This window comes from Leptosomus discolor, chromosome 3 (assembly GCF_034619465.1).
Source record: "Leptosomus discolor isolate bLepDis1 chromosome 3, bLepDis1.hap2, whole genome shotgun sequence".
Lineage (NCBI taxonomy): Eukaryota > Metazoa > Chordata > Aves > Leptosomiformes > Leptosomidae > Leptosomus > Leptosomus discolor.
In genome coordinates, this window is record NC_141393.1 from 38,677,432 (window position 1) to 38,806,579 (window position 129,148).

At 45.9% G+C, this 129,148-nt stretch overlaps 4 protein-coding genes across 7 annotated transcripts; 2 read left to right on the forward strand and 2 right to left on the reverse strand.

Annotated features, from left to right (window-relative positions):
- Window positions 1-15,107: 15,107 nt before the first annotated feature.
- ERH (ERH mRNA splicing and mitosis factor) lies at window positions 15,108-23,329 on the reverse strand. Its single transcript, XM_086463132.1, has 4 exons — window positions 23,258-23,329; window positions 19,323-19,410; window positions 18,036-18,156; window positions 15,108-15,601 (listed from the first exon to the last, which is right to left on the reverse strand). The coding sequence occupies exons 1-4, from the start codon at window positions 23,258-23,260 to the stop codon at window positions 15,499-15,501; spliced, it is 315 nt and encodes a 104-aa protein (XP_086319258.1). The 5' UTR covers window positions 23,261-23,329; the 3' UTR covers window positions 15,108-15,498.
- A 761-nt stretch (window positions 23,330-24,090) lies between these two features.
- On the forward strand, window positions 24,091-43,312 carry SLC39A9 (solute carrier family 39 member 9). Of its 4 annotated transcripts, none has more exons than XM_009949963.2 (7): window positions 24,091-24,276; window positions 30,088-30,196; window positions 34,737-34,928; window positions 37,371-37,439; window positions 38,611-38,696; window positions 40,433-40,567; window positions 42,353-43,312. In XM_009949963.2, the coding sequence occupies exons 1-7, from the start codon at window positions 24,181-24,183 to the stop codon at window positions 42,581-42,583; spliced, it is 918 nt and encodes a 305-aa protein (XP_009948265.2). In that variant the 5' UTR covers window positions 24,091-24,180; the 3' UTR covers window positions 42,584-43,312. The 4 variants fall into 4 exon arrangements, with proteins under 4 accessions (XP_009948265.2, XP_086318525.1, XP_009948267.2 ...); XM_086462399.1 differs by having other exon boundaries at window positions 37,371-37,391; XM_009949965.2 differs by lacking the exon at window positions 37,371-37,439.
- A 13,805-nt stretch (window positions 43,313-57,117) lies between these two features.
- Window positions 57,118-84,129, forward strand: PLEKHD1 (pleckstrin homology and coiled-coil domain containing D1). The gene is made up of 13 exons (XM_086463172.1): window positions 57,118-57,266; window positions 65,470-65,563; window positions 66,491-66,580; window positions 67,102-67,178; window positions 69,595-69,686; window positions 72,525-72,577; window positions 75,135-75,229; window positions 76,169-76,262; window positions 77,585-77,763; window positions 78,533-78,665; window positions 79,825-79,969; window positions 83,219-83,368; window positions 83,969-84,129. The coding sequence occupies exons 1-13, from the start codon at window positions 57,118-57,120 to the stop codon at window positions 84,127-84,129; spliced, it is 1,512 nt and encodes a 503-aa protein (XP_086319298.1).
- A 24,688-nt stretch (window positions 84,130-108,817) lies between these two features.
- Window positions 108,818-110,713, reverse strand: CCDC177 (coiled-coil domain containing 177). The gene has a single exon (XM_009954308.2). It carries the CDS (start codon window positions 110,711-110,713, stop codon window positions 108,818-108,820), a length of 1,896 nt encoding a protein of 631 aa, XP_009952610.2.
- Between the last annotated feature and the right edge of the window lie 18,435 nt (window positions 110,714-129,148).

Sequence of the window (129,148 nt, forward strand, 5' to 3'; positions counted from 1 at the left end):
GTGCCCTAGAAACCAGGAGATTCTCAGGCTGTGATGATGGCTGGAAAGACTTTTATTAGTCCTGTCTGGGAAAATGAAATATTGATCTGAAGAGCGAAACGGGGGGGGGGGGGGGGGGGGGGCAGGGCTGGGGCGGAAGGAGAAATGAGTGAGGGATGGGTTCCCCTCTGAGGAGGACAGGGTCAGACCTGCAGGGATCTGGCACGTAAGTGAGGTAGGGAAGAGTTTGAAGTAGAAACAGTTGTTTCAAAGGTGGCTAGAACCAACTGTGGGGAAAATTATAGAGGAGTGAGTGATTTCTTTGCAGGAGATTAAAAACACAGAAGCACACTTCCATAGGGGTCACACAGTTGGGTCAAATTCGGTAAAAGCTTTGTCTCAAAATGCAAATCAAGCCTTGTTTGGATTCGTTTTGGTGTTTGGTTTTGGCAGGTTTTTTTAAATACTCAAATAGTTCATTTTAGAACTCACAAAGCAGATTGTTTTCTTAGAAAAAGAGATGTTCTCCAGGCTACCTTCAGTAAGAAAGTTAGGTGCTAGGAGATCTCCTTTTTCTGCAGTCTGTTAAAAGGGACTTGCTTGATACAGAAACCTGGAGTGTCTCTTCATTCTCAAAACCCTCTGCTGTTGGGCTGCAGGATGTGTTGAGGGGAGGATATCTCTATCCCTCTAATCGGACCTCTTTGGCATTTTAGAAGTACATACTAATTGCAGAAGCGCCTGGAAACCTGACTGCTGCTCTTCCCTCGGGCAAGCATCCTAACAGGCTTCTTGCATCCTTTATCTTTTGGTCTGGTACTGATTGGCCAACACAGCTGAAGAGCTCCTGTATCCCTCCCTCTTAGGGAGGCTAAGATTCATTCCTTCATTGTGACTCGTGAGCATTTTAAACAGAAGCAAAGAAGCCTCAGAGAACTGCAAATGTTAAAATTAGATGTTTAGATCTACCTGAAACAAAACTTGTTTTCAGCGTGTTTGTTTTGCTGCTATGGTAGCAAAAATTCAGCAGTGGAGAGCCCTATGAAAATAAATGGGGTGTTTGCAGCATGCTGGGCTTCTGGCTCTGCTTCTCCAGTGGAAAACCCTGTGCCTGTGTGCGGGCAGGAAGCATTGCCCCTCTGCCACTCTCCCAACTTGGGCGCAAGGTAGCGGAGCTGTCATCCGTATTTCTAGAGCTTTGTTTCTATATCGTGTTTTGCAGATGCCTGAGATACAGTCCAGAGCTGTGTCCGAAACATTTCTGTGCTGCAGCGTGTTGCAAACGTGCCGCTGGGCAATGGGAGGCTGGGTACGGGAGGGGAGTGAACAGCCTTTGGCTTTTTTGACTCATCTGCATCTGTTTGAGAAATGCTGCTTAAATCTCACCAGTGACTGACGGGTAATTAAAACCAGGTCAGAACAGGGTGGTATTCTTGTGCTGGAAATGACACTGGGTAAGTGTTCAGACCTGCCTATTTTTGAGTCAGGGACATCCCATATGAATGGAAATAGCGGCTTCTGCTTGACATATCGATGAAACTTGTGCGTTACAAGTCTGAATTATTAAAATAAATCCAGCTTTGTCTGTACTGCATGGTGCAAAAAAAAAAAGAATGAGAGAAAAGATAACAAAATAATCCACTTGGGACAATATTGTACTTTAATGTGATTTTGGTGGAAACTAGCTTCTCTGGTTTTGATTTCCATGGAAACTAGAACAGCAATGCTGCTCACCACTGCCTGCGGCGGGGCTGAGCTTGGCGGTAACAACAGTGGCAGTGTGCTGGGTGATGAGCTGGCCAGTGCCTACAGGGATGCTCCAATTCATGAGCATGAATTGAACAAAACGAGGTCACTGACCCAAAAAGCCACCCATGGATCCCTCCATACCTCCTGAGCTGTCTCAACTTTCTTTTCCCGAGGGCTCTTCTCCCTGAATTTTGCAGTCAGAGCCCAGGGCTGCTTTGCTTTGTCCCTGTCTCAGTCTCAGTTGATGGGTGGATGTCAGTATTGCCTTCTCTGTAGCAGCCTGAGCTTCCTCTAAGCGTGGTGGCTGCTGGCTCCTGCCTCTCACAGACTTCACCCCAGCTCTTGAGATCCCTCTTCGCCTCACACCCTGGCATCTCGTGTCACTGCCCCATGGGGCTGCCATAGGGTCTCCTTTGTTAGTTTTTAGCTGTAGACCTGCTGCTGTCTGCTATTGGCTTCCCTTCAGCAGCTAGGTGACCAGAACTGGCCCTGCGGTATAGTTGTACTTTGGAAGTGACCACAAAGGTTTCAAAGAAGTGGCGTAGCTGCCTACGAAGTAGAGAAAACAGCTTATTTGAAGAGGTGACATCTTTTTATAGTTCACCAGTGTTTGCATGGATTTCTTTACCCACCAAAATGCCCTGTTTCCCAGTCCTCCCAACATACAATGAGGGCAAACCAGAAATCATGTTAATGCTGGTATGTTTTGAAGGCAATGGTTTGCATTTTGCCCTTGCTAAAGAGAAGCAGCATTGTTCCCAATGCTGTGGCAAGCAGAAAAACAGTGGAAGGGAAAGTGCTGAAATAGGTATGAGGGCACTCAAATATGGCCATAGTTTCCAGAGGAGAAAAAATGGGAAGATGGCTGATGAGTTCCAGTCAGCCCGATCAGTAGTAGAGCAACAGGGTAAAGAAGAAAGGGGTGTGAAAGGAGCAGGAGTTTTCCTGTGATGGCTGAGGGTGTTTCTAGGACACGAAGAGTGTGCTCAGGCTATGATATTCAAGCCTGGCTCCCACCAGAAGGACATTACGCAGCTGGCAGTGGAGCTGCACTGGGGTATCTGTATCTCAGGCTGCAGCAGAAAGTGGGGCACTGGGGTGAGCTGAGGCTGATGTCCCAGCCCAGATGTTGGACTCCATTGCACCCACCTGCTCCGCTCCTGGGCACTCTCTGAAAGATGTCTCCTGAGTCTTGTGTCTCAGGATCTCGGTGAGGATCAGACGGTGCAAGGCTGGCCAGGCCTGAACTAGAAGATCTTTTCCACCCCTCATGCCAGTGATTTCTTCCCTTTTAAAATAAACACAAGAGCCACCAGTGCTACAACTGGAAAGTCAGTGGAGAACACGTAACACAGACAGTCAATTCTGAGTTTTGCCACGTGTTACTAAGGGACAGAGTAAAAATAATGTGTTCTGCTGCTGGCTGTGATCCTCAGTTACTGCAGACCGGTCACATCAGCTCCCAGTACTCCCTTCCCTTCCCTGAACTGGGAACGGTTCTGTCTGGCCACCTTAGACAAGCACTTTCTCCATGGCAAAGAGGAACCGTTTTTGTTACTGGTGTTTCCTAATCAATCTTCTCCTGCAAATTGTTTAATTCTTTGTTGAGTGTTTCTCTTTGCTCTTTCGATCTCTGAGCTTGCGGGGCTGGCAGTGCAGCGTGAGAAAAGCAAGCCCTGGCTCGGGCCCCGGGCAGCCAGTGCTGCCTGGAGCTCAGGGTGGGCTGCACGAGCTGCCTGAGCCACCGCACCGGTGCTGAGGCAGTTTGCCGGTGATGACCCCCTTGCTGTGCTGACTGCAGCAGCGACTACCCTGGCAGAAGCAGCAGTAGAGACCTGGCCCAGACCGAGGGCTAGGGGGGGAGCTCAGGGGTTCTGCTGCTAGGATTCTTTTTCAGCAACAGACATGGGGAAAGTGGTAATAAAACATTTAAATCTTGAAGTGGCTACAAGGAAGGAGAGAAGTACAGCTAATGCTTGAAGCGGGTCTGCCTTCTGTACTGGCAGTGTTCAGGGGACTGTCTGTACAGATCCTCCCTTGGTGTCCAGCATCACTTTCTCTTCCCCTTGGAAACACCCTACCTATCTCAGGTTGTTCATCTGCAATACTGCTCGATACACTAATACCTCTTCCCATTAAAATCAGCTTAATGACAGCCGCTGTGTAGATGAAGGCTTGACTATGTGGGCTCTATGATATCACGTGGAGAGCCTCTGCTGCTGAACATGCTGCAGGGTGGGAAGCATGTAACCGATGTTTCAGCAACTCGGGCAACTTGATTCCAAATTGCTGGATTTGCTCAGCCTAGTGGATTAGGCTTGCAGGCTGCTTTGTCCTTTTGGCCAGCCCTGAATAGTTTTAAACCATCCCCTAAACCAGGCTTACTGGTACAGGCTAGCACAGCGCAGCCTGACTGTGGGCTGAGATATTCAGCTGCCATGGGAGAGTTCAGTCCCTTGAAAGTTCAGTCACTCATTCTGCAATTGCTCTTACCTCCTGCCATATCTGGGATTTTCATGGCAGCCTTCACCTTCAAGAGTTTTGTTTAGTCTAAATCACTCAGCCTGTGAGAGCTGATGATGCTGCAGCCATAAATATCTGTTGAGGAAAACAGGCGTTAAAAATGCAACAGATGTAGCCAAGTCTAAAGGCATACCAAAGGGTCCTCTGCTTGGGGTTAAACTATGGAGTGCGAATGTTCAGACTGGTTCTTTCACGGCTCCTCTCAAGGCCTCAGTGCAGCATGTTTCATCTTTTGTATTTTAACTCTTTTAAACGCTCTTGTGCAATATTTGTTGTGTGCGTTTTTTTAACTAGAGGCTACATGGTACAATGCTGTTGACAAGGACAACCAAATGATGTCAAAGTCCCTCTAATTATCCCAAGCTGAAGTGTCACCTCTGCTTTCTGTCTTGAGTAGATGAAAGCAATGTTCAAAGAGACCCACTTAATACCGGAGCATTTTTCAAAAGGCAATCAACTGCTCCAAGCTCTTTTCCCCCTAAGCAATCTAAATGCTAAATAGATCTTTAAAATAATTAACATCTCTAAGACGAGGAACCATTTTCCCCTGCAAACACCTGATGCTCGTTAGCAATATTTAACGTGTCACACATCACCTCTGTTTACTCTAAACTTTTTTTGGCAGGAGTTTGTCAGGTGTCTGCAAGAGCTGAGCCTATGCTGAATAGCTTGGGGAAGCCTCTTGAGCACAAATCCCTTGTCCTGAGGGAGAAGGGGTCTGGATTTCTGCAAAACTCTTCCCTCTTTCCCCCTCCCAGCTTCATTTTGATCTCAGTAAGAGTAAATAGTGTCAGTGAACAGCATCAACCTAGCACCAGCCTAAGCCTGGTCCCCAAATCAGAGATGAGCTTAGCTCTGAGGGGCAGGGTGGTGGAAAAGCTGGCTTTAACCTATCTTTGCAGCTCCTCTTTCCCAGGTCAGAACAGGACACAGGTGGGTCAGTGGTGGCTGCTTGCAGCATCCCAGAGTCCTTGGGCCAGACCAGCAGCGGCCAGCACGAACGTAGCCCCTTTGCCCAGGAACGTCTATAGCACATGCCAAACTCCGAACGCCATGGGGTTGCTGCAGGGCTGTTACAGCATACATGATTCTAGCCTAGTGGTTCAAGAGCTTTCTGTCTCTGGAGCAAGGCCTGGAGCCCAAGATTGCTTCAGGAATTACTTCGCATTTTTATTCTGTAACTATTTCATTTCAAGTTCATAAACAGCCTTTGGAGCAGTGCCTGGAATGCAGGACCTTCCTCCCATGCAAATGCCCCAGCTGCTGCTAGAAAACTGTAATTACTTTCCCTCTGGTGCAGGTCATCCTCAGATATTCCATACCAAGAATTTCACAAGAGGCTTACTGTAAGATTTTCAGTGTTTTGCCCTCTAATCCCTCCTGGCAGCCCCAGACAAGCCTATACACCTTAGTGAAACAGCGAAAGCAGTGACTATTCTTTTATTTCTGCTTTTATTTGCAATGGCTGTGCTCTGAGAAGGCTTACCAAATCAAGGGAAATGGAGGAACACCTTATTTATGAGTTCCCTTAGCACTTACTCAGAGAGAAGGTCTGAACACAGCTGAGGCTAAAGCTCCTCTGGGTGGGTGTTGGAACAGACCCTGCATTGTGAAGACTGAGATGTATGTGTTTGAGGTGAATCCAGCTTTGGACAGCAGCTTTTTGGATTCCAGTGTGAGATCTAACGATTCAAATCCCACTTACACCCTTTGGATCTGGGCTTCTGGACACCTTACATCATCTGGGGTATAGCTTGGAAAAGAGTCTGAGATCATCTGACTTTGAGCCCTATATTTTGGCTAGGATGCCATGCACCCCTCTTAAAGCACACTTGTCGAAGTTCTTAGTCAAATATCTCATTTGAATAGCGTGGTCTTCATTACCATGGGGGTTCTTTGTCCTGTAATATACTGCAAACAAGGCCAGAGGTCTTGAGTTAGTGCAGTTCATGGGACCCATTCATGGATGTGCCATGCATAGTAATGCTATCATCTGTGACCTCTGTGAACGCAGAGCCTCCAGTCACCATGTCCATTAGTGAAACAGATTACAAAATCTGAAAGGGGTTGGTTTTTTTTTGGTGTTGCTCAGAGGAAAAGCAAGTACTGCTGTAGAAATTCCCTCTGAATTAGATAGTAATAAACCCTGACCCAAAGGACTGTGAGCGTGTGGGAGAAGGGTTATTTGGGGGCTCTCCCTCATACCCAAGGGCCCTCACCAGCTGATCTGACCATAATCCCAGCAAGCTAATGAAAGAGAATTGGCAGGAAAGGCTCGGTGCCTGCTGTAGCAATGAGTGACCAGGCAGATCCTGAAAGCTGTAAAAGGGTTTAAGGGGATCAATATTCTCTGTGCTCTCATTTCTAATTGGGCTTTATTGCAGGGCTCTGATTCATGTAGTTCATTAAATGGACTCAGATGGAGTTTCTGTAACTGAGTTTGTACTCCTAGGGCATAGGATCAAAATAGCAGCAGCAAGCAATTGCCAAGGCCCCTAAAACTCATCTGGAGAAGTAATTGCAAGAGTGCTGAAGCATTAGACTTCAAAGAAACATGGATGTTGCTAAACCAGTATTATTAATTGCATTTAAGTTTACAAAAAAAAAGTTATCTACCATGTTAAGAGTCACTTTAAAAGTCACTCAGTGCCATGAAGTAGATATTTCAACTGGTTTGTAGTACCACTTGCATTCTGAGGCAAGTATTTTCTGGGTCTTCGTGAAGCCCATGAATAAACAGGTCCTGAACAGTAGCTAGATAGCATTACATCATCTCCAGCTCTTTCATTCTCATGACCCCATGTCCAAAACACCAAATTTGTGGAAACAATGAGGGAAATATGCAGAAAATATATGGAGAGAGATGCTACGTATTGCAACTCCTTGTCTACCTTAGGTCTGCATAGACACTTCCATCTTCTCTGCAAAATATCTGTGGAAAACATTAGTCAAGTAAAAAAAATCCAACGTAGAGCACTTAACAGGTATCCGATCAGATAAAAGTGTCACCTAGTCCACTAGCCTGTTTCTGTCAGCGACCCACACCAAGTGGGAACTGTAAAGACAGGGCAATTGTATGGGGCTACTCTCCTAAAACACTCTCAGGGCCCTCAGTAACTCCTGATGCATTGACATCCTGAGCCAGGGATAGCATCCTCACATTTAACAACCGTTGATAGATTTCTCTTTATGGGGTTTATCTAAGTTAGTAAGAAGAGGGGTGTGTTTCAATTCTCAGAGGATCTTCTGCATTAACTAATTAGCACTACTTATTACTAGTTAGGGTGAGTATTAGTTTTTGATGGAAGGGAGGGCAAGAGATATCAGTTAGGTTAATGCATGCGTGAGGAAGGAAAGGATTGGACCAAAGTGCTCAGCATTAGGCTGCTCAGCTGGTGTTGGGCTGGGACCTACATTTTACTCTTATGTTACTCCAGGAGCCAAGAGGGAGCCTCGGCAAGTCACGCAGGTAGTTTTTTCAATCTGAATTATGTCTCAAACACCTTTGAGGCTGGACCTCCGTTCTCCCTGCAACTAGATTTAAGTGATGTCTAACTTCTAATGACAGCATGCCTGGAAGTAGTCATGAATTTTCTACAGAAACAGTTTAAATGGAGAAGTCGGAATTATGGAGCAAACGTTTTATTTGAGGTGTCGTGGGGGCTCAGGAGGAGGTTGATAAAAATTCTACTGGCTGCTGTTCCCCCACAGGAGGAATCTGGGGCTCCAAGTGAGATGCCAAGGCTTCCAGTACCTGGGGAGAATGGGGTCTGAGGAGTAAGACACACAGAGGCCAGCGTGCTGAGCAGAGAGCTGCCTAGGTTATGCAATATGCTAACTAGATGATTGCTTCATTAATTATAAGATGGAGGGAGCTGCCTATTTTTCCTTGGGATTTTTGGAAGGGAAATACTTCCTGGAGCTATGGCTGACCTGATTTGGGTGCCTTTCTGCTAAGAAAGAGAGCAACCCAGCTTTGTGGTTAATGTAGCCCCCACTCTGCTTACTTCAGACAGGTTGAGATCTCTGGAATATCTGAGGTGAGTGTCCTCATTAAGATCAAATGCTTGGTTATTCTTGCATGTTTCTTTCTCAAGCTTTTTAGCTGAAGTTGTTTCACTTTGTATGAATAATGAGTGCTTTTACTTGGAGATGATAGAGGAAAGGAATAGAGGGTGCACTGAGTGATCACTGAACAATTAAGTGTTGTAAACATGAAAATAACACGTGAAATTTTAGGAGGCATTAAATGATTTATTCTTAGTTAAGACTGAGGAGATATCATTACCATAGTATGAAAGATTGGTAAACTTCATTTAGAGCTGCAGGTGCCCAGAGTGATAACTGTGTTCAATCAAAGACAACAGGAAAAGCTGCAGAAAGTTGCTAGAACGAGCAGGAAACAAAGCAACTTGTTGTACGAGAAGAAACTACCAATCACAAGTTACTAATTTAGCAAAATGGAGATGGGGAATGATTGCTTTTTCTGGGGGATGTGAAGCACTTGGAGAAAGAATATAAAAAGATGCTACTAACACAAAGTGGATTGAAAATTAAATTAAACTCACTTGGCCCAGAATCTAGAAGGATACTAATGAGCTGAGAAGTATGTTCTGGAAGAGCATTACAAGCCAGGGAAGGAAAACTGCATTGGTTTGGCACCAGCTAAACTTCTGGAGTTGGTGAGGATGGAGAAGGAACAGTTCTGGATTTAAGAGATGCACTTCTTTGAAGAGAAGACTTGAATACTCACTCTCCTTGCTATGCTCTGGTTATGTCTCGGTGCTTCTGCTGCCTTCTAGTGTTACAGTGGAATAGATATACAAGCTAAGAATTCCCTCAGAGATCAAGGTAATGTATTGAGAGAGATTTCTTTCTTTTTCTCCACACCCCCTCCCCATTTCCTTCCTGCTCAGAACCTGAGAGTAGGCATAGCTAAAAGCGAAATGCAGAGCAAGGTGTATTTCTGTTCCTAGTACTGTTGACTTTCCTCTTCCCCCTGCAAGTATGTTACTGGATGCTGCATTAGGATGCTTTTGCCTCCCAGTGAGATTAGTAAGGGGTGTTTGGTTGGGGGCAGGGGCACGGGTGTGATGGCTTTTCTCTCCATTGTCATCCATGGCATGTTTCTTACTTTCCTCTGGCATTTTGCAATGTCCTTGACCTTTCCCTATCAGTACCTCACAGATTTCCAAGGCCTTTTATTTCTTATATAGTTGGTTTTTTTTTTTTTTTAATTTGTTGAGGGCTGGAAAGGCCTGTGGGGTGTGTGAGTGTATGGAGGGGGGGGGGGGAGGGGAGTTGTGTCTGAGTGGCAGGTCTGATGGCCTCTCTGTACTAAACCTCTACGACAAGGCATTATTCTCAGTGTCCCAAATGAACCATCATTCATTCAATGAGAATATAGGACAAGATCAGATCTGCCTGCTCTGCACCCTGCCTTTGTCAGTGGGGATTAGCTGCACTTTCTGTAGCTTGGTGAATACTACTGCTGTGTCACAAAAACCCACTCGTGACTACTTGATAGCCTGCCATTTGCAGCACGGTCCTCGGTGGCCTGGGGAACACCGAGTTCAAATGCCTGCATGCAATTGGTCAGAGCAGGAATTCAAAGCGTATGTTTCCCATTTTTTCATGACATGGGATGTTATGGTATTGAGTCCAATAGGATGCTGGATAATTTAGGTTGGAAGAAAGCTCCAGAAGTCCTCTAGTCAAATCCTGCTCAGAGCAGGTGTAACCAGATCAGGTTGCTCAGTGCTGTGTCCAGTCAGGTCTTGAACATCTCCAAGGATGGATATTCTCCAGCCTCTCAGGGCAACAGGTTTGCGTTGGGAGTGTGGGAAACCAAATCCCTGAGGTAACCAAGGTGGTAATAATTTAAATTTAGGAGTCCGTTTCCTGCACAGTCAATGGAGTGATGCAGAAACTGTCTGAACAGGAATTGAATACACTAGTTGGAAGCACTGGTGCGTTAGAGATCTGGGCCATACAAGTGTTCTATTTAGCCAGTGGCAGAGTCCAGGAACCTCTGAGTACCCTTGCTAATGCTTCACCAGGGACAGCACTGAGCTGGGCTACACAGCACGGAAGTTTTAGTTGCGTGTCATATATGAACAGCACAAACAGTAGCAACAAAACCTATAAATTGGAGCTGTGCCCAAACCCCGTCCTGATAAACTGCCCATACAGGCATAATTCAGATTACAGTAATAAGAAAACGGATCTGACGCTTCCCTGTAACAAATCCAGACGGGTCTTACTTTAATCCTTTTCAGACACAGTGAGAATGAAGCATTTGTTAATGAGTCAGAATAGAGAGCTGCCTTGTACTACTCAAAACGAAAGATCTCCATTCAGCATATTTCAGTGGTATACGCATTCCCCTGCCATTTCAGTGAATGGTACGTTATATTCAGCCAACACTAAGTAACATTATAGCAGATAAGACACTTGGTGTAGAAAACCTGAGATAATTGACTAATATGGCGGAGCTCTAAAATAATTTTCAACAGACTTAGTCTTGCAGTTCATGTATAATTAGTCCATTTATCATTTTATCTTGAGACAAATACTGAAGTCAGCACTCCGACTTCAAGGGAAAGTGGATACCTAAAGTGAGCGGTTCACATGCTCAGTGAGGCTGAGAAACTTGGACTCAGTTACTAGTCTCAGTCATGCCCCATCTCCTCCTGAAGAATAGCTAAATTATGCTGCCTGACCCCCAGAATACTCCCCCCACCCCAACCTATGATAATGGTAAGACAGAGAATTCATAATTTCTTTGTTTTAATGCTCTCCAGGGTCTAGCAGATGCTTAATGGTTTCATAGCAGTTGAAAAACAGGAACTTCAAATTACTTTGTACTTGTAATCCAGCTAACCTTGATTTTCTCTGTTTATTAGCTTTCCTGATGGATTGTTTGAGTTTCCAGCGTAGCTGAGTTTCAGTACTATCAGGCTTTTCCTCAGTGGGAATTGCAAATGTACATAACTGTTTATGTACTCGTAAGTGAAGTAGCTGAAGCACTCCCCTCCTTCCTCTGAGACTCAGTCATCTTAAGAAGCATCCTTGCTTTCAGAGCATCATGAACTAGCACATTGCTTGGCACATGGTAATGCGCTCACAACCAGCAACTTTCTTACCTCTTTCTAATGCATGTGAAAAATCTGGTGGTTCTTCCTCTTGCTGTAACCAGGTTTTTGTAAAGCACATATAGCTCAGTTACTAACAAATATAACAAAGTGGTCTTGGCTACTACTTTTCCCCCCACTGTATGTGATGGTTTAAGCACGAGAACAGACTGATGTGAGGATGGAGAGGCTACTTTCCTGCTGTGCTTATCATGTATTGTGATGGGTGTCACAAGTTCGATCGACTTTAAAAGAACATGATGATGGAAGAAACTGTAAGCAAGTATTTGAACTGCCCAGCTTATTTCACCCTTCAAGGAGGAACACAAACTCAATTTTGCTTTTCATAATCCTCTTTCAGCACACTGAAGGAGGCTGCAGAGTGAGATGCCTGTGAGAGAGTGATCCTGCTGTCATTGTGGTGTCAAATACAACTCAAATTCTAATCCTAGTGGGGTTACTGCCTGCCCTAGTGCATTGCTGACTGGCAGGAGCATGCAATGGTAGATAAACCAGTCCTTTATAGGTATATACACACAGACACACCAGTTTATGTACTGTTTTTTGCAACAGCATCTACCAAGCTTCTCAAAGCCTCAGATTAGGGTTGGTTTATTTATTTATTTAAGTGCTGGTTAGTGCCGATTGACAGTCCTGTTCTCCCCTTCCCCATAACACCCAGTGTCCCTTCTGTACGTAGCGTGATGCCTTTCAGCAGCAGTGAACTGTTAGATCAGCTCGGCCATCTTGCAGAACTTCACCTTGCTGTTTACTTGGTGAATAGCCATGCCGAGAAATGAGCTGTACCATTCTGGTCAGGCCTCAACTTGAGCTCAGTAGCAGAGGACTTGCCTATTCCATGGTTAGAAGAGACGCAGCATGGTTCGTGGCTCCACAAGCCAAGCAGAAGTCAGGCAAGCACCTCTGTTGCTCTGTGCTCCTGGCAAATGGGTGAAGGCTTGTACATCTCATTGGACTGAGGCTCGGCTTTAATGGACTTGTTTTAAAAAAAATTTATTTCCACCCTTGGAAACACTAGGGCTCTCAATTCCATTCTTTATCCCCGTTTTGCCATCCTGTGTGAATCTCCTGCAGAAACAGCTGACTGAGTTTACTTCAGCATTTACTCCCACGCCGCAGCAGGCACGGCCAGCGCTGCTGCTTCTCCCTCCCCTTTAGGGCAGAGGCACCGACCGGCGCAGACACAGCGTGCGCGGGCCGACGGGCTCTTTCCTGACACACCTTCTATAGTTGTGCTGCTCGGTTATGGCTTTACTTGCAAAACGCTGCTGCCAAACCTCACCTTTACAGTAGCTGAAGTCGGGCAAACGCCTGGTCTCTCTCAGTAGAAGTGCTGGCCATGCCTCTAAGGACAGGTGCAGCTGGAGAAGTCCAGAACGCCCTGCTGTGGCCTTTACTGGAAAGGAGCCAAGCAGCAAACTGGGGAGTAATGTTTCACCTGCCCTGCTAGAGCAGACTGCATTGCTAGTGTCATAGTGAGTGCCGGTCTACCAGCACGTTGGATGTTTCCAAGTGCTCATAACCCTCTTTGCTGTCGCGCTGAAGGCGGCGGTCAGTTGCAGCCTTCCAGACTCTTCTTTCCAACCAGCTGCACATCAGGTAGATGCTGCAGCTGTTTTTCTTCCAGTCAGCTGCTCAGTTAAGCAACAGAGCTGTTGCTTCACAAATACTGTTAATCAAGTAAAAGGCAACTCTAAAGGAATATGGAGAACAGCAGCTCAAGAACTATGCACTAGCGAGTTTTAACTAGTTGCTTAGTTCAGGAAAAGAAAGACTTGTAGCTGGGTGACAAGGGGGAGAGAGAGATAATGGCCAAGTGCGTTCTCTTACAGTTGTCTGCAGACGTATTTTTGTATCAGCAGCAAGCCAAGTCTGCCTCCAGAGGTACAGAAGGAACATTCACTCGCATTTTCCAAGTCCATGAAGTTAAAGCTTGTTTTTACTTTCCAAAAAACATACCTTCACGAAGTCCCTTTCATAAAGGAGAAATGTTTATTACCACCTGCTTTAAAGTACCTTCTTCCCATTTTCTGCTCTAACATGAGAAATCCCTATTTTGTACTTGCTTACTGGTCTCAGTTTGCACAGTTGTTATCAAGTCAAAACCAAGACAGAGAAAGATTTATTTATTTTTTAATCAGACCAAACTTGAGGTACCCTTGAAGGAAGAGCTGTGTTATGTTCCAAGTTCCTGATTACTATAGATTCACCATGCTCCTCGCACTTCCCACGAGGAGAGAGCCCACTTGGTGGTTTTCCTTAAACTGAAAACAAGCTCAGAGAATGAGGAAAATACTAAATCACTATTTTAATATGATAGGAAGCGTGAGGGGATTTTTATTTGGCTTCATTTAAGGACTGCAAAATTGCATCCTCCTTAGCACTTAGGATGAGCCACCGTGAGAACAGTGGAATTTTTACCAAAAGAATTGTAAATGTTTACCAAAAGTTAACCTTAAAACGTTTTAGGAAAGAACATGTTTTACTACTCGCTATACAAGCTGTTTAAATACCATTTCTTATATTAAACCTGGATTTTGTTATATGGGGCAATAGTGAACTTTGTGTTTTACTTACTGTGTCAAGCTGCATTTGGATATAAATTTAAAACTTCTGTACAGAAGTGTTTATGGATTTAAGTAACCTTAAGTGGATTAGTATACTTGTGATCTACTATGTTTTGAAAATCACTATTTATTATCAAGGAAGCATGTTCTGATATTAGCAGATCGAACTGATTCCTGGTCACTACGACTGTAGAACTAGTAGGTCTAATCTCCAATTTGTATTTGTGTTGAGGAAAAATGTTTGACACCCTTTCCTGATATCTTTCTAAGAATTTCTGTCTCTTCAGTCCAACTCCTCAGCAGCTGTTACTGGTCACTTAAGTGAAGCTCTTTTCATTAAGGCTTTACCACAGACAGGCAATTTCAGCCCAGATTCTGTTAAGCCAATCCATTTGCAGCGAGAAACTGCTGATGTGCATGAGGAAGTTCAGTGCACTGGGAGAGAACTGCATCCCTCCCTTAATCCTGGAACTGCTCCTGGCTGAGTATAGCTGTACAGTCTAAGACTCCCACCTGCACCCATAGCAGGCAAACTGTGGACTAACGCAAAAGCACAAAGTACCAAGGCAGCTTTGCCACCCACTGTACATTTTGGTCTAAGGTGTTGCCCAATCCAAACATTTTCAGTACAGCAAAACTACAAGGACACCAGCGTTCCAGATACCCAGGGGCAGCAACGATTTTACAGTGCGTGCAGTTAAGTCCTTATCCTTTGTAAACACAAAATGCGGTTTGGGGCAGATCCCCATCAAAACAATTTCCTTTGCCTATTCCTTTCTCAGGGGAAGGCTGGAAGCAGACTAATTCATGGGGTCTGTGATGTGACATATTCACCCTGCTCTCACCCATCACCTATTCCAGAGCAGACACACTTACCTGAATATAAATGCCTTGTAGAAAGATCAAGTTTAGAGTGCAAAAGGGTTGCTGTTTCCCAAAGATCCTCAGGGAAGACAGCAGTCAGGACTAGGCCAGAAGAGTTAACTTGGCGGGCCAGAATTTGAATGTTAATTCTGTAATACAGCACACAGCTGCTGGTTCAGTCCACAGGACCTTTTGAGCCCTCTGCCTTGGCAAACAGGCAAGAAAGATTTAATTTGTTGTTTGGCAAAACCCATAAAACTCAGCACTCGAGTTTAACTAAAGGGTAGGTTTTTATTCCCCATTAAGACCGTCTCGAGGACATAACTAAACGTTGGAAACCCCACAGAAGGGCACATACAGTGAACGTGGCAAAGTACAATGTGAACAGCCCCAGGGGGTTCAAATAAGGTAGGACCATTAGCTAACCAGAGGAAAGAAAAACAAAACTCAGCTGAAGATGTTGCACTTTCTTCTCCATTTACACTGAAAAAAAAAGTCAAACCCAACAAAATCCTTGTATCTCTAACAATACATTCAGTCCTGGCTAAAGAGTTTAACAAGATGGCAACAGGATGACTATAATACAAAACGTTCACTACTACACTCTGTACACACCTGTTGTCCAAGCCCTCCCCCAAACCCATGTTGTGAGGGTGACCCCGTTATTTGCTCGCTTGCTGGGCCTGCCTGCGGAGGAGGACGTAGATCTTCTCCTTTATCCAGTCTTTATTGTACGGTTGGTATGTCTGAGTATCAGCACGGTAACTAGGGAGGAAAAAAAAGAATGAGTGAATGTTGTATCAGTCTGCCCTGCAGTACGTTACCAGAAGAACTTCACAGACGATTAAGCGTCCTCAAGTGCGTGAGGCAGAAAGTTGGGTACAGAACAAAAGTACTGTCAGAAGCAGATGGGAACTACCACTTACCAAACAGATTTATCCTGTTCCCTAAAAAACAGATGCCCAGCACATCAGGAAGAACCTGAAATAAAACTACATGCTCCAAGGACTACTGAGCGACTGTTCACATTTTAATTCATGAATATAATTACTTGGGGGAGACAACAAATGGAGCACCTTAATATTCTGGAGCTCAGAATGAAGAACAGTTCCACCAGGAAACGATCTAATTTGCTTCAAAAAAACCAAACTGAAAACAAGAACCCACAGACTCACTTTCTTTGCTACTCAGGGATACCTGATAAAAGTAGTCCACTAGCAAGATTTCTTGCTGGGGCCAGAGAACTCAGTTACTCAAGACACTGCTGAACTGAAGCAGAATTAGACTGAAAAATGAAAGCAAATTGCATGAAGTTATCCTGGTAGATTCGTGCCCTCCTTTCCCCCTTAAGTCATTTAACTTGAATGTTTTTTTTGATGAAGATGGTACTTTCAGTGAATGCTTCAAGGACTACTGAAGTCCCGTAAGTCTTGAAATCTTGGTACACATATTTCTAATCAGGTAAGAAGGGTGAGATGGTCACTGGCAAGAAGCTAAGTAAAAATCCAGAGTTAACTCAATCCAGACCAATTTACCATTCTTAGCTAAGGGAAAAACCCTGAGCATACCGTTTCTAAGAAAGCCTTGTTAGTTAAAACCCAGCACAGCTGGTTCAAGGCCATAGGAGGAGTTTCAGCATATATTGCTATAACAGTAGGCGTAGTTCCAGTGCAGTACAAGAAATGCTGGTTTCAGGAAAAGTTACTGATTTCTGCCCCGGCGCCAATTCATTTGTCATGCTACATGCCAGACCAGATCGCAAGGACCTTAGGAATCTCCAGGAACAGAAGACATCTGGCGCACAACGTGCTACGTGTGCCATCTGGTGGAAAACTATAAGCTGAAGTAGAATTTGGCACAACACTGAGTTTACAAGCCTCATTAAGAAAGGCACAAGACTGTAGCAGAAAACAGTTGCTACTTCCTAAAGCAAATAGCTAGCTTCAGCCCGAGAGAGAAACGACACCAAAGTGTGTCCTTCAAACTGCATCAGCCCAGCACTATGACACCTGAAGATCAAACGTGGCAGAATGTCTAGGGACAAGGTAACTGCAGAAACTGTAAACCTGTTTTACTTATTCTACTGAAAACTCTGGTAAATGGCATTTGTAGTAAGTCACTGTCAGTAACAGAGATTATGTACGTACACCAGAATGCAAAGGGAAGCAATCTGATACTCAGGGTTTTTTTTTAAATAGCTTTTTATTTTAAACTGGAATTAACTGGCAAAGGCTGTTCACTGTGCAGCTACACAAATACTTGCGCTGGGATTTCAGACACAGCAGTACAGCTGCAGGAATGTCCACACCAGATACTTACTGGCTTAAAAAGAGTTTCTAGAATTTTGAGATTCGAAAGCCAAATACTATGTCTGTTATTATTTGAAGATGAGATTTGTATCCTTATTCCTACAAAATGTTGCAGAGTTGATACCACCATCCTATCAAACCACCTCCTTGAAATTTAAGGTATGGAAAGTACTCATGATCTGGGCTAAGTGATTTAGTCACAATGTTAAGTTATGTCTTGAATAGTGAAACTTCACGTCTGATCTCACAGTGCAACCAGAATGGAAAGTACACCAGACCGCCCTTGCTTGCCCACAACTTTAACACACAGATAAGAACTGGAGAGGATGTATTTGCAAGAACACTTAGACAATCGGCTAGGGCTTGCTGCAGGATTGGGCTGTTCCTCAGTCACTTCATTAGGATTTACAGAAACTTGCACCTCGCTGCACCGTGATCAAAACACTGGCTGCAATGCACTTCAGTAGGCTTCCACCGTATCACTAGTACAGCCCTCGGCTGAATAAAATTCTGTGGTCATCCTGGTGCCTCCTAAAGAATCGGACCAACTGCACAAAGCAGCCCCAATTGAAACAGATTATAGCAATAATAAAATACATAGCTGTATTAAACTGTTGGACTTCAGTATTGAAATGCTGGGAGCTGCAATGTGACTAAAATCAAGTGAACTGGCAGTTTCTTTCTAAGCTTTCTTTAGAGATCCTTTATTCCAACCCAGTTAACTGGAGCAGGCAACACGGCACGCTGGCTGCAATACTGCTGCCTCACAAGCAGTTAGTGCAAAACTCACCCAGAACCTCACCAGATTTCACATAAAACATGTAAGAGTTTAGATGGAAGGCTCCTGACTTCCCTAAGTCACTGAAATGGACTTGTACAACTGAACTTACACAAGACAGCTGAGGTCTGCCAAGTCATCAATGAAGTCAAACAACTGGCTGATATCATACGTAATGGACGGACTGTTGGGATTCATTCTCTTCAGATGCTCTTCGTACATTTTACAGACTCCTACAGGGAAACAAGATTAACAATGCCCTGTTACAAACCCAACAACTGTATTTGCTGAAACCTCTTCAGCTACTGAACCACAGGTATCAGAAAAGTTTAGAGATGACTACTGTGAAAACAGAGACACAAACTTCTTACTCAGACTTTGCAGAGCTGAAATGCTTTTGTTCTAGCTGTCTGCATTGAAACATAACACTATAAAATCAGGTAAGACGCACGGAAAGAAGCATCATCATCATCTAGAGGAGAAAGTTTTAGTTCTGTCAAAGATGTAACTTTTCAAGCAGGAGGCTCCAAGGGAAACCTGAAACTCCTTCTAATAATTTTAAGACAGCAATTGCAACAATCATTCTTACTGTACAAAAACCTGAGAAAGAGCTCATGTCAAATAAAGCTACTCAAATCTCATAGGAAAGATCATTCTTCCAGAAAGACTCACACAGCGCTACAGACGTAAGAGTGCCAGGACAGGCCTGTACGTGAATTTAAATCAGTTTTAGTTAAGCTAGCCCATAAATAATTCAGATACATTTGAGAAGAATATAATATTAAAGCTAGCACTGAGGCTTTACATGGTCTTTATTATGCTCTTGTTTGCCTGGAAATGGAATTTTTAATGTTAAGTGAACTTCCACATACAAATCACACAGCTGTAGCTTTTCAATCTTCTGTCCCAGCTCACTGTGTGCCTCTTAAAGTCACGCAGGATTTTTCCTCTGGCACACATGCCATAAGGCTGCAAATTATGTACCAACTGCACACATACATACTTTTATTTTACGTATTATTTCCAGTAGCAATCCCTCCTTCACATGGTTAGCACAGAAATTAGTGAGAAAGTTAGGCTCTGATCCTGCAGCAAAATGCAGTCAGGCAAGTCTGCTGCATGGCCCCACCAAGAATAAATACTGTCTACTCTCACGAACTGAATGTGGTTCAATCTGGTTAAATCAAAAAGAGACAATATAAAAAGGAGGTTTTAGAAACAAAGAATAATATTTTTTAGTGCCAAAACACAAGCAAACTAAAAGAATGAGACATTTTTGCATTTTTTTTGGTGGATTACCTTGGGAAAACATGAACAGCAACTTATTTTCTTATTAAGTTTGGGAATATGGCAAAAATGGGTTTTAACAACAGTTTTCGACTACCATGTCTGCACCCACCTTCCATGCACTCATTCACCGATTCATAATCAGCGTATGTTCTGCCTTCTGGCCTCTTGGTAGGCTGGACAAGTAGAATTGTGTGAGACTGAGAAATAAAACAAACACCAAGAAAACAGGTTACTTGCAAAATTTGAATTATTTTTTTGTTTGAATTAAGTTATTTATCTGAATGAAGCACTAAAAAGAAGCAGAATATTAAAACACTGAACTAGCAATCAAGGACACAGACACTTTCCAAGTAGCATTTACTGTTCATATAAGCCGTGTTAATAATTTTTGTTTCCAATCGGTCCTATCAATCCTTAGGTAACTTTAAAACAAGTAAAATCACCTGTAAAGCAGCTACCGTGTTGTATTTTCTTTATTTTGGTTTTCGTACTGTATTTTATTCCAAATGCAAGCTGACAGTAAGGTTTTAAATACCCCAAGTAAAGAGCAAGGAGAGACTCCAGCTCAACTTCACTGCCAATCTCACCTTAACGACTTTAACAGAAATACCTATTTTGAGTTATTCATTTAACTTCAAGGAAACACAAATGATACAACAAATCTGCACTTAGTATTCAAGATTCTTTCCTGCAAAACAGATGCACTGGTTTTTCATCCTTCGGTGAGCCTACGGAAACAGCAATTACGCACAGACAACTGTTCCAAACGTCAGTCTGTGAGCCTGTGCTTAGACGACTGTACAGTCTGTGGCTTGCGTTGTAGCTGTAATATTTTTCACTTGGCTACAGCAAGTAATTTGAGCAAACAAGCAGCAAGATTTTTGAAGTGCACACAATCTGTGATCTAATTAACAGGTTCCACAGCACAGAAAGTTTGCAAGCACGCTACAACACACCATTTCCAGTGCTGCTAACTGGTTCCAACATTTTCAGTGCTAATATATGAGGTGAGCACCCGACATGTAATATTCATGGAGGCAACTGCAGACTATGATATACTGGAAACCAATACCAAAGCGTATTATTGGGTTTAATCAGCTGCTGATGGAAAAATCCTAATCCACAATTTGGACATAGCAGTGAAGATACCAGTTCAGTGTACATCAAATGCAGCGACAGAAAGGAACAATGGCAAATATTAGGATTTACAAGGAGCATATAAGAAAATGGTACAAATTTTTGTACCGTGACTGACAGTGTTCCCATGCCTGGAATAGCGTTTTCAGTTCTTTAAATTCTGTCTCAAGTAACACGGCAGAAGGAGATACAGAGAACCCCAGGAAAAAATGATAAAGAAACGGAAGCAGCAAGACTTTTCCCAATCAGAAATGGAAAAAGAGGGGAGTCCAGAGCCACGTACTGCAACAAAAATCACACAAAGGAGACTAGACCATTTAAGTCTGCTTTCATGTGTGCCAGAGGACGCTAGGTTTGAAAGGAATTCCCCAAGGAAGGCTGGTATCTGGCTGTTCCCAAGTGTATTGTACTTGAACAGGCGTGTCTTACCAGGGAGTCCAAGTGGTTGCCAAACTTTATTATAAAATGCTTTTTCCAGAACTATCATTTTTATTTGCTGGTCACTGATGACAAGACTTGATTCTGGGACTTGCAGCTCTGACTTCCTAGGATCATCTGACTCAAGATTCCTCAGTAACAGCACCCGATGAGGTGTGTGGGCCAGTTTAGTCAGAGTGTTCTAAACAAAGCTGCATTATTTGAGCATCAGGATGTCTTGCAAACTAAATTTCTGGTGTCTGATTACATATACATAGTACTTCTTTCAACTAAACTCAGTATTAAAAAATAGTTGTGTTTGTTTGACAAACCCTAAGAAAGCTGAGCTGACCAGAAGCTACAGAACTGTGCTGCAACGGTGTGAATTCTGTGTTTGGTCTCTCAGTATCTTGCTGGGGAATCATTTTAGGCCTATAAATACCCAGGCTACACCTCCCATTCTTTGAGTGTTAATGAATGTATATATTTTGAATTATCCCAATAATCAGATTATAGAAAAAAATATCAGTGAGCCAGATACGTAAGCCAGTTCTTTCAGAACCTTGCAGTAGAAACTATTTGGGCTTCTGACTTTACACTGTTTATCGCTTCAGACACTTTACAATATCCTTATCAGATACTGGCCTGGAAATTATTAAAATGAATGCCATTGGGACCATCCATATTATAGAATTAATGCATTACATCTCCAGTATTTCTTTGGGACCCTCCCATTATTTTACCTTAAGTGGGGAAAAAAAAAAAGGTTTGATTTGATAAAATTGCTCCTCCTCTCCTACCATATAAGTACAAAAAAGTGACAAGTTCAGAAGCCTGAGAGAAATTTCCTTCAACTATTACATGCCCTACTGAATATGTCCCTAGGTGACAGGGCACGCATCAGTGTGAGTGAGAACTATTATGTTTTCCTACAGGTATAAAACTTGTTAGGAAGAAGAAAACCAAAACAAGGGAAGATCCATAAACCTCCATGTGTTAGGACCAGGTTATCTGGAAGAGCCCAATATAGACTCTTATTATTCTGACACGTATGTTAAATTTTCTTGCATTTTTGTTAAAAGCACAGTGGGTACTGACTGCTGTTAGTCAGGACACTGAATGAGATACCACGTGGTTTATATTACACCAGTTTCGAACTTCTAGAGAGCACTGTAGAAAGTGCTCCAGTTATGAAGACACAACCCTGTAAAAACGGTTAAGGCAGCGCTGACAGCCAAACCTGCAGGACTTAGGAGCTAGGCAGCGTCTGCCCAGAGGTTTCCACGAACTGCAGTCTATTCAACAATAAAGTAAAAAAAAAAAAAATTAAAAAAATATTATTATAAACTTTATTTATTAAAATTTATATATTATATATAAAAAGTGTTGTATGACCGAGATGCGCAGTGATGCAAATACAAGCACTACACTGCACACACTTAAATGCCTTTCAGTTACTTCTGCTAGGCAGAAAAAGTGGTTTAAGTGTCACCTTTCACTTTGGACAACAGGGAGGGCAGTGATAGGACAAGGGGTAACGGTTTCAAACTGAAGGAGGGCAGACTGAGATATTAGGAAGACATTCTTCACTGTGAGGGTGGTGAGGCACAGGTTGCCCAGAGAAGCTGTGGCTGTCCCCTCCCTGGCAGTGTTCAAGGCCAGGCTGGATGGGGCTTTGAGCAACCTGGTCTGCTGGAAGGTGTCCCTGCCCACGGCAGCAGGGTTGGAACTGGATGATCTTTAAGGTCCGTTCTGACCCAAACAGTTCTGTGATTCTATGACACAGCTTGTAGCTGCTCATCCTGGCAAAAGTTAACTCTTTTTAAGCAAGTGCCAGGCAAACGCAGAACTTCGCTGGAAGCCCAGAAGCAGTTGTCCTTCCACCGCAGGACACCAACCTGCTTCAACATGTTCAAATTTTTTAGACGAATGCAGCAAGCTATTGTGACTGGTAGGCCTTTGTGCTTCAGCGTGCCGTCTCACCAGCCCGCCAGCGCAACCCCCCGCCCTTCCCTCCTCCAAGTACTGGGGAGGAGCAGGGAAAGCACCACAGGCAGAGACAGCTTAACTTAACGCCCATCAGCCATTTAGGGCAGGATCCGCAAAGCCAGCGCTGATCGAGGACGAGCTGCACTTCCAGAAGCACCCTGAGAAGGGGCTGAAGCTCCGGGGCGAGCCCGCTCCGCGCCAGGGCCGGAAGCCTCACCCTCTCTCTCCTTCCCCGACAGCAACCAGGGCCTTTGTGCCGGAGAGGCGGCGGGGCGGCACTCGGCGAGGCCGCTGCCCCGCCAGCACGTGCTGCCGCCCGCCCGGGCCCGGAGCGGCAGCCGCGGCCTTCCCTACTACCGACCACGTCTTCCCGCCCGCGCTGCTGGCGACCGCCCCTTGCCCCACGGGGAAGGGAAAGCAGGCCTGGCGGAGCCGGCCCCCACCCCCAGGCGGGCGCGAGGAGGAGCCCCGGTCCCGTCCCGTCCCGCCCGCCCTGCTCACCATGGCGGCTCCCGCTCCTCAGTACCGCCGCGGAGAAGAGGCGCGCGACGTTCCCCCACAAGCCCCCGCGCCCGCCGGAAACGCCGCGCTAACGGCCGGTCACAGAGCTGGTGCCGCCAGAGCACCGCTTGCGCAAGCGCACGCGCATGCGCACGCTCAAGGCGGGCGCCCGAGCGCCACACGGCGGGGCGCTGAGGATGCCGGGAGTGGGCGGTGGCGCCAGGCTGGAGGGGGCGAGGCCGCGCGGGAAGCGCGGAGCGGCCGCGCCGGCCATATTTGATGAGGGAACCTCTCATTCCCGCCGCGGGGCGCTGCGCCGGCGGCCTCGGCCTCGCCCGCCATCTTAAAGTCGGGAAGCGCGTAGAGGATAATACGAGCGGGGGCGGGGCCAGGACGTGGCCCGGAAGTGGAAGTGCTGGGTTGCCGAGGTGCCACTTGGCTTCCGAGGCAGCGATAGGGGCGGGTGGGCGAGGGGAGGCGTGCAGCGGCCCCACCGGCTTTTTCTCCCCACCTCAGGCCGCCCCTCTGTGAGGAGCCGCCTCGGTGCCTGCTGCTTGCCTACCGCCTCCCCCGTGGGGGCGGTGGGGCGTGGGGGAAGGTCCTTCTGCCTCAGGTGGGGGCTGGGCCTGCCCTGCCTGCCCAGGGGCCGGACCGCTCCCTCCCTTCCCCCAGGGGCGCGGGTGTCTCCCTGCCCGCCCCCCCCTGCAGCGGTGTCAGGCGGCCCCGGCGGGATAGCGGCTGCCGCAAGCCGGGCCCGGAGGGACCGCAGCTGGGGGCCGAGCCGGCCGGAGCCGCCGGGAAGGAGAGACATGGCTGAAAGCCTTTCCTGGGAGCTCGGTGTCTGCACGGGTTAAGGCGTGCGGGGCGAGGTGGAAAAGTTGCTGTTGAATTTCACTTTAAGGGACCGGACAGAAAGCAGCGAAATGGATGACTTCCGCTCCATCTGCCTGCTGTCTCTGGCCATGCTGGTCGCCTGCTATGTGGCAGGAATTATCCCCTTGGCAGTTAATTTTTCTGAGGTAAGACAGCTTTGCTGAACTGCTTGCTAGTTGCTATGGGAGAAAGTAGATAGAGAGGTGTCTACCAGGAGGAGTTAGTGCTGTTGCCTTGCAAGAGTGGCAGTGCTGTTGTAACTTTGTAAGATTTTGAAGGAAGTTGTGAATGTGATATTAATTTTCATTCAAATCGCAGTGCAAAATTACGCTTGTTCTCCAGCGCTTATAGAAGCTATTTAAAGGTGCCAGATTTGAGCCAAGAGCCTCGGCTACAGGTGAAGCAAAGTCTCAGCATGTAGTGATAGAAAGTGATAGGAGCTGTAGTGATTATTCTTAGAATCTTGTGTCAGAAACTACTGAAGTCAGAGATTAACTGTTATTATGTGTCTGAGCTACTCAAATTAGGGCTTTTAAAAACAATGTCAAGAACGTTCTCAGAAAATTTTGGGTTGGGTCACAATTTTGTTCATAGCCTGCACTGCTGAAAATTAAACGCTGGCTCGATTACAGTGCAACTTCTAAGTCATATTACTGTCCCATGTAACTTAGGGCATTCTTTTGGAAAAATATCTTGGATACATGAGGTATTCCACTCCTCTCTGGTGAAATCCCACCTGCATTGCTGCATTCAGCTCTGGGGCCCCCAGCACAAGAAAGACGTGGACCAGCTTGAGCGGGTCCAGAGGAGGGCCATGAAGATGATCAGGGGGCTGGAGCACCTCCCCTGTGAGGACAGGCTGAGAGAGTTGGGGATGCTCAGCCTGGAGAAGAGAAGGCTCTGGGGAGACCTTACAGTGGCCTTCCAGTACTTAAAGGGGGCCTGCAGGAAAGGTGGGCAGGGACTCTTCATCAGGGAGGGCAGTGATAGGATGAGGGGTAACAGTTTCAAACTGAAAGAGGGGAGATTGAGATTAGATATTAGGAAGAAATCCTTTGCTGTGAGGGTGGTGAGGCATTGGCACAGGTTGCCCAGAGAAGCTGTGGCTGCCCCCTTCCTGGCCGTGTTCAAGGCCGGGCTGGATGGGGCTTGGAGCAACCTGGTCTGGTGGAAGGTGTCCCTACCCATGGCAGGGGGGTTGGAACTGGATGATCTTTAAGGTCCCTTCCAACCCAAACTGTTCTGTGATCGTTAAAGGAGAGGGAGACTTTCATAGACTGAATGAATTTCCAAGTGGTACAGAGTTCAGAAGTAAATTTATTTGGATGCTTCTAAGAAATGACTGTTGAGGTGATGGTGATCATTACAGTCTCCTGAAGTCTCCTAATACCCTCTGATGCCGGAGGGGTTTTTCTCTTTCTAAATGATGGTTATTGTATAGAGGTGTGGTGTAGGGAGAGTTTAGTTGTTCTAAGATAGTAAGAGCTCTCTTATGAGAGGTTTCCTGATTCTACTGGGAGCAGCGCCACTTTTGGAAAGGAAAGTGCTGGAAGAGAGATGTGACTTGTTCTTCCATCAAGTCACAGAGCTGGTGGCAGTTGTCATGTGGTCCCATTATTACTAGGAGGCTTTGGGATCAGTAGACCCTGAGTAGCATGGAAGTAAAGGCTGTTCATTTGGGAACAGTACAGCTCAGCTAATTAGATTGACACATGACAATATATTCTGAAGTCTTTACATAAACAGTAGGATAATTCTGTTTGCTGGTGCTTTGTCTGAGGCTTTGATGGACTTTCCCTTAAAAAATGCCTTCAATGCTGTTGCTTCCACTGTCTTGCTCTTCAAAACTCACTTTTGCCCTGAAGCCTACAAAGGATTTTCTTGTAAACTTGCTGAGTACACTGCCTAGCATGCTAATATTGTCTCTCTTTTTAATTTAATTTTGCATTTCTGTGTGTGCTTGATAGTCACCTGTTGTCTCTGACTTTATATTCAGTGTTGTTGGAAGGTAGAGTTCTTTATCTGTGTTTATGTGGGTTTTGTTTATATTTATAGAGTTGAGTCAGTGGACTCCTAAACCTTTTTTGGCTCCCGACAGCTGCAGGAATACAGATTTGTGGTGGATCCAAAAGCATCATCTTGTATAGGCAATAATCACGTATGTGTTAGCCTTTTGCGAGTGCAATATTTTACCAACAGCACACATGTGTGCAATCAAGTTAATTGTTGTGTCTTAAGCTCTTAGAAATTCTTAACTCAGTGACACTTGATTTAAGTTAGATATTTTAAGGATCTACATGCTATGCTGGTTTAAAAGGGGAGTGGTATCTCTCCGCAAGTTATGTGCAAATGCTAACTAATCCTGGAAGTGTCTAATTAGCAGTTAGAATTGTTTTGTTCAAAATGATTGTTTAGGGCTCTTCGACAAGGACAATTTCAAACTGAAATGACTGCTTTGGACTGCATTCTGTGGTTTGCAAAAGGTTTTGCAGATGGCCTTAGTGAGGAAAAATGCCTCTTCCCACTGGCCACTTACAATGGTTAAGTACAAAACAAAAATCAATGCTTTGCATAATATACCCTAGATGCTGGAGAACAATAAAATTATTCATTAGTGTTAATATATATCCTTCAGATAGGGGATTTTGGCCATGGAACCTTGGCTTTGTTCTGATTTCATGCTATTTTTTATTCTTTTAATTAGGTTTGGATATTCTAGAAAGTGTAAAACTCCAGGAAAGCCAGGTGTGACTAAACAATGGTGGTAAAAAGGTACAGGCTGAACAGAGTGTCACTTTATTTCTGTAGGCAAATGTACCCTTTCAGCCTAATCCTAATTTACAGTATTCTGTTGGTCTAACTTTGGGCTGGAAACAACGCTATACCAGTTCTCGAGGCTATCTCTAAAGTTGTAGTCTAAATGCAAAAAAAAAAAAAAAAAAAAAAAGGCAGGTCTAGTTTGAAGGTCTTGCTGGTGTAACAGAGGCAGGTAGTGTTGACTGGACTGGGGCTGCTTGCTGCTGAGTGAGTTTGGTAAGGTCCAAGTAAGTTTCAGTGCCATGCGGATTTAAACCAAACACTGAGCAGTGGAATAGCTTGCTAATTTGAGGAATTTAAGATTTTTGAGGAATTTAAGTTTCTTCCCATGCTTGTTTAGCACTGTTTACTGTGTTGCTCTTGTTCTTAAACAAGAGACACACAAGTGTGTTTGTAAATGAAATGATTTGATTTCTTGGCTAAAACTAGATGACTATTGCCTGTTTGGGTACGCTGCAATTATTAGATTGCCATATTCACGAAGTATTTTGTACTGAAAAGGAGATGGAGAGTTCTCTTGAAATAGTAACTTCTTAGTATGCATTGTTTTCATGGATTTTTAAAATTCACAGATGCCCAAATGAAAGCAAGTGGTACTCTGTATTTGTGGTTGTAATAAAACAGTGTTACTTCTGACACTTTTTTTCCATGTGTTTATATATGTATGTATGTAAAAAAGATTGTAGTGCTGCAGTATAAAAATAATCTTGTTTTTTCTTGTAAGATGCTGTATTTTTACAAAAGGACTTTATAAACAGTGGGTGTTGAAGATTATTCTTTCATGTAGATTGCCACTGTATAATAGTTTGCCAAGTATATTTGTTGTATATGCCAGTATACAGTGTATGTTCATGGAAACTTTACAGGTGTGTTCGTCTCTTGCATATTACTATTTAATTTTCTGCCAGTAATGCTGTAATTATGTCCTTATGGTCATGTTTGACTTGCTTTCAGAAAGCTAGTTGTGCATCTCTCTAGAGCCTCCTATTTCTTCTATGCAAGTGTTGCCTGTTTTGGTGAGGGTAAACGGCTTGTGTCGTGGTACACAAAGGAGAATGGATGGCATAGTAAGGGTACACCACAAGTGGATTCCTGTTAGTCAAACACCAGGCTCTGTCTCCAGGTCCTCAGTAGTTAACGTTAGTATTTTGGTAGCACCCAGACATCTCGTTGTGCATGGAAGATGATGATGGTTCTGCCCCAAAATGTGTGCTACACAGCTGTTGTGAGGATCTAAACTCCCATGATTGCTACATGCAATGTGGTAAAGTCGTTTACAGAAGTGATGAGAAATAGCCTCTGCAAGTCTTCGTATTTTTATAACTGCATTTTCAGTACATGACTTTGACTTTAGCCTGTCAATGTTGTAGTCACAAGGAAGCAAAAAGTAGTAGTGAACTGTTCTTATGTTGGTAAAACAGAATTTAGTCAGTTTGGGAGGGGTGAGGGCAGGCTGATATCTCTAAGCTTTTTGCCCCAAATTAGAATATAGCTAGGAAGATAACCCTTACTAATAGTAACAAGTACTTATAAACTTTTATGTGTGTGTTTTTTAATCTTGTTCTAGAAATTCTTCTTGAAATATGAATTAAACTGTTTTTCTTTACTAATAGTATATGAACATTAAGTTTATGGGTTTTTTTAAGTTTAATTGCAGATTTGTAATACTTATGTAGCAAATACATTTTAAAACCTACCTTTGCTGAGGGGAAAGGGGATTGCTGTGGTCTGTAATTATGTGGAGAGTGGAATATAATTTTATGTTGCCTTTTATATTTTATGTAAATGCCTCTACAGTGTTTAACACCTTTAAAAATGCTACTGGAAGGCTTAGAAATGGTTGTAAAAGCAATAAGCGCTGTTCTGCTTTTATGCATCTCCTAATCAAATTAAAAGGAAAAAAAGACTGCAGTTTGCTGCAGTTCCCTCGTTCAAACTCTCGTTTGAGTAAGCCTTTTTAAATTACTTTTTGTAATTCTGAGTTTGGAGCTATTTTGGGGATTCAGTCCCTTCTGCCATATTTTGTAGCTACCTGATATTCTACAAGTCCTGTGATACCATAGTTCTAACTTCACCTGGCACCTTTTTTTTAATACATGGAACACATCTCCAGATCTTTCAAGTACCAAAAAAAGTATCTTTCTCTTAAATTACTTTTTTATCCACAGTTTTATGTTTTTAAAGAAAGTCTGTTCTTCAATGATACGTTATTAAATAGAAGGCTATTAAAGTATGGCAGTCTTAAGGACAAGCTTCTGCGCAGGAGTGGCTGTTTGGTTTGGAGTCTCAAATATAGTTTGTCTGTTATGTCACAGTCTTATAACAGCTTAACTTCATTTCTTCTGTGTCTCTGAACCTGTAGGTAAAAGTAGAGTTCCTACTGCTTTTTTCCCTTAAAATCTTCCTTTTCTCTTTCTGTGTCCTGAAACCTTTTCTTAGCCCTTTTCTGTTTTATATAATTACAGCTGTCTTAGCAGCTTACACTTATTTGTATCTGTAGATGTGTTTACATTATTGGTTCTCTTGTCTTTCTGTTTTAGCTTTGGTAGTTTAGTTTTGTTTCTTATATTTTCTTTTATTATTTAGATTGGCTTTTTTTTTGGGAACAAACAATTTATCTTGTGCTGTGCCATACCTAGCAGAGATTTTAGGGAACTTGCATGTTTAAGTATGATTTCTAGTTGGAAGGATATATTTGAAAATAAATAAATCCAGAATGGAGATAAAATGTGGAGCTGCAAACATGCTTCAAAATTCGGGCGCTGTCAGTCTTTCTTTGTCTCTGCAGGCCTTGCCTTTTGAGGCCCTAGAGGATGAATTAGATCCCAATAATCATTAGTGCCAAATATAACTGTTCTTGCTAATTTCAAGTATGCTACATTTCATCTTAAGTCAAGTGGGTCATCTTTAACTTTCATTTTCTGCTTCAGTTGATTGCATTGGACACTGGATATGTTTACTTTTCAGAAAGTTCATCATTAGAAATATAGGACTGTGCAACTGGGGCTCCTGAATAAAAATCAGGAAGAGGTTTTGTGGATTATTCCCCCCCTGGCCCCACCCCAACCTCTGTTAATGAGGGAGAGTAAAGAAAGCATTTTCATTCTTAAAGGTGATGCTTGTTTTGTACTTGCTTGCAGGAGAGACTAAAGTTGGTGACTGTTCTGGGTGCCGGGCTGCTGTGTGGAACTGCCTTGGCTGTCATTGTGCCAGAAGGAGTACATGCACTTTATGAAGACATTTTGGAGGGTAAGAACCAAACCCAGATGGCCTCATTCAAGATAACTTAGGTCATGGTGTTGTGAGATACCAGGGCTTGTTTCTGGGGCTTTTAACATGAGATTGGTGGAAGGGTTTCACAGCAGCATGGCACAAAGCTGGCATAGAGTCACAAAACTGCCATAGGCATGTTACTAATTTGACAGGAGTGTGATGAGGCTGTGGATCGATGACTCTTGCTGAGTGATCCAGCCATTTGCAGGTCCAGGTACTGTACTGTTTGTGGAACCACAGCCTTTTATGCCAGGTCACGTGCAGTGTTTCTTACTCCAGAGAGAGTTAACATTTAACTTTCATTGGAACTTCAAAGGAGGCGTAAGGATGCCTTTGGCAGAGAATGAAGTTGTGGAGTATTTGCTGTTGCTTTTTGTATTTTAGATTGCTTCTCATTAAAGCAATTGCAGGAAGTGTTTTATAGATCTATACGTACTTGCCCTCATAAGAATTGCCTCCTTTGAAGCTGAATAGCATCTTGGAATTAAGTTCTTTTAATATACTTGGCTGAAAACTATGGTTATATAGGGCTAATTTGCAGAGTAGGTGGTGTGTGTTTCTTGGGTGGTGGTGTCCATTAGACGTAGATATCAGCGCATGGTTTCAAGTTCAGGCATCCAGTTCTAGTCTGCTGTTGCCCGTTTTCAAAACCCGTAGACTCTAAAGAATAGTTCTCAGCTAACAGCGATTGTATGTCCTGTAGGTATGTGAGTGTGGAGCACATCTTATATCCAGAAGTCCTAGTAAACCTCAATTTGAGGTTATGATATTGTTTTCAATAGTCAGGGCTCACTAACTCTCTTTGGAGTGCACTTTAAATCTTGCTCTAGTTTGGAGTCTTGTGTCTTTACATTACTATTGCATGTGTGAGATTTTTCCAATATGCTCAGAATCAGAAATTTGAAGGTAAACAGCAACAACTCAATGGTCAGAGTAGAAAAGACTATAAAGTTGCGGCTGTAGAGAACTTTGCAAGTGTCTGATGTACTGTTGTTGTTAATCTGGGATTGAGAGATAATTGTAATACTCTGCTTTTTTTGTACTAACATTTTTTTCTTACTTCTATACTGTTTCAAATTTATTTTTAGTAATACGCTTTAATTCATCCTGTTTCAGTTTCCACTAAGTTTATGTTCTGCTTAGATTTAAAGTAAACAGAAGATAATATATAAAATCATCCTTTATCAAGAAGTGAAAGAGCCTCCAATTATGCTTTTATACTATACTGTAATATGTGCTCTCTAATGTAGGATGTCTCTAATGAGCTGTAGTTGTGGGTTTGCTCTCTGTTCAATTTTAATTCTAACTAGACTAAATTTTTCTTGTAATGATACAGCTAATGGTGAATACAATTGCTGTGAATGTTTGGGTTTTTTCCCCACTAAATGGAGTGTACTCTTCATGTATGAAATCTGCAGCCTGCTGTTTAGAGCTCTGTGCTCTATAACTTAAAGTTTACAATGTGGTGAAAACAGGCACTTCCCATTACTGCAGTAGTAATATCAGAAGAATTTACCTAGAAAAAAAAATGTTCTGTAAATGAGCTTGGACTTAATTCCTACCTCTCAGTATCCTGTCTAAAGCTAGTCTGTCTGTAAAGATTTTTTTTTTATTGTTATTATTACAAAGAGACGAAATTCATGGGTGTTAAATTTAACTGCAAAAAAGATTTCTATTATTTTTCTTACAAAAGTAGGGTATTCAAAGTTAAGTTTAAGATTCTGAGAGATTAACAGCTTTCAGTGCTTTTTTTTTTTTTTGCAAATTCACCTGTTTACTTAATTAAATCTAGAAAGGTGCCTAAAGGGGAACATTGAGGTATATTCATATGACGGGAAGAAAAAAAAGAGAGAGCGAGTGCTTTGTTTTCCCAGTTCCAGGTGTAACTTAACTCTGAGACTGATTGCTTGTTATCAAAACAGGTATTTGTCGTTGATACAAAAGTCATTTACTATTACTTCTGTATTTTCCCACAGGCCATAGAATAACTAACTTCTAATTTTTGACCTTGTAGGCTGAGAACAAATAGCATTTTGTGATTCAGATTATTATTTGATCATAAACCTATGTATGTGTGTGGTGAAACCTTGGTTTGAGTATTACCAGCAAATAAAATTCTTCTGGCAACTTCAGTCCTTTGTTTTAGCTGGTGAAACTGTGTAACCGCTGTCAGAAAGATTGCCCTGAGTTACCTGCTATGTTTTATGGCTTGAAATGATCTGAAGCAAAACTAACTTTTTAATATAGATGGCAACAATCTTGTATGGTCTAAAGTTATTTTATGGATCAGTCTTGTTCAGCAAGGATATGTTTGTGAAATCTTTCAAGGCTACCAAGCCTATTCTGATGTGCTTTGTCTGTATTAATGGCATTGGGCCAACATTTTGTACAGTGAGATAGATGTACAACTGTGTCTTATCCAAGAAGATGTATGAATGCTCCAGCAAAAAGATACCTTGGTAGAGTAAGTCAAGATTGGCTGTTAATGTCTAAAACTTCTGAAGAGTAGCTGCTGACCAAAAGACCTCTCCAAAATAACAAAAGTTTTACTTTTGTCACTTAAGCCACAGATGTTGGGAAAGCCCTAATGTATGCCGTGCTCCATTTTGTTTGCTGCCATTCTCTTTTTTATAAAGTTAGGTGCATGAAAGTTGCAGATTTTTTTGCCACAGGACACACTGCTAGCTCATTCTAAACTTCGTGTCTGCAGGGACCCTAAGGTCCTTTTCTGCAAAGCTGCTTTTTCTGATTGTTGGCCCCCAGCATGCAGGAGGCAACTTGTACTGAATGGTAGTTCGGGGCTTTGGAGCATAACATGCAACATAAACATCTGACTTGGCTTGAGGTATCAGATGTGGAAGTACATTTACTGTACTCCCACTGGAAACATTTGAGTAGTACTTAGTGTGTGTAAAGCATCTTACCTGCTGTGGAAGTACAACTATTTATAGTAACAGGTGGGCCAAGGAGCACTACGTGCATCTTCTGCACCACCCAGAGGGCTTTCTAGCCTGATGTCTTGTCTCTGCCAGGGACTGTAAGGGGAAATATCAAGAAAGAATATATGATTCGGGTCAGCACAGAGTCTGAAACCAAGAGGTCACATGTGTACTGTGCTCTATATGGTAGTTGGGATCTTAATTCAAAATTCCCTATACCTGATCTTTGCTTGTACCTTTCTGACAGTGCATTTGTGTATGCTGTTGGCAGACGGCGAATTAGACATGATTCTTTGCTTGTATCAGCTGGAAACAATAGATTTTAGCTAAAAAAATAGCTTTATTAAATCTCTCTCACATAAATGTACTAAGGCAATTCTTGCCAATCTTTGCTGGTCAATACTGAAAAAGGTATATACTTGTGGATATTGTTTGCCCTCTGTGTCAGATGGGATTGCAGAAGCAGTAATTGCCTGTGGTTTTGAGCAAGGTTGGAGGATCTAGCTGATCGATCTCAGGAGCCACTAGGCCAAAGACTACTGGAAATGTTAAATGCGTATGCCAGAAAAACCTTCTCCTTTCTCTTTAAGCCTGTGTAAAGTCAGAGTGAGACTGAGGTCTGTTGAAATTGGTGAGAATTTGGTATGTGGTGGGTATTTGCTTGTGATAAAGATCACACATGCTGGGCAAATGGCAGCCTGTGAAAGTTGTTAAAGTTAACATTGCATCCCTGCTTTCTAAAAGTTATTGCAGGTGAAGACATTTGTCACTGTTACTAACCTATGAAATATTTGGAAATGTTTTTAAATTATGAACTGTGCATCAAATAATGTATTTATTACCATGGAAACTGAATTAAAAACCTATCCAGCAATCATCTTTCCCCTTCTTAGATTTTAGGGTCATTTGGAGCTCACCTAATTTCAGGGTAGCTCAGTGAGACAGTGTCTTGGGGGCAGCATGGAATTAAAGGTTGTGTGGGGAAAGGAAACAGCTACGCAGTATTCAGCCTCAGGGCTTGGACTTTGGGTTTCTGAGATGGTACTGATGTTTGTAGGACAGTGTGCTGGCTTAACCGCTGTTCTAGGCTGTATCAGCAGAATGTGTCAATGCTAACTTGTTTAACTGGAGACTGATGCTCTGAGGTATAAAGTTAATCCTAAAAACTGCATTATATTTCTTAATGGATGGAACCTGTTTTATCTCCTCATCCTGTATTTTCTCACTTAAATGAAGATTATGACGTAACTGCTTGACAGTATTTCTGAGTACTGGCAAAATTGGCAACTTCTGTTAAAAAAGGAGCTACTCAGCAGCTTTTGTCAATCAATTTGTATTTAAAATGCAGCATTTGAACAGTGTAGCCTGGTTTATTAATACTTTCTTTGCTTGCCCACGCTGAAGATGTATGAGGAGAGGCCAACCAGGCAAATGTGTGCTTGTCTAAGAAAAAGACCTCAAATGAGGACTTTCATGTGTTGTCCAAGAAAGCATGAGGATGCTTTCAGCAAAGGAGGAGAAAAGTGACAATGCCATGTTTAGTCCCGTTTCCTAATCTGTTTGTTTGCCTGCCACAGGGAAGCATCACCCAGCGAGCGAGATGCAGCATGTGATTGAGTCTGAGAAGGTAGCGGAAATCCCGGTTGTACACGAGCATGGCCATGACCATTCCAGGTTGCATGCCTACATTGGAGTGTCCCTCGTCCTCGGCTTTGTCTTCATGCTGTTGGTGGATCAGATAGGCAGCTCTCATGTGCACTCTACAGATGGTAAGTAAAAGTTCACTGCAATTAGACTTGCTCATTAGTCTTAATTAGCAAGTTGCACTTTTTTGAATGCTACTGGGATTTAATTTGACTAATCGTGTCCAGAGTTTCAGCAGGTGTTTTATAAACATAAAGTAAGGTCTGTGTGAAATGTCTGTGCTGGAAATCTGTCCTGGAATTCTGCGTAACTTAAGGCTTGCTTCGCTAACACGAAATAACTGTACGAGCACGTATGGTGTGGGGGTGGAGGGTAGCTTGACACTTGAGTTACTATCTGTTTTACAGTATCGCCCATAGGCGATTTCTTTGGCTTTCCAAAAAACTTCATATTAATCTTATCGTTGATTGTTTTTCCTACTTAATTGCCATACATGTAGGTAAAATCTGCAAAGAATAAAACCAGATCTTAAGTAGGACTGCAGAAATTACTAGATGTAAGCTCTGGTCCTTTACTGTAACTGCACAGCTGGACTCCCACACTGGTCTAGAGCATCGCTTCAAAGTACTTCCCACTTAGTCCAAAGATTTCTCAACTTCCTTTCAAGACTCTAAAAATGCGTACAGTTGCCTTTGTTTCCTGCCTGTGGCTTCATGCTCAGACTGCCGCTTGAAATGCACTAAAGGTGTTTTGTCATCTGAAAAGGTATTTTGTTGCTTTTGCTGCTCACTTTCTCCCATGTAGTCTCCTCTGACAGTGGAATTTGGCCCTCAAAAATTAAGGAGTTGATCCTGAAGGAAGAGTAAAGCACACACAAAGGAGGGGTTATAAGTTTTGGTTGGATCCTTGGCAATTTGCAGTGCAGCTGCGCATATGAGGTTAGTGTGGTGGGACAGATGAGAGGCCAGTGCAAGGGCTGTGTCACCTTTCCGCTCCTGGAGAAGCGTGAATGGAGCCACAGCCACAGCTCACTGACTTTCAGAGCTTTTCAAAGGAAACAGTGGCAGCAAAGATGACAAGGGGGACGCAGGTAAGCAACTGGCAGGAAAAGCCTTGGTTTGTACAGGCTATGACCATTTCCTATGTCTCTGATCGGAGCAAATACCAGGAGAAAATTGACTGTGATCTGCATTAGAGATACACACTGTAAAATAGGATATTACATAAAGCTTTGTCTAGTCTGTACCTCTGTCACGGGAAATGTCGTGCTTTTGTAAGCTTTTTTTAAAGCTACCAAAGAAAAATTTTTCTCGTTTGAACCAATGACTGCTAGTTTTGTTGTCTCCCAAGTGGCTGGATTTTACTTTGTCTAAACTAGAAAAATCAGGTGGGCCAGAATGGAGGTATGAAATCAAGTGTCACTCACTCTTTAAGTGTGTTTAGTTCTGGTCAATCCAAAACAAATGTGAAGGGAATGTTCTTTGTGAATATCTCCTCCTATTTGACATGAATATACCATCGCAATCATCCAAATGCAGCTTATGCAATTAATTGCTCAAATAGGCTCCCCTTGATTCAGAAGATCAATCTGACCAAAGAGGATACATTAGTTTTTAGCCAGCTCACGTCCATGATTGGACTCACCGGCCAACTATGTGGGTGCCTGGGCACGAAGAGAGAGGCTGGAGGGCGGGGGGGCGGGTAGGAGGAAAGGACCAGGACAGGACTTCCCATGCTGGTGGCAGTGTTGAAGTAGCTCCGTAAGTGTGCTTGCAGTCAGCTTGCTTACCACTAGTATGATTAAATAACAGCTGTTCAACTGTTTGGGATTACAGCTGAATAATAAGCTGTTTCTGTACTCTTGTAGGGCTTACCTGCCCTGTTAATTGCAGTGATTCTTTGTCACTGTTTCACTGCCGGTTGCCTAGTGGTGGGTGTTGCCCTGTTGTGCTGTATAATGAGCTAACCTGTAAATGTCCTCAACAATTGCAATCAAAACACTGTATCTCAGGCAGTACTGGCTGCATTTCTCCTCTGTGATGTGTGTAACATTGCAGGGAAATCTTTGCACCTGCTGCCACAACAAGTAAAATTTTATTGTTTACTAGGAATTGCCAGAGAACCAGTGCAACAGACTGCCCCACACTGTCACCTGAAGAAAAATGCCAACATTGATCTATGTGGGGAAGAATCATCCTGAGTTGGAGCAGCTCTGGGTTCTGGGGATGCAAAACTAGCTCGTCTACTCCTAGGTAGCATAGAACTTTAACATTTGGTTTCAGGATGCTGAGAAAAACAACTGCTGCTGTCTGTATCAATGATCCTGTAAATTGCAAAGAATTGGCTGTGGCTCTGTCACTTGTTTGTTGGTGGAACTTGGGGTGGTTTCAAGGTGTTAGGTATCAGACTATTTTACAGTAGAACTAGTGCAGCAATACAAAAGCTGGTAGTTTTTGATATAACTGCCGAAGCAGCTGATACACGTGTGCGGTGATACTTAAATTTTTCTTCCAGCGTAATTTATGTATTTATTCTCTTTATCCTAACTTTCCTCATGACTCTTTCAGATCCAGAAGCTGCAAGATCAGGTAACTCCAAAATCACCACCACTCTGGGACTAGTAGTCCATGCTGCAGGTAACGTGGGACCTACTGTGGGCACTTAACAAGGACTTCCGTGGCTCTGGGGCTCATCTTTAGATGTGATAGAAACACTTGGGTTTTGTTTTTGAAGGTGACTTTTTATTCAGGGAAAAAAGAAAAGACAGGGCTAAGGATCTTCACCAAAACTTATTGGATAACATACTCCAGTGCTCAGAATGTTCCATGGAGTTTTATTTGGGTACAGTATTTTCACTCCTTTATTTTTCAGATGAGAAAAGTTGTGTGATGCTCACTGCCTGCCTCTTCGGTTCCTTTGCTGGCTGCTTTAGCTGCTAAATTTCAATACATGCTAACATGTTTGATAAGTAGTATGAAACACCTTTGGGCTTGCCTGTAATTTGACCTGTTATTTAAAAAAAAAAAAATTTAAATATTTAAAATTAAAAAAAAAAATTTTAAAAAATCTTCTGGAAAAAAGGACATTACAGGGTGGAGCACAAAGATTTGATTGAAACATATTCAGGCTGAATTGCAAGGACTGAAAAAGTTATGCATGTGTTGCAGTCAACTCTCATTAGTGTTGTGATTCTTTACTATGTATATGTAGTATAAACATGATGTTTTTAATCTCTCCTGAAGGTTATTGTGTAGAAAAGTAATGTTGATCAAAAAGTTATTTCTTCACTAAATGACATCTGTATATTAAGGATTAATATAGTATCTATTTCCTGTTTCATTTAGGCAATGTATTTATGTTAAGTTGTAAAAAAAAGTAGTATTGACAATAGTATTTATATTTGAAAATTCAATTAAACGGCAATAATTAAAATTCTTTTAATGCTTAGAGTCTAAAGTAGATTTTTAAATTTAGCCAGGAAGCCACTTCTACAGAAGACTAAAATAACTAAACTTGTTACCTGGTTCTAATTTGTGAGGATGTGTCAATACCGAATAGATTCTCAGTATGGTTTTTATGGTCTTGGGAAATAGGAGATGGCTCATGTTGAGGGTTGTCTGGTGTCCTGAAGTTGCTGTGGCTTACAAACAGAGGGGAGTCAATCATATGTTGGGTTGGTGTCGCTAATGGCATTTTGGGTAACAGGACTTCTCAAATCAACATGTTTTGTACTGTCAGCCATTGAGGGGGTGGGACAGCGGAAACTGATGTCAAGGAATAATCCATGAATTTGCACTCCTGTTTCAGCTGATGGTGTTGCATTGGGTGCAGCAGCTTCTACTTCTCAGACTAGTGTCCAGTTGATAGTGTTTGTTGCCATTATGTTGCACAAGGTAAGTCATCATCCAAAAAATCTTATTTGTTCTTTGAAAGACTGTTAAAGCATACAGAAATGACTAAAGATTTTAAGTTTTAGTGATGTAGTATGGTGTTGAAATGAACACGTTGGTACAGCGTCAAGGACCAAAAAAGAACGGACATGAGGCACAACAGAATAACAAGTGTTGGATACCAAGTCTGAATGGGGTATGAATGCGAGAGAGTTGTGACTGCCGACTGCCTACCTTGGTTGCAGTGACTAGGTGAAGTCTCCCACAAGCAGGGAGAGAAGAATAGCTCATGGAGAAATGAGGCAGCTTCGCACTGACTTCTGAAGCTAGTGTGGTGGTGTGGTTTTTTTTTAAAGAAAAAAATAAAAGCCCCCCAAGATTCTTACAGCCAGCAGTAAGAGATGTATTTAGAGAAGTTCTGGAGGGTGAAGCACAGAAGCATATGCTAGTGTATTCATGGAGGAAAAGTGGTTTTAAACTGTTTACAACAGTTTGTTGATTTTGCAGTGTTCTTAAGAACATGAGAAGGATATTTGTTATAAAGGGTTTTAGTGTTTAAAGGGTTAGTCTTTTGAAACCACTTAATGTCAGAGTACTGAATTACAACTTCTGGTTACCTCTCTTGCTGTAGTAGCTTCAATATCAGTCATATGCCATTTCTGCAGGAAAAAAATTTAAATGTGTTTCTGATGGTAACAAGGGAACAATGGCTCTTGGAGATGAAAGGTGTCTTTTCTTTAATGTTTGTGCAAGTGTATCTGTTGGCTATATAGGTTCTAAACATATGTGTGCAGATGCATTTTTGACTTATGGTAGCACATGCATATGTTACCATAGTTAGTCATACTTTTCAAATTAACTGACTTCTAAAATTGTACAGTTTTAGAAGAAAATTTCTCCTATGAAAGATTATCAAGAAATATTTAGTATTGAAAGAGATTTGTATTTCTTCTCTGGTGTCTTTAGTTATTTAACTAGTCTTCTGATCCTGATTGCTTTTGTCTTTCTCATCTTTTTTCCTCCACTCATAGTTTTCCTTTTCTAGATTTGAAAAAAAAAAAAAGATTCTGTGTATAAAAAAAAAATGCTTAATATATTTTAGTTTATGTCTAGTCTCAAAAATGTCAGGGTAGACTTCTGTTGTCTTTATGCAAGCAAAAATATAGTAAATACTGTGAGTAGTAGGACAGCTATACCTTGTGGATAAGAAACTGGGTGCCAGCAGAGGGAGAAGGAGGAAGTATTTGTTTGCTTTCCTAGTGGGAACAGAAATGAAACTGATTAATGAACTAATCAAAAGAGCTCCTAAGTCTTTGTTCGTTTGTAGGCTAACAGTTATCTGTCTGTGGGAATTTTTCACCCTCTGTGTTGTAGAATTTTTCTGCTGTAGATAAAGAAACTGTCCATCTAAGAGTGCGTAGTAGTAACAGGACAAAAAAAGAAATGACATAAGTTAATGGAGACTTAGGGATTATAGCAATGACTCAAGTCGGAATGAACATTCCACAAATATGTGTATTCTGATAGCCAGAACAAGAATTTCCGTTAGGTGCTGTAATTAAGGTAGTGCGGTCTGCAGGATTCTATTGATTTGGGTTACTAGGGCTCTCCGTGAATTTCCTCCAATTTGGTGCATTTCGATGTAGTAAGTCGTATTCAACTTCATCTCAGATTTCAGGGATTTTAGAAGGCGTTGTATTGCCAGTGATTTTTTGTTGTGTTTTTTCTTTTTTTTTCAGGCACCAGCTGCCTTTGGCCTGGTTTCCTTCCTGATGCACGCTGGGCTGGAACGGAATCGAATTAGAAAACACTTGCTGGTCTTTGCATTAGCAGCACCTGTTATGTCGATGGTGACATACTTAGGGCTAAGCAAGGTAGGTCCGTGATTCTGTTCTGCCCAAAATGTAGCTTGGTGGTGGGGTTTGGGGAAAGGCGTGTATGAGTTTCATAGAACATAATTCCAAAAGCTTGAAAAATTCAGCAGAATGGAGATTTAAAAAACAGTGGATGAAAAGGTAGCACTATGAATGTGTGAAACAAAATAACGCATGCTTTCCATCAGAACCAGGGATACAACTCCTCTCTGGAGGTTCATATAGCCTTTTGTAGAAGGCTGATTTCTGTCTTTTCTCCTTTCTGCTGCTTGCTGCTGAGAACACTTGTATACCAGGCTTTATCTGATGACTATATAATGGAGTAATTTTCAGTGGTGCGGCATGCATTCTTAATTTAATACGCAGGTAGAAAATAATCTTTGCTAGTTTTCTCCACCATCCCAGAATTGGTCCTGTATGTTCAAAGTCTTTTTCACGCTGTGTCAGAAGTTGAATCTGCAGCTAGAACAGCCTTTTTGCCTCTTGCGCTCCTTGAAGCATAGTCTTGTCTCGGCTCTGTACAACAAATGGCCTGTGAAATGGGCCACTGCATGTGCGTGTATCATCTCTGTCCAAATTAAATGTTTCTGCTTCTCATAGCATTTCCTATGACACTCCTGTATGTAACTGCTGTGAGCCATGCTGGTGACACACTATGGTGTTGTGTCGTAAAGAATCTGACACTATCTCATGAAACTCAAGTCATGAGAGGAAAGATTAAGTAAATCATCTGGGCTAATCCCTTTACTTGCCGGAAGGGAGTTGTGTTTGACATTGCTGTACAGGAGAAAGCAGAAAGGGTTGGGTTTGTAAACAGAAATGAGAGTGCTGTCTGAACGTTCTTTTCATGTAGGCTCACCTAGAGTTGGTTTTGCATTTTGCACTTCAGAAAGAGCAGAGAATTGATAAGGCATAAAGGCTGGCACAGTGGTTGTATAGTTCCAGAGCAGAAGATGTATCTCTGCTCTTTGGAAAAATAACCTTAGAGTATACCAGAGAACTAACATCACACTTGAGTTGGAAATTGTTTGAGAAGCATTTTGAAACTGATAGGAGTAGGTTTGCATTTCATTACATTTAATGACGTGTAACGTAATGTTAATCCTAGTGTGTGTGTGATGTGTATGAATGATGTGAAGTATGAATGTGAAGAGATGCTCAGTTTTGATCCAGAAGATGCATTTCTTTTTGAAGTTTGCATGGAAATATTGGAAAAGTTTTGGGTGTTCACTTGTACATCGTTGTACATACAAATAAAATACTGAATGAGTGATGATTTGGGACTTGTATCTAGCAAATCTTGCTCTGACCAGCAAGAGACCAGATATTTAAAGGCAACATCTTATTTGAACTCTTTGGTTAGAAAAAGGGAGGGGGGAAAAAAGTCACGAGTGTCCCTCCTAAAATTTGTGACTTTGCAATCTTCAATTTACTTTTTTCCGAAGCACATTTTGACATTTTATATGTTGCTGTGAGATGGTCAAACAAGATGTTTCTGCACAGACTGTGACTTTTTCTTTTGTAAGGTTTCCTAGAAGTCTGAAATGAACTAACTAGGATGAGAAGTGTCTTTCTGCCCCCCACCTCAACTTTAGAATGCCAGTTGCTACATGTAAGGTGCAAGAAACAATACAACACATTAAACCATAGTTGTTGTCAGAGAATGAGAGTTGATAGAAATCCTACTGTGTCTGGACACTTACTTTAATTTTTTTGTTATTGATTGAAGAATTTCTTACCCTCTTTTTTCTTGCTCTTTGTTTTGTTTGGTTTTTTCCATTTCAGAGCAGCAAAGAAGCCCTCTCAGAAGTCAACGCCACCGGAGTTGCTATGCTGTTTTCTGCTGGGACTTTTCTTTATGTGGCCACAGTTCATGTCCTCCCAGAAGTAGGAGGAATTGCTCATAGCCACAAACCTGAATCAGCTGGAGGAAAAGGACTAAGTCGTCTGGAGGTGGCAGCCCTAGTATTAGGATGCCTTATTCCTCTAGTTTTGTCCATTGGACACCATCACTAAAAGCTCGAATTTAACCGTTCTCCTCCTTGATCTGACACGAGCAGCAAATGTCAGCTGCTCCCTTTATCATTGTCTCTTACGCATCATCCATCCCATCCACTTTACGGAGTTCAGAGGGAACCTTGATGGCAAAATGAGGAATACTGGGAAAGTTTTTAGTGTAGCAAAATGTACTTTGGCAGCCAGACATAAATTCTATGTAACTTTCTTTTCTGAAGACATTTGCTATTTTATTTGTTACTTCTGGCCCTATTCTCAGGGAAGATGGAATTTGGAGTTTAAGAAAGGTGAGCGGGGAAGAACGTAGCGACTCATCACGAAGTTGCAATCACCACAGTATCCTGCAGTTCGGCTTTTGCAGCTGAGGGCAAAAACAAAGGATGGCTGCCTTGTGAGAGGTTGAAGTCTTACTGATGAAGAAGGGGGCTCTCCCCCATCGGCTCTGTGTTGTCCTGACAACGCGACTGGTCCTTGTGATGCTTGTCACTGATTATATTGCAAAAACGGGCTACACTGGGAACTCTAGACAGCACTGCTATTGTCACGGAAGTGTCACTGATGGGAAAGAAATGATGTAGACCAAGTGTTGGATTGGAGTAGGAAATCAGCTGGTTAAGAAGGTGCAAATTAATTTTGCAGTGTATTCCATTTAAGATAAAGGATAACAGCAAGGAGAATAGTGTTTTGATTGTTTTTGCAATTGTTAATAAATTTTTTTGAAAGTCAGTATTTCTTGAGAGGTGGTCTTCTGCCAAGTCAGTAAAGTGTAGGCACCAAAAATGTTGCAAGAATTTAGGTACTGGGTTCTGTGGTTACACTGCTGCTACTGTCAAGAGAGATACCCATAGTGTCCTTCGAAATCGAGCTGTTCTGGGCTCTGAGGAGTAGAAATCTGATGGAGACAGCTGTTGAGGGACCAGAGAACCTTACTAGCTCATTTTTGAAAATCTGAACTGCTGAAATCAGTGGGAGGGGGGGTGGGGTTTTTTTATTAAATAAAAGGTATTAAGGCTATCAAAACAAGATGTTTAGTTAAATATTTATGCTGCAGATAGAGCACAAAGTGTTTCTAAAGCAGTTCTGAAAAAAAAAACCCAACAAACAAAAAAAAAACCCGAACTGGTTGGGTTCCCAGTGGACCTGTTAGGCATTTTGCTTTTCCTTTGGAAATTGCGCATTTGCCTCTTACTGATAAGCATTAACTTTGGTGAATCTACTGGAGGACTTACTGCCACTGCAGAAGAGTGATAAAAGTTCCCTCTGTTTCCAAGGCACAGCCTTCTCTTGTCAGGCACTGTTTCTCTTATGCAAAATATATTATACTCTAACAACTGTAGTGCATTGAAAATTCAGGAATGCTTGATATGCACACACTCAACATAAAATTCTTTCTTTAGGGGAAAACTTTTTAATGCCATACCCTTTTTAAGCTATAGCCTGTCTGCACTTTTTAAAGGTAACATTGCCAAATATATTTTTCTTTTGATTTTTTTTTTGTTTGAGATAGATTTTCAAATATCTTCTTAACTGAAGTGCTGCTTGTTTCCATTTGAATGAGTGCATCTTTCTCATGCCGTTTATTACTTATACTACACAGGCCATTGTGCCTCAACTTCTTTACATTTTTACCATTGTCCTGTTTGTCTACTAATTCAATAATGGGTATGGCCTGGGACTTGGGCTAGTGATTGCTTTGTCTGTTGGCTTTGTAACAATACAGGCATATCCCAGGATTGAACCTCGTGTTGATCCCCAGGAGTGCGTGTTCAGTTGTGTGTTTTACTATATAAATCAATGCAAAATTATTAGAAATCCTCTTTTCCCACCAGCCAGTATTTTCAGTTAGGATTAGTGTATCAGGCCTAAACAAGCATTTTTGACATTAGACCTTCAAAAGTTAATTCTGTTCTGAAAAGCTACTGCAAAACTAGTGACGTAGATGAACTCCTCTCCTGCACATTATTAAACCTTTCTTTTTTTTTACAGTGTACATATGCAACTAGTAGGTTACCTGTTAAAAAAGTTCAGTGATACAGATTACTGACATATGCGAATGATATGTAGGGATGTTTACACCAGAGCTCCCAGTGTTCTTCTTGATTTTGTCCCTAATTACCTTCTGCCTGATAATCTTGCTGTTTTAACTTGCTTAATCTTTCCACATAACTGTTTCCAGAAGCTGGAGAGTTTGCAAGATCTGCAGCAGGAGCAGGAGAGAGCTTAGTGCAGCACCGGATGCTTATGTTTTGTAAAACAGTCGGTGGGTTCTTTTCTTTAAATTATCATCTCTCACTTTCACGTGCACCCCACCCCGACGGTGAAGTTGGCGTCCTGGCTGGGTTCCACTACAGCCTCATTTTGTCTGTAACAATGCAGCGTTTAGGGAGGTAGATAGGTAAGGGCCCCTTTCATGCTTCTTGTTCCAATGTTGGAGCATGTGGATAGTACCTTCTTACATGGGATCAGTGCATATTGATGTGGATGTGGCAGCCAACCTTGCCACTGCTGAGAGGTCTTGTTGTCTTTTCCCCTGTCCCCCAGACCATGTTTCCAATTTCTGGGGCAGCCACCAGAAATGGTGATACTCAGTTTAATGATTTGTGAACTACAGAGGCCAATTTATAGCAGCAGGTGAGGGATTTAAAATGAAAACATTGGCAACTTAAAATTGGGACAAAAACTCTGATAACACTTACTTTTCATTTGGCACTCAGTTAAGTGATAGAAGAATTCTGTGATTTTTTTTTTTCATTTTTTTTCTACCAACTTAAAAGGACCAACAGCATTTTCTTTCGGCTGCCTCTGTTATCTCTGTGTTGAACTGTTATTTTCAGTTCTGTAGCTGAAACTGCAATGATTAAGGAAGCTTTTAGTTATGTGATACGGAGAATATAAAATTTGAAATGATCAAACCTTTCCGAATTGTTAGTTCCACATGGAGGATTATTTTCTTGAAGCAGAGTATTTCAATGAGTTAAATAAAATGGTCCACTTTATCATAGCCCCTTTTCTTACCTATCTCCCCATCTGTCACAGTAAATCTGAGCACTGCATGTAGTCAGGGCCATCTGCTATCATTTTCTGCTCCTCAGGGGACCTTGGTGCAAACAAATTCCTCTTACTCTCTGTGTAATAGCCATCTCTGTGTTTTCTGCTGTGAGGTAGGTGGCAGCAGGTGTAACAGGTAGTGCTGTAACCAAGTGCCAGGCATGTTCTCCTTTCCTTTTGTAAATCCCTCTAGGAGATCTATAATCTTCTCAGCTGTTTTTTCAGTTAATGGTTTCTTAATTGGTGATAGGAATTGGACTGAAGCTATTGCCATTGATGCTGGTGTGTTCAGGTACTTTCCCCGCTGTTCTAATTCTTTTATTGTTCCTTATATAAAGAAGGGAAATACTTCTCTTTCAGCACCTGATGACAGATGCAGAAGCTGCACTGACATTGACTTAAGTGAGGATGGCAGAGCTGTCACACCAAGATAGGAACTTTTGATAGTTGTGGCATGTCAGATGGCCGGGTGTTAAACACAGAAACCCACGGTTGACTTGAGAACCATTTCCAGGTGGATTGTGTAAAAGGCTGATGTTATCCAAGAGAGCCAGGAAAACTATGCTGGTCATTCAGGAACTAGTTCAGAGCCTTCAAGGAGCTTTTGACAGCAGCAGATGTGTCCGGGTGGTTTCAGCTCTATGCAGAATGAGAGATGCTGTGGAAGGAATGTTGCTGCTGCTCCCTTCCCCTTCTGTGTGGGGACTGGGGAAGAAGAGAGAAGTGGGTTCCTGTTCTTTTGGGGTTGGAAGGAGGAGTGATTGCGGTATGGTGGGAAAGTTTATGATGAATTTCAGATTCCTGTTCACCTCAAACTTCTCTTAAAAATAAAATATTTTTTTTTCTTACTGTCTTTTTATCAAATTTCTTAGCAGCCTTGGCTTTCCAGGGAAGGAACATTGTGTGGTCATTGCTGTTTACCTGACTCCATTTATGGAACTGCAATTTTAATGTCTCTTTCCAAACCATTTGTACACAAAATCATTCCATGAATGGCTGCCTTATAATTTTTCCACTTTAATTGTGAATGGTTAAAAGAATGTTACCATTTTCAATTTGTTTTATTATATTAAATTTTTACTAGGTGCAGTGCTTTGGAGTTGGCTTCTCATTTACTGCATGGGCTTTGTGATGGCTCCAACAAAGAGAAATGACAGTCTTAAATGGGACGCAAGCGGTGCAGGCAGTACATCTTGTTTTTGTAGAAGTATGTTTGCTGCTTTTCTTCATGGAAGACTGAAGTGTGAAATTGCGTGGTGGGAGGCAGCCTAGGAGCTTGATTGGGAGATGGGTATAGAGGTTTAGAGGTATAAATACAAAAATTATTTGATAGCTGTGCTTGAGAGGGATGTTTGACAACTTCTGTCTCCCAAGTGTTTAGGACTTGGCATTGCCCCGAAGCTGTCTCTTCCTCCACCCCCCCACCCCCACCCCCCCCCCCCCCGGGGAGACCTCCAGAGCTTGCAAGGCTGAGAGGCAGAGACCTTTTTGGGGGGCTGTAAGGAGAGGATTGGCTTGAGATTGCTCCAGGCCCCTGTTAAAAGGCTGGAGGATGCATTGGGGCTAAAGAGGATTGAGAGCACAGGGTGGACTGAAAATCTTGTCAGCCCCAAACCCAAAATGCAAACACTAAGTCCCTCCGTTCTTCCTGGAGACTTTGTGACAAAGTAGCCTTTCCCATATACATGTGCCTCTGATTTGGATTAAAAGTCAGCTTTAAATATACATGCAGAGGTGTGAAGAAAACCCTAACCTGCTGCCTGTTCTTGTGTTACGTGGGAAAACAGCTGGTGATATCTCTTGCCCCTCTTCTGTGGTTTGTTCGTTGTTTTTTTTTTTTTTCCCCTCCTATCTTCTTGCTCTTTTCAGGCACTGAGTCACAGCTCAGCTTTCTTTGTGGCTGCCCCGCGATCCTGGAGCTTACCTGTTTGCAGCTCTGCAGTGTTGCTCTCTGTCCTCACTCACAACGGAATGAAAGCCTGTGTTAAGCCATAGTGGCCTAAGTTTTCTCTCTAATGCTGATTGTGCTCGTCATAGTAACAGAGCAGATTGTGTTCTTGCTGTGAAGAAAAGTTGTCTTCTCGGGCTCCTGAAATTCTCTGGAAGGGTTTTATTTGCATCTGACATAACTTTGCGTTGCAAAGAATAGTGGGAAATTAAATTTTGGTAGTGAACTGTAAGAGGCACTCGGGCAGGGGATAGGAGGAGAGCTTTGAAAATTAACTGTTTTGTTATCTGAGCAAAAATTCGCAGGATGGTAGGTTTTTCCCTATAGAACACTTTAGGCCATATTTTAGGGTTTGCAGGTTTTATTAAAAGTTTCTCAAAATCCAGTGAGTTGCTTGTTGTGTACTGTGATTGTAAAGGGGCAACTTTTTCATGCAAAACACTGAATTTCTTCTTTTTAAAGTTGCGTCTTTTAAAAAAATGGCCACAGTTAGACACCTCTGACTAAACATGTTGCTTTACCAAACTTGGTTGGGACTAGATTTAACACTGTAAAACACATGTAGGGCACAAATAAATGAATAAACAGAAGGAGCAAAGGCTGTGTAAAAACTAGAAAGGTGCTTGTCTCCTGTCGAAGCTTGTCCTATTGTGTGTGTGCTTTGAGGGGTTTGTAGAAGGAAGTTATTACCACTGTGGCATCCTGTGGCTACTGCCAGGATTTAGGGCAAGGATGAGAATGGGGTTGGGATCCTTGGAGGAACTAGGAAGTTGACACCCTGTCAGAGGGCTGTCCCTAAGGGAATGCCCACATGGGTTTTTCAGATCTGTACGGAGAGCTGTGGGTTTTGCAAGTGGTCTGGAACTCTGTCCCTTGACCTTGTGTGATACAACTGTCACCTGGAGCAATTGAGGAAATGTTAATGGTTTAAAGCCATCTTGGAGAATGAGGCAACCACTTGAGCAGCTTGCGGATGGGTGATGGAGGAGTCGCCTTCCCCTCCCTGAGATGAGGATGGTGCCTGGCAGTGTGCCACGGCCTTCAGCACACAGTGGGAAGGCACTAACTGAAGTCTAGAGCACTGACTGCAGGGTGGTGGAGGCTGGAAGAGTCTTCTGGAGGTCACCTGGTCCAGCAGCACCCCTGCTCAAGGAAGGCTGCCTAGAGCCAGTTGCCCAGGACCAGATGGTTTTTGAATACCCCCTAGGAGGAAGATGCCACAAGCTCTCTGGGCAACCTGTGTCGGTGCTCAGTAGGCTCACACTAATAAAGTGTTCAGAGGGAATCTTCTGTGTTTCAGTGTGTGCCTGTTGCTGTTTGGCCTGTCACTGGGCACTGCTGCAAAGGGCCTGGCTCTATCCTCTTTATACCCTTCCTTCAGGTTTTGTGTACACTGATGCAATCCCTCCTATAGCTGCCAGCTTGACACGGTTCATCAATGTTCTTGCTCTCCATACTCTCCAGCTGCCCTGTAAGCCGGGTTGGGTTTTGGACATACATTTTCCAAAAAGAGGAATGCTGTTATAGGATGGGTGATGGATGTATTCCCAGACTTCATACATCTATCTGAGAGACTCTTGGTGGAGATGATTTATAAGCAATTTATTAAAAAAAATATTTGTTTGCTAAAACAGTGTGTTTGATAAAAATGTCACCTTGGGAACTGGAGACTTAACCACTACAGTCTGTTGTAAATCCTTTTGGAGATGAGGAAGTGCTTTTGGTGCATTTACGTTACAAGAGTTACCACTGAAAACTGAAATACTGAGAAGCTGTGGTGTTGCAGGCTTCCTGATGATGGCTGTAGAGTGTTCCTTCATTTGTTAAGGAAAAAAATTTTCATCAGCATTTTTCAGAGATGCGTTAGGAATGAGCACAGCAGCAAGAAGATGAGCTGTCAGCTATTGTTCCATCTTACAAATTAAGCCATTCTTCTACAGATCTGTGCAAGCCTTATCCAAATATCCCTGCAGGCAGAATTGCACAACACTCCACCCTCCTTATCACAGCACTTTTCCCTCTTGTCTGAGATGTCTAGAGATTAACAAACCCTTATGGTGGATGGGGGGGTTAAGAAAAATGCCTCATTCAGAAAACTTGCAGAGCTAATTGAAGTAAACTGTATCATGCTGACTGGCACCAAAGCTGTATAGTATTTAGGAAATCTAAAAGCAGAGGTGAAATTATTAGGGGAAAAATGCTTGTTCTGTATCTGTATGCCCAGCCAGTGCCTGAAGTGGTAATTACTTTGTGATGTAGGATCATAGTTATGTTGGAGCCTGTGGAAGTTAATGGGCTTCTGCTGTTGGGAGAAACTTTAAATGAGATACTCATTATACTGACCTGAAGAGGGCTGCTAGAAACCCTGCCTACAAGCCTTAGTACTAGTCTCAGTGACTTGCTGTAACGCCTCTTAGTCAAGCTTTTCTTGCTTGCCTCCAGAGGGTGAAGCTGTAAGTGGAAAGAGTCATGTTTTACAACTGCAGTGGATTTCCCATGTTCTATTTTGCCTTCTTGACAGAGAAACTGAGGGACGACTGATCTTGAGCAAAACTGTGTATTCGGAGTATCTGCTCTGTGCAGATGCTTCACGTGAACATGCTTTGGTGCACACGGAGGGCTAAGCAATGAGTCTGCCTGGGAGTTTTTTCATGCTTACCCCTGCAACCTGGACTTCAGCAGTATGAAAGAGGCCTCATCTACAAAAGCTGTGTGGCAGCATGGCTCACAGGAGAGTAAATGGAGATGGGGGTGGGAGGAGATGGCCCTCTTAGCCTGCTGTATTTCGCAGAGAGCAATGTTCTTGGTGTCCTTCCTTGGCAGGCAATTTGCCTTTCATCTGGCTGATGGCTCTGCTCAACGTACAGGGTTTGCAGCAGAGCTGTCATGGTCTCCTGCTGTGATAGATGGCACCAGTAGATCTCTGTGCCTCTGTATTTCGATAACCACTTGAGAATGAGGGTAGGAAGGAGGCAAGAAGTGTATCTCTTTCCTGTCCTGTGTAAGCGCACAGCAGGAGCCCTGACCTTTCAGTGACCGGCTGTGAGCAGGACCAGGAAAGGGAGAGAAACTTGCTGCAGATTAGAGCTGAGGGGTATGGCAGAATGTACAGGTGAAGGGTGTGAAGAATGTTGGTGTTGTGGTCTCTGCAGTTTCCACTCCTGAATGAAGTCCTGATAGTAGTGGCCTTAGCTTTCTAAGGCCTTGCATTCAACGATCATAATCGTGGTAAGGGTTAAAGGGAACATTGAATGTGTGTGCAAGAGCAATTATGTCCCTGTGTGCATGTGCTGGGCATTTTATGGACTTTAGATTAAATAAATATATGGTTTAGCCAATTCTGTTTTCTGGACGTGTATTTATTTTTTAAAAGTTAAGCCTGTGACTTTTCCCTCTTTTGACTAGAGGGAACAAAGTGGGTAGAAATTAGTGGACTGCAATCAATATCTAAACTTTTCCAGTTGAGAAACACCTTGTAGAAAGTAGTCCTGCGCCTAACCCTGTTTTAGAAACTTGGAGTGAGAGTTCAGATCTACTGACTGGTGCTGAAACAGCTAAGGAGTGTCTCTTCTCCAGAGCGGGCAGCTGTCAGCCCTGGATCTAATTTGCAGCTTGCTGAACTCTTTTGTCAGAGCTTAAAAGCATTGATGGTTCTCCAGTTGTTTGCCTGTGTTAATATGTAGAGGTGTTGCGTTTTTCCCCTCTGTTGTTCTGCCAAGGAAACTAACTTCTCTTTCTCAGGATGTTTTTGGCTGGCTGTTGTACCCAGACTGCTGCACGGGTATGTGTATTCTTGTGATGTTCTGGATTTAGTACTAGTGTCACGAGTGAGGAACAGTGACTGAGAGAAATCAAGCTCCATGCTCAAGTCAGGTAAGGACATTGCCGGGGCTGGAAACTAAGCCCTGGTGTAATGAACTCTGCTTCCATGCCCTTGTTACAAAGGCAACGCTTTTTCTGCTCATAAAATGAACAGGACCGAGTGGCACCTTGAAACAGTGTGCTGACCCCCGGAATGACTGCTCTAAACCTTGCCTCTGATCGGTTTGCTAGCTCTCCAAGTGTCTTGGCACCACAGGGTGCAAAGGGCAAGAAGGTCTTTAAAAATTACTGAGCTGGCCTTTGTGTAGCCCGTGCTGCTCGCATGGCATGTGTATGCATGTCATAGGTAGCCCTCAACTTGACTCTGGTGTTTTCTGTGCAGAAAGCTTCCAGCAGAGCTGCCTAAGCCATCGCTGCCAAGCTGTGTCACCTGGTCAAACCATGTCTGTGGTAACTCCCTACTGTTGCTGCTGTCACGTTTGGGATCAGGTTGAATAATGTTGATCACAAGTAAGAAAGACGCAGGTAAAACGAGATGCTCTAGGAAAGGTAAGTAGAAATGCGAGTGGTGTGCATGCTGAGCAGCAAGCATACCAGCTCTGAATGTTGTTACGAAACCTTCTTGGGGAGTAGTTTGTTCTTCCCTGTCCCTGTGTGTGGAGGCTCAGCGGCTCCCTGTGAGGAGGAGCGCTCCTATGGCCGCTGCATCCTCCCACAGCCTCAAGAATGGGACTGGGATTTGGCCAGCGGGGGCTGCCCGGGCAGTGTGGCTGGTGAGACAGCGGTCATGGCAGACGTGCAGCACTGCCTTTCCCCAGGGAGGAAGGGAGGGGAGTGTGTGCTGGTGGGGTCATAAACTAAGGAAAGAAAGCAAGCAGGTAGACCTGTATTTATTTACTGCTGCTGAACAAGCTGCTGGTTGGAAGCAGCCTATTTAATTTTTGCAGTACCGAGCATTTTCTGTTTATGGAAGCCATGCGATCACTTTGTGGTATTTATGCTTGGTGGGGAAAAAAAACTGGTATGTTGCAGGAAGCCTATGGGCTATCTTCTGGAAGAAGCTTTTTCAAATGTAGCTGACCACCCTGGTGTATTCTAAAGTTCCTAAAAAATGCCTGTTCAGCAAAAACCTTTTTTTTTTTAAAAAAAAAAATACCAGCTTGAACGAGTCTTCTTCCAGAAGAGATCTCAGTAGGATTAAAAAAAAATAAAATTATCTCCTTTGGATCCTGAGAGAAATGGTCACTGACTGTGGTGTCAGTCAAGCGACCCCCCCAAAAGCCAGGCTGTGAGTGCTTGATGTCCACAAGGCCATTGGGCTGGCTGCTTGCTGTCAAATCCCTTTGCTTCAGTGAACTGGCATCTTATTTTCTGTCTTCCTGTAAGTCTCCTGAAGTGGTGCTATAGCCACAGCTAGTAGTTCGATTAATATGACTTATGGGTCACCCAACATGGATCTGGGTGGGTTTGAAGGGCTGGGACTGGTGGAGGGCTTTGTCTGGAATGGGGCACTGAGATCACATGATTCTCTCCAAGGGATGATGTCAGATGTGGTTATACACCTACAAGGATGATGTTAGATGGGGTTATAAATCTACAAACGCTCTCCACTTTAATGCCTGTTTGCTGAATAACTCTTCTTTGAGCTCTGCAGGACAACTCTGACTTCCCATCTGACACTAAAAATTTAATCATGTGTGAAAGAAACATAATCTGTCAATGTATCACACTAGAGATGAATTGGTGGTGGTTGCTTTTGTTCCATTTAGAATAGCCTCTGCACACAACTGTAAGCTGGACAATCATTTTGATAGGTACATGTGACATTTTATTTTTGAAAGAATGATATATCATAAATGAAACCTGAGCTGGACTGTCTTTTTATTTCTCCATGTTGTGCCAGGTACCTGCTAACACCTCCCGTAATTGCTAATGGTTCTCTGGGTTGAAAATGGCTACACAGCCCATCAGAAGCAGGAATCCATACTGGAAGGCAAGATCTGAATATTTCCAACTCTGCAGCAGCTCTGATCCAAATCTTGACTTCTGGCCCCAGCCCAAGGATTAGTTTATTCTTTTCTGCATAAAGTGCTATTGTAAGGCTGCCTGGAACATCAAGGTATAGCTTTTCACTCAAAAAAAAAAAAAAAAAAAAAAGAGCCTCCTGATTGGCTGCAGTTAGCGAGTATGTATGCTTAAACTGAAAGGGAGCGTGTTCCAGCTGGAGGGTGGCTGGTGATGATGGAGTGTCACTTCTGTACTACCTTGCACTGCTGTCTGCTTCAAAGGGGTTTTGAGCAAAAAACTTACTGGCCTGATGTGTAGGAAAATTAGGGACAACATATTAGCAAAACAGTTCCTGTATCAGTACAACCTTGTCTCTCCGCAGGATGGTTTTCTGAGTAAAGCTCCAGTGCTTTCTCTCCAGGATGTACAGCTGTGTTTCCCCTATGAGCTATCAAGAACGAAACAACCATCTAAAATCTTAAAATTATTATTCTGGAACAAAAATATTATTCGGAGAAGGTGGGTGAGCCTAATCCATACCCCTGGAAGGTACGGCCAGCCCACGTTGCTGTGCCTGGAACAGATCCAACCAAGTAATGGCTTTTCGCCTCTCTCTGCTGCTATCATAGTGAGGCAGTTCCACACCCCCCTTCCTGTGGTGGTTACACAACTTTGTCATTTAATCGTGGCCAGTTTAGGCCAGTTTGTTTTATTGTGAGCATCAACCTCTACTGATACATTAAGAGGGGAAAGAATGCCTGGAAGTAGGCAGCAGTCAAATTTTCCCCTTCGTTCTCGTTTAAACAAGTGAAATCCTTTTAGTCTCCTGTCATACTATGGGTTAGTTATACTGTTATCATCCCTCAAGTGCTTTCCTGCATCTCTTCAGGGCCAGGGAATCTGTTTGGCCAGAACTGTACGGAAGGGATTGCGTGCAGGGTCTGGTACAAAGGCTTAGACTGCCTTCATTTCTAAAGCAGACCATGCTCGCATTTTCCTTTTTGCCCTGATGTCACACTGTTATCCTGCTAAGGTCTTGTATACTCAAGTCTCCCTCCTCTGCTCTTATTAAATGATGAGCTCCCAGATTAAATACAGATTGATTATCCCTGTGTAAATGTCTACGTGCTTTTGGTCTGTTAGGTTTCACCAAGAGCTTACAGCAAAACCAAGTCTGCTTGTGCTTTCCTAAGGTTTTCTTTCCCCTGGAATTTGTAGAAGGCACTTCTGCAGGACCCGACTCCCAGCTCAGCCTGTGGCAGACCCTTTTCTCCTGGCTGGGTTTTATGACACTGTTCTCTTGATCCCAAGGTTCTTGGCCAGTTGAAGTTTTGCATCTGACAAAAATAACATTGGAGAACTGGCCCTTACGCCATCACCTTCTGTTTATGAGAGGCAAGTTGCTTAGACCTGTTGTGTCGCTCTCCCGCTCTTTCAGTCAGACAGGCCCCTAATTTGTTTAGATGGGTACACACATAAAGGAAATATTAACATAACTACTCTTACTACAAGTTACTTTGTCCAGAAGCCAGCAGTTACAAAATTCACCCTGCTGCTATTCACTGCCCCAGTATTTCTGGCTCCTGTCTGTTGGTCGCGTGACAAAAGCAATTTGCTCTTTTGCTCCCCTGGAGCTGCCCACACTAGTTTACTGTGACTGCTCAGTCCCTTGCTTGTCCTAGAGGTCTCCAGGGGAAACAATATCTCAGTTTTTGATGTTCAAAGCTAGAGACGTTTTTTCTCTCTTGGTCCGTGCAAGATGAAAATAAGTAAAGCAGCAAAGGATGAAAATCTGCTGTTCCTCACTGCAGGACACTGCTATCAGATCTTTGCATCGCTGGTGCAGGGGCACCGGATCATTCTTGTGTGGGAGCTCTGTAGCTCTTCACTGCGCATTTATCAATTAAGGTGATGCTGTTGGGCCCAGAATCCTTTTTACCCTTTGTGCAACATAATTCCAGGGAAACTTTTCCCTTTCCTGGTTATAAGTAGTATTGTCTCCTCAGTGCAAAGTGTGGAATGGTCACCACAGCATAATACTCCTTTTCTGCAATGCAGTATTGTATTCAAGGGCTGGGGCTTAGGTGAGATGGAGGCAGTGTCTGCTACTCTCCCCTGTTCTCCCCCCTCTCCCTTAATGTCACTCTGAGATGGGCTTTGGTGCTGCTCAGGACATGTCTTGTCTGGGACCAAAAAGGCCAGTCAAAGCCAGAGTGAGAGAAAGTAAAGCACTGAGTTTGACTCTCATCTAGCAATCAATAGTGACTTTTATCAGGGACCTGTGTCTATAATTTCTCTAATAACAAATGCAGCTGTTGAACTTGAGGTGAGCTGTCTGTGTTTCCTCTATTTAAGATGCTTTGCAAGTGCCTGTGACCATTTAAAGCTCAGTGAGCCTGTGTCCGGTGCTGTGATCTAGCCTATGGCACATCCCAGGCTTCTAATCTCCAGGAATGAGAAGGGACAGTGTGTCTGCAGTGTCACTTCTAAATACTGCATTGGGAAGGGCTGACATTTAGCAATTATAGCCTCAAAATCGATACATGTAAGATGGCACAGGTTAAAACAGGAGCAGATGCCTCACAGCATGTATGTGTCTGCACTGGTTATATGATACCCCAGAACTCCAGAGGCTTTACCAGGCACAATGCAGGCAGTTCTTCCCCAAATCCTAACCCTGGAAGGAAGTCAGGATGCAGGAAGGAACAATATGATGCTAATGTGCTTTCCGGTGGGCATTACAAAAGGGTTCTTTTGGAGGGCTATGTTTGTATCTCTGCATAGGGAGGGAGGGTTTCAAGAGAGGAACAAGGACTTAGGGAACAAGAATAAAAACCTTGTTGTGGGACTACTGAACAGGAAGTGAATGGAGACTCACCTGAGCTGTGTGACATATTCCTGTGTCTCTGTGCTGTGGCCAAGAAGGAGCTGAAGAGGAGGGGCAGAGTCTGTGCTTGCTACATCTCCAAGATGCAGTGAGGCACAAAGCCAGGCAGAATTTTATACTCTAACTTTGATCAGCAATGCCCCTTTAAGGCTGAGCAAGGCATGCAGCATGGGCACTGCCCAGTCCAAACCCAGCAGCCACGTGAACTGTACCCGGGTGGGCAGTGCCAGGCTGGCACAGCAAAGGCCTCCCAATGGCAGAGGGAATCAGACTGAACTTGCTGGCTCCCACCCACTCTGCTCCCCTTTTCCTTGGGACAAATGAGAAGAACCTGTCCCCAGGTGCAAGATTTTGGGAGTATGCGTCAGAGTTAGAGATGCCTGGCAGTAAAACATCCGTCTTGCCCTGATTTCTGCCCGGGGTGCTGCAATGTTGAGGGAAATAACCTTCCAATCTGGCTGTGGTGCAGAGGTATTTTGGTTTATGTTATTGCTGGGAGCTTTCTCTCTGAGTTCTTTCTGCCTGTCTGTGTTCCTGATCTCTGGATCTCTTTGCTCTTTTTTCTTTTTTTTTTTTCCCTTGGGCTGGGTTGTGTGCTGTCTGCATCAGGAAGTAATACGCAATGAGGAAACTCTCATCATCTGTGCATCAGGGAGAGAATTATTGACTGAGTGCTGAGCAGTCAAGTTATTGATTCAAAACATAGCCCAATCGCTCTGTCTGCCGCTTGGAGCGGCTGGTTACGTCCTGCTGGTTCATTGCATTTAATCGGATTCCCTGAGCTGCCGCGCAGAGAGGGAGTTAGAACCAGATCCGTCTATAATGTTCGCTTCAAAATCCAGTTCTGTATCCCCTTCTCCATCCATGGAGCAGGCAGATTCGGATGCTCTGGATATCAGCACCAAAGTGCAGCTGTACGGTGTGCTCTGGAAGAGACCCTTCGGGAGGCAGTCAGCCAAATGGTCCAGGAGGTAAGCCACAGTTGCTGAGGGGTGCTCAGGTGAAACGCGAAGCCTGAGGGTGCTGGGGTAAGTTAGAGCCTGAGCGCTTGGCTCTCCAAGCGCAGCTAGCCAGGTGGAGAGTAGGGGTGAAACTCTGGGCATAGCTTTCCTGCTGTTCTGAGTCTGCTTTGCACGTGTGGCACCCCATTGTGCTTTCTTCTTTATCCGCCCAGACCCTGTGCTATGTGCACTTCAGGGTGGGAACGGGGACTAGCTGGGTAATTATCTATGATAATTTCATGAAAGAGGAAGAGTCAGCTCGTATATTTTGCCCCCAAACTGCTTGACTTTGTTCATTATCACTTGTTAAAGCTCTTTGAGTCCTTTGGGTGTGAGGTAGCTGGGCTGAACTGACTATGCGTGTGGGACTGTTTGTGTGGTCTGCAGGGGTTTGTGGCCCAGCATCAGTACTGCTGTGCTGCGTGGTGGTGATAGCATGCTTGGAACAGCAAATGCAGACTCTCTTCCCTGGGGGGAAGGTGGCTCTGAATTCTGTCCCATCTGGTGCTAGGGAGTGGTAAGCTGCTGTGTGTTGTGTATCAGCAGCCAGAGGCTTGGAGCTGGAAAGCGTTTGCTATAACCTTTTGCAAGGACAGAATTATGTTCTGTAATACTGAAGTGGTGGGTCAGTTTGAGGTTTAAAGTTGCTGTAGTTTCTTTATGTGAATCACCGAATCTCACAGGAGAGTTTTTCACCAGTTGTCAAATGATGAGACACGACTGTTTACGGATGGGTACTCACACAGAAATGTGGTACAGCTCTTTCTCATTGCTCGCTGGGGGTACGTGATCCAATGGATTAAGCCTTCCAGCATTCCTGGATGGCAGATTAATGTCACTGCTGATAGATGCCATTGGCAAATGATTCAGTCAGAAGACTAGCAGCTGAAAAACTTGCGTTTTCACCCTATCACTGCCAGAGATATATTCTGTGACCCATGATTTGTCATTATGATCTATTAAAGGAGGACAGTAGTACTTACCCATGTTTAGCACTTTGATATCTGCAGATGAAAAAGTCTGCCAGAAAAGCAAACTAACCTTGTTTTCTTCCCCCCACCTTTCGACTGGGGAAAGGCACAAACGAGTCATTAACAAGGCAGCACAGGAAGACTGAGCTACCTCTGGAGCCTTTGTAGCATAGTGTGTCTCAAGGCTTTTAGGAAGAATAAATTAACCTGGCACATCAAATCAGTTTCTAAACCCAGCTTTCCCAGTTTAGCTCTGTGTCCTAACCACAGTGGTGTCCAGTCTAAAACTGTGAGGGATGGCATGGCCTGAAAAATAGTTAAATGTTGCTTGGGAAGCACTTTTGTGTTTGTAGCCATCTTTGACCAGGTTTTATTCTGTACTCTCCCCCCCCCCCGCCCACTCCCAAAACAAACAAGCAACCAATGGCCTTTTTTCACCCAGGAAAGAATTTGTGCTGATGCTCCCTACTCAGCTCTCAAACATTGATATTTAAATGAGTTATGTTTGGAAACTAATGTGACTGTGTTATGGAAAAGAAGCAGACAGAATAACAGAGGGGAAGGTAATTTGCCATGGAGGAGATGTTCTTAAAAGGCTTTCTTTTTCCTAATCAAAATTTCTTGCAGGCAAATGGCCCATCTCTGTGCTGTCTGTCATTATTTATTTAGTGATGTTCTATTCCTAGAAGTCACCCCCATCTTCAGCAAGTGGTAAATATTTTAGTGATAGCAGATGGGAAGAGATGGGGAGGTGACTGTGGGGCAGGGCTGATGTGGAAGTTTAGCAGTACAAGCACAGTAGCTGAGGGTCCTGGGGGACCAGAGACAGGTCAGTGGGAGATGAACACAAGGAATCTCTAGGGTTTGGAAGGAAGGGGTTTCCAGAGTAAAAAGTATGGAACAAAAGATTTTTTTTTTTTAATGACAGGAGAAAATTGCTTTAAAGTAAAAAATCTTGCATGTTACTATAAGTCAGTCATTATGGGGGGAGAAGGAGCAATTCATCTGTTCACCCCCACCTGCCCTCCATGCCCAGCAAGACACAGGTGGTCAAGTGCATTATTTTGTGAAAAGGAGAAGAGATATTTTCCACTCCAGGTAAATTAAGAGAAAAAATTGACTGTTGCTAGGTACAGCTGAGGATCTGATCTCTGAGCAATGTAGATTGTGTCCTGAAATCTTAGATTACTATCTTTTATCTATTTGGTATTTACAGGTAGTACCTTTGCTGCAAAGTAAATTACTACTCCCTGTCCCGAGGAGTGTCTTTCCAAGCTATGGGAGATAAACCAGCATGTAACGGGAGGGCTGATCACATCAGGCCATCAGCCATGCAGATGGGTCTGCGTGGTTGTTGAGATGCATGATACTTACTGGCTTGATCTCATTCATTTGACTGTAGCAACAGTGCTGCTGGAAACACTGAGAAGAAAAGCAAGTGTTTAAGGGAAGGATGGAGGCTGACTGGATAATGGATCAAGGAAGAAAGTCTAGGCATGGTGCCTAGCGCTTTGGTGATGGAAATCCCAGGTTTGGGGATTTTGCAGCAGTAGAGGTTGTGCAGGGAGCAGGGAGGGATAGCACAGCCTTGTTTTAGTCAGGGCTGGTATCTGATGGCACCTGTGAGGGCAGGAAGTCTTGACATGAGGCAGTTGTCTGGAGCACTTTCAGCCCTTTCCCTTGCCCACACAATGGTCTGTCCTGCAGCCTAAGCATTCCTGTGCTGCCTCAGGTACTGACCAAGGGTGGGCTGGGTGCTTCTGGCACTGGACTAGCGTGGCTGTGTATCTGCCAGGGCTTACATCAGAGCATGCTGCCTTTCAGAGCTTTATTTTGAAATGCCATTAGCAGCACCCTAGATCCTGTCTCTCTGAGAGAAGTTCTATTCCTAATATGAATTTTCTTACCTTGTAAAGTAATATCCTTCCAAGAGAGATGCAACCATCTTCTGAGTTTACTGGTGCTTTTGACCAGGCTAAGCTTGGCTCACTTCTGGAGTGGCTTTGGAAAGTCATATTCTCAGCCCTTGACTTATGGTCCTCATCTTCCCACCAAACTGCACGCCATTCTTCCTTCCAATTAACAACAAGCAGTTTAGTCTCTTCCCTACTACAAAAGTTGTGCTGATAATGGCATCAGCCTGCTGTGGAGCCTGGAGTGAAATGCACGAGGTATGTACCTGCCCTGGATGTGGCATGGATGCGACGCTGTAGCTTTGCAGGTAGGAAGTGGCACATCCTTCTCTACTGTCAATAATCCCAGCCCTGTGTAGAAGTGTCAGGCTCTCAGCTGACCGGCACTATTCAGGTGTGAGACTTTGGGGCTAAGGGGGACAGTTTCAGGAGGGCATCTGCTCAGTGGTCAACCAGAGTCAGAAAAGCGAGGCAGAACATGAGGAATCAAAGAGAACAAAACATGAAATATGCTGATACCTCTGAGTAAATCCATCAGAGGTGCCAGGTTGCCGCTGGAAGGAGGGAAATACAGCACAATTGAGAGAGAAATTTTATCTTCCCTTGGACCAGCCCTGGCTGTGGCACTGCAAAGTATGCACATAAGCTTGTTTTCCAGCAGAGTGGCTACCAACAGTCACTGGATGTTGTCACAGGACAGATGGAAAGGATAATTGTTTAGGGCTGTTTTCTGCTCTAAAAAAACTCAGAAAGTGTGCGGCTGCAGAGCAGTGTGTGTGCGTGCAACACGGGCAGCAGGAGCCATGAGCGATGCAGGCCGTGTGCTTCCCTCGTCCTTGTACACTTCCCACTCGGCTGGTTGCTGCCAGGAAGCATCCACCTCCTCCCGCATCCACCTCTTCCCGCTCCCTGCCCAGCTGGGCACCACTCCAGCTGCCAGGGCCAGGGCAGGAGGCAGGCAGGAAAGCGTGGAGCTGCAGGAGAGGAAGAGTGAGGGACAGGTACTGGGGTCTCTGAGCTGCTGTGCTGATACAGATCATTTGCCCTGCCGTTTTCCTGAGCTGTCCCCAGGGAGAGAGAACTAGGCTGATTAGTAACTGGGATTCGCTGCCTGTGCTCCTGGGCTGGTGCCCAGAAAACCACCATTGGAAGGAAGGATCAGTGAGACTGCTGCAGTCTTATAATGTAAATACTTAACATGGGCCATTGTCACTTCAAAAACTTCTACTGAGATTAGCTAATTAGTCTCCTCAGCCCTCTGTGACACAAGGAAAACGCTTTATCCCCAGAAATCAAGTATCTCTACTTGTCCAGCATAGAGCTGTTGTGTCTAATCCTGGTAGATCACGTCTCTGGCTTTTACATGCAAGTCACTCAATTTGTTACTGTTCCTCTGCTATTCCGGGTTAATTACACTGCAGTTTAGTCGTTTCTTATTGCAGGATCTAGCGATCCTGCTGGAGTTGACCGTGTGTGAATGGCTCTTGTATTACTTGTGCTGCATGTGGAGTGTGCATGGTGGTATCAGGTCTTCCCACCTTCACTGCTGCTCCCCAGGCTTTTTGAATGCTGCTCTGTTTTTTTTTTTTAATCTGTTCTTTTTTGGTTTGTATTCAAAATATTGCCCTGTCTTTCCAGTATTCCCTTTTCTTCTGCTGGCACATCTATGCCTAATTCAGCTGTGTGTTCAGTATCTCCAGCCTTCCAGTCCTATTCTTAACTGTCTCTCGCTCCCCATTCTCCCATGGCCATCTTTTCCCTTTCTGCGTTTACTCACCTGGCTGCTGCTTCAGTCTTCAGCTTGCTCTTGAGTCTTGTAACGCTTTCTCCTCTACTCCTTTCCATCGTTCTGCATCAAATATCCTTGTATCGTTGCATGGAGACTTTGTCCTGAAAGTCAAAGTTAAAGTGGTGATCTTAGCTGTTGCCTTCCAGGTAAGGATAGATGTGGGAATATAATCTGAGCAAAAATACATCATGTCCATCAGCTAACCTGATTGTCACTTGCTGTGGGATTTTGTTGTTGTTATTTTTTGAACTCTTATTTTGTGTATTTTCATTCCAAATCCCCACAGATTCTCTCCACATCTGTGAGGTCAGGGATCTAAAAGTTCATTAATCTGCCAGAGGCACATCAATTCTCAGAGGTCTGTGCTGTGCTTTGTTCTTGTTTTGGTTTTGGTTTCCACTGGCACATGATCTGTAATATGGGGATTATCAGGAGCACTGAGCAGACAAAAAGTAACAAACTAAAGCCTGGCTTTAACTGGGAGTTAACATTCTTTAAAGATGTTATTACTGTATTTATTGTGCAGATGAGGTAACACGTCCCTCTAAAAAATCAAGTCCTCGTTGAACTAAGCATTAGAGACATAAAGCGAAGATGCAGCTACTCATAAGAAAACTTTCTTATGCAGTTATCGACAAAAAGTGGGAGGAAAAATGAAACAGGAAGGCAGTAGACTGCTGCCCACCAAAGTGAGGTGGACAGGCAGAAGCAGAAACAAGCCCTGCCTGCTCTGCAGATGACTCTCTGATATCTGCCTTGGTCAGGGTCAGCTCTGAGCCTGCTGCAGGGGTCATGGCTGCCTTTGCCATTAATTCAAATATATCTGAAAATACTAATCCTTGTTTCACACAGAGGTGAGACCTTGATGAATCCACTCCATCAGTAATGTGTCCCATAGAGATGCACCTAATGCATCTGCTAAATGGGCGAGTGTCTCAAAGTTGTGTGAGCAGTTCAGCCCCCACCTTCTCTGGGATGCTCCATCCTATCCCTGCCTACTGTCATGAGGAAACCATTCTGGTCCCTGTGACACTGGTAAGAGATTTAGGATGGAGATTCCCATCCCCATGGACAGACCATCTCCCTGTATCCATCTTAGGCACCTCTTACAGTCAGACAGAGTACAGACCATACACAGGTGGGGTCATGCATTGCTTTCCCAGCTGATGGGACTCCTCTGGGACATGCACTGGGACACGAGCTTGGGCTGGAAGGGAGGTGGTTCCCTGGGTGGAAGGTGAACAGTAATTGCTCCTACTCAGATAACTTGCTGGAGAGGCTGCACTATGAATGAGCACCTTTTCAATCCTCCACCAACTAAATGAATTCGGTGCAGAAGAGTGATTTTTGCACTGAGCTGCACTGTTCTGCTTAGAGGGATTTTTGCCAGGCTGTGGTCAGGAACAAGAGTTGAGGTTATGCAGTGAATCATGATGTTCCTGGACCATCAAATGAGAAGACAGTGTCCTGCTGAGGAAGCAAACTGGCTTCTCCTCCCTACCTCTGATGAACAGGTATAGATCAGTGGGCAAGCAGAAGAAAAAATTTGGGGCACAATAATTGCTGCTGGTGTTTGTACGTTCTGAAGATTTCTGGATGTAAATATGCACATGTTCAGTGACTGTCACTTTTAAACATTTTGGAACGGGTGCACAGTAGGTCCAGAGCTTGAGCTTGTTGAAGGCATTCAGAAGTTTAGCTTTGTTCTGTTTTTCGGTCCCTCTGTGAGCCCATGGCTCATGTTTCCGTGGCATGTGGCAATTTCACCTATGTTGCCAGAGCCACAGCAAAATAGCAAGAGATAGGAGCTGGTGGAAGTGGAAGCTTCCCCCCAAATATAATAATAATTATTATTAATAATGCAGTATATTATAATGATATATATTATTTTATTATTATAATGATAATTATCTGCCAGCTTCAACTTCTTTCTTTAGCTTTAGGAACTAAACTGGTACCAACTTTCTGGGCTTGTCTGTACTGGAAGCAGTGCTTGGCTCCAGCTGACAAGCCCTCTGTTTCAGGACAGACTGGGGTGGCATGGGCATGTGGAGGTATTAGAACAGCTCTTGTGGATCAGACCTCTCAGCCTGTGGCCCATGGCTAACAGTGGCTTCAGAGGAAGGTGCAGGAATCCCCAGGCTGCACAACTGGAAAGCACTGGCCAGAGAAGCCTCTTCCTGATCCCTCTCAGTGGAGGCTTTCTGCCCAGAAGCAGGAGGGTTTCCTGGGGATGTTCTCATTATTCACAGAAATGCCTTGTCCTGATTGCTCATACTCTTGTCCTTGGTACCACATGAAAGTGATTTACACAGCAGTGCAGTGTAAAAAGGCATTCTTTATGAATTTTCAGCTTATTGCCTTTCACTTTCTTTCCATATCCCTCTTTTCTCATATCAGAAAATATGTACAGAACAGTGCAATGCATTTTTTTGGTCATCTACTCTTTTGAAACCTCCCTGCTAAACTCGTCCCAATTTTTTCAGCTGCTCTTCAGCATTTTTGAGTGCTGCAGAGATTCAGACCAAATTTAACCTAAGTCAGGTACCTCTCCTCTGTACCACTGCCTGCAGGGTAAATGCAACCTCAATTTTCAAAGAGAAGAGGGAGTCTCCCAGGGGCGTTTTGAACCTCCCAATAAGCTAAAACTGGCACTCCTTTAATCACAATTTTGAGGACATGCTCCAGTAAATTAGAGACTTGATTTACAGAAGCTGTGATACTTTGTGGCTACTATACAGTGCTCATCAGAGTGTACCTAAGGCTAACTGAGCAGAACAAGGCACATTTTAATGTGATGCATGTGAGGAAAAAAAAATTCAATTTCTTTTGTATTTACACAGGTCAATGACAGGAGACTTTGCCAGGAGGTCTGCTTAAAAATACCTCTAAAATTTATTTCTGCTCCTGAGTGCTCTTGTTGCCAATCTTTTGCCTCGAGGATGCCAGCCTGTGACTGTCCCTGCTGTATGACTCAGTGTTACAGGGGAAACACTTCCCTCCTGGCTCATGGATGGGAGGAAAGAAGGTGGCAGGGAGTAGCTTGCAAAAATAAGTTTTTAGTTTCTCTTAGCCCATCTGAGAGAGCCTCTTAAAAAAAAAAAAAAAAGAAAGGAGCAGCTCTCTTCCAACAGATTGAATTCAGCACATGGGCTAGATAGAACACGCGCAGGTCAAGTTGCCAAAAGACTTTGGCTGTGCTCCTGTCTTGGGCGCAGACTGCTATCCCATTCCCCTGTGAGTAAAGGGCGCTATAGTTTGCCTTCAACACTGGTGGGTGCACGCTGTGGTAAACTGCAAGCACAAAGCACTCAAAGCTGGTGCTTAGTGTTAAGCACTAGCTCTTGGCTATGCACAAAAGTGAGGCACATCACCTTAGGCTTAGATGGGAATAGAAAACTCTTCTGCTCAGAAAGCAGCTTTAGTTAGGTGGAGATTTTCTTGTGCTGTGAACTACGACTTCTGTTCTAGCAGAACTTATTTCTTTCTCCATCTTAAAGGTTCTTCATCATTAAGGAAAGTTTCCTGCTCTACTATGCTGAGAGTGAGAAGAGGAGTTTTGAAAGCAATAAATACTTCAATATCCACCCCAAGGTGAGCAGTGTTTGCATGGGAGAGGGGGTTATTCTGTTTCTAGTTTCCCCCTCTCTCCATGGGCCCAGCAAGTGAAGATGAGGTTAAGTCACAAAGCTTTCCTAGGGAAGCCTCAAAAAAAAGCAAGAACCATGTCAGTAGATCTTCAGGTTCCTTCATGACTCAGTGGGTACATGACTTTTTTTTTTACCTGGTAGTAGATATATTCCCTCATTTTCATGACCTTCTAATCAACTGAGCCTTGTGGCTATGAGAATACTGTTGGCAAGCCAGTGGGCGGGTTAACAGCTTTGGTTGCTACTTGTTCCTAACCTGTACTTGCGCTTGTAAGCAGTCACAGCCAGCCCCTGTTAACGCATGTGTCCTCAGTCCTGAGAAGCAGTCTCCGTACGTCTGCTGCCTGTGGCTCTCACGGGGGAACTCTGTGCCCTGAGTCTGCTCTTATCCTCTGTGGTTACTGGAGGCCGATGAAGCACGCGTGCTTCCAAAGGTGCTGATTTCACCTGGCCTGGTTAGGGGCAGCAGGCTACCCATCCATCCCCACACAGGACATGTGGTGTGTTGACCTACTGGTGGTGACTGTAATGGATGTACCTCTCTCATGGTACCACACTGTGAATCTGCAATGTCTGCCCATGTTAGGAGATCACCTCTGCCTTGATAAAAGAGCTCCCCCTTCCATGTTCTAGCTAGCAGCCTTCCCTCCAAGTTGAATGCAGGAGAGCCATCTTTACTCCCTTTCAGATACCACATGGAGATCTCCTGCTGGTGGTGGGAGTCCCTCTGATTTTCAGGAACTGTGTGTATTACCCTCCCAAGGCAGGGCAGGGGCCTACAAGTGACCAAGGGTGAAAGTTCAGTTCCTGGTTAGTTAATTAGTCATACTTGATTTTGCTGACTGATTGGAGTGCTCCGGTTTATCCCCAGGGTGTCATACCCCTGGGAGGCTGCATCGTGGAGCCCAAAGAAGAGCCCAACATGCCTTATGCCATAAAGATCTCGCATGAAGACTTCCATGTAAGTAGATTTCTTTTCTTCTCAAAAAACCCCCAAATACCACAAAACACTTTATTGCTGATGAGCAGAGCTGTATTGGCAGTCTTGCCCACCCCACCAAGGTATGCTTACCCTCTCTGGGCGGATTATCCTGGGAGAGAGGGCGGTGTAGCATCCCAAGCCCCCTCAAGGTTTGGCTGCTGCTCCTGCTTTGACAACCAACAAGGAAACTTGCTCTTTCTGACAGCAGGTCTTATAATACTAGCAGACCAGTAGAGAGATATTCGGGAGCCCTAGAGCTCATGTTGCCCTACCATTTTATTCCTACCATGACGACTTGCCGTGTGCATCTCTTTCCAATGTGTGGTCAGTCTGGGTCCTATTTGCTCCCACATGATGCCCCTTGTGGAGGTGGAAGCCTGCAGTGGGCTCTCCTCCTGCCGTAGCTGTGCTAGCTGTGTTCAATTCATGCCCTGGGTGCACAGAGGCGCGTAAGGCACCAGCCTCTCTAATCTGGGTTTTTTTCCCCTCCCCTCTTCTAGGGTAACATTGTTCTAGCAGCTGAATCAGAGTTTGAGCAGGCTCAGTGGCTGGAGATGCTACAGGAGTCTGGAAAAGTGTAAGCTTCTTTCTATTCCTTATTCTCTTTGATCTGCTCTGTAGATGTGTAAAGGATAAAGAGGAAGAAGCCTGACTAGAAGGACTACAGGGAGGCAGACAAGCTCCCCAAGACAAGTGAGACCTTCACTTGCCTCCTGGACCCATCCTTTCCCTAAGCGAGAATGCTCTAAAACTGACACAAAGCTTCCTGCCTCGGTGTGCAGCAAGGTCTGAAGTATGAGTCTTTGCTAACAACCCCAGGCTGTCATCAGTCAAATGCTGATACGGTATCGGCCGTCCCTCTCTCTTGCCTCAGAGAGGTGAGACCTGGGACTGAACAGGAGCTCTCCTGGTCCATTTTGTGTGGGAAGCAAGGTCTGCAGGCTTGACAGATGTGAGGGTCAGAAAACCCTTGGCTGCATTACAATGTGTGTATGTGGTCTCTTGTGGCTGTAGGGACAAAAGCTGCTCTTTTAGGCAAGTTTATCTTGTAATACCATTGTGTGCATGATAAAGGCAATATCTCAGTTAATTCCAATGCTATGGGGCTGAAAAATGTTCATTTGTAATTAATGGGGAACACAGTGCTACGGTGGATCAGCCCAAGCCACGCTCTGCACTGCTGCAGTGAGCCTGGCTGTGGTGCTGGAGCAAGCTGTTACCTCCATGATACTGTATGAACTGCAACACAAAGCTGCCCTTTAAAGCTTCACGGGAGCATGCACCCATGGGACCCAAGACCCAAGGCAGAGGTCTGTCACCCACTCAGCATGAGCAGGCTTGGTCACTGCAGAGGAGGAGGGACCCAGATTTAGCCCTTGAGTAATTTGGAGTTTTTATTTCGATAGTGCAGGTCTGCACTTGCCTTCACCAGTGTTAAATGTAACTCTTACCCAGGGCAATAATCAGGGGGCCAAATTCGTCTTTCAGGTGTGTGTGGGAGGAAAGGAGCAGGGCTGCACAGCTCAGGAGGGGTTCTCACAAGCAATCCTTGTGTGGCTGCTTATTTCACGAAGCCAGCCTTTTCTCTAGTCCTTGCTTCAATATTCCAGCACAAGTGTTTCCAACAGAAGCTAGATAGTACCTGCTATCATACAGCAGACTACCTGCACCTAGCTGAAAATCTGCCTGAGACACCCCCTTCCCTCCCCTCTCTGCTTCTGTTCTTGCACCAGAGAAGGAAAGCGGTGCAGCCCAGTGCTGGCCTGATCAGTGCTGATGAGAGCCTACATGTGAGGGAGGCACAGATTATGTGATTTATGTTAGCAGGGTCAGGTTGGGAGCTAAGCAACAGACAGAAAGGCATGGCTCACAAAGAGGCCTGGTACAGGACGGCTTACAGTTATTTAATATTAAAAAGCTCCCTTAGATGGCAGAATTTCTGGGCAGCAATTGCTGTTCCTGGATGTGCATCTATATAAATAGATTGGGATGAATTTTACATGTGCATTTTATGTGCGTACGTTGTTGTTGGTTTTTAATGGAATATGAACAGAACTGATCAGCAAACTCCATTTCTGGTTCTGTTTTTGATTTGTGTGTTCTTGTCCTTGGCATTTAACATCTGTATTAAAGCCTACCCTGCCCATCAACTCAGTAACTGGCATCTGCTACACAGCTGCCTTTTTTGCAGATTAGTTTCATAATGTGTTCAAGAGACCTTGAGATCCTCTGGCCAATAGTCCTGCAGTAACACAAGGTACTCTTTGAATCTGTCTGCTTCCTTTAACTCTCCCTACTTGTCAGCATCTTGTCTGGCTTTTATCTCTGGTTCTTTGTTATTTTTACAAGACTTAACTCACAGTGTAGGGCCAGACACCAAATCCTAATGGCTTACAAGTTTAGTAGATGAGGGATTGATTGGTTCCAGGCTGGATGACGGATACCAGAACAGCTGCACATAGAAGGCTGTGGGAAGGAGTCAATAAACGGTTAATGTTTGAAGGGGAAGAGTGACTATAGCAGCAAAATATTGGAAAGGCTGCAGAAGACAATGTCACTGGCAGATGGGAAGTTAGTTGAGTTAAAAGATAAAATTTGGTTCTAAAGTCTGTCAGGATCCATTTAATGGGTTCCAGGTACATCCTGATGCAATTGGAGGCTGTGTATGTGCTGGGTTGGTCTGGAGAGCCCTTAAGAGTAAGCTCAGTGTAGAAAACTCCAAAACACTGGAAAAAATATTTTAACAGCTGTGCTGTGTTGATGTGCAGCTCCTGTATATACAAAAAAAAAAAAAAAATTAAAAAAAAAAATTACTGAATGTCAAGGAAATTTCTCTAATTCATTTGTGGAGAAAAATTTAGAGAATCACTGTCCCAACTGATGAGAGTCTGTGTGTTTGAATTCCTTGGTAGATAGCTAGGCTGAGTCTCCTTCCTCACTCTGTGAGACCCTTAGCTCTCTTACATTGTTTGCTTTGTGTCTGCGTTCCCTAGGACCTGGAAGAATGCCCAGCTGGGAGAAGCCATGATCGAAAGCCTGGAAGCCCAAGGACTGCAGCTGGCCAAGGAGAAACAGGAGTATTTGGGTAAGAAACTCTTACTTCTAAAAGGCATAAACCCCAAAATAGTGATTTTGCCTTTCTGGAGTTGTCAGTGTGGTCAAGTCAAGCAGCTACAGGTTTCTACTGTTGACTTTTACTGAATGAAGCTTTTGAATATAGTCATCAGCTGAAACTCAGGTTTTGAAGGAGGTCAAAACATGAAAATGTTAAGATAGGATCTGGACATCTGTGTGGAGTGTGAAAGGAAGAACGTGCTTTGGCCAGCATGCTGCAGTCCTGCAGCTCCTCATGGCTGGACTGTACAAATGTTTGCTGCCCCTGAGGAGTTTGGATGTGCTGATTTCAGCTGCTTGCCAGGCAAACAGCCAATACCTTCATCTCCCTGAATCACACAGGACTGATATTTCTGAGGCTGATCACAGCTTTTCATGTATGAGTTTTCTTCCTCTAGCTAAGTTTTTTGGTCTTATTCTACTTGGCCTTTGTCTGCACTTGCACACACTGTTCATATTGGGAGTATTTACATGGGCTTGTTTGAGGTGTCTCACGGCAGTGGCTAATTTGTCATTGCTCTCTCCATGGGCAACGGAGAGAGAGCAGTTGCTCCGAATGAACATAGAATAATTTAGGTTGAAAGATACTTCTGGAGGTTATCTAGCGGAATCCTCTACTCAGAAACCAGCCTGTGGGTGGCAGTGCCTTGGGTGCTCTAACTGCCTTGGGAGGTCCAGCTGTCTCTTCCCCACATGGCCTGTAGCAAGAGCCAAGGATGAGTAGTCTTTTTAACCCAGATACCTCCTAAATTAGAGCAAGGTGTAAGAGCCCTTCTGTCATGGGGGCTTTTGGTCACATGTGTGAGCCCAGTGACTTGTCCGGACAGTCATCTGCTTTAAACAAGCTAGCAGCTACTTTGAGTGCTTCAGGTTGGTGATGCCTTGAGCAGGGGCTCGTGCTGTCTACTCCTAACATCAAACCACTGGAGGAATCTTGAAGAGCTTTTTGCATTTCTGCATCCATGCTGTTCAAGGGTGATCTCAGTATATGGTCTCACGCGTAACAGTGATTGTAATTCAAGTATCAAGGCATGTTCATTCTGGCCATCTAAGCGCCATTCACACACGTGAGCTGATGGATGGGCTCATGTGTGAGGCAGGCAGGGAGGTGTCGTTCCACATCTGACAAAGGGATAATGAGGAGTGCTGAGAGGAGGAGCTGGAGAGACAGGAGGAAAATTAGAAACGGGAAAGTTTTGTCAAAGTATTGTTTTGCAACTACCAGAGCAGACTAAAGAGCCTAAGAGACTAAACAGGGCCGCAGTATGATAAAAGACAAGGTGATAGAGGAATAGAGGAATATTCTGTAGCAAACAGGAGATATTTGGAATATATATTTCACTGGGTTCTTTGGTCCATGACAAGAACATTCAGAGCTGGTCAATTGTCACAGTTGGTTACTTTCTTTTGACAGCAATTGTCTATGTATTCCTATATAACTGCTGAGGCTTCTGCCTCCTTAGCCTTACCTTCAATGATCTGTGTCCATCCTGTAGTTAAGCTTTGAGGTCAGACACTGACTCTGGCAGCAGGTCAAGGCTCTCTGGAGGAAGCAAATTGTTCTGGGGAACCCCCTGAATCCCCCTGGAGTTACCGTCCACACCTGCCCCCAGCTGGGATCCAGGTATCTCTCTCAGGCCTGGACTTTGCAGAAGCCCGTCAAGCCCTGGGCTTGCCCACCCCAGGAGGGGCAGAAGAGGGAAGGTGGGAGAGGCTCTGTGTAATTACAGTGCGGCCGTGCTGGCTCCTGGCAAGGAAGAAGCGGGCAAGAGTGGGACGGAAAGGCAGCAGTGGTGGGCAGCAGAGCATTAGTAATACAAGACTCTTGCTCTGGCACCAGGAGCTCTGCTGTGAGTGGGAGGTAGAGGTCTGCATTCCTCCTAGCAGTAGTAGCCCTGCCAGCAGTAGTGATCTCTTCAGGTCCCCAGTACAAAGGAAACTGGTAGCATTCTCTTCACCTAATATGGGGAAGACTTAATCATAAAGTGCTACAGTGAATCTGCCCCTGCTCATGTGGCAGCTGGGTGGCAAAGCTCAGAGCCAACCCTAGGCTTAACTATGAGGAATGTGTTTCTGTCTGGTTTCCTGTAAGCATCACTAAGAGCTGCTTAAGGCAGAGGCTCTGTTTAAGGTTAAAGGGTAGCACAATGTAGGTACATCAGGTCACAGTGTAAGGATCAGAGCAGAGCCGCTGGTGGGCATGTGTCCTTCTCAATGGACAAGAGCAACTGATGTTGAGGGGAACTATTTTTAACAGCTAAAAGTTTTGTGGCTAAGTTAGGAGATTGATTATCTGGGCTTGGCTGGGACATCCCAAGGTGACAATAGGGAGCTGGCGGTGATGCAGAGGGGGCTGAAGGAGAGGGCGGTGTGCCAGGCAGATAGGGATGGGACACCGAGCTGCTGGAGGAGAACTGACTGCTGCTACATAGCGTGTGAACCTGTGCACCCACTTAACCTTTCTGTGCCTTTGCTTCCTCATGTGTAAAGCAGAGATAATATTTTCCTGACTCAGGTAGAGGTCTGGGAAGGTTAGTTCGTTAATGCTCTTTAAGAACATTGAGAGGAAACCTTAGAAGAAGTACACAGCAATATGGTGGTTTAGTTTATTAAGTTGTTTGGCAGGAGGGAAATTACAGAACATCCCATTAGTGTTGTCTCAGCCTTTGGAGCCTCTCAGACAGATATACACAGAGCAATGAGGAACACTGCGGTTTCAAGTTCAAACAGTCAGTGTTTCATGCTTGTAAATATCCGCAGGATATAAATTGCTTTTCTCTTAATTTGGCCTTTGTCTGTGTGCTTGCAGATAAGCTAATGGAAGAAACAGAAGAGCTGTGTCTGCAGAGGGAGCAGAAAGAGGTGAGTGTTCACCCAATTTCCCTCACCTTCCACGTGGCAGGACTGGGAGGCTGGGAATTAATTTGAAGGTATATCAGGGTTCAGGGAGGGAGGCTGCAGAGCAAAAAGGCCTCAGCCAGCCTGTGGGCCCTGTGGATGAAGAGAGGAACAAGAGCTGTGCCATGGGATGGGTCCTGGAGATGTATTCCTGCTCCCCTTCCCACGCACTTTCCATGCAGCGTGCTTGTGATTATGTCTCCAGGAGCATCAGGGAGGAAGGTCAGATTAAATTTGCGTTCATTGGATTGAATTATGCCCTTGTTATTTGGCAGATTCAAGATGACTGTGGCAATCAACTTATCTGTCTCCACAATTAGAAAGCAAATAAACAGACCTGACATTGTTCTAGTGTAGAGGTACCGTTGTGAGAAACAAGGAGTGGCAAAAACCAACATGGTTTGTTCTTTGGATGCACCAGAGAGGGGGAGAATAATAAACATTGCACTAGGGAAAACTCAAGAGAGTACTCCCTTAGATGTGACTATTATAGAATCATAGAATCTTTAGTTTGGAAGAGACCTCTAAGATCTTCAAGTCCAACCATCAACCTAATACCACCGTGACCACTAAACCATGTCTAGAAGTGCTACATCAATGTGTTTTTTGAACACCTCCAGGGATGGTGACTCCACCACTTCCCTGGGCAGCCTGTTTCAATGTTTGACTACCCTTTCAGTAAAGAAATTTTTCCTAATGTTCAATCTAAACCTCCCCTGGCACAACTTAAGGCCATTTCCTCTTGTCCTATCACTAGTTACTTGGGAGAAGAGACTGACCCCCACCTCACTGCAACCTCCTTTCAGGTAGTTGTAGAGAGCGATAAGGTCTCCCCTCAGCCTCCTCTTCTCCAGACTGAACAACCCCAGTTCCCTCAGCCACTCCTCATAAGATCTGTTCTCCAGGCCCTTCACTAGCTTCATAGCCCTTCTCTGGACACGCTCCAGCACTTCAATGTCTTTCTTGTAATGAGGCCCAAATTATAGCTTAATTTATCCAGTTTATTATTGTTTTCCAAAGTATTCCTAACTTATATTTGCTTAATATAATAACAGTAGCTCATTCTCCTATTTACACCAAATCTATACCGTTTTTCATAGCATTAAGTTTTTTTTATTGGAAGATGGTTTTGCAAATAGGTTGTCCTATTACATGATAAGAAAGCCCGCATGGATGTAGACCACCACATTGCAATCTTGCAAACTGCTGCATGCTCTTTTTTCCCGTTAATCCAAAACGACTGTCATCCCTCTTTTGCTAAAGACGGCAATGCTGACCTAGGCTTCTCAGACCTAAGTTTTTCCTGTCTACGTTTCTGCAGAGCTGAAGTCCAAAGGTGGCTTGGACACTCCTTCAGGGCTCAGCTACTTCTGCCTTTGCAGGGAGACATCCCTTTCTGGTGAGGTAGCCTGCTGCACAACCCACAGCTGCAGGGAGGGAAATGCCCTTCCCTGAAGATCCTGTAACAAATCTCTGCTCTTACAAAGCCATGCGTGGTATCTGCATGGAGATACGGTTTAGGGGTGTACTTGTAGAGTAGGGTTGATGGTTGGACTTGATGATCTCCAAGGTCTTTTCCAATCTGAATGATTCTATGATTCCATTGCCCATGAAGGGCAGATGGGGCCAGGTTAGTCTGAAGGACTTTGGTACTGATGAAGGAATGACTACATAGCTCACTGAGCTGCAGTGGTCTGACCTCCTGTGGGCCTGAAGTCTTCAGAGCTATATGTTGGGAAAGCAGCTTGCACCATGTATCTGTACCACGGGGCAAGAGTCTTATTAAGAGTTTATCTGGTGTCAGTGCTGTTTTGTGACCTGCCTGGGCCTGCAGCAGGAGTTCTGCCTTGCTGCTTAAGGCTGCAAGGGGACCTGACTGGGGGTGGGACCCTTGCTGTACTTTGTCCCATCTCCATCTGCAGTACATCTTGGTATAACTGCTTTCTCTAGACTAGGGGAAGAGAGTGTTTCACTGCTTGGGGATAGCTTGTGGTATTCAGTGCTCTTTAAGCATGGTTTTGTTAGCACAAAGATAGTGACGGCTGATTAAACCCTGCAAAGCTTTAATTGTGCTGTTTGTGCTTTCCTGTCCCAGTGGGGATGGCAAGCAAGGCTGAGCTAGTAGAAATATTCCACTTCAGGTGCAGCAGTGCTGGGCTTGTCACATTCCTGTCTGGGCTTTCTGTTCCTGCACCTATGGGTGCCTGGAAATGGTACATCCATGTTGAGTCCAGCTTTCCCAGGGAGCTTTGGACCTGCTGTATATGTGCAGCAGACCTGATCTGTGCAGCAGGCATGTCTGGGATTTCCAGGCATCTGGTAACCTGTCTGGGACTTCTGAATGTCTGGAAATCTTCAGCCAACTTTCAGTCCCTTCTAATTGCCCCTGGACAAAAGTGTGATGGAATTGGACACCCTGTGGTTCTGCGTAGCCCGGGTTAAATGTCCCAGGCATTGTTAACAGGAAAGTCTTTCCTAACTGTGTCAGCAGAGCACATTCCTGTCTTCTCTTTTGGTCCAGGAACTCGAACGTCTGAACCAGGTCCTGGAAGCAGAGAAGCACCGGTTTGAAGAGGTGGTACGGGAGCTTCGGCTGGAGCAGGAACAGATCAGACGGTGAGGCAGCAGACTGTGCTGGGCAGGAAAAGGACATGAACTCCCACATTGGGCAGAAGTGCTGCTGTGGTGGTGAATCAAAACAGTTTGCGAAAGCAACCTATTTTGTGTACGTAGGAAGGAGATAAATGCTATATTGACCAAAACAGGAATGGTTGAATTAAGATCTGTTTACCTGTGTTTGCTATCACTTGTGTGACCAATAGAATATGGTTTAGTTTCATTTTGCATTCAGGGCTCCAGCAACTTCATTTTCAAAGGGCTGGGACATGACCAAACCCCAGACTAGTTGGAGTAACGTGGCAACAGACAGGTGCTAGAGGATTTCAGAGAGGCAATTAGTTTCATTGACTGAACAGCCAAATGGTTTCCAGACATCTGAATCTGGTTTTCCACCATCAGCTGAATGGGTTGATTATGAAGTTGCCTCACCAAGAGCAATTTTGTCATTTTAAGAGTTAGGCTATGCAAAATGTGAACAGCAAATGTATTCAGAAAGGGAAGGATCCAAGTGCTTTGCCCTCAGTGTTGAAAGGGCATGTTTTGCCATTGCCTTCTTTTTTTTTTTTTTTCCTTTTTTTCCTTTTCTCTCCCTAAACAACATCTCAGAAAAGCCAGTGTGATTTTGCAAACCACTTTTGTTTTCATAGACTTACATTTGCTTAGATGTGACTGCCCTGTCTGAGTTCTTCCAGTTGCAGCCATGGCCCTGCCCTTGCTAGAGAAGCACACTAACAGTTGGTTTGATGATCAGGAGGCACAGTGAAGTTTCTGGATGCCCATAGTGTGTTCCTGGCAAGCTCCTGAGTCTCCAGGGCTGTATGTACGAACCACTGGTTGCAGGTCCTGCACTAACAGATCCACAGCCTACACAGTCTGAGCACGGTCTGTGGGGCTAGTGTTCCCCTGCAATAGCTATAACCCTTTTTGCCTCTTTAGGGAGCTAGAGCTCACAGCCCGCTCCCTTAAAGGAGTGGAGGAAGAAAAGAAAGAGTTACGAAGCCTGACACAGTCTTTACAGAAAACCCTAGAGGTGAGTGACAACTTCTCCCCTCTGACTGACAGCATTTTGGCGAATGATCCATGAGAACTGACCAGGGCTGAAAGCAGTGCTGTCTCGTGGAATGAATCTCACATCCTCTAGCACCAGAGTTAAGTCCTGTGCAGATGAACATGTTCATTTGGTAGCTGATAAGGTGGCCAAAATCCCCTGCAGAAATGGGCTAGTAGTGACACGAAGCCCAGCAGAACCCGACTTTTCTCAGCGATACGATGTAGGACAATAACCGTAAGTTGCAGTTTGGGAAGCTCAGGTTGAACACTAGGGAGAGACTTTTCACCAGACAGGTAGGCATGTGGTGAGAGAGGCTGAGGAACATCCTTCTTGGAAGGTTTTCACAACTTGACTGTAGAAAGCCGCAGCTGACCATATCTTGCTATGTTGACAGACCAACTCTGAACAGGAGGCTGGACTAGAGCCTACCAGAGGGTCCCTTCCAGCCACCATACCTATAAGTCTGTGATACCTTTCTGATTTTTTTTTTTTTAACTGAAGCTCCCTAAGTCCTGGTGGAAATTGGAGCAGCAGAGAGGCATTCCTTGCTCACAGAAGGGAGCATAGTTCCCAGTGAATCATGTACCACGTGGGAATTTAGGAAATGGAGTGTTGCTGTATTAAACCCTTTTCTTACTTGGTATGACTCTGGTGGATGGGTGGAAATTGGGCTTTTCTAAATTTATATTGTTTGTGAAATTTCCACACAGGTGGCCTTCTGAACTCAATGTCATCCTTAATGTTTGTGTCAGCTCCTGCAAGTTTGTCCAAAAATCTGTTGATGTTCCTTTGAGTTCTTCTCCTTGCCCACAGTTATGGGTATGAAAAAAGAACTGGAAAGCTAGGGAAGGACCATTCATGCCCTAGTTGCACACTGGACTGAACACTTTACAGGAAAACAGCATGATATGTCCTATTGCCCTGCAGTTAGAAGTACCACAGAGGAGAGGCCTCTAGTTCACACTGAGGAGCAAGGTGAGGAGGGAAAGCAGGGAAGCTGCCTGCATCAGTGACGCACTAGGGAAGCACAAGGCTCCAGTCCCTGAGCTGGGTCCTTACCTAGCATATCATGTCAAAGGAACGTACAGATTCTCACCCCCTTGCATAGCAAAGGCTATGGTGGAGGCTTGCTCCTCGTGACGCGGGTATGAAATGAAACCCAGATTTTGTTATTCCTGTTTTCAACCTGAACAAGGCATGTGGATGTAAGGATGCGGGGTCTCAATAGGGAGGAGCCAGGCAGGAACAGGAGCAGAAATGTTGGACTTGGCTGATACTCACAATCTCTGCCCTTCTTCAAGGAGCTCTCCCTGGAAAAGCAGCAAATGTTGGAGATGCTGGAAGAAAATGAGAGACAGCTTCCACCTCCAACCAGCCCCAGCAAGGAGCAAAGCCCCATCTGGGGACTGCATTGCAGCCTGCAACAGATTGAAGCGAAGATGCAGCAACTTCTGGAGGAGAAACTCCTGGCAGAGAAGAGGTGAAGTGCAGGCAGGGGCTCTTACGGTGGTGCCAGAGACAGAGATGTGGGACACGATGTGATCCAGTGTGAAGAGGGTGGTAGAAAAAGAGGTGTTTTTCTCCCCTCGCAGGTGGAAGGCAACCAGAAAGGGTATGTCTCAATATCTGCAGGCTTAAAATTAGGGTAACTTCAAAACTGTTCCCTTGTTTATCCTGAGACCTGCAGAGAGGCAAGATCCTTTATAAATTTCCATTCTTGGGTGTGGTAAAGGGAAGAAGACACTTCTGCCCTGTCAGGCTTAGTGGTGCCAAATGATGTGACTATCTGCTGACTTGCTTTTCGGTTGCCAACACAAGTCTGGAAGCTTATCTGGTTCCCACAGCAGGGTTCAGGTTATAAAAGCTTCAGAGGCAACAGAGTAAGGCAGGGGAGCTGAACTCCTTGCTGCCACTTGGGCCTTCTCCTTTTGTCAGGACTTAGTCACTTGAATCCATTTGGTGTTCATGGACTTGTCCGTAAGAAGTGTTTGGTGCTCCTGGACCTTATCTGGGTATTAAGAATGTTCCATTCAAGAGCTGTCCACCAGGCCTTCTCCAGCAATGCCTGTGTTATTGCAGTGAAACACAGTTACACAGCTCCTGAACAGTGAACACAGCTCCTGTTAGCACCTCTTTGCTCAAGGCAGCCAGGTAGTTAAGCATGCCTCAGCACCATACTGAGCCCCTTCCTCCCTGTAAGTTGTGCTGGGGTGGGAATGGTCATCTTCCTTTTCTGTGCCATGCACCAGGATGAAGGAGAATGAGGAGCGGTCCCGAGCGCTGGAGGAGGAGCGGGAGTTTTACTCTTCCCAGTCGCGAGCGCTGCAGAACTCGCTCTTGGAGCTGACTGCGGAGAAGCAGCAGACAGAGAGAGACCTCAAGGTATCCCCTGTGTATGTCGCATAGTGCTATCCCTGCGCCCAGAGTGTTCTCATTTTCCTTTTCAGTTCATCCCCTATCAAGAGGGAGACTTGGCTTTATTGTGTTTTCATTTTGTGGTCACAAATCTTCATTTGCTATGCTTCACACGAAGTTGCCAAGTTGTATCTATGTAGCACTCCTATTTATTTTCACATTCTGAGGCCTGATTAACCCATTCAGTAAAAGTCTTCTCATCTGCTGCTGTGAAAGCATCATCTAAAGATGGAGGGAGGAAAAAAAAGTAAAAAAGGAAAGTAAATACAGTCAAGAATAAAGATTACTTCAAAGAAATGTTAATATGGACATTGCAAAACTGAGCCGAAGTCTTCCCTCCTCACTCGTGTTCAGAGAATCAATCTTAAGATTCATAAATGTTCAAGAACCACTGCATGAACTTGGGTTCAAAAGCAGAGGAATGCAGATGAGGTACCAGCCCTCCTTTGTTATCCCAGTAATGGAAGATAAAGGTAATTGGACAAAGTAGGCTATTCTGTTTTAATCTAAATAATGTAAAGGTTGTGTTTATTATTGGCTGTTTGACACTCAGCCTCCTCCTACAAATATTTTGAGAAAAACCCCTCCAATTCTTCTTTTTCCTGCACCTCGAAGATTTTCTTATTGTGTAAACTTCCACTTGGCCAAACTAAAGCTAGGTTGACCTAAGCTGTATTAGTTATTCTCATTTGCTAAGCTACTACTGATACAATATTTCTAACTTTTCTTACATTTTGTTTCTGAAACTAAGTACTGTACATCCCTTTGTGGGAAAAGACTGCCTTTATCTCATGTCCATCTCAGCTGGAAAGATGTCCTCCTGTTCCTGCTCAGCTCCAAGTACTTGCATAAGCACAAATTCATGTGTTGAAATACCATCTCTGATCCACGCAGTTCACACAGTGAGAGGGAAGCTGTGAAAATGAAAGTCAGAGTAAAGCAGAATTACTGAAATAATCTGGGCTTCAAATCCATATTCTGTCTGAAGACATGAGGAATAACTTTTATGTTGTCTTACAATATTTCTATTGGTTTTCCTTAGTTGTCTTTTCGTTTTCATCTGGTTGGTGGGTCCCTCACCTTGTGAGTTAGCAGAATGGTTATTTAGATGCAAGCTGTTTTTCAGGCTGAAGTGAAGGTGCGCATGGATCTGGAGAAGAGACTGAGAGAAGCTGAGGAAGCATTGCAGAGCTTGGAGCAAGGCTTAAATTCACTGGATTGCAACAAGGAGAAAGAGGAGAAGATGAAGGCAGATGTCAGTAACTTGAGAAGTAAGTCAGTCGTCCATCCCTTATCTCTACTGATAAGCAAGCTCTGAGAGAGGAAATATTTCTACCCATCTTCCCCAACATAGAAAGAAGTGCCCAAATTAGCAAAGCTGCACATCATCATAGAATAGTTTTGGTTGGAAGGGACCTTTAGGGGTCATCTAGTCCAACCCCCCTGCCATGGTCAGGGACATCTTTAGCTAGATCAGGTTGCTCAGAGTCCCATCCAAACTCTACTTGAATGGTTCCAGGGATGGGGCTTCTAGCACTCTACTCATTGTAAAAAATGTCTTCCTTATATCTAAGTTAAACCTGCCCTCTTTTAGTTTAAAACCATTACCCCTTGTCCTATCGCAGCAGGCTGTGCTAAAAAGATTACCCCTATCTTTCTTATAGGCCCCCTTCAAGTACTGAAAGGTCTCCCCAGAGCGTTCTCTTCTCCAGGCTGAACAACCCCAATTCTCCCAGCCTTTCCTCATGGGGGAGGTGCTCCATCCCTCTGATCATCTTCATGGCCCTACTCTGGACTCACTCTCACAGGTCCCTCTTGTGCTTGTCTTGTGTCTGTCTTGTGCTGGAGGCTCCAGAGCTGGACACAGCACTGCAGGTGGGGTCTCATGAGAGTGCAGTAGAGGGGCAGAATCCTCTCCCTCAAACTGCTGGCCACACTTCTTCTGATGCAGCCCAGGATATGGTTAGCCTTTTGGGCTGCAAGTGCATGTTGCTGTCTCATGTCCAGCTTTTCATCCACCAGCACCCCCAAGTCCTTCTCAGCAGGGCTGCTCTCAATTGCTTAATCCCCCATCCTGTATTGATTCTGGGGGTTGCCCTGATCCAGGTGCAGGACCTTGCACTTGTCCTTGTTGAACCTCATGAGGTTCACATGGGTCCATTCTCAAGCTCCTCCAGGTCCCTCTGGATGGCCTCCTTTCCCTCGGGCATGTCAACTGCACCATTCAGCTTGGTGTTGTCCTCAAACTTGCTGAGGGTGTGCTTGATCACACTGTCATTGATGAAGATATTAAAGAGCACTGGTCCCAGTATGGACCCCTGAGGGACAACGCTTGTCACTGGTCTCCATCTAGACATTGATCACTAGCCTCTGGATGCAACCATCCAACCAATTCCTTATTCACCAAACAGTCCACCCATCAAATCCATATATCTCCAATTTAGAGAGAAGGATGTTGTGGGGGACTGTGTCAAAGGCTTTACAGAAGTCCAGGTAGATGATATCCATAGCTTTTCTTTTGTCCGCCTATGTAGTCACTTCATCATAAAAGGCCACTGGGTTGGTCAGGCAGGACGTGCACCTGGTGAAGCCATGCTGGCTGTCTCAAATCACCTCCCTGTCCTCCATGTGCCTTAGCATAACTTCTAGCAGGATCTGTTCCATGATATTCCCAGGCACAGAGATGAGGCTGACAATGTGCTCTCCCAACTCCTTGTACTTCAACGACACCCCCTTTTGAGAAGCCAGAATGTGCTATGCAGGCATTTGGTGTTTTGCCCTCAAAGGAGGGCAAAATTATCCCAGACTTCCCTGTTGGATGGAAGACAAACCTAGGGGCAGATATGAGCAAGTGCTCTCCAAAATGTCAAACAGGGAATCTGTGGCAGAGCTGTAAAGACTGACTAGGTCTGAGTTATAGAGAGTCTTCTGATTCCCCTCAAGATAATCTTTTCTCAGCCTTGTTTATGAGAACATCAGCAGTTTAACAAGGACTGTGGTTGCTGTAGTAACATGCTAGTAGGTGACCCGGCAGGTGAAGTTTGGATCCTTACTCAGAGCTGAATTACTGCATCCGCCCAGCACTGCTGTGCTGAGCCGACTGCAATCCACAGGTCAGGTGTAAGACTTGGGTTCCTCATGGCTTATCCCTCTTTCTTTGCCTGGTTAGGCTTTTTGTTTGTTTCTTTCTTTCTTTTTTGGTAAGATGGGGCATTACCCTAGCATCTGGCTTGAGTCAGGTTTGGGAATTGACATTAGCAGCTTCAGTTGGGTGGAGTCTTGCATGTTTTCTGTCCTCAAGTATAGTGCAGGGGGAAGCTGATATGAAGATTCTGTATCTCTGCAGTTAAGGCTTCATTTCAGTGAAAGGTGGATGTATTGGGCCAATACAGAAAAGTCAAAAGTCCTGTGGCATTCTAAGCGCTGTTTCATATATATATATATATATATATATATATATATATATATATATATATATATAAACTGAAACAAAAGGGCATGATTCTGAATGTCATCCCATGGGCTCAGAGCCATGGTAAGAAAACAGAGCTAAAGTGGATGTGTTGAGCTCAGCATTCAGCTAGAGCTGAGCTACCTGCACAGGACATAAGTGAGTAATATCTGACACCGAATGTCTCCTGACACTCATTTCCAATCCCATTTTGGGGGATGTTTTCTTCAAACAAGTGAAAATGTACTGATGAGCAAAACATGTAGAGCGAGTGAAGGACCAGCAATGTTTTCTTTAATGTCAGTCCCAGCACAGATTGCCTCAGTCCTTCCAAATGATTTCTGCAGCTCTGCCCTGCCCTTTCATGTAGAGGCTGGGGCATTAGCACATGAGCCCTCTGAACAGCAAGGGACCAGCGACAGGCAGGAGGACAGCAGGACTGGAATGGCAGAAGATACGCTGGTTAGACTATGAGAGGGGAAATGGGCCAGGAAAAGCAGCTTGTGTGGCAGGCCAGGATAGTATAATGTCAGAGTTTAGACATGGGGCTTTTCATGGAGCCTGTAATGTATGTATGTACGTCCTAGTATTTGCTATGCTATTAAGAAATCCTTTGGCCGTGTATGGCCTAGGTGTGTGTGCCTCTGCCAGTGTTGCCAACACCTACCTTTGCGCAGTTAGACTTGACTGGTTTTAGAAGTCGTTCAAAGGAAGTGAGATGAGCAAGGCTTCAGACCCCTCTGTTGCAAGAGAGCTAAGTTTTCTCAAAATGTCAGAGGCTTTTGGCAGTTGAATCATAAGCAGTTGTTGGAATGACAGATGGGGAATGGATGGTTGCAGTTCTTTCTATAATTTGAGTATGCATTTGGGGACTGGAGGTTTTTTGTCACTTTGACCTTGTTCGTTCTGATGATATTCTGGAGCTTCATGGATTGTTGTTCATGAAGATCTAGGAAGGTGTTGAATGTCACTACCTGGCTCAGCCCATCAGCAAGTGCAGTCCCTTGTGACTGGTTCATTGCTTGAAGTGTCTCTCTCGTCACTGCTCACAGTGGTGCCTTCTCCTCAGGGTTCTTTGAAGAATGTATCCGGAATGCTGAGCTGGAGGCCAAGATGCCTGTGATCATGAAGAACTCTGTGTACATCCACAAGGCTGCTACTCGTCGCATAAAGAGCTGCCGCTTCCACCGCCGGAGAGCTAGTGCTTCGTGGAATGACCGTAGGTATCAGCCAGCTTTTTACTCTATATCCTGCAGGAGCAGATATGTGCAGGTGGGACTGACAGAGCAGTAAGGTCTGCAAATGTGGGTCATGTTTAATATTCCCCAGTAGTAGAATGGTGCTACAGAGAAACTTGGAGCTTCCTTAACCAGAGAGCAGGCACTGAGTCTGCATACTGGTTGCCTGTCTCTTCATGTATGTTGAAAGGTAACTGCTGTTATAGTCTTGGGCCCCTAAAAAAACGTGCTTGAAGCTGACTTCATCTGAATGCTTAATCATAGGCTGAGTTAGGTTGGAAGGGACACCTGGACAATGTCCAATCCAATCCAGTGCTCAGAGTGGCTACCTGCAAGTTTAGATCAGGTTCTATGTAGAACTCTAAATCAGATGCAGCTGTGAAGAAGAAAAGTGTGTTTCTATGCTGTCCACGTTTTCCTCTGAAAACAGTAAGGTGAAGCTGTTAGTGCAATGGTTAGCTCATCCCTTGCCAGGCTCTCAGTTGTGTTGATCACATGGCTCGTGTGCTCTAGTGAAGCTTTGTCTGCAGTCTGTGTCCCTGATGGAGAGTGCTGACCTTTCTGTGCTGCTCTTGTTTCAGTGAAGCAGTCCCAGTCCTTCATCTTCTCGCACACAGAAGCTGAAAACATTGAGGAGCTGAAAGAAGCAGCCAAAAGACTGAGCCAGGATCAGCACTTCAGGGAAACTCTCTATCAAATCATGAGGTCGCAAAAGGATTCTGCTTCAGGGGATGAAAAGTGACTCTTGTTGGGAGAGGGCTTCTGATCTCAACTTGCCATTCAGCTCTGCAAAAGTAATGCCATCAGGCACTAGGATCAGAAGGGAGATTTGCCCTTTGGTGAGGAAAGTGGGGGAAAGTTGTGTGTAGGCAATTCCCTCAGTTAGTGGCTTTGCTTTAGTTTGAATGCTCCCTGTAGCCTGGCAGACCTTCTCTGCTGGTCACTCCAGATCTGTTTGCTTCAACTGCTTATGTCAAGCCACGTTTTGGCCAAGATACCACAGTTGGTGTTAAAGTGAACCACAGACCATAGCTTCGGAAGTGCCTCTTCTTTCGTTTCCTGTCTAGTCTGTCTGCCAAACACAAGTGCTTCTGAGAAAGCCCTTTATCAGCCTATGCTCCAGCTAGTGTGACCTCACCAGCTGGACACAGCTTACCCTGTTCTGCCTGATCCCTTTTAGGAAATGTCTCGCTGCACACCCCCAGTCAATCAGCACTTTGGTGGAGCACGTTTCCTGGCACATTTCCTGAAGACCGCAGCAGTCCCAGCCTCCCAAGGGCAGTGAGTAATATCAAACACAGGGCAGCCTCTTAATGCTACCCCATTTCAAGCAAATGGTAGCAACACAAGGTGAAGACAACCTGAGGATGCTGTGGATTTGGCTCCAAGGAGGATCCTGTGCAGAGAAGAGCTTATAGGTAACTTGGTGGCATTGATGCAAGCTGGAGGGAGGGTTACGTTGTGTTAACTGTGGGCAGAACATCCTGGGGCCACCTTTGCACTTTTTTTTGCATTGGGACATCAGGCTGTGTCACTGCCAGAAGGAGGAGCAGAGCTATGTGCTGCAGGAGGTGTTATCTACAGGCAGATTCAATGTGGAGGAGGCTTTGACTCAGTTCTGGTGGCTTCCTCATCACCTCTGTAAAACAAGCTGGAGGACAGGTGGGTGAGGAGTGCCCAGCAACAAAACCCACTACCACTTGGAGAATCAAACATTGTCAGCAGGAAGCTGTCAGGGCTGTGGAGGTGGGGAAGGTTATCTTTGTATGTGCTGCAGTGAATAGCCTGCATCCAAGGCTTTGTACTGCTCTCTTACTTGCACTCTAGGCTATCTTGGCCAAACTGGGACCTCTGGCAAGTCATGGCTGGATTGGGAGAGACACTGTGGACAGTGTATTCAGAGGTAGGCTTCTGGGTGGCCTCTCTCCCCTCCAAAGTAGTCACCATGTGGTTATTGCAGGGGAGTATTTGCCCTGCATGTGGTCATCTTGTATGTTAGAGGAGAGGAATCACTTTGGTGTGGAAACCTTGCAGCCTCTCACACCTATTTTAAGCAAGCAGCTGGCTAATAATTACCCATGCTATTGTAACAGCACTGCCTGGTGCTTACAGAGCACACAACAAGCGCACTCAGAATGACGCTGTTATCCCCGTGGAAACAAAAAATTGGGAAACAAAGGAATAAACAACACAGAGGTGAATGAAGTTAGCAGCCAGAGGTACAGTTAATGCTCAGGGGGTCTTAAGTGCAGATTTACTGGGGCTTTCAGGGCTGTACTCCTCATCAGTACCCCCAGGCATTACATATATCCAGTGACACTGGGGTAGCTGCTTACCTGTCCCATATAGACTGTGACACTGTCCAATCCCAGGCTTTGGCTTCTGGCCATCTAAGTAATTCTCTACTGATTCAGTGCTGTTTGTAGGCAGAAGTCAGGGATGAGGCTGGGAAGATAGCCGTGGCTTGCCAGTCAGAGGAGAGGCATTGATGCTGGGTGGAGGAGCATACTGGGAGGGTGGGATGCTCCTGGAGGGAGTCACTCTGGTGTGACCAGAGGAAAAGCAATAAAGGCACAGCCTGTACTTTCCATTTCAGGCAGTTACTGACCAGTATCCTTTTGCCAGGCAATGGGAGGTTTTATACAATCAAAAGGTTCAGCACTGAAGGCTGACATTTCTGTAATGACAGGTGATGCAACAGGAAAAAAGAATTTGCATCCCTCCTTAGCATACTTCATCTTTCTGTGTATTTTCCACTCATGCTTGTGTGCTAGAAAGCCACAAATGAATTCTTGCTCCTACAAGGCTGAAGGGCTGTGAGAAAGCAATACAGAGCTGGTTTTCCCCTTTACACTGTCCTCACATCATCTCTGGCTATTTTCCGGTTAGAAAGTCTATATCACGTGATGCTGGAAGGGACACAAAAAAGGACAGCTAGGGAGCATATCTGTAATTCAGGCAGTTAGGAAAATCACCCTGTGGCTTGTGAATGCAGCACTTTTGATCTATTACCACCAAAAGCCACAATATCAGACTTTACAGACGTATTGTACTCAGAAGGTAGCCACATCGGGTCTTCCTTTACTGTGCATATTGACAGCAATAAATAAATAAAAGTTATGCTGACACTAGAGTGAATTCCTGTGTGTTCTTGATACATCGTCACTGAAATGATGTTAAATTGCCTCTGCAGGAGTTGAGACAAATCATTGTGACATGCTCGTTTACTTCCAGTGCGCTTCCCCTGCTTCACCAAGTTGTTGTGTTATGTCCTTAACATCGCGCCTCAAAAGGACTGGCTGTATGTAGAACGCTTTGACGCTTGCGACCCACTCCTACTTTTAAAATGTGTGTAAAGTTAAATCCAGAATGTATCAAATCTAAAGAAGAAATCTCCCACTTGCTTACCTGAAGCCAGTGAGCAGCTCCCTCTGTAAACAGCAAGGCATGCCCTAAGCCACCTGCAGCGAGGTGCTTTCCACCACTCATTCCTTGCTGCAGACACTAACCCTGCGGAGGAATCTACCACCCTGTAAGCTCCCTGGCAGAGTCAGCATGGAGCTGGTTCTATGCACCATACCATCTTAGCTAAGTGACTCTCTCCTTACTCTGTTTGAAAGGACACAGAATTACTGATTTCTGTGTTACCTGTGTATTTTTAATGCAACGCAGTAACAGGAAGATGGCTTAGGGAGCAACCCTTCTCTGTTCAAATAACCTCCACTAGTAATCCTGGGTCAGATAGCTTTCTCCTACTGGAAGAACTGGGAATGAGATGAGAACTCCCTCCACTGAGGAGAGTTCACTAAGTTGTTCCTTTGTGTCTGAGGACAGGAGGAGATGTAAGATGGTTTGCACCTCTGAGATTTCTCTTCAGAAGCTGCAGAACTGCTCTGAAAAGCCTGTGGCCATTTTTCTACCTCCTCCACCTTCTGCCCATCATCTGGGAACTTCTCTTCCCTCTGAAGACTTTCCCTGTTGTCTGCTTCATAGACACTTTGAAATATGGTTTCATTTGCAGACACTGCCAAATGTGAAACCTGCTGATTCTACTCTGCATTTTCTCACCTACTTTTCACGGTGTGAACGGTGGCTCCTGGTAAGGTCAATCAATCTAAGGGTTAATTTCATCCTGCATGAATCCTCCAGGCTGTTTCAGTCCCTGGTGTAGAAGAGTGGTTCCTGCTGAAGGACAGGTCTTTGGCGGTTCCCCTGGTGCTCATGGCCCCAAGGCTTTGGTCTTGCACAGAAGTGAATGGCAGAGAAAGGAAGGCAGCTGCCTCCAGTATGTGCTGCTTCTAAAGCAGAGAAAGTGGACAAGAAATGGAAACTGCCCTCGGGGTCAGAAGTCAATAATAAAGGACAAAGGGTTGCCGGTGGGTGTTATGCATTGCTGTGCATAGCACACAAATGACACAGGCTGGCAGCAATTTGCAGCTAAAAGTACGGCATTTTTTTAGCTCAAGATGGTAGGGCTGATAGTTTTTCTCAGAAATAGTCTGGTTTGAATGCTTTTCAATGCAGTTGCTTTTTGTGGTTACTAGAGGGAGAGAAGATGGCACACGTTGTGCCTAATATGGAGAAGTTTACTCTCAGGAAGGTGGCCGTGCTCTGAAAGTTTTGTCCAAGGCTTAGCTTCAGGCAGGTCCTGGTGCTTACCTGGGCACTCGGTGCACCTTTGTGCTGGTGTGACTGCAAAAGATGCATTATTTTATCATTTTCCACCTGATGCCCTTGGCACAAGGACAATTCTGCAGTTTTTCACCTACTCCGTGCACAACTTGTTACCCACCTAGTTTGATTGTGGCCATGGATGGGAGAAATGACCAAGCCAGAGGAACTGGCTGTAGTCAGTCACCTGAGAGCTGGGTCTGAGGTGGCCTGTCAGGGTCACAGTCACCATGAGCGGGGCCAGGTGAGACCGTGAGCTTGGCAACCACGTGTGGGTTGTTGAATAACCTGCAGTGCCTTTTTGCTTACTGAGATAACATCTCTTCTTCCGTATTAAGTAACATTTACTTCTTAACTGCAGGCTTAGTAAGTCAAAGCCAAAATGGAGAAATGTCCAACAGAGTGCTCAATCGCGTCTGTGCGTCCTTTCTGATCCTTTGCTACCAGTACTAAGTGCAGGACACACTGTAGTGCTGGAACCAATTTTTTTTTGTTCAGTGTTGGCAGATCTGGCACTTCAGAGGAAGGAAAAGTATAAAGGCCATTTTGTGGGGGCAGCAAAGGCACCTTTTACTAACTCAGAGGTGTTGCAAAGGCACCTTTTACTAACTCAGAGGTGTTGCAATAAATAACTCGGCAGGGTCACGTGTTCTTATTTTGCTGCATCATGAAAAGTGCAAACTTTGCATTGCTTAAAATAATAAGTGAACTCTGCTTACCCTTGAGTTCTTGACTGCACTCCTGCCTCAAACCTCTCTGTGGAAACCACCCAAGAGCAGAGGAACAGGTCCTCTCCTAGAGCTGCTGTTCCCAGCAGTTTCTTCATCATTAATTCTGGGCAGGAGAGAGCTCCTGTTTTCCTCCATACGTCAGCAGCTGCCTGCAGGAGATGCCAGCCCCTGCTCCTCCAGCATGAGGAAAACAGGTTCTGGTTTTTGTTGTTTTTCTGTTGTTCTGAGCTTTGCAAAATGAGTAAATATTTTTAGCATCTCCTTTTTAATAAGGGGGCTTGAAAGAGAGCTGTTTGTGGTGGGTGTGAGAAAACTGACTTGCTGCAACGGCATCAGGCCTTGTTCAGAAAAGGTGCTGGTGCTCTCAGCTTTGATGGAAGTATGGCTGGAGGCTTGGGTTACAGTCACTGCTGAAAGCACAGGGCAAGAACATGTACAGTATAGCTCCGTCTCTGAGACTGTTCATAAGCACTCAGGGACCCTGGGTGACAGAGGCAGGCTGTGCCCTTAGGTGCCCTCATCTCAGCAGCATGTGAGGCTATGAGATGAATTAAAATGACATGGCAAGAAGGTGGGACTGCTGTGGCTTTTGTAGCAAGATAGAGGAGCAGGCTTACTGCAAAGATTGCCAGAGAGAATGGATTGTAACTCACGTGGAAATAGCCCCGGCTTTAGTTTCTCCTTTCTTTTCCTGATTCTGCCAGAGGCACAACACTCATGCTTGCCGCAGGCGAGGAGAAGGTGAAGAGGCTTCATCAGGAATGAGACTGAAAAGTAGGAGTGCAGCAGATGTGACTAAAAACTAGAGCACTGCTGATAGTATGTTGATGTGCTTAACAAAAGTGTGTGCTACGGCAAGTGCATCTCAATAAGCAAAAGACAGCTGTTCCTGTTTCTCAGTAAGAAAAAACATCTCAGGTCCTAACTGTAGTCCAGTCCCAGGTGGCTCAGAGAAAAGGCATCTGCAGCTAAGGCCCTCTTTTCCTCTGTCCAACTTGCTGCGGCTGAGTGAGACATGGTGAGAAAACACAGCTGAGCTTGCACTGGCACGGCCCAGCTGGGTGATACAGGGACGCGGCTTATGGTTGTTCTTCTTTGTGGGTAGCTGTGTGTGTGCAGCAGCTGCTTAGGGCGGGGTCTTTTGGTGCTGGAAAGGTTTCGGGTACCTAAACATTGACTGGAAGAGGCTGGAGATTCCTGCAACTCTCAATGGATTTGGATGTTCAGAAACTCCTCTAGCCTGGAGCAGCAGTCCTCTAGATCCCTCCTTGATCATCTGTGCAGTACTTCAGACAGATGCTCGGACCCATGAAGGGATGCGGGAAATAGCAGTGAAGCCAGTCACTCTCTTTTTTTTCCTGCTTCTGCTCCTAAATTTCTGTTGTTATAGTTTCTCCCTGCACACAAATAAAGAGCAGGTGTGGTTTAACATCGAACTTATTTTAGATTAAGAGAAACAACATGCAGGCAGAGCTGGCTTTCCTTCCTATGTAGGGATCATGGGATCCAAAATGAGAACAGAAATTTCCTAGCTGTTCAAAGGTACCATAGATGGGTAAAATAAGTGTGCTTATCACATGTGCCAAGCTCAGATGAGGAGGAGTAGCAGGACACACTGTATGCAAATTTTGAAGCCAGTCTGCAGTAAGAGAAAATGAGTTTGTTTGGAGAAGGAGATGTTTTAACTCCTTGCTTTGGCTGATGCTGAAGGAGCTAGAAAAGAATGTGTTCACTAAGTCCATGTTCTCCTTTTAGCTTGTGGCTGGCTTCTGGTGCTGGCATGGGATTAAGTTTGGTGGTTGCTCACTACACAGAAAATCCCTCCAGCTGTGACCAACTGCTGCTAACAGCCTTGTTCAAAAGCAGTGGTGGTGGTTGTGGCTCCAGGGAGCACCCACAGACCTGTATGCAGCAAAGGACGTACATAACACCTCTCCCAGCCATACTCACAGGGGCTCAACATCATGGAAACCTTTGGTTTCCCCTTGCAGGTGGGCACAAGCTCAGCTTGCAGCTCTGTGCTGGCACCCAGGAGCGGAGAGCCCCATGCCCACCGCTTGAGCTGCTCCAGCATGAGGGCCTCCCCCCTGCCTCTGGGCTGTTGGATCCCAGCACGCCAGGGCAGACCTCTGCCACCGCGCTTTCATCCAGCAGCAGCAGCATGGAAGGAGGGGATTTAATGAGCCAGCCGTAGGAAAGGCCATTGGAAGCAGGTGCAGAAGCTATCCCATTCGCTTCCTGAAGGGAGAAGAGCATCTCCCTGTCCCTGCCCCTATAGTGCTCTGCTATAAGCACCCATTTGGCTCCTAAGTGCAGTGCAGGGAAGATCCAGAGGCTGGCTGTCAGAGGAGCTGCATGTGGACTCTGCTTCATATCCAGGCCAGGACAGGAGAGAAGGGAAAGGGAGAAAGGCTTCTTTCTAGGTGAATTGGAAGGAAAGAGCAGACCTAGCAGGGAAGCAAAGAATAGCTGTTGTGCATAGCACCCTGCAAAGGAAATCCTGATAATCTTCTTTTCCTTGTCCAGATGGGAGGGAGCAGACCTGAAAGATGTTTCTGGGCCTTGGTTCTGGTGCATTCCCTGTACCAGGAATTTTGGTCCTGTCTGTACTTGAAGTTAGTACAAAGTTAGCAAACAAATATTGCTTTACATGAGGAACATCCTCTCCTTCTCCCTCCCCGCCCATCCAGCTGTCTTTAGCTCTGAGTAGAATTGCGAAGGGCAAGCTGGCTTCTCCCTGCGTTTCCCTCCAGACTGCTCCCTCAGCTTTCTATTTGTTCTTCTTTGGCTAACTGTGGCTGTCTTCCCGAGGTGGAAATCAGCATCACACCAGCAGGCTCTGCAGCACCTGGGAGCGATGGGAGGCTGATGCTGCCCCAGGCAGAGGAGAAGCCCACCCTGCCATGCTGGAGCTGGGTAGCTGCTCCTCTTGGAGAGTGCAAAGGAGGTGAGACATGTCCAGCAGACCATTGTAGCTGCGCATGCCTTTTTTATAACACTGGCTTTCTGTCTACTAAATATTATTCATCCTACTTGCAAAGTCTTTCAGACTTGAGTGTTTCATGCAGAAAATGCATAGAGATGGGCAGTGAACACCCCGGGCTGTTAACCAGGCATCTTCCTTCTCTGCTTCACAGCCCACCTCATGCATGGCTTTGGGCCAAGCCCTGTGGGTGCAAAGGTGGGCAGGGAGGTGCCTAGTCCCCCATCTCGCCTCACACCCTGCAGTGTGGGTCCCCTGGGGGCCTGTGCACCAAGCCCTCTCCAAATGTGATTCACTGGGGCGAGGGGCAGGCTGAGCAACCAATGCCACTGCCAAGACCAGTCTGAGCCTTTGCTGGGAGGCTCAGAGGACCTGTACTTCAGCGAGTCAGCTGGCATTGTGTGTCCCCTGCAAGCTGTGACAGGCACTGAATTCGGCTCACTTCTCTCCCCACCCCATGTATTCAAACACATACACATATGTGCATATGCATGCATATATGTATATATGCATACCTACATAAAGGTGTGTATTAAATGCATATCTCAAATATATGTCATTTATCAAAAGAAATGTTTCATAATTAATTCTTTTTTTTTAATTTTTCTTGTTTTGCCTGAAAATAATTTCTGATTTTTTCCTCTGATTTTCTTTCCTCATAGGCAGAAAGCAGACTGGAAAGTTCTACCTTCAGGTGAAACATGGTGAGCTTTATAACTGAAGATCACCCTAGAGGCTGTGTCTCTACTGTAGCTGACATTGCCAGACCCATAGAGAAAGCCACATGTGCGCAAACAGCCCTGGCAAGGACAATAGCCTATTAATCCTGCTAAATGTCCTGCAGGGATATTTCTGCTCCTCCAACCTGCAGCAGCCAGGTCAACCGTGGCCTCGGTTTTTCTGAATCCTTCCGCGACCTGCTCAAGACATGCAGCTGAGCATCTTTGCCGGGATGAGGGTGGGTGGTGGCAGCTCTCTGCCAGCACAGCCGGGCGCGCAGCTCCCATGTGCAGTGCCAGCGAGGAGGGCCAGCAGGGCAGGGGCTGGGGCAGGAGCCTCGGGGCTAATGTGGGTTTTGAAGTTAGCGTATAGGAAGCCTGATGCGTCCTTTTCCTTGCTGCTCTGCCTTTCTCTGGATAAATAGCCCCAAATCATGAGGGCTATAAAACTAGCACATTTCCTAGCGCTAGCATCATGTAAATAAGCCAGGTCAGACAGATGGTGTGACAGAAATTTCCTCAACCTTTTCCTATCCGCATGATTTAACAACTGTACCTAGGAGCCCTGGAAACACATCCCTCTTGCATGCATTGGGGATGTTTTAGATACCTCTGAGTGTCACAGAAAAGAAAACAAGTAACTGTTCCTTCCTTGGAGGAGGTGGTGTGTGTGTCCCAGACACTGGGTTCATGGGGAAGATGAAGGGAGGGAGCCACTGACTTCCCGTAGCTGCAGTGCAGCAAGGAAGAGGTGGTGCTCTAAAGAAAGATGTCCTGATTTAAGGCACTGAATAAATTTGAATTGTTTTGCAGAATAATTGGCTTGCACGTATTACTGCTGTAATGAGATAGAGAAGCAGAAGTGGTGGCTGCTTCTGCAGCAGGAGACATCAATTATGGAGGAAGGAGGACGTGTTGTATAAGGTCAGGAGACAGACAGGACTATTCTGCTTTTTTAGCTGACTGTCTGGGTGATGTTTGCCATGGCAGTAGAGTGTGAGTTCCCAAAGTAACATGAAATGAATTCTGTCTTCTTTCTAAGGAGAAATGGGTCAGTATTCGCCATCCCTACAGACCCAATACAACAGCCTGTCACGTTATGGATACTAATTATGGTAGTAAGGTCATGACTTCAGCTCACTTGCTGGAAGCTGTGTGTGGAGAAATGTGGATTATACATAAGTGGAATGTGGGAATGTGGGTACTCAGCTTTGAATGGACAGCTGCGCCAAAGACAAATCAGATTTTATTTTATGGAAACTCCTCTCTCCTTAATCTTCAGAGATTTTACTGAAAAGCTTAAGGTTAGGAAAGATCACTGCAGTCTCTAATCTCTTCTTCTGTCTGCCATACATGAGTACATTTCACCTACTTACCACTGGGTGAATTTTAGTGTTATTCTAATCCATGGTGTGAAAGGCTTGGGAACAGGATCTGTGGCACTTACCCATCTGCATTAATGCTGCCTGGACTGACATGCACCTAAACACACCCCAGCACAGACCCTCCAGGAGGTGTTCAGGAGCAGCAGCCAGCTGGGGAGTGTTTGGGCTGGCATGTCTCTGCAGCTTGGCTGTGCACAGAGAGCCGGAAGGCAGAAGGGTCCCCAAGGGAAACCTGGCAAACCCAGCTGGCAGTGCCAGAGCAAGGGGAAGGAGAGGAACCGAGGTGCTTGGTGTGAGGGAGCCCATCTCACACAGCAGGAAGGACCTTTCTGCTACGGCCAAAGTGATGTTGAGGCTTGGGTTGTGGTGGCTGCAGATCCTGGGGCTGCAGGGACAGTGGCTGTGGGAGGGACACTGAGGAGACAGGGCCCCTGGCAGGCTGCAAGGCAGCCAGCACTCAGATGTGTGTTCCTCCATCTCTGCTCTTGACAATCACTCAATGGAGACAGGGATATTTTTCCTAATTAAGAACAATACAGAAATATACGTAATGTCAGCTTTCCCCAAAGGTGTAGAGAAATGCAGGTGAGAAAGGGAGGGGAGCTGAGGAGCAGCAGCCAAGTGGAAAATCCGAAGCTTTATTACCACTCTGTTTTCCACATCGAGCACCGTGGCATTTTGTCTTCTTCACCTGAGATAAGAGACGGGAAAAGGGACCTTTATTTGCAGATAGCTCATCCAGGCCCCTTGCAGGGCAGGCAGGTTACTTATTGTACCTGCCAGTCCTGCCTGTAGTGTGTTTAAGTATCTCTGTGTTTCCACTGTGCCTTAGCTGTTGGGTTGCAGCTGCTGGAGTTGGGTGCATGGAGTGCACTGATGTCTGTACCCTTCCCCAGGAGGTTGAACAGCATGCATGTAGCCCCAGCGAGCGCCTCTTTGGGGGACACACACTTTTTGGATGCAATGTATTCAGCTCAGAAATCTTCAACCCAACCTGCCCATCTAGCTTGATTTCCTAAGGAAATGAAGTGTCGGCAGTTTCTCTGTCTCTCCCACCTCCCCACACCTGTGACTTCTGTCCACCAAGCTTAATAGAGACACAGAAATCTCAAAGATGATCTGACCTTTCATCTTTCAGAGCTGAAAGTAATAAAAGCACTTTTATTTTGATTTATAACTGAAGAACAGTGAAATTTGCCAAGCAGGCTCTGAGCTAATCTTGTGCCTTGAGGTGGGAGCTGCTTCTCTTGTGTACCACACCTGTGCTGCAGAAAGCATCTCTTGGTGGGAAGATGGAGGAGAGCAGCACCTCTGGCTGCAGGGTGGCCCTTGCTGTTCACAGATAAGGCACACAGACTTGGCAGAGTGTGGGTATCTCACAGACAAAAATGATAATAGCCATGGTCTTTAGGGAGCAGCTGGACTGCAAAAGGCGAGATGTACCGAGGGAGGTGGGAAAATATCCTTTGATTGCTTAGCTGCTTTTGAAAGGCAAAACAAGGAAGATTTAGCACATGTGTAATTTCAACCAAAGTCTTAGGGACATGACCTCTTGGCTAAAGTGGAAAGATGAGGGTTCCTCCTCTGCAGTTACTGTCATGTATGTGGCCTCGAAGGAGTCACCTGGGGAACTGGGAGCATTTGTATCATACAGCTTTGGCTAGAGAACCTTATCTTCTCAGGCTTTTTCTGTAATCTTAGCTTACACCTTCCCCATCTATGAAATGGGGCTGATCTCAGGCAGCCACCAGGCAGGGGACCGTGGCTTATCCTGCCTGGATGTGCGCAGAAGGTCCCAAGGTGCCCACAGCAAAGCTGTGGGACCTGATGCCTCATGTTAATCCCTAGTAAGAACTTGGTTTCATAACTGTCTGCATCAGGAGTTCTCACTCTTTTATGGTGGCAGCAGACTTGGACTCTTTATGTTTAAATCTTGACTGAATAGTTTTCTCAGTGATGCTCTCAGTTGCCCTCTCGCAGCCCAGTGGGGCTGTCCTTGTACGCGGCGAACTGGGAGGCAGGCAGGCTCTGCAGCTCTTCCCCGACAGGCTAGATTATGTGGGAACGGGGCTTCCCACCTTCTGCGGAAACTAATCCATAGGACCTATATGCTCTGAAACCATATTTCTAAATATATGTGTTTTCCCCTAGGTCACTTCTTTTCTGGCCCAGACTTAGTGCTTGGTTAGTTCTTCACAGTCTATTAAAAGCTTTTCCTGTGTAAAGTTCCCTCTTGTCACGGTTTGGGGCTGGGCTGGCCACCAACAAATGACAGACACTCTCTATTAACTCCTCTCCCCTCCCAAAAGGAAAAAGGAGAGAGACTTTCTGGTTTGGAAAAAAAAACCCTAAAACAGCTTTAATGAAACAATAACAATAAAAGAAAAGAAAAGAATAAGAATAAGGAAATAATGAAATATATACAATATGTACAAATAGATACAAAACCAATACCGAACCCAACTCCCCCCACCCTGATGACAATACGTCACCATCACGCTGCAGGGCTGGCACTGAGGCAGTCCCAGGCTGGACTCAGCAGCAGACAGGGACGGGATGCAGGAGGTGGACTCAGGCACTGGATTCAGGGATGCACGGATCGGGATCAACAACAGAAGAACAGACAGAGTCCTCCTCAGATGTTGGCCATCGAAGAAGAGAGCAAGACCCTCGTGATCTCTCAGCTTTATACTGAATATAATGTACAGGGGATGGAATACTCTGGTCAGGTTTGGGTCACCTGTCCGGTTCGCTCCTCCCTGCAGGTGTGACCTTTTTCGTGCTTGTGACCCTTTTCACTCCCGGCACCCCAACACAGAGTACAAGATTGAGCAGTGACCTTGGTCGCTATAAGAACAAGTATAAGCAAGGGCCTCTCTGCATCCCATTCCTTAGTACGAACTATAAACATCAGGCCTTATCACTGCTAGGAGCAGTCACTGTCTGGAAAAACATGCTGCTGTTTCAGAAAGTGCCGTTAGTTAGAGGAGACTTAACTGAAAAGTTAAAGCAGTAAAACAGAATTAGTTCTGGTTTAGCCCAAACCAGGACACCTCTTTAGTACATGGTCTCAAATACATCCAAACATCAAATCCTTTTGCTCTCAGGACAGGTTCGGCATATGGAATGTTTATGGGAGGGGGAAGTGTGCACAAAACTGAATACCATTTTCCATGTGTTTATCTTTCCCTGCCACCAAGAGGCACATCAGGGCAGGTGGGAAACGTCACACTGCACTTCCACAGCATCTTACTGGCATTACTCTCCCAGAATCAGCAATAAAGCTGTGGCCTGTGGGCTTGCAATGACAGTTCAGCTCTTCATTTCGTTCCAAGCCCTGGCTACGTTATCTGTCAGGAAGATAATTCTTTGACCTTACGGTCAGGGGATGAGTGCTTTGCTTAGTGATTAAGCCACTGCAGCAGATAACATGCCATGTTTAATCCCTTTGGTAGCTGGTCCCAGGAAGCAGGGGGGGGTGGGGGTGGGGGGGTGGGAGGGAGTAGCAGGGGCTGCAAAAAATACAGCAGCTTACGATAGGTCTGGAGACCTCAGAAACAGCAGCAACAGAGTAGAAACTGTGGCTGTATATGCCCATCCTCCCAAGTTAATTTGGTGGCAGACTGGAAAACAATCAGTGTATCTAGGGCACTATTTTATCAAGTGATAGAGCCATATGGTGCAAAAAACCACAGTTGTCTGAAGGCTTAGGCATGTCAGAAATCAGGGTGTCCCTTTGCCTATCAATCGTGTCTACTAGCTGGCATATATAAAAAGTAGGTTTATAATTATTTTTCCTTCACTCTGTCAATGGGGGAAGGGACTCCTGAATAACCAACTAATCCTGCTGACTTGAGCTGGGGAAGGATGAGATACAACCTGCTGCTTCAAAGTTGTGGCTGGGATACAGCTGTGAAGCATCTGGCTGATGTGATGGAAAGCCCCACAAGCCTGCCCTAAAGTCCAAGCAACTGCAGCAAATGCATGAGAATGTGGATGCATGACCAAGTTTCAGGGTTGTACAAGTCATCAAGTGTTGAAGCCCAGTCCCCCTGGTGATATTTAGGGTCCTGTCTGCAAGTGAAATCAGAGTGAGAGCTTTGACTGACAAAATCTGACCTAGGAGGTTTCATCATCCCAGCCAGCCTTCTGTCACCCCATTTCTGCTGAGAGTCTGCATCTTGCCCCTGCCAGAGAAGGAGATGATGGTGACATGAGTTCACACCCAGCCTGCCAGCGGTGAGACACTATCTTTCTTGAGGGAGGACCCTTTTTTTTTTTTCAGCAGTCCTCTCTTCCCATGCTGTCACTGCATAGTTGAGGATTATGATTCCCCTTTAATCTGGCTTTTCCCTTTCAGAACATCCCTGCCCTCTTTCGGAAACAGCCCCAGCCTCAGGTTTCCTTTGGCTGTGGTGTCACCTCTGTTAGGACACAGGAATGTGCTAGTTGTCACCATGTGCTTGCCTTTGAGCAATTGACCTTACCAGGGATGAACCCAGCCCCAGCTCTGTGATCTGGTGACTGAATCGAAACGGTTGCTTACAAATAAAGCTGTGCATGGATCTGGCCTTTGTGCAACACTGCCAGCCAGCTCTCCAGTCCCCTAACAAGAACTGGGCTATGGGCATGTCATGGGTCTCTACCCAACCCCTGGCAGCTTGACATTAAATTTGGTCTTTAAGAAAAAGGAAAAGAAACAAAAAGAAAAAGAAAAAGCAGAACTAAAACAATCTTCTGCAGAAATGTTCTTCCTCATCCTGTGCTCTTGAGCTAGATACCTCTTCTGCAGCTCATCCTCCTGATTCTAGCACTGACACAGGATAAAATCCTTTTAGTGCCAGCTTACATTCAAACACTAAGAGAAATGCTCCTCATCACCCTCTGCTTCACGGGAGACCCCTGGGCCCCCTTGGCTGACACCCCAGAGCCCAAAGGGTGGTGAGTTACCTCAAGCTCCCTCCTAATGTCACGGAGTGCTGCCTGCGAGCCCCCCCCGAAGCAACACCCACGCAAGCATGGGGTGGAGGAAGCCACCAGGCTTTTCTCTGCTATTGTAAGGGAGGACACTTCAACAGGAAGGAGACCTTAAAAAATTCAAAATTCACCATGACTCTCATGTAGGGTCCCAGTTCTATTTTCATTATATTATCCACAAGTCCTCCATGTGCTTATCCCAGCCAGCTCCATGGAGCTGTGACTGAATCACGTGGCACCTGCATTATAGTACGGTGCCTTTGCAGGGAGGGATCTGCAGGTTCCCAGAGACTACAGGAGCTGCAAAAAATCTATAGAGTAGCACAGTGTAGTCTGATCAGAGACACTTAGAGAGGACAGTAGCTCTGGATGTGGACATCACTGCTCTCAGGAATCTTTACTTCCACAATTTTTTGATGGAACCAACTCCATGGAGCTGGCTTCTCTTTTTCCTCCTTACTCCCACGATGCATGCAGGACATGTTTCTTTGCTGTAGTGGTGCAAGAGCCATCATCGTTGGAGATATCTAGAACAGGTTTTCCACATTTCTCCACTCAGCTTTCCAGCCAATCCCAACCCTTGTTGGAAACACTGCTCCTTTCTTACCTAAGGTCCTAAATACCTTCTACCATTCTTCATTCCCTGAGGGTGTCCAAAATGCCATGTGAAAGGAGCTGTTTGGCCATGCACATTTGTTGCATGGACCCTATAAACAGTGTCTCCTATGATTTGAAGGTTATTTAAATCTCCCGTTTTGCCATTTCTTTCTTCCCTCTCACATTCAGTGACTCTTTCCTTTCCTCTGGGAACACATTTTGTCCCTTTGCATTTGCGCCTCCAACTCCCCCACAGAAAAGACTTATGCTAAAATTATACTCTGTACATCTGATACACCTACTCCCTGGCCAGCCTTGCCTGCTGAGCTGTACCTGATGCTATTGCGGTGTGTCGTCATGGAGAGCATTCAGACAGTACTGCCAGGGTCAGTGGGTGCCGTACAGCATGCAAGTTTGTACAGCACTGGCATTAGGACAGACAGAAAGGGCCCCTGTGGATTCCGGGAGACTCTGCAGAAATTCCCCCGGCAGCTGACAGAAAATTTTCTGTGCATTTGGGCACTCGCAGGCTTGTGACTGAATCACGTGGCATCTGCATTATAGTACAGTGTCTTTGCAGGGAGGGATCTGCAGGTTCCCAGAGACTGCAGAAGCTGCAAGAAATCTATAAAGTAGCACAGTGTAGTCTGATCAGAGACACTTAGAGAGGACGGTAACTGGGTGTGAATATCACTGCCTTTAGGAATCTCTACTTCCACAATTTTTTGATGGAACTGTAAATAAAATACATTGAAATACCTGACTGTGCAAAGAGGTATGTGCGGGTTCTTTGAAACGTTATAGGAATCACAGAAAACTTCTGTTACAGGACAGAGTACCTTCTGCCTGGAAAATATTAGGACTCACAGCAGCCAAGAGATGTGAGTTGGCATGACAGCTACCATGCATAGCAATATGAAGTCTATCTACAGGAAACCTAAGACGTCAGGTGCTCTAGTGTTGCATAAAGCCCTGAAGGATCCCTCGGCTTGCCTACCTGACAAGCGTTTTCTGAGAGCAGGCAGGTCAGCTCTGGTTTACTGAAACAATCCTCCCTGGCTTTACTCCCTCCTGCGCAGCAGTAGGTGAAACTGTTAGCAGAAAAAGCAATGTCAAGACTCAGAGCTCTTAAGATATGTCTAAAATTCCTGTCATGACAGGTCACGCAGGCCTGTACAAGCTAATTATGAATTTACTGGTAGAGCTCAGGATGGGTTGAAAAGCCCCTAAGGAGAAGCTGGGGAATACTGGACCAGTTAGCCCATCTTAGGCTCTGCACCGCTGCAGTTAAACTGCTAGTGGTGACTAAGCTTGTCTGTTTAACACTGGCTTGGTTATATCCACACCTCACCGGCAGTCATCACAGTGGTGATAGGGTGGGCGTGTCTTAGACAGACCACCAGCCTGTCCCCAAAGCACAATGATGATGATTGCAGAAAGGAAAGCTTCCCTCTCATGAAGGACAGGGCACCACTTCCCATGCCAAGCACTCATCTGAGAATGGAGGGCAAACACCTAATCACTTCTTCTGGGGCTGCTAGTGCTCGCCCCATTCATGGTACGCTGTCTGGGAAAGCAATGCAAGGGAAGCAAATTAGCAGTGGTGCTGCTATTTAAAAATCAAACAAGTAGCATCCCTTTGCTATGCTGCAACATCCTAGTTCTTCTGTAGGTTTTCAGTCTACACCAACGCAAAGCCCAGATTCAGACAGTTCCTGTGGCTGCTCACACACAGGCATGCTTGTCTTAGGAAGAGCAGGGCAAATTAGTTGGCTTGAAGCCTCTACAGACAAGTGGAGATTTGGCCGCACCCTGTGGTCGGCTCCCCAGGTACCTAGATGCAGGCAATGGGAGCAGGAGCCTTAGGACCAAACTGGCTAGGAAAACAGGGACAGCTTCAATCTGGTGTGAGCTGAAAATGGTGCAAAGGCTCCTAGACAGTGTCTGGGTGAGGGCTGCAGAAATCTCTGGGTGAGGGCTGCAGAAATCCCTTGGTGAGAGCAGAGTATTGCTCCTCTGTTGACCTTCATGTCAGCCGTGGGCTGAGTCCACGCAGCAGAGCTGTGTAGTGGTCCCTCTACAGTGAAAATACTGCCTTTCTGTTCACGGATTTCACCTTTCCCTTGAAGTCTGAAGAAACAGCTGATACTGGGAGGTAAACGTGAAGCCTGTCTTGTTCAGCATGTACAGGAGACAGGTGCACAGTTAGCAAAGCTTGTGAACAGAGTGGCCACCCTCCTAGGGTCTAACAAAATGCATGCAACTTGGCACTTAGCAAAACTCTCAACTGCTGGCATAATGCTCAGGGCTTTTTTTCAGGAGGGAAAGGAAAATGTTTTTCTGCTTCACCTACACATCTGTGTTTTGAGCTCCCTTCCTCATTTATTTTCCCATCTCTTATAAACCATTAAATAACTGTCAAAAATAGCACAGCTTACTTTGGAGGTGATTAAAACAGAGAAGAATTATCCCATCACCCTCTTACAAACCAAAACATTTCCAGTAGCATCCAACAGACACAGAGCCAAATCTCTTATTCCCCGCTGTTTAGCTAGCTGTCTGACAAGGTGCCTCTGTGCCAGCTGCTCTTCCCCTCAGCTGCGCTGAGCTGTTTAAGCAGACATCGCTTTGCAAACACCCAGGAACACAGCGTGCACCACGGGGTATTGACAAACTTGTCACCCAGCCTGAAAATACCAACTAATATGTGACCCTCCTGTGCCATTGGCTGGGTACAGTGCAGGCGAGGGGAAATTTCCACTAAGCTCTTGGAAGCATAACCTATGCCAAGCCACTGTCATTTACGTTAATAATTGAAAGTTTAATATATCTAGGCTGTATTCATTCCTGGGGTAACTCTGCTAGCTCTAGGGAGATAACTAATGGGATGAACTGGGCCCTGTAGCTTTAATGTGCTGAAAGAAAGTGTTATTGTATGCTGTCATACATAGAGATGTAAGTGATTCTAGCTAGCCAGGATGGTATAAGGATTCTCAGACCATGCCTGCACTTTCATTTATCATTTCTATCTGTAGCTCCTGCCAATTTCTGCTAATGCACCTTCCTCCCACCCTGCCTCTGTCCTGGGCTTCAAGCGCAGCTCTATCTGTGCCACTCACCTTCCGGCCCCCATTTGAAAGTGCTTCAAGGTTTGGGGGCAATTCCCAGAAGTGGAGGCTATTAGCTTAAAACCTTCATCCTCCATGAAGCACCCGCTGCAAAACAGGAGCCAGAGGAGCTGCCACAGCAGCGGCACAGGGACAGCCTTCCCTTGCAATCAGGAGTGGTTAACTAGAGGGCTGCTTGGGGAACAGGGAGAACATGAGTGAAAGCTCCAGCTAGATCACGGAGGCCAGCATGGCCCCGGGCAAGTCACATCAGTTCTTTCTGCTTCAGTTTTCCCGTACTTAGGCTGGGGGCGATAACTAGTTTACCTCACAGCCAGGTCCTGCGATTAGATGCGGGGAGCTGTGTAAAGCACGTAAGAACAAAATAGCCCTGGCAGTTTGGTTTTGTAATACAGGATATTTCTTACTGCGAGAGTGGTTTTGTAATGTGAGGGATTTCTTGCTGAATGGTAGGGATGAAGGAGATGAGTGCAAAGTTGCCAGAGAATGATTTGGGTCCTTTGAGGCTAGAATTAAAGATTGTTATTGTAAGCAATAACAAGGTCGGGTTTCACAGCAAAGAGCTGTGCTCAAAGAATGAGCTAAGGACAAAGAAATCAGACCTAGAACTGAATTTTTATGCCCCAGCATTAAGAGGCATGCGGGATGTGGGCATATCCCATTATGAAGGCTCTGAACACCGGCATTCCCCAGAGTGCTGGCTGTTCTGCATAAATGGAGAATGTGTTTCCAGGTATCTTGTATGGAAGAGTTTTGCATTTTTTTCCTCTTCACGGTGTTTCCTCTTCAAAACATCATCTAGTAACATCTCACCAAAAAGAAGGGCAGAGCTACCTCCTGTCTAGAAGAAGAAGCTTTGTGATTTTCTTCCCATGCCTCAATACTGGCTTTTTACAGCAGGTGCTACTGCTTGCCAAGGGCTTTGTGGGGCTGCACTCCCACAAGGATTCCATCGCCTCACATTAGAACATGCCTGTACTGTGCTGCAAAGTAAATGTCATGGGGCTCATTTCCAGAGGGACTGGGCTAAGCCAGTGTCTTCCTCTCCCTTGCCTATGACAACCTTCTTTTACAACTGTGACAGCTAAGCCCAATTCTAACAAACTTAATTCCCTGGGACCTTGGCTCAGCAAAGCATTAAACCAGCTTAAACTTGCATGCTTTGAAGGGAGACTGTGTGATCTGAGAACAGCCCGACCCCCCCCCCCCCTCCAGGCCCAAGCACCTCTGCTCTCTTGGATGTGGTGGCTGCTCTACTAAACAACAGCACGGTCTCATGTCTGTAAAGCAGAACTGTGTGTGAAGAGAATCACAGGCACCACCCGTAGCATGCTGCATCTAACTAGTTTTGTGTCTCATCCTTATACCTCCCTGCATCTGCTTTAAGAAGAAAAACAAAAGATTAAAAAAAAACCCAACCCTTTCAAAATTACATTCTAACTATTACATTTTTGTCTTCACCACTAGAGAAAGAACACCCACAGCTGAAAGCAAATCTCTTGTTTTGGTGTAACAACTTGTGGTGATGAGAAGCCATCCTCAGGTAGGATGCGATCAGCCTGGCTCTCTCAGAGGTCAGTAACGGAGCAGAAAACATCACTTCCCTGAATAAGTCAGTTCCCTGATAACAGTTAGCAGAGGTGGCTCTGAGGCTGTTCTTAGTAGAGCTTGTGGAAAACTAGTGGTTGATGGACTTCGTATTGCAAATTCTGTGTTTCCCATGTCTCCCTGTCCAGGCTTGAATTAGTAAAGACAGGCACACCAAAATAAGTCCTCTCTCAGACCTGTGTGCCCTGCATGTTCAGCATTTGTTTAGTGAACAGAATTTCCCTGGCATCGGGGGAAATTTTAGCACAGAATGAGCCTGGAGCTCCACAAGCATCATGAGAGAAACACAGTAGGTAACCAAGGCAAGAAATCTGATCCTTACATCCTTCTTATCCATTCAGTGAAAGAATTTATGATAAACTGGGTTAAAAAATACCTTGTAAAATATTAACTAGTGGTGGTGCAGCTGTTCCTCCTAATAGCTTTTGAACGTGAGTGCCAAATTCAACCTTGAATTCAAGGTTGTTCTAGTGTTGAATTCTATGTGAAGAGGCAGCATGCAGAAGAGATTGTTGGCACTCTCACTGGCACTGAAGGGCTCCAGCTTTAGCCCAGATGCTGTTAAAAACTAGACAATCCACATAAACAAGATAGTCTGTCAACACTCAAAATGTGTGAAAGATTCATCCAGAGCTCAGGCAAAAGCAACTGCTCTTTAGTCAATCCTTCTCCCCGACATGTGCGTTCTCTTTCTCCCTAATGTTTCCACATATCAACTTCAGAAACCCTGTAAACATTCACACTGGCTTCTAGCAGGTCAACTTTTAGCAGTATTCCTAGTCAGTGGGCAAGTAGTAAGCAGTGCAGTGGTTTTCAACTGGGGTTAGAGGTACGTTCACACGTCAGTGTTTGGCTTTAGATTTGAACATTTAGTGGCATTTGATCCAGATTTTGGGTTGTCCTGTTAGAACTATGGGATCCAACATGAAACCTAGAGCTAGACTCCCAAGTGTTTGGGAATTGAAACCTGGAATTTGATGCTAGCTGATCTAAGATGTGATATTGGTCACAGAAGTTACCTTGTAATTGTCCCTTTGTTAGTGTTGCTTTTAAAGTGCAGGTATTTCAAGGTCTAGTGGTCATTCTGCAGCATGCACATGAACGGCCTAGAAACAAAGCCTTTATTATGACCTTATGGTTATAACACAGCAATAGCCTGAAATGTGTTTTTTAATCTCGGGAAAGGACCAACCTCTTACCTTTCTGCAGGAGCTAACCAAATGTCATCAGCTGCTCCTCTGCTCTAAATAAGCCATGATCTACCTCTGAGCTGTGAGGAAACATGTTGCTTGCTTTGATTTTTAGTTCTCCCTGGCCTGCAGCTCAGTATCAAAAACACCAAATAAGCCTCATCTAAAAAGGCCATACTTTTTACATGTGTCCCAGGGTTTAATTTCTGTTCCCACAGAAATCCAGCAGTAGAAGTCCTTCCCAAGTAAAAGTCCTTCCCAAATAAACAGAAGCATAAGCAGACCCAAGAAATACCTCTCATGCCTCCACCCAACTTGCTGACTTCATTTTCCATGCCACAGTTTTAAACAACTTACAAGCTCCATGGACTTTCAGAGGCTTTGGACTGGAACCACTACCGAAATAAAAAGTATCCATACACAGATTCATGTCTTTTGAAAAAAAATATTATTTTTTTTTTAGATTGCACATTCAAAACTTGAGCTGCACACTGCACGGTATAGGAACAGTAGTTTGCCAATCCAGTTAACACCATGTAGGTGCATTTTGATTAGTTTGGCTGTAGCCCCAGTGTCAAATTCAGCAGCAGGAGTTGGACCCCAGGTGTAACTACAGTCAGTGACCAAGACACGTCTCCTGGGCTGTAAAATGTTCTCAGTCTACACTGGAAATGCCCTGTCAGAGGGAGGTTTGGACAAAGCCTTTGGGTAGATTGCAGTAGACCTTCAGGAAAAAACTGCTGTTCCAGTTAGAGACTCTGCTCATTCACCCACCACATTTTGCCTTCTCTCCGCTGCTTCCCAGCTCTCCCCATTAGCCCTCTGCTAAACGGACCAAGCGGTGAACTTCAACCACAGTGCATCGATGACATGGGGAGCAAGAGCCCTCACATCTGTGCTGGCAGGCCTTCTCTGCAGCCCCAAAGGCTACACACAAGATGAAATGTTGGCTATGCTGGAGTCACTGCAGGTTTTATCCCAACTCTAGTTGCTGCCACAGAGCAAGTGAGGTTTTGTGTAGGTTGGATTTGGACCACTGGGCATCGGTTTTCTAGGTCTTTGCAGCTACAAGGGCACACATGGACCACTGCGGTACGAACAACATGTGAAGAAGACTGTTTTTTTTTTTTTTATCAAGGCCCTTGTCCATGTTGCAGCAGGATTGGTTTCACTGTTCAAACAGATTGCTGTTTTGAGGATGAGGGGACAGACTCCAAGCTGGAAACAGTAATGTAGCTGTCCTTCCCAAAGCTACTGATAGTTTTAGATTTTGGTGTTAATTAGTGCTTTTCACCAACAGATATGTTTGACTTTAATAATCACTCAAATAAATAAGTAGATAAATAAATAAATAAATAAATAAGTAGTACTTTCCACCTTTTTTTAGCATCATTCTTCCAAAGTCTGTGAAGCATTTTGCCAAGCCGAGTGTTACTATTTCCTACAAGTCCCACCAATCCCAAGAGCCTGACTCTGCTTCTGTTTATATCAGTAGGAGCCAGCCCAGCCCCTGAGGACTTGCCTGGTGTTATACCACGAGCCAATGACTGACAGAGCAAATATCGCTCAGGTGCCCTAATTCCTAGTTTCATGCTGCCTGCCCTCAACAGCACCAATTGTATCATGATTCAAAAAAGAGCAAGTTCCATCAAAATCAAAGAAAATCCCTACTTGCTTCATTTTCAACACTTTTGTATAACGGCTCCAGCCTTGCAGGGCACCAGGGTATGCTTGGTCTGCTGTTGTTGCTGTACATTTAACACTTTCCTTAAAGACTTCCAAGAGGTTTCTGACCTGCTGTCAAAATTCTGGTAAGCAATCTATGCATGCAGGATCGCATGTCTGTGCCATTTGTCAACCTTCTTCTGGTTTTCTCTTCTACTGTGTTGTATGTCAGAGACATCCACAAGGAAACAAGATCCTGGCTGTTCTTGCTGCTTCTCCCCCATGCTCCAGGTTTGATGTCACCACCACAGCAACCCAGCACAGTGTCATGGATGGCGGCACTGCCCGGAGCCAGAAAAAACAGCAGAAAGTGCCTGGTTTGGACATGTGCTCATAACTGCAACCCAGCAGAGAGTAAACGTGGAAACGTCACACAGAACACTGTCTTACTTGCAGGGGGCGTAGGTAGGCTTTTCACCTTTCCAGTGCATTAATGGCAGAAGGACTCAGTTTCCTTTAAACGGTATTGAATTATAAAAAAGCCATGATCCTCATCTAAGAGAATCTGTAATGTGCCTTATTTTGTGCATCTACTCTTTCTTGTGCCCTATATAAGAATACAACTGTTAGCACCAGCAGACAGATAATTGCTGCCCTGCTCAGTACATGATGATAAGAGCTGGGTGAATGCCTCATTATATGCAGCTCATAGAACTGTTAGGTTGAAAGGGACCTCTGGGGAACACCTGGCCCAACCTCCTGCTCGAGGTAGGCCAAGTTGGATAATGTTGCTCAGGGTGTCCCTGAGTTTTGAGAATTCCCAAGGGTGCAATTTCTCTGTGCAATTTGTTTGCAGATTTCTGTTTACTAATGTTCCATGTTTGCCACAAAGGCCAGATTCCATAGGTTCATTCCTTTTTATATCTTAAAGAACAAGTGGGTTGTATGGGTGCCTTTCAGTTTGTAGATTGTCCACAAACTTCTCTCCTTCTCCCCCTCCTCCGAAAGAAAAGAAGAAATGTACAGATGTTTGTAAGAGAAACTTTGAGAGGAGAAGGAGAGGTGAGCATACCTGGGAGGGGCAACAGCTGCAAACAGCAAAACTGAAATTGTGTTTGTGAGCACTTCTGCCCAGCTCTGATCATAACGTCTACTTACATGGTGTTACAAAGTCTGATCTGTGCTTTCGTTAGCTCGGTACCAGCAGTGGGCGAGGGGCACCCACAGGCAGATGGCATCCTGCACTCCAGCCCTCCTCACCTTCCACATGGGAGTGTAGCAGCTTTGAAAATGCAGTCCTGTAACTTAAACCAAGCTGCCTGTCACTCAAGCCAGAATCAGCTGGGCTGGTTTTGGTTCTTAGCCAGTAGGTTCTAGTAGTCTCTGTTGTCTGCATTTCCAACTGAAGAGAGCACAGCTGTAGTCAGCTCCGGTGTAGACAATCAATCGGTAACTTACAGGCTTCAAGCAGACTTCTTCTGCAGCCCTCTTGAGAAAATGCGTGTGCTTGTGGGGTAGAGGACACAAAAACTCGCTTCCCCTCTATAAAGACGACTGAGGTCAGTCCTTAAAACATGCCCAGAAAAAAACACATATTTTAAACAGTATGTGAAATAGCTGCCACGTTTTTGTGCGGTACCCTGCTCCCTCAAAATAAGAAATTAGGGTGGTTGTTGGTTGTTGTTGTTTCTTAAATGTTAATGCAGAGGAGCTTTCTGATGCATTATGATGGACAACCATTGATGTATCCCCCCCCCCCATCCACGACAAGATGTTTCATTTCTTATTCAGGTGGGCATGCAGTTCTGCTTCCAAGGCCATCTTGTCAAAGGTGCGCACGTTCGTCTCCTCCCGTACCTTTTCCCGGACATGAAAGGACGCCCGAGCGACAGACCTGGCATTTTCTAAGACAGTCTTCTTCTCCTTGAAGATCTGCTCGCTCCTCTCCAGCTTCTTCTCTATAGAGAGGAGGATCTCCCTGCGCCGTAAATCCTCGTACTGTTCCACCTTTTGCTTGTTCATCTTCTGCACTTTCTCCTTCTCCAGACGGCTCAAGACCACCTTGCGGGCTTTTTCTTGGACGACCTCTTCGGCCACCTGGGCAGCATGCTGGAGCTTTCTCTCTGTCTCTCTAGCCAGGGCCTCCAAGTGCTCCTTCTGCTCTCTTTCCTTCTTCTCTGCTGCCAATTTGGCTCTCTGGATCTGCATGTCCTCCCGCCTGGCCTTCTCCCTCAGCTCTTGGTTCCTCTTCTCTACTAGCTGCTCATACTTCTCCTGAGCCTTCGTCAAACTCATCTCCAGGGAAGCCTTCAGCATTTCCTTCTCTTCTGCCTCTTGCTTGGCCAGTTCCTTGAGCAAGGCCTCGTGCTTCAGCTTCTCTGCTTGGTTGAGCAGTTTCTTCTCCTTCTGCAGCTGCACCTCCTTCTTCAGCCTCTTCTGCGCGGCCATGGACAGCTTCTCTTGCAGGAGCTGCTCCTCTCGCTCCCGGTGCTCCTTTTTGCCCTCCTCCCTCGCCTTCAGGTTGTGCTCTTGATGGAGCTTCTTCTGCTTGTCCTCCTGGGTGGCCCTCTCCAGCCTCTCCCTCCGCAGCCGCTCCTGCTTTTCCGCTTGCTCCCGCCACCTCTCCTCACATACCAGGCGCTGCTTCTGCTTCAGCAGGGTGGCTTCCTCCTGCTCCTGGCTCAGCCTCCCCCGACGCTTCTCCACCTGGCTCTCCCACATCCGCTGGCCCTGCAGGAGGGCCCTCTGCTTCTCCTTCTCTTCCTGCTCCTTCCGCTGCTCCGCCAGGCGCCGCTGGCTGTCCCACTGCAGGTGGGCCGCCTGCCGCTGCTCCCGCAGGAGGCTGGCCTCCTGGTGCTTGGCGATCATCAGCGCCGCGATCTTCTTGTCCCTCTCTGGCACCTCCGAGAGGCCCTTCCTCCTCTTCACCTCCTTGACGATCCTCTCCACCCTCTGGGCCGTCTGCGGCGAGTGGCTGAGGTCGCCCAGGCTGAAGCTGCGCCCCAGCAGGGTCCCATTGGTGGCGGCGGCGGCTCCCCCCCGGCCCCGGCCGCCCCCCTTGACCCCACGCTCCCGCAGGCTCTCCCCGCTGTAGGAGGACGAGGCCCCCGACTCGGAGGAGGTCTTGCCCCAGCTGCCCTCACGGCGCTTCTGCAGCGAGTCCAGGGAGTGGCTCTTGGCCTTAGCACCGCCCGACGCCCCGACCTTCGCCCCGCCATGGGGCCGGGGCGCGGCGGCGGCAGCCCGAGGGGTGCCGCGGACGGCGGGCGAGGGCGGCAGGCTGCCGAGAGGCGCGAGGATCCGCCTCTTCTCCTCCCGGATAATCCTCTCCCGCTCCTCCCGGCACTGCTGTAGCTTGCGGCGGCGCTCCCGTTCGTAGGCCTCGTAGAGACCGGCGGCCACCCGCATGGAGCGCCCGGGGGCCTCCCGCAGCAGCTCCCCCAGCGCCCGCGGCAGCAGCTCCACCGGCCGCACGGCGCAGCGGGCGCAGGCCTCTAGCGACCGCGGGCTGGTCAGCACGTACCGGCTGCCCTCCGCCGCCGCGCAGTCGAAGTTGTACAGGTCCAGATGCAGCAGCGGCGACTGCTCCCCGGGACGGGCCGGCTCTCCCCCCGCTGCCCCCCCGGGGGCCGGGCAGGGCTGCGGGGGAGGCTCAGCCGGCGGCTCCACCATGGCTCGGCCTGCGAGGGAGAGAGCGGCGGCGGGTGAGCGGGGCGGTGGGCGAGCGGGGCGCACGGACCCCTTTTGTCTCCTCGGGAAGGGCAGGGCGGGCAGGAGGAGCTGGAGAGGGGAGGGGGGCTGTGTGCCTGGGCTGGGGGAGTACAGCTGGGGTGTGTGTGGAGGGAGGGGGGACAGGTTGTGTAGGGTGTTTGGTCGAGGGGGGGGTGCCTGGGGCTGGGTGTTTTTGGGGCGGAGAGATGCGTTTGGGCGGTCAGTGGGGGCGTTGGGAACGTGTGCTCGGGCACGGGGGAGGGGGTGATGGGGGAGTCTTTAGGGTGTGTGGATTGTGGCCGGGGGCGTGCGTGGGGGCGTTTGGGGTGATGGGGGCGTTTGGGGTGACGGGGGGGGGGGGGGGCGTTCAGGTCCCCTGCGGCACGTTTGGGCAGTGGGCGTAGCCTTGTTTGGCAATGAATGGGGGGGTGCAGGGTGTGTGTCTGGGCCAGAGGTGGGGGAGTTTGGGGTGGGGGGTGGTCGGGCTATGAACGAGGATGCTTGCGGTGAAGCGCGCGCGGCGGAGCGGCGGACGGGGGTGTCTGGGCTGTGAAGGAGGATGGGGGTGCACGGGGGTGTCGGGCAGAGCTGGGTGCAGGACCGGGACCCCCCCCCACCCCCCCCCGGAGCCGGTGCGCACGGCGCAGAACGGAGCCCCCCGGCCCTCCGTGGCACTCACCGGGCGGGCGCGGCGGGCAGCCCCGCGCTTTGTCTCGGTGCCGGCAGCTTCGGGGATCAGGCGGGTGGCGGCGGCGGCAGCGGCGGCTCCTCCATGGCACCCCGGGCCCCGCGCGGCGCCCCCACCTCCGGGGCGGCGGCGGCGGGGACGGCGGCCGCCCGCAGGCTGCGGCGCCCCGCGCGGCCCGCTGCAGGCCCCGCACGGGGGGCGGGCGGAGGCGGGCGCGGGGGGAACCCGCCCCGCAGCCCCGCGGCGGGGCCGGGGGCAGCGCCGCTGCCGGGCGGGTATCCCACCCCACCGGCCACCCCCACCGCGAGGGGCCGGGCCGGGCGCTGCTGCGGCGGGAGCGGCACCGGCGGCTGGCTCGGGCGGTAAGGCAAACGGCCGGCCCGCCAGGCGTGTGTCCGTCCTGCATCCCCGTGTGCGCATCCCTCCGTGCACCAGCCCCTCCGTGCACGCATCCTTCCCTGCAGATCTTCCCCATACGAGCGGCGCTTCCAGGGTCGTGCCGCCTATTTTGCATTATGCCTGCACACAAATGAGCCCGTCTGTATTTACAGTTAATATAAACAAGGATAAAAGGGATGTAAGGAGGAGGAGGGGATGCCAATCCAGTTTTACAGTCGTCAAACTGAGCCATAGGGAAGTGAAGGTGCCTGCCTTGGGCCACCTAGGGAATTGGTGCCAGAGCTGGAAAGGAAAGACACAGCTCTCAAATTTCAGTTCAAAGCAGTTTCTAGCCATGAAACCCTATCCCCTTTAGTGCTAATGCAAGCTATTGCCTGCTACAGTGGTGTGTCAGGATTGACAAGGGGGGGGAACTATATGAACTGGAGCACACGAAGTTTCACCTGAACATGGGGAAAAAATTCTTTACTCTGAGGGTGACAGAACACTGGAACAGGCTGCCCAGGGAGTCTTCTTCCCTGGAGATATTCAAAACCCCCCTGGATGTGATCCTGTGGGACCTGCTCTAGACAAACCTGTTTCAGCAGCGGGGTTGGACTAGATGGTCTCCAGAGGTCCTTTCCAACCCCTGCCGGTCTGTGATTCTGTGATTCTGTGATTCTGTTGCTGGGTGTGGAGCTGTAGAGCATCTGTGCCACATAGTGGAGCAACTCTGATTTTGTCAGGCAGAGGACAATAGCAGCAAATGCACCATTAGCCACTATGTTATGACTTCAGTGCTGTTCAGCAATTTCTCTTTTAACCTCTACAGGCGCAGCTTAATCTGCTTTGCTTTAAAAGGAAGGACACGGCACTCACCAAAGGCCCAGAACAAGGTTACAGAGCAACAGAAGGACCCAAGAAATGCCTAGGGAGTCCTTGGGAGAAAGCTGAAGAGCTGCAGGTTGGTTGTGGTTTCATATTGCACAGGAGAAGACACTGAATCGTGCTTATCCCTGTGCTGATGAATGAACACAGTAGTGATGCAGTGAGTGGGCAAACTCCACCAATAAACCATATTGACTAATCTGATCTCATTCATTGATCATCATCACAGTCTGTAGGGGATGGTTATAAAGCTTAATAATTAGTTATGTGAAAAATCCTCAGGCCAGGGAACAGCTCTCTGCTGTCTGGAGGGCCCAACTCCCTGGCCGATGGGGCTAACCATTAATACTAGCTGCAGCACCGTAGCTGTCAAGCCATGGGTCTGTTTCCTCTTCATGAAAAATACTAAGCTGGTAAGTGTATATGCCAGGTAAGGTGTGGGCTTCTTGGGGCTTTTGGCAGGTTGCTGTTTCAGCGTCCAGTGGGGCTGTATTTGGGCCTTGATCTTTCAGGTTTCCTTGTGGATCTTTAGGAGTCCCATAAGTGGTCTCCCAAATGCAATTGGAAGGGGATTTATTGGGAGATTTTAGAAACAGCTGGATATGACTTTAGGAGATGTTAACACATGCTATCCAAACATGGAGTCATATCCCTGCCTCATCCAGACTAAAGGAGATTTGGGATGGGGCAGGAGAGATCTCTGGAAGACTTGAAGAGGATCACTGCTAGTGAGTCATTTTACCACTCACAATTATAAAACCTAATTCTCTGTCGGCTAGAAATGTCTAGAAATCTACATACTCAGGCAGAGCTGTGCTATAAGGTTACACTCCTTCTTTAATAAACATTTTCCATCTTTGCATTTCTGTTAATGATAGCAAGAGATGCAGGCAGTGGAAAATTGGGACTACAGGTGGTGGGGGTGGAAATATTTGTATCACTTCAACAAAATCTCTGTATGCTCTTCATTGTGTATGTATTAATTACTTTCTTCCCATCCAGCTTTAAAACTGCCCATACCTGGGGTTTTCCCTGCTCTCCTCATGGCGAGCTATTTCATAACCTACTATAGCTCATTTGTAACATGTTATTAGTTACTTTCAGCTTCTTTTTTTCCTCTCTGTGTTTTATCTTCTCTAGTAATTTGCCCTCCTTCCTCTGGGGTTTATGCCTTACAAATGTTTGTAAACTGTTTCCATATCCCCTCAGAGCCAAGGAAAACATACTGTCATTGCAAATCAATCCCCTGTAGTTGCACAATGAGCTATTGCCTTTCTTCTGACCTCCTCCCAGTGTGTCAGGCTCTCCCAGTAGCTGCTGCACTAAACTGAGCAGCGGGCTCCTGCCCAGCACTTCGCTCTGTGCTGCCTGGCACAGGATACCTGTGTGTACAGTCCTAATGACGGTGTGTTACCTTTCTCCTCTCTGATATCTCCTCATGTCCCCTTCTCTAATTTGCTAGCTCTCCTAACGTTTGCTCAACACAGTTTGACTTTCCAGAACTGTTCCCCCTCTGCCATGGAACATTTTAGTTGGTGCATACTTCCTCCTTGCTAAATAGCTTTTGTTTTCCACGTCAAATCCTGTCTCCATCCAGTTTGCAATTTCTACTCTCTTTTTCTCATGTTGTGTTTACACTGTTGTTGGGAGGACCTTGACCTACCTATTGTGTAGCTACTCCAGCTCTCAGCCTACTCCTGTTTAGACTCCTCCTGGTTTTGCATCAGAATACTCCTGCTCCTCCCTGAACCCTGGAGATAGGGGAAAGGTGGCAGCCTTGTGGAGGGGAGGGTAAGGAGCCCTCTGACACAGTTTAGGCTACAGGCTGCTGGTATCTCCCAGGCACAGCGTCCTTCTCTTTCTTGCTGCAGATGGAGCACAGGCACCCAGCTTCTTCCCGAGGGGCAGGAGGATGAGTGTGTCCCTTCCCTGTGTGGAGGCAGCTCCTGCGCCCCTCCGAGACACAGAAGATCCTCTCCAGCACGGCCTTCCTCTGTCAGCTGAATGATTTAAGTACTGTTTTAAAACTTTAATGAGGCACTCAGTCTGAGGTCTTACTGATCCCCATCCCCATGATACCCTTGGTCCCTTCCCTCTAGATAGCCCCTTGCCACATGCCATAATCCTTTGCTTGCACTCCTGCAGCCCGTCCACCTGAGTTATTTTGCAGCCTGCTCTGAGCTAATGCTGAACGTGAAGTCCCATGGAGAGTTTAGATGCCAGGCTTGCCTGGCAGCCAAGGTCTGAAACCCAGCATGCTGCAATGTTGGTGTAACAACCTGACAAAACCCAAAGTCCCCCTCTGGGAGATTCCAGTGTTGCCTTCTTCTGTGCTTTGCCTTTGGCTTTTGTCAGTCCCTGCTTCTGCTCTGCCCACAGCCTGCTTTTCCCTTCCTCTGCGGGCAGCAGGATGGGTGTTCGCGTTCCTCCTTCTGCTGCCACAAACTGCCTGCCTGGGAGATGCAAGCAAAGCCTTCCTCCTCCCCTGGGTGGCAGGCGCTTTTCTGCATCCCTCTGCCAGGCTGTTCCAGTGCACTGAGCACGCAGCACCCTGAGCCACTTCAAAGTAACTGCCCAAAGATGAGGCACCGTCCCCTCCGCTCACAGCCCAGAGGCTCTGCTTGCTGCTGTCATCTGTGGCTGGGCCTCAGCCACTTCTAGAGAAATGGAGCTTCTGGCTGGGGCACGTGTGCAGAGCAGGGAAGCAGAGAAGAGCTGGGGTGTGAGGAGGTAGCTGGAGATGGCGACATATGGCGGGGGGCAATGCAGGGGGCTACCAACAGAAGCAAAATGTTTGGGAGCCACTGGAGACAGACTTGCACTACAAATAACTATGTCTTTCGCTCTAATTTAAAGCCAGAGTCTAAGGCCAGCACATGAACTGTGCTGACAGTGAGTTGTTATTAGTGTTCACCTTGGTGGGTGACACTGTGGTGCCTGCTGTTTGGTGTCTCACCAAAAACACTTGGTCCTCAGCAACAAAAAGGTTTTGTTGGTCCCTGGCTGAAAGGATCTCCAGACAGTTGCTGCTCTCTGTATTAAGGACTGGCAGCAGTGTTGCTGCTTGGATGCTTTCTTGGGGTCACGCTGAACAGCTCTTTACTTGGCTTTGTGCAAGCCTGGCCCATCTGCCGTAATCTTTGTATTTGGGTAAACCTATGCAGTTACCAGGGCTGTCTGAAAAGATACGGTAGGCTGGCAGAGAAAATTTTGAAAACGAGGGAAAAAACCTTGTCACTGCATATTTCCATGGAAACAAGTATATATATATTATTTGCTTTGGAGGATGTTCTGTTGTCAGTGGTTATTTTTGGAGAAATTAGAGTACTGGCATATTTTGGCCCAAACCAAATCTGAGATGCGGTTGCTGAACGTCATGCACTCAGTTCTCCTGGTCAGGCTTGGTTTCTTACGGAGAGCTCATGGGTCGTGAGGGAGTTAGGGAGCCCTTGCACATGCTGAATCATGAAGGATAGATTTGGCCTTAGGGTCATACAGCAAACTTAAGATGAGGTAAGCAAATACATGAATCACTCAGAAATTAGCATGAGGACATCTTTGTTATGTGAGAGGTCAGAGTACACTGCTGGAGCAATCTCTGCAGGACTACCAACTACATCTCCATGAGCTACTATCCATATACAAATAGTGCAGTGACCCAGAATCATCTCTAATAAGCAAGTGCTATTGAGTATAAACTCAACAGGACGATTACAAGCTAACACTGGTTGCATTTTCAAGCTGAAACTGAAATGCAATTCCGTTCCATTCATTTACTTGAAAACTGTTGGTTTTGAGCAAATGATCAGTCTTGCATGCCGCTTCAGCTTCCAAGCTGTGCTATTTATTCTAGCACAGCCTGGAAATCACAACGTGAAGCTATTGAAGAACAGTGGGAGATGTGACATTGCTGGCGGTGCTCTTCAGGGGAAGTAAAATGCAAAGTGTAATCAAACAGAATAAACTGTTAGATTAAGACTGGAAATTTTAAATTATTTTAGTTTTAACTAATCTGTTTATGAGCTGAATAGTAAGAGATTCATTCTCTTCCTATATTATTTCTACCTTGACTATGACATGGATTTTATCAGTTAGGTATTTTTAGGAGAACTGCAAAAATCTCACATCATTCCTCCTTCCCCTATCAGAAGCCACACCAAAACATAGTTTTCCAGGGTATAATATTTAATATTCTGGTCTAAATATGAGCTGCTTTTCCATTCTTAGATTGTGCTTGGTCTTGCCTGATGGTGTTATGCCAGGGAGCTCGTAGACAGAAGGAAGAGATTCACTGTTTGCTTCTTCTCTCATCTGGGAGTGAAGCACAGCAGGGAGCATGGAGAGAGGTCAGGATTTGGAAGCTGGACCCTACCCTGCTTTGCTAGCCATACGCCTACGCTTACGGAGTGTAAAAGAGGTATATGGGGGTTTTGCACTCGGTCTGTGTTGATGTACTTTATGGCCTGAGGAGAAAGGCAAAGAAGTGTTAAGCCCGTGATGCCTGCCTCCCGAATTCAGGAGAACTGAAAGACAAATATCACACTCATGGAAGCAGAGGGATCACACACGGGCAGAGTTGCATCATGCACCCGCATTAGGCCAGTGATGCAGTAGCCCAGGGCTGAGATGCCCCTGCTGTTTTGACACTATTTAACAATAACCTGAGCTACCGAGTCTGCCTTGACTACAGCCAAAACCCCTTATGAAAAATTCTGCTTAATTACAGGTGAGTGTCTGCAGCTGAAGCCTACTACTCATAACGATAGGATTACATTTAAATTTCTCAAAATTATACCTTTATCTGTATGTTTAGACTTTGGAAGGCATAAACTCTATCATTCTTCTACAGCACGAGCTGGGATTCCCAATTTGTTAGGCATGAGAGAGCATCTGTCCTGAACCCCGGAGGCTGTACCAGTTCCAGTGCAGTTCAGATTCCATCATCTGATTCTCGTGTCATCAAAACCTCCCCAGGAAGGGAGACGGTTCTACCTGAGGAGTGAGAGACTGCAGCTGGAGACAGTACCAAAAAGATTTTTCTTTTCCATTGGGCTGATAGGTGGGAATAACGCCAGCTGGAAGACTGCTGGAAGGAAATCTTCATAACTCTGATAATATTTGCAATCAGTTTTTATGCCAGATGTTGCCTCAGAAAATATGAAAGTCAGCAGACAGTAGTTTTAATATGCAGCTTTGCAACTTGAAAAGGACTGAGTTTTTGTAGAAAGGAAAGAAAATTAAGATTTACTGCTTCCTTGTGGTGTACAGCGTCTCTGTATGTAGCCAAACAATGCGAAATCATGTGGAAAGAACAGATGGGAATCCAAGAAGTTAACAAATGTCCTATAACAAAACCCCACTGTGTAATAGACTTTTACAGCTACCCTTCATTTTGAAGAGTAAGTCAAGAGATGCCTGACTTTCTTATTTTAATTTTCAAAATTGACAATGAAAGAAGCTGAGAGTAAATCGGGCTGCTTTTCACAGGAGATCCTGGAACATGAAGGTTTTGTTGGAAAGAAAGAAGGGTTGAGGACAATGGATATTAGACAGGAACAGGTTCAGTTGTTTGCTTTGTCACCTTTTTACCTAAATAAATGCTATGAGTGGGTATCTTTGGGATCTGGGCCTCCCTCCTCCATCTGTAAAGAGGAATAATAGCACCTTCCCTAAGTGGTGCATAGCCAATGTGATAATGAAGCCGTATATTAAATATATTGGATAAATTTGGCAGCAGGAGGATCTCAAGATGGTTGGAAGGTAATTTAAATTAATCACAGGATTTCACAGTGAAGGAGATCTTGTCCTTCAGCCTCTTTGAAACAGAATTCCTCACACAAGCAAGAGGGGGTCCGCTGTACCTCTCCACTGTGGCACATAGGCAATGATACAGCTACTGTATCACTGAACAGATGCTAAAGGGGGCAGGATGGATATTTTCCCATAACAGTTTTGCAGAACTGGTGTTTCATACATGTATATAAGTCAGATTCTGCAGTTTCTCTGCTTATGCTAACAGTCTCGCTGGGCTCAGTAATTTGACTTTTGCCGTACCTTTTTTTCCTCCAACTCTAATGCTTTTTTGGCACAGCGTAGGGATGAGATTCATGAGATGGTGCTGAACAGGCTGGTACAGGTCCATGGCGCTGCAGAACACCATGGTGAGATACCCACGCAGGATGGCTGCTGTACAGCAGTGCCATGCCCAGGTGAATTGTTCTGCTGGGATTTGGGTGCAATTCTCTTGGACATGGGGTTGGTGCTGATTGCAGGGCAGCTCTGAGCCATCCATATGAAGCAAATGCTAAGAAGGCCAATGTGATCTTCTGGTAGAGATGAGGGAGTACCCCACCGGTTTGTGAGGTACCAAGGAGAACCTGTCCAGAACACTGTGTGTTATTCCCGTGTTAGGAAATCCTGCAGGCAGGGCTCTGGTGTTAAGAAAGATTAAATGACGTTTGAGACAGCAGGGCTAGTTGGGATGATCAGCGAACCAGTCAGCTAGCCTTAGGACAGGATGCTAGAAGTGCTTCGATCTTTGAGCCTGTAAGATGAAATTTGAGGCAGGATGTGGCAGACCTTTTAAAAATATGCAAGGGAGCAGGCAACTTGCTCAGCCAGCGCCTTTCATATATCCTGCATCTTGCTGTGCTAACCCAGGGGCATGTCACAGTCAACTTAAGAAATGCAGGCTCTGAAGAAAGCGCTGCTGTGAAAACCAGGGTGGTTTAGTTGTTGACTTCGACATGAGCAAGACCTACAGGAAACTCCCTTTTCCTTGCTCTGAAGATTTAGCCCTGAAGTGAAGTGGAATTAAAACCATTGTGCTGTGTGGCTTGAATCTAGCACAACTGGAGCAGAAGTCAATTTGCTGTATTTGAAAGAAAATTAATTAAGGCCTCATTTGTTTCCCTCAGAGACAAAAGCTCTGGGTACTTTCCAGGAGATGACTTTTTTTTTTTTTTTTTCCTGAGCTTCTTTGGTACAGGCCTATATGTACAGAACAAATGTTGTACAGCTTCAAGCCCCAAATCCCTATAAGCTCCAGGCTGTGAGCTGGGTCTTCTGGCTCCCATGACAGCATGACAGCCCCAGCGGCTGCTTCACAACTGCGTGTTGCATTTCAAGTCACAGAAAGGAAAATTATCTCAGCGCAGTGAATATTGATGGTGCTCTGAGGAGGGAAATGTCATGGCAGGGGTGATGCTTGTAGCCTGGTTTAGCCTCCCCTGTCCTTCAGCAGCAGGCTGCAGAGAGAGGAGGGCAAAAGGGATTTACTGGCGAGTGGCTCAGCATCATTCCCTCTGCTTCTGGAGTGCCCCAGCAGGGTGGGGGGTGGATGGTGTGCCAAGATTTCTGTTTTACTGTTGTTTTTCCGTGTTGCTTCAGTAGTCTTTTGGAGATGAGCTTCTCTATTTACATTTACTCTGAATATTAATAAATGAGTAATGCCCTGCTAAACATGAAAAATGCGTGTGGGTTCCAGTGTATGATCCTGGAAGTGTAACTGAGGGCTGGCAGAAGAGGAGATGTGTGCAGAAGGAAGTGGGAGAAAACAAAGCAAACCAGGAGAGGTAAACTGTGCAGGAGACTAATGGGCTGTGGGGATTTCAGGAGCACTTAAAAATTGATTTACTGCTGCAGAAATACCACTTCAAACTATTTGCCAATTAATAGGTCACGTAGGTATCAGCAAGAAGGCAAAGGAGCAAGAGTGTGTGTGGCTGTCATGTGGGAGATGCTGTTCACTAGAAACATGCCTGGCATGCTGCCGTCTCTGAGGAACAAAAGACACTTCTGGTGTGATGCCAGCTACCTGCTTTCCCACTGGAATCTGGACATGGGGTGTTGATAGAAGCAGCCAAAGGTGAGCCACTCTTCCTGCATCTTAATAGTAAGAATTTCAGAGCTGTCTTATTGAGGAGGACAGGTTTGTGAGGGAGCCCTCTGAATCCAAAAAGTCTAGTGACTGAGCTGGGTGCTGAAGGGTCTCTGTAGCAGCTTGTCCTTGGAGTGAAGCTGTCTCACTCTTTTTGGCTTGCTGGCTGGGCAGCTCTGTGGAGCAGGGAGCAAATGTCATGGAACAGGTGCAGCACTCCCTCCTTGTTTGCAGGAACACGTAGCACTGGGCAGGAGGACATCACACAGGGTGGCAACATTCCCAGGGCTCATGGGCAAGGGTGAGTTGTGTCACAGCCTTGAGGTAATGTTATCTCTTAGGCTATTTTTTTCTCTTCTGATAGTGCTTAGACTGTCACTTTTCCAGCCGAGCGCTACCATCAGGAATCATCTGTGACTTCTCTCTCAGAAGTGAAATTAATTGAAATTAACTTGAAATTGGGATCATGTTAGATATGTGGTGCCTGGACAGACATTGATAACCTCTAAAGTCCATCATGGGATGGAAGGGATGGACAGGTGTGTGCATGAGGGTAAAAGGTACCATTTGTTTTCACAAGGGTGTGAAGGGCTATCAGCAGTTTGAAGGAGAGGATAAGAATTTCATGGCTGGGATTAAAAAGATATTTCTTTTATCTGAATGATCCAGTGGCAGGTCTGGATTTGGAGGGCAGTAACTGTCCCTGTAGGGGTCTATCAAGTTGTGCAGAACAGTGTGCTTTTGCTGCACTAGGAGAGATGCTTTGTATTGCTGTAAAATGCAGCTTCTCCAGCCCAGCCTCCCCTGCCATTCCACCACTGTTGGTTTGCCAAGGGGACACTGGGGTGAAACACGGGGTGGGGTGCCCCACTGCCCCCATGCGTGGGCCGCCCTCTTCCCCTGGCCCTCTGCCAGCGAGTTGCAGCCTGACCAAATGCCCATCGGTGTCTCTGCCAGGAAGGAGCGTATTGATGGGCTAGGGCTCATGTGATAGTAATACTCCTTCTGTGGAATAAAAGCAACATCTGTAAATACTGGATAAGAAATTAATTGTTTAATCAGATGGGGTTGCACAAAATAAGTGTGCTTTGACCGTCTGGTGAAGTTTGGCAGCTTTCATGCTTTAAAATTTCTGCTACCCAAAATTAATGTTTTGATGAATCATTTTTCATTTCTATTTGAGCAATTCAAAAGCCTTTGAACATCAGGAAAGTTGTGCCAAAATACCGGGGTTGAGACCATAAGCTTTTCGCCTGGGGGAGAGGTGCTCTGGTGGTGGCAGCTCCTGATCTTCCTTTATTGACACGTGCAATAAAGGGAAAATATTTCACCTCCCTGTTCAGAACCTGGAGCCCAAAAAGAATTGAACCAGTAGGTCACAGGCACTGGGCTGTGAAGAGAGAAGTACCTGTTTTGGGGGCAATTGGTGGCATTTACTTCCTCTGAAGCTTCGGCTGTTGGCTAATGCTGGAAACAGGATATTGAATTAGACATATTGGTGGTCTGGTGCAGTATGGCAAATCCGATGTAGAAGGCATTAGGTAAGGTCTGTGCGATACTTTGGGCATGTAAGAGTCTGTAAATGCTGATTTCTGTGATTCCACAACAAACAAAAAAACCAAGCACAGTCACGTTAGTGTATCTGATGCCTCAAAGGAAGAGCGCAGTATTTTTTATTACAGCTTGATACAGCTATAAAGAGAAATATGTATGAATGAGAATTAAGGAAACAAAATATAGCATACCAATTAAAAAGTACCTCTAAGTAATTAAAAACCGTAACCGATTGAACCCAAAAATGTGAACCAGCCCCCAGTGAGAGGCCATTTTAGTGAGGATTTGCCAGGAGTTGCAATTTCTGTGTGCATTAATGCCACAAGTAGAGGGAGCAGCGTGGCACCCTCCTCACAGCTCTATTCTTTCAAATGTGTGTGGGTTTCCAAGCTTTACCTCCAGGTCCAGGGGAGCTGCACCAACGGGTCAAAACAGAGGAAAATGCAAAGATGGAAGGGACAGAGTGAAAATACTGGTCTGCGTCCAAGATTTCACAAAAAGAGCAGCAGTGTGAATCTGCAGGTTTGTGTGCAGCTCTAACTCCCACTCCCTTCCTGCTTTCAGGCATGTTTTGCAGTAGTTTTGCAGTAGTTTTGCACCGCGGCAGCTGCCGGTTGCGGTGAGGCTCCCGCTGCTTCGCCATGTAGTTTTTTCCTGCTTTTTGGTTTTGAAATGCTTACAAGGGGTGTATTCATGGGGAATGTTTTGTCACATACCGTATTCATCTCCTACATCCAATCAAGTGATGGTAAGCCATTTCTATAGCCTATTACGGGCTTTTACTGGGAACAATCACTGTGCTATTGCAGAAAAACAGGAAAAGTAAACTTCCCTCCACCTTTCCAGTAGAGCTACATACGCTTCCCCCTGCCCCATATAAGAGGGAGAACAGCTCACTCTCCATAGCAAAAAATGAATAATGTAGCAGATTTATACAAGGTAAGTGTTAATTCAAGGAAGAGAAAGGAAAGCAAAGATTCCCTGCATGGACTGTTGAATACAGAAGTGATGTCTTGGGAGAGGCTGCAAATAGCCGACAAAGAGAGAGGAGGTGGCAAGAAGGTGTAGAACTTCTCCCTACTCCTGCAAGCACAAAACCCCAGTGAGTGTTCTCTCCTCCTCCAGCAATGGCTCAGCTTGGACCTTCCAGCCAGCAACCTCTCTCTGCTGGTGCTGCACAGCAGGGTGGAGCCAGGTGCGGCTTGTGTTTCCACAGGCCTGCCGCCAGCAGGGTACAGCTGGGAGGGGAGCCAAAGGGGCTGCCAGCAGGCAAGCTAGGGAGACAGGGCAAGAAACTGGCTGGGAGATGGACATCTGCTGAAATAGCAACTGCTGAGGGGGTCTCAGCATGGCTTCTGTGCCGCTGCGGGGTATTCACAGTGACATGCCAATGGCTGAGCCTCTTGCCTGCCCAAGTTCTGGTATGATTCACAGCCACAGCAAAGGCAATGGGCATCTCTCAAGCTTTGACAGGCTGCAGAAGTGAGCCTGTGCAAAGCTCATGAAGTTCAACAAGGCCAAGTGCAAGGTCCTGCACCTGGGTCAGGGCAATCCCAGGCCCAGATACAGGCGGGGCAATGAGTGGATCGAGAGCAGCCCTGGGGAGAAGGACTTGGGGGTGCTGGTGGATGAAAGACTGAATACGAGCCAGCAATGTGCGCTTGCAGCCCAGAGAGCCAATTGCATCCTGGGCTGCATTAAGAGAATCGTGGCCAGCAGGCTGAGGGAGGGGATTCTCCCCCTCTACTCTGCTCTGGTGAGACCCCAGCATTCAGCTCTGGGGCCCCCAGCATGAGAAAGACATGGACCTGTTGGAGCAGGTCCAGAGGAGGGCCATGAAGATGATTGGGGGCTGGAGCACCTCCCCTGTGAGGACAGGCTGAAAGAGTCGGGATTGTTCAGCCTGGAGAAGAGAAGGCTCCGGGGAGACCGTACAGTGGCCTTCTAGTGCTTAAAGGGGGGCTACAGGAAAGGTGGGGAGGGACTTTTGATCAGGGAGGGCAGTGATAGGACGAAGGGTAACGGTTTCAAACTGAAGGAGGGGAGATTGAGATCAGATACTAGGAAGAAGTTCCTCACTGTGAGGCTGGTGAGACACTGGCACAGGTTGCCCGGAGAAGCTGTGGCTGCCCCCTCCCCGGCAGTGTTCAAGGTCAGGTTGGATGGGGCTTTGAGCAACCTGGTCTGGTGGAAGGTGTCCCTGCCCATGGCAGGGGGATGGAACTGGATGACCTTTAAGGTCCCTTCCAACCCAAACCATTCTGTGATGTCTCTGTGAGATAATCCCCTCGGCCCCGGAATAAAGGGTTGAAAACGGAAGGAAACGACGTGGATTTCGCAGCAGCGCGTGCCGCCCCCGCTCCAGGAGAAGAGCAGGAGAAGGCCGGAGGGGGCTCCCGCTCCGTTCACAGCCGTTGTTCCCAGGTGCCGGGCCGTGAGCGAGCGCCACATGTCCGCGGGAGGGGGTTCGCAGCCTCCCCGCAGACTCCAACCGCGGCAGCTGCCGGTTGCGGTGAGGCTCCCGCTGCTTCGCCTCAGCTCGCCCACCAGAAGCGCCAGCTGCCCGTCGCCCGGCGAGCTCCCGCCCCGCTCCCCCTCCCCCCGCCACTGCAACCCCGCGCAGCGAGCGGGACGGCGGCGCCCCGCCGCGCCCCCCACCGACCGCGCCGCGCCACCGGCGGCCGCCACTCGGTCCCTTTAAGGCCCGCCCCGCCCCGGGTGTCCCGGCCGGCGGGGCGGGGCGGGGCGGAGCCTGGCGGGCGGCGGCGGCGGCCGGGGCGTTGGGCGGGCGAGACGCCGGGGCGGCCGGGGCGCGCGGCCGCCGACCTTCAGCCCCACCACTGCGGCACCGCCGCCCCGCCGCCCCTCCGCCGCGCACCGCGCCGCCCGCCCGCCGCCAAGCCGCCCGGTGAGCCGTCGCGGGGGAGGGTGTGCAGCCCGCTCCGGGGGGCGGGGAGGGCGGCTGCGCCGCTGATAGGGGCCGCCCGGGCTCCGCCGGTGCGCGGGACGGGGTAGCGGCCTGGCTCCGGCGGGGCGCAGGGCCGGGCCTGCCGGCGGTGGCGGCGAGGAACGTGCCGCCCACATGGGCAGGCGCCGGCTGAGGCGGAAGGTCTCGGCGGCGCTTCCCCGGGAGCGGGGCGGAGCGGCCCTCGCGGGGAGAGAGGGAGAGTCCCGCCTGGCTGCCGGCCCCCGCACGCGTGGCCGGGGCGGTTGCGTAACGTCCCCTCTGGTACCTGCGGCCCCCTCGTGTGACAGCGGAGCGTGGTCGGTGAGGGCCGAGAGAGGTGGGTTTTCCCGCGGGTCTGCGGTCTTGGGTGTACTTAGGCTTGCGGATCCATCCTCTCGGTGTGGGGTGAAGCTCTAGGATTTAAAGCCTCCGAGTGTAACAGCCGCAGGGTGTTCGTTGCTCCCTTCTGGTCTTACCTTTAGCAGGGGGACACAGAAGAACTGTTGTCCGAGATGAAGGTATTGGCGAAGGCGCTGCTGTAACGTGATGTAACATGAGAAATTTTGCGTTCATCAGGGCTTCAGCTCTGCTGTTTATTTATGGTGCCTAAACAGTGCCTAGAGGTGAGAGCTTCCCCAGCAGCTGCCCTTACACGTGTGCAGCGCTTAGGCTGAGCCTGTACAGGTGTGTAACAAATCTTACCGTAAATACACTGGAGGGCCTGGAATTCAAAAATAGCCATGCTGGGCTTTTGGGAAGTGAAAGGCGGTAGCTGTTTTAAGTATCCCTAAAATTGAGTAAAAGCTGAAAAGATGTAAATATATCATAATAAATAGTTCTCATTTGTAATACACTTGCTCAGTGCAAACAGTGACACGTTTTTTTCATCTTCCTAGTGTTCTTTTAAAGTGATTAATGCAAATATGGTGGTTTCAAGTGGGCTTATTCTCAAGGAGGTTATGTTATTCTTGGGAATGGACGTGATCTCAGTGTAGTTACAGTAACACAGACTTTGTTGGGTGGCAGGAAGTGAGAGGAAGTAAACATATAGAGTAAAAATATCCTGAAGTTGTCTTTGGAATGGTTGAGAGCTGAACTGAGCTGATGGGTTGAGAGGATTTTGCACTTGTCTGGTTGCGCTTCCTAGTGGCTTTTTGTGCGTGTTCCCATAAATACTATTATGTAATGGTGCTTCTCTTGGCAGGAGTTTATAGTCACCGTAATTCCTGAGGTTTCTGGAGTAATGCAGCTTGTTCAGGAGAGTCCTGGTGAGGACAATGGGAAGAAAAGTTCTTAAGAGGAGGTTTTAACCTCTTTAATTTTTCGTGCAGTAGGACTGAGCTCAAGACATCTGTATCTCTTCCACAGTATTTTTACTGTCCTCTGTTTGTTGTTCAGCTTGTCTTTCTCTTTTCCTAGGCTGCGCTATAGATATCGGGCACCAGCTTGCCACTTGCATCCTGCGTCAGAGCTGGAAAGGCATTGCCTCTCTTCTTTAATAATAACAATTTTATACTTATCTTTTTTTTTTTTCTTTTCCCCTCTGAACAGAAGCAGAAGTGATACAGTTATTTTCAGAGCACTTAACTGTTGCTTAGAAAAAATACTTGAGATAATGGAGAAAGGGGACTCTCCCCAGTCTGCATCTCTAGTTAGAACTTGTCTGTATACATCAAAGGGAGGCAAAACGCCTAAGCAGAGAGAGAATTTGCATATTAAATGCCAGTGCTCTAAGGATCAGTGCTTTTGTGTCTGCAGTTTATAATTGATTTCATCCGCTGCCTCCTCTTCAGGTGTCTGTCATAAACCTGTTTGCAAGTCTGTCTCCTTCTTTTTGTGCCACGCTATTTTTTCAGGGGTATATTTCTACGCAGAGAGAATAATTCTTTCCAGTATTGTAATCTGGTGGCCAGTTGTGTCACTGACGGTTTTACAGATCATGCTTTTCTCTTTTTATAACTTACATGTTGTTTCTGGTAGTGATTCTGATAGCGTAACTTGGAGAAGAAAACTTTTTTTTTCTTCTTTGGAGTTTCATCTGCCCTCTTAAATTGGCTTGTCCTCTTATGTAAATGAGTGTTTTATGGACCACTAGAGAAGAGAGTGCTGGCTGAAAGTGGGAAGGTACCTTTCTTTAAGGGGCCACGGAGATAAAGGAAATATGCCTGAAAGACCTGCAACCTAATCTAACTAGCTTTTAAAATCAAAGATGATTGTTACCACTTTATGGTGTTGCACCTCATTGTAGGGCAGAGTAGCACATGATGAGGGAGCCATAACCTCCTATTAGATAGGTTGTTGTCAAAACCCACGTGCCCTCATGTTCCTTCTTTAAAGGTTTTTTTTTAATATGCAAATGCTTCAGTGAAGTCCGGGTCTGGGAAAGTACTGATCTGGAGGCTGAAATTTCCCAACCACAGTATTACTGTAGCAGGGACGTCTGTTCTCTCACCTTCTCATGCTTGTCATGCAAATTGACCACCTGTGGTCTTCGAGGAGGACCCAGCGTCCTTGAGTTGTTCAGTGCACCGCCTCTGCTGAAGCAGTTTCCAGACAGTTATTAGCAGAGTTTATATTTAGTGCAGCATGTGAAGGTGGACTGAAATGGCCGCTTGAGCTCACGAGCTGTCTGGGGAGTCAGTGAGCAATGGTTACTGAAGTCACTAAATGTGTCCTGCCTGTTTTCAGCTCTTATTCCTGCCTGTTTCGGCTCTCTTTAAGAGCAGACAGCAGTAGTCTTAACCTCAGACCCTTAGCTTTGCAACCTCTTAGCTGCAGACTTAGGTATCTGTGTCTGCGGCTGTTCCTGTTGCATCACTTCTGCTTTTTATCTTGCTCACACCACAGCCCTCTACTGCTGTACCGCCCAAATACTGCTTTTGCTTGATCTGCTTTCATGAGAAAACAGATGTGAGCTGCTGGCCTCTGTCAGTCCAGGAAGGTTTGATGCTGTGCCCGGAGTCTGTGTCAGGCCACTGCTGTCTTTTTTGGCCTTTGGAAAGTTGCATCTCCTCTTGCTAACCAGAGATCTTCCTGGAGAAGCCCACTGCCTGTCGATTCCTGCATGAAAGGTCAGTGGGCTTGGAAGTCTTGCTCCAGCGTTTCCCAGTCTGTGTCCTGTTCTGCACTCTGCCTGGCACAAGGACTCCCCGCAGCTCCCCTGCTCTCTGAGCTGCTTGTCGGTTGCTATAACCAGCTGATCAGGCTTAGCTGGGAGAGAGGCGATCTTTTGATGGCGGGGCTGGGCCTGCTTGCCTGAAAGGCTCAGGGTGGGGGGAAAGAGAGGCAGCAGGGATTCAATTCTGCTGTAGGAGTGTGTAAATAGAACCACAAAGGCGTTTCCTGGAGCAGAAAAGGGAAAACTTAATCCATACATCGCAAAGATGCTTGGTCATAATGTGGTATTGGTTAAAGTAGATTTCTCTTGCCAGAAATACAGTAGTCTTGTAATTATGTTTATCTAGCTGTCACGGCAAATGTCATGTCTTTAGAAATGCCATCATACGTGCTTAATCTCTGTTATGAAGCTATTCTGGGTACAAATGGAATTACTTCAGATGTAATAATTTAACCCCCAGCACAGAGAGCAGAAGTTAGGACAGGTAGATGACTTCAGTGAAGCACTTTCTGTCTTTGCAAGTCCTTCTGTGTAAGTCATCCAGCTTTACTGTTCTGTGGTTATGCAGGCAGTATTTTTCTTGACTCTGCTACCAGGCTCGCTTGAGCAGCACAAAAATTGATTTTACGTTTAACCAGTGGAAATGCTTCCTATACATTTCAGGAAGCGAGCTTTTGTATGTAGCAAGAAATATTTTCACCAGCTGATCATATGCTGGTTGTTCTGTTACTGAGTAGTGGCAACTAGTGCTCTCTCAGGAAGCTTAGTGTGCTTGCACAGCTTACTTTGTGATGCAGTCTGCAAATGGTATTTTCAGACTGAGCCTAGTGATGCTAATAAGAGACCAGTGGAAGCCTGGCCTGTTGTTTGCTCGCTTATTTATTTTAAACTGATAATATTTGTGGTAATTCAAGACAGTTTATTGAGGAACCTATCGCTGTCGA

Bases quoted from the DNA above. Each gene is read 5' to 3' on its own strand.
- SLC39A9 (XM_009949963.2), top strand. From the start codon at position 24,181: ATGGATGACTTCCGCTCCATCTGCCTGCTGTCTCTGGCCATGCTGGTC. The intron at 34,929-37,370 runs GTAAGTAAAAGT...TGACTCTTTCAG, and splicing joins TCATGTGCACTCTACAGATG to ATCCAGAAGCTGCAAGATCA. The intron at 40,568-42,352 runs GTAGGTCCGTGA...TTTCCATTTCAG, and splicing joins CATACTTAGGGCTAAGCAAG to AGCAGCAAAGAAGCCCTCTC.
- ERH (XM_086463132.1), bottom strand. The intron at 18,157-19,322 runs GTGGGTGCAGAC...GTTTCCCTGTAG, and splicing joins GGTGAATGAGTGCATGGAAG to GAGTCTGTAAAATGTACGAA. The intron at 15,602-18,035 runs GTAAGTTCAGTT...TTTCCTCCCTAG, and splicing joins GCAGACCTCAGCTGTCTTGT to TTACCGTGCTGATACTCAGA.
- PLEKHD1 (XM_086463172.1), top strand. From the start codon at position 57,118: ATGTTCGCTTCAAAATCCAGTTCTGTATCCCCTTCTCCATCCATGGAG. The intron at 76,263-77,584 runs GTGAGTGACAAC...CCCTTCTTCAAG, and splicing joins CTTTACAGAAAACCCTAGAG to GAGCTCTCCCTGGAAAAGCA. The intron at 78,666-79,824 runs GTATCCCCTGTG...GCTGTTTTTCAG, and splicing joins AGACAGAGAGAGACCTCAAG to GCTGAAGTGAAGGTGCGCAT.
- CCDC177 (XM_009954308.2), bottom strand. From the start codon at position 110,713: ATGGTGGAGCCGCCGGCTGAGCCTCCCCCGCAGCCCTGCCCGGCCCCC.